The 126,053-nt window shown below is 40.2% G+C and overlaps 7 protein-coding genes, 1 long non-coding RNA gene and 2 other non-coding genes across 12 annotated transcripts; 3 read left to right on the top strand and 7 right to left on the bottom strand.

The window, feature by feature from the left end:
- Positions 1-29,515: 29,515 nt before the first annotated feature.
- Positions 29,516-40,012, bottom strand: rbm26 (RNA binding motif protein 26). The gene is made up of 22 exons (XM_014981907.2): positions 39,534-40,012; positions 39,205-39,323; positions 38,994-39,106; positions 38,283-38,380; positions 37,924-38,195; positions 36,720-36,992; positions 36,381-36,623; positions 35,949-36,089; positions 35,691-35,831; positions 35,417-35,522; positions 35,161-35,317; positions 34,362-34,556; positions 33,482-33,580; positions 33,302-33,370; positions 33,114-33,212; positions 32,948-33,022; positions 32,510-32,677; positions 31,976-32,080; positions 31,577-31,780; positions 30,820-30,906; positions 30,607-30,720; positions 29,516-30,213 (listed from the first exon to the last, which is right to left on the bottom strand). The coding sequence occupies exons 1-22, from the start codon at positions 39,590-39,592 to the stop codon at positions 30,124-30,126; spliced, it is 3,027 nt and encodes a 1,008-aa protein (XP_014837393.2). The 5' UTR covers positions 39,593-40,012; the 3' UTR covers positions 29,516-30,123.
- A 1,032-nt stretch (positions 40,013-41,044) lies between these two features.
- On the bottom strand, positions 41,045-49,963 carry cyp27c1 (cytochrome P450, family 27, subfamily C, polypeptide 1). The gene is made up of 9 exons (XM_014981908.2): positions 49,079-49,963; positions 48,027-48,217; positions 47,654-47,853; positions 47,000-47,209; positions 45,680-45,843; positions 43,579-43,745; positions 43,229-43,307; positions 42,846-43,049; positions 41,045-42,200 (listed from the first exon to the last, which is right to left on the bottom strand). Exons 1-9 carry the CDS (start codon positions 49,361-49,363, stop codon positions 42,081-42,083), a joined length of 1,620 nt encoding a protein of 539 aa, XP_014837394.2. The 5' UTR covers positions 49,364-49,963; the 3' UTR covers positions 41,045-42,080.
- An 844-nt stretch (positions 49,964-50,807) lies between these two features.
- ercc3 (excision repair cross-complementation group 3) lies at positions 50,808-61,845 on the bottom strand. The gene is made up of 15 exons (XM_014981910.2): positions 61,683-61,845; positions 60,135-60,334; positions 59,815-60,051; positions 59,679-59,728; positions 59,452-59,587; positions 59,205-59,375; positions 58,920-59,124; positions 58,502-58,816; positions 58,234-58,418; positions 57,428-57,630; positions 57,233-57,329; positions 54,843-54,960; positions 54,614-54,732; positions 51,864-52,013; positions 50,808-51,431 (listed from the first exon to the last, which is right to left on the bottom strand). The coding sequence occupies exons 1-15, from the start codon at positions 61,699-61,701 to the stop codon at positions 51,294-51,296; spliced, it is 2,343 nt and encodes a 780-aa protein (XP_014837396.1). The 5' UTR covers positions 61,702-61,845; the 3' UTR covers positions 50,808-51,293.
- A 370-nt stretch (positions 61,846-62,215) lies between these two features.
- gpalpp1 (GPALPP motifs containing 1) lies at positions 62,216-64,427 on the top strand. The gene is made up of 7 exons (XM_014981921.2): positions 62,216-62,393; positions 62,519-62,630; positions 62,705-62,794; positions 62,933-63,182; positions 63,285-63,449; positions 63,537-63,638; positions 63,759-64,427. The coding sequence occupies exons 1-7, from the start codon at positions 62,309-62,311 to the stop codon at positions 63,975-63,977; spliced, it is 1,023 nt and encodes a 340-aa protein (XP_014837407.2). The 5' UTR covers positions 62,216-62,308; the 3' UTR covers positions 63,978-64,427.
- Positions 64,428-65,050: 623 nt separating this feature from the next.
- Positions 65,051-70,691, top strand: gtf2f2a (general transcription factor IIF, polypeptide 2a). 2 transcript variants are annotated; one of them, XM_014981922.2, is made up of 9 exons: positions 65,051-65,208; positions 66,013-66,086; positions 66,454-66,478; positions 66,848-66,986; positions 68,056-68,109; positions 69,430-69,511; positions 69,630-69,729; positions 69,888-70,031; positions 70,186-70,691. In XM_014981922.2, exons 1-9 carry the CDS (start codon positions 65,143-65,145, stop codon positions 70,306-70,308), a joined length of 807 nt encoding a protein of 268 aa, XP_014837408.1. In that variant the 5' UTR covers positions 65,051-65,142; the 3' UTR covers positions 70,309-70,691. The 2 variants fall into 2 exon arrangements, with proteins under 2 accessions (XP_014837408.1, XP_014837409.1); XM_014981923.2 differs by lacking the exon at positions 68,056-68,109.
- A 1,054-nt stretch (positions 70,692-71,745) lies between these two features.
- LOC106914837 (uncharacterized) lies at positions 71,746-73,463 on the bottom strand. The gene is made up of 4 exons (XR_001417688.2): positions 73,316-73,463; positions 72,575-72,748; positions 72,231-72,287; positions 71,746-71,869 (listed from the first exon to the last, which is right to left on the bottom strand). It is a non-coding gene; the product is annotated as an uncharacterized LOC106914837 (long non-coding RNA).
- On the bottom strand, positions 72,063-72,194 carry LOC148160189 (small nucleolar RNA SNORA31). The gene has a single exon (XR_015762606.1). It is a non-coding gene; the product is annotated as a small nucleolar RNA SNORA31 (small nucleolar RNA).
- LOC148160188 (small nucleolar RNA SNORA31) lies at positions 72,385-72,520 on the bottom strand. Its single transcript, XR_015762607.1, has one exon. It is a non-coding gene; the product is annotated as a small nucleolar RNA SNORA31 (small nucleolar RNA).
- A 333-nt stretch (positions 73,464-73,796) lies between the features above and the next one.
- Positions 73,797-114,922, top strand: LOC106914833 (protein TANC1-like). Its single transcript, XM_014981912.2, has 29 exons — positions 73,797-73,946; positions 74,126-74,230; positions 75,285-75,476; positions 77,321-77,413; positions 78,924-79,054; positions 81,196-81,496; positions 82,098-82,379; positions 89,807-89,923; positions 90,075-90,365; positions 91,100-91,203; positions 95,257-95,488; positions 96,246-96,412; positions 98,295-98,603; positions 102,096-102,296; positions 102,556-102,659; positions 102,747-102,855; positions 103,608-103,730; positions 103,829-104,065; positions 105,165-105,374; positions 105,591-105,672; positions 107,855-107,988; positions 108,755-108,878; positions 108,980-109,155; positions 109,534-109,666; positions 110,170-110,199; positions 110,274-110,365; positions 110,453-110,599; positions 112,503-112,603; positions 112,736-114,922. The coding sequence occupies exons 2-29, from the start codon at positions 74,155-74,157 to the stop codon at positions 114,096-114,098; spliced, it is 5,661 nt and encodes a 1,886-aa protein (XP_014837398.2). The 5' UTR covers positions 73,797-73,946; positions 74,126-74,154; the 3' UTR covers positions 114,099-114,922.
- Positions 114,923-115,070: 148 nt separating this feature from the next.
- On the bottom strand, positions 115,071-124,252 carry wdsub1 (WD repeat, sterile alpha motif and U-box domain containing 1). 2 transcript variants are annotated; one of them, XM_088004219.1, is made up of 12 exons: positions 123,637-124,252; positions 122,255-122,666; positions 121,602-121,744; positions 121,334-121,420; positions 121,140-121,233; positions 120,624-120,657; positions 120,500-120,540; positions 119,106-119,206; positions 118,954-118,971; positions 118,358-118,537; positions 116,950-117,084; positions 115,071-116,287 (listed from the first exon to the last, which is right to left on the bottom strand). In XM_088004219.1, the coding sequence occupies exons 2-12, from the start codon at positions 122,650-122,652 to the stop codon at positions 116,136-116,138; spliced, it is 1,383 nt and encodes a 460-aa protein (XP_087860345.1). In that variant the 5' UTR covers positions 122,653-122,666; positions 123,637-124,252; the 3' UTR covers positions 115,071-116,135. The 2 variants fall into 2 exon arrangements, with proteins under 2 accessions (XP_087860345.1, XP_014837403.2); XM_014981917.2 differs by having other exon boundaries at positions 121,602-121,789; positions 123,637-124,251.
- Positions 124,253-126,053: the final 1,801 nt, after the last annotated feature.

The following is a 126,053-nucleotide window of genomic DNA, read 5'->3' as shown; positions in this document are numbered from 1 at the left end:
GTCTTAGTTGCTCCTGAACTGACTCTAAAATCTGGATGTTATGTGATACAAGACAAAAAATGGACACAATTGTATATAAAGGGTAAACTTGACAGCTGTGCACTGTTAACAAAATCCATTTTCAAATATCAGAAGCTATTGGAGGGAAAATATGCTAGGCAGCAAGATGAAGCGCTGGTCTTTAAAGGTACAGCTCAGTCAATTACTATATAATCGGAGAGTTAATTTATTCCAGTAATTCACATCAATTCCTTACACAGAGTGGTATATTTACAGCAGTTATTTCTACAAATTTTGATTATCTTAGCTTACAGCTAATAAATACTGTATCCAAAATTCAGTTTCTCAGAAAAAGTAATTAGACACATAAGAATAAGTTTTTATTAAAACACCAATAGTATGGTTTGGCGACTTTATTGTTCATGCAGTCATGGAGAAAATTTCTTACTTGACCGATATACTGACAGACGGTCATCAGACAGACAGACATTAAGCCACAAAGGCCATTACTACACAAGTGCTATACCAAGAATGTCCATGGAAAGTTAAGTGGAAGAAAAAACTATGGCATCTATGTGACATACCACATAACTGCAGTGCAAAAAGAGGCTTGACTCAATATCAGATGCATACACTGCACAGTACATAGAGATACAATTTCACCATTTTATTACAGTGAGAATACTGGATTAAAATTCCTCTTTTTTTGTTGGTTTGAAATAATATAGAAATAATATAATGTTGTGTTTCATTAGCTGTAAGCCATAATTGTTGAAATTAGTAGAAATAAATACAACAGCAATTACATTTATTGAATTAGATGAGGGACAAAAATTTACTTTTTGATAATACTACTGTATATGCATTTGTTAGTAAATTTAATTTACAAATACAATTTATTTTAGCAGTTTTTGTGAAACAACAGCTTGACTGAAGATATGTGTAACTCTCCTCTAAACACAATATGCTAAAAGATTGAGATTTCCTGGGAATCTGTTCTTAAGGCAAAGCTGCTCTGTAAAATTACAGCCACTCTCTTACCTGTGACAGAGTTTAGAGGAACAAAAGAAGTTCCTTCTAAAGAGTAAAACTATCAGATGTTTGAAGCAGGACCAAGACCAAAGCAGATTCTGTGACATTTTGAAAACTGTTTCAGTATATAAGGATTACAGCAGGTATTTACTCAATCACTTGTCATTTTTCATGTAGATGAAAATAATGTAGGACAATAATTAATAAAATCCTGTTCAGGCAAACTGATACAACTTATAATTGTTTCTTTATTCTGACCACTGTCTGCAAATATGTCCTTCTCATAGCTTCGCAGATCCCCACTTCAGAAAATCTGAACTGTCCCTTTAACTGATTAGATTTTAAAGATCATAGAGATTTCTACTATTGATCTCTGCACAGAAGTCCACCTCATAGAAATATGCTAATTGAATACCTTCAACTGAGGCAAGCATCTCACACAAAACACCCAAGGCAGGCATAATTACTTCCCAGCAACCATACAGAATTAGTTCATATTGTAATTTGACACATCTGGGAGCTGGAAAAAAAAAATCAATTTCACACATTGATGCTAATAACTCAACAGCCCTGCAGACATCATCGTTATTGCTGCTCGGCATTAACAAACAAAGTTGTGCGAGGCCTCATCGCCTTCTGCCTTGAAAGAGTTAACGTGTACCTCCACCTCAGCATCCATCATGTTTCTCAGTAACCAGATCATAGCTTCAATCACAGGGAAGATGAGATAGTAGTCTATTAATCTCCCATATTAAGCAGATCCATTTGTGAAAGCAAACGGCCCGGAGAGGCCATCCTTTTCACTTGTTGTCTCTAAATCTGATTAGCAAGTATAACGACATGTTGCTGAGGGTCACAGGAGATATAGATTGGCTCTGCCTGCATCTCCACTCTTGCGCTGTGGCGCTTGTGGAATGAACAAATTCATTTTCAAGAACTCCTGGGGATTCCTGTTGTAGACACCTTGTATATTAGACGAGCACAATGACGGGGGATGGGCGTCATCTGGAGTGTTTTCATTTGTGAAATTCAGTTTTGTTTAGATGAAAATTATTTCATCTAAATACCCCAACTCCTAACACATTATAAATCTGAAACCAGATATTTTCATATTGCATAACAAGTCATCACTTTCTGAAAAATAAAGAATAAACTAGTTTACAAACACATTTGTACAACATTACTAGGCATTTTTTTTAATTAAAAGCCCAGATGATAATGTCCTTACTTTTGAAACGTGTAATTGATTGATTCACAAATTCCGAGTTACACAGAGGCAACAGGCAAAACATAAAGCACACTGCTTCATTGTGTGACATTATGGGGAAAAATTGGTCTTGAAAAGCAATTAGCCAAAACATCTGGAAGAGAATTTTCACACTTTTCATGACTGTTTCACGCTGAGCCAAAACTTACAGTTCACTGAAAGCATCATGTTTCTCATCAAACAATTATATGCAGGTATAAATGGCATTGAAATGTCCAACATCATGTAGTTCAAGAAGGAGACTGGTTCTTTACCCCTGAGATGAGGAGTCACCAGTTGTGTTTCCATCTACCATTTAAATTGTGCAAACTGGAATTATGAAAATAAATTTGACAGAAGGGGAAAAAAGATTTATACAGTGTATGTAGATACCTGGTTTCAACTGTGTACAGTAAAAATTAAAAACAACAAAATGCTGTGCAGATGGGCCTTTGCTTAAGCCTCACACTTGTTAATCTTACAAAAGAAGACGGACATTTTTTTATGAATATATAAATGGAATATATGTACAATTTTTTCTGGACAGACTGACTGTCCAGCTGCTGGTCTAAATAAAAGAGCAGACATTCTATTAGTTAATCTGAATGGCCTTGACCGCAATCAAGTATTTAGATTTTTTCAGGTAATGTCAATGAAATGGATAAAGCCTAAAAACTCTTTTTTTTCCTTCAAAAAGTTACCCAAGATATCTCAAATTTGCACAGTTCTCTGCTAAGTAAACAAAATGCTGAAGTATTCAATAAATTGGCATTTGTACTTGGTAACTACTACATTTAGTAGTAAGCCTATTTATGAAAGCACAAATAATAAAACACTTTAAATAGCATTATTGTAACTGTAATAATCAGTATTTTAGAAGCATAAGAATAATTGTTACTTTTTTATTTTTAAATCAACTGCTTGAAACAGTTGAAACATAAAAAACTGTAGATCAATTAAAATTAATTTTCTGAACACCTCTAATGTTGACATTACCTTATTTGGAGCAGCATGACAGAAATAACGACCTATTTAAAAAAAATAAGGTAAAGGTGACAAACATTAATGATTTTATTAAAGTTCTTCTGTTTTTGTGGAGCTTTAATACTGATTTCCTCATAAAGGCTGCCCATCTGTGGCTTTCTCAGAGGTCAGAGTAAAGTAAACATAATACTGAAGAATACAAAGATGATGTCACTGGGCTTTTTTTAGCCTTTGCACTTCAATACATTCTGGAGGAGAGTTTGCAGCAGCGTTCTGTCAGATATCTGGTTTCGCTCTGTGACTTGGCTGGGGCGATGAAGAGAAGAGAAGGAATATCAGGTTCCAGCTGGGAGCAGTGAGCATTGGGACAGATCTATTTACTTGGGGAAGGTAATTGATTGGGAGGAAAGGTGGTGAGGAGAGAAAGGAAGAAGAGCGGCGGAGGGGGCAAGGAGAGGAGGGTCGGGACATTATTGATCATGTGACTGCTCCTGCCATAACCTCCAATACGCTTTTGTGCTTTTATTGCACCTCCGTGCCAAATAAGACTGTTTCTTGTAAAAACAGGACAGAAAAACAACACAGGCTCGATGAATCGTTAACAGTCGCTTCGCCCATTATGATCAATTTTTTCCCCCCGTTTTCATTAACATTTCGGCCTCAACAAAAGGTTATATCGCGTAGCGTGTCTGTACGAACAGGACCTGTCGATAATATCTATGCTTAAGATCATTTTAACGCAGAGCCGTCAAACACAGCTGTCTCCTTGGGATGATTACCGACAGTCGACATGTAACAGCTTCTTGTTCAGTATTTAAGGGAAATTAAAAAACCTTTACCCTTTACACTGGCCTGTAAATATACTTCAGTTCTTTGCTGCCTTCGCTTGAAACAATAGGAGCATACAGTGCTAGGCCACATAAAAGCAGAGCAACACGAGCGCCGCCATCATGTGCATTGCACCTGTCAATGGGAAATAGCCAGTGAGATGGCGAGCTATGTAGTGCTTTCTGCATGGCATCCACTTTGTGTTGGATAGAGCGCATTAATTATTAACCGGCAGGAGTTGAAGCCATTATAAGAGAAAAACAGTGCCCTGCATCTGGACGCCTTCCTGATGCCCGTGTGTCAAACTCACGCCTTGGCCTGCTGCGCTCGCCCGGCCGCAGCCAGGCCTGCGTGTTACTACAAAGAGGTTTCTAACAGGTCAACTCAAGGTGGAGCAAAAAAAAAAAAAAGTCTCTGCCGCAGGTTAATCACGTAAGATAGTCCATCTGAAAACATTCAACTTAGCGGTAAGGAATCAATCTTTGCTCTTTATGTTTTACTCTTCTTTGTGTCTGTCTGGGATGTGTTTTATAATCGAGGAGGGAAGTCTGGAGGTGAGCTGGGGCGGGGGGAAGTGGTTTGTCATTTTCAGTTCTCCCGTCCTCACCTCCACCTCGTCCCACCCAGATGGAGATTTTTCTGTTATTCACTCGGAGGTTATGGTTTTAGATTGAGGGCAAAGCCTGGGGACGGCTGTTTGTTTTGAAGGAATCCAATGTCAGTACAGCTGTAGCAGGACTAGGATTGTTTGCAGAGTTAATGGTAGTTTGATGATGTCATTCTCAGTGACCTGAAGAGAAATTGACCCCTGTTGTGTGAGTGTTTCTAAAATGCCACCCTGCGCAATTATGGTTGGAGTGTCCCTGGGCTGTTGTATGTACGGTTTGTTTTATCTGAGACAGACCGCACACGTAAACACACACACACACACACACACACACACCTACACACACGCATGAACACACAGGATATATACTTGCAGGTTGGTTTGCCGAAGCATACCTCCACATCTTGTGAAAGCGTATTTGTTGAATGTCAGCAGAAATTTAGTTTGTCGTGTTGAGTGTGAAATAATTTATTCATCAGGAGTGACTTGGAGCAGTTCGCCCTGAACATCTCAGATTATTTCAGGTATTGACTCTTCTAGATGAATTATTTTAAAATAAACCAGGAAAAGAAGAGTGCATTTACACATGCAGTCACACAAATAGAAAACCCTGATTTAGCGCACAAAGAGCGAGTAACAGAAGAATAAAATTGCTTTCTACAGTCAGCATGCTTAGTCATTCTGACGAGTCTTTTGAAGTAGATCATTTAAAACATCTCCTGCTGACTGATTGTGTTAACTTTCATTAGTTTAATTGTCTGCCGTTGCGCTGCTACGAGAGAAGCATCGTCGCTGAAATATTATGAAGAGTTTAAGACAAAGGGAACAAAAGGGGGAAAAGCACAGAGAGCAAATCTCCAGAGAGATGTATAATTCATGCTCACAACCGAGATTGTTTGGATCTCAGCGAATAGCATTTCATGCTACAAGAGGATCACTGTATCTTTGCTGAGTCCCAGTCTCAGTGGTTTTCGGGTTTGGATAGTCAAGTAGTTGGATTTTGCTCTTTAGGCTTGAGGCACTCAGACTTATTCTCTGAATCTTCACTTGAGGCAAAAAATATATATATACACACACACAGCGGATTGCTAGGGGTCTTGGCCTTAAGTGCCTTGCCCAGGTGTGATAGAGGAAGAACTTTTTGTTACTCTTTCGATTGAGCCAGTCCCCCTCTGTGCTGCATTATCATGCCTGTTCTGTCACTTCACCCAGCTTTCCTATGTCTTCAGTCTTTCTGTAGATTATCTCTTCGTCATTTGATCAGTTTTCTGCTTAAAATTTTTCATTATCTTTTAAAGTGGTAATCAAATTCAGTGCTTTCTATTACCAGGCAGTTTATGATTAGTAAAATAAACTAGTAAAACTTACAGTAAAATGGAGATTGACTCTTTCATTTTTTGTTTGTTTTTTGTTTGTTTGTTTAATATTTAAACTTCGATCCAGAAGTTTCTAGAGATAGAAACAATGCTTCTGTGGATAGTTTAAAGTTTTAAACCTTCTGTCATGAAGGGAGGTTATTTGAAGTAGTTCTGGTTCTAAATACAGCTAAACTATATTCTGGGACTGGTAAATTGTCCAGTGGGGAACCAAACACTGACCTATATGTTGGGGGGAAAAAAACCAAAAACATCTGAACTTGCATCAGTGAGGTTCAGGTTACGCTTATATTGCATCTTTTCAGCAAGAAAACCTGCTATAGACGCAAAAAAGAAAAAAAAAAGTTATAAATGAAGTCATCTTTTTTTTTAACTCATCCAATCAATTCTTTGTTCACAGAGTGAGTGTCACAAAAAAAAAAGCCAGCCAAACAACAAAGCCATCTTTCACTCTGAAGAAGACAGCCACCTCAGTGAGATGAAGCAGGTAATTTTTGTTTAAATGTTTTCAGTCATTAGTGTATTTTTTTTTCTTTGCTATATTTGCTGAGGTAAATGTTTTTAAAGTAGGTATTTACTGGATGTTTTATGTTGAGAACAAACTGTGAGGCATCGCTGTACTCGTCGCCGCATCATAAATTATACAAAAAGAGGGTTCCCGTGCGTGTGAAATGGCTTTGTTCACAGTTTGTGTCACATCAGTGCATGTTTAACTAGGCAAAACAAAAGCTACTCAATATTTTAGTGCGCAGAGACTCAGAATGAAGAGACGTTGCTGCACGGCTGTTCTGTCTCCTCCTGTCTTGTCCCTCCCGTCTGGTGTCCTGCCGTCTCGGGTTTGCAGAAAAACATTTTCTCAGTAACTAGTACTCCAACCCAGTGTCTTCGTGTGGGAATAGTTTCTACCCAGCAAAAACCAACAAGAACAAGGACTCTGATCTATTTTTGTTATATGGAATATAAGTAAAAATAAAAAAAATATATGTTCAAGAAAAGAAACGTGTTAAAAGAATGGGAAAAAAAGCACCACATTAAAAGAAAGACACTGATGGAATTAAAAATGTAAATCTAAAAAAAAGAGACATGACAAAAATGGTCTTATAGTTGTTTAGCTTCATGGGAAGTCTGTAACAAAAACTATGTTTTCAGTCCTGAATTGAAAGAGTTCCTGCACAGAGAATATAATAGAAACATTATAGAAATTCAGATGCTTCGAGACATGAAGATGAAAAGAAGCATCATAAATTTATAAAAGAAACAAAATTAAGAATAATATCCCACACAGTAAGGACAATATTATAGCACAGAAATACTGTGCATTTATCAGAAATAGTAAATGCTCATAAAGTGCATGTTTATTTATGCATTAGGACGACAGACTATTTACAATAATAAATAAATAAATGAAAGCAGTGTAAACAGAGATTTGCAATCCCACCAGAAATGTTATTAAAATTAGTGAAACTGCAGATAACAGATTGGATGTAAACCTATTTATGCTTGTAACATATATTGAGTTTGTTGAAAGTTGGAGATGATTGTAAAGTCTAACAGCTGCTAGGAGGAAGGACCTTCTACTACGCTGCTTTGTGTACTTAGGATGCAGCAGGAAATCCAGAAGTAGTTCCAGAGCCTAAGACCACAGAAACTAAATGAATGAACGGGGCTCTGTAATGACCTCAGAAGACTACATGGCTCATACCTCACAAGCAACTGAGATGTATTATAGGTCCTCACAATTCATTACCTTATAGACAAGTAATGAGTTTTTTTTTTAATCCTTCTCAAGAAACAGGAAGTCAAAATGAGCAGTGATTTAAGGATGCATGTGATATGATTCATTTTCCCGATGATGGGCAAGAATGTGGTTATTTTCTTAGAAATTACAATAATCTAACCTTTTAACCTGCTAAATACAAAAGATTCCCTGACTAGAGAGCCTTCATTCTGACTAATGTTTCTCAGATAACTGTATGCTGACGGGCATAATTACGTTTGTGTCTGTAACAACCGGTTTCTAGCATGCTGTGCAGTTTTTAGCTCTTTTTTGTCTAGTTGAATCCTCATCTCTAATCTTACCTTTTCTGGGACCAAAACAAAACATTTTCAGCATTGAGCTAAACGAAATTCTTGCTGATCCACTAATAGATATCATGGACACACTGACTCAGTGACTGTAGAGGACTAAGGTCATGTTGTGACCCATTTATAAAGCTTTGAGTTAGTGGCATCAGTATAGTATGTAGTTTCTGTGGTGGATAGTGTGAGTTAGATGTAGTAATTGACATTAAAATAAAAGTGACTCATGAACGAAGCCTTGAGGAACCCCATATGTGGTATTTGTTTACGTTGATTTACACATGAGACAAAGTTTCCTAGTTTGCGAAGTAACACAGTTGTGTTACATCTAACCTTTACCTTCTATGTTAATTGTTCCTTTGGCTCCCACCAGTGAGTTTTAATAAACTTAAACTTAAATTTATTAAAATGTATAACCTATGGCTGTGTGCCTTTCCTCTGAAAGAAACCATTGTTATTATAAGGAAAATACAGAGTAATGGAAATGTTCTAATACCTTATCTTACAGGTGTAGGTCTTGTTAGCAGCAAGTCATTTTGCATTTTTTGCAGAGGTTGTTTGTTTATTTATTTATATTTGCTGCTTGCTGTGATCCCATCATATTCAGTTTTCGCATCTGTTCAAAGGTCTTAGTATCTTTTTTTTCTCTCTCGGGTCAACAGCAGAGAAGATCTTAACTGCTCCCTACAATCCACTTAGTGTCCTTGCGCTCGGGTTTGTCTGATTAGGCGTTGGCTAATTAGGTCTGACTTGCCGGGCTTTTAAGTCACTCGCCATCTTCCACGAGGTCTGGTTAAAAGTTGATGGATGGATGAGACATTAAGCGTCAAGATGGAGAAACGGGACTGATTGGAGTTCATGGCATAAGAGGACACCATCGAGGTTGCTCAGCATTTTTGCCATTATCCTTTCTGTGGCTGTCAATTATTCAGCAGCTCATGTAAATGACTCTTGTGGTGGAACTTTGGAACATAACAAAGTTTCAAATAACTTTGTCGACAGCAAAGTAGAATCGGAATGAAGATTTACACGTACATTTATAACACTCTGCATCACAGCAAACGCGAGAAACTCTCAAGATCTTGAGATCTCATCACTGGCCGAGTCTTTTCACCGTCCTAACACGGGAACGCCGTAGCGATGGACGAATCCAGCAGAAATCACCAGATGGATAAGCACGCAAAGCAGACATGTGAACCGGTGTGGAGGAGGGGAAGAAAAGTCGAGTTGTCAGATATTAATCGAGACATTTTAACTTTGTCATGAGAACATTTGCGAGCTTTAAGGCACACTACTGATGTTTAGCCTGAGGGTGTGACAGACAGGAATGAATGTTGTGCTAAGCAAAGCGTTTGATCTCCAGCATCACGGGAACGCAGGTATCAGAGAGAAGCTCATACCTCTAACAGCTGTTCAGACTCCCTCACAGGATTTGTTTTTTTTTTTTTTCTTTTCCTTTCTTTTTTTTAGATTTTGGAGCAAATGGGCAAAGATTTCACTTTGAAGAACTCTCTCTTCTTCAGATCTCCCTAAAAAGTCACGCATTGTTCAGTCAGCGCTGCTCTTTGAAACAAGATAAACACATTTAAGTCAACAGGCTAAACATCACTCTGCAAAGACGGGCGTAAGTGTGTGTTAATAGGCCTCACAACACAATTACATGGCTTCCACATAATGGCACTCAAATCAATGAATGGATTCTGCCCCCTACTGTCAATGAGGAACACTACATCTATAATCAATTAGCATGTATTCAATGAGGAAAGATTGCACAGTGAACAATATTAATAAAAACATTACCATGATTATATTATTATTACCGTATTCCGATTCTTTACTAGGAGTACAGTTTCTGTGCAGGACCCAAAAAGCCAGCAATGATAAATTTAACATAAGGCATTGAAATATTATGTGATTGTCCAATTCATATTTATTTGGAGATTTGATGTGCTTGCAATGAAAAGATATAAACTGAGCTTCCGTTTCAAACTTACTTCATTTATTTAATAAATATAAGCTGGAATAAGAATCAGGCCTCAACCTTCACTCCCTGTAAATTGCAGTGAACACAGCAGCCTCTTCTGGACAAACGGTAAAACAAGCAGAAAATGAAATAAATCTTGCAAATCAAAATGAAGCTGCAGTAAAAACGATCCAGAGAAAATGTCAAGAAATAAAGAATTTGATTGAAGTCATGACGGTGGGACCGATGTTTTAAAAAAGTTTAAAAGTGAGTCCAGAGATTGCAGTCGTGGATTCTTTGAGACATCTAGGAAACAAATCCCCAAATGTCTGGCATTGCATCCCAGAAGATAACTGGCCTGCAAGTTGGATGTGAAAAAAAAAAAAAAATCATAATATTGCCTGTTGAAGCGTTAAAAAGTAATCCATGATCAATGCATCTGATTAGTTCGCCTTGACAGCACATTGGTGAGCTAATCAGGCCAAAGGGATCAATGGAGCAGTGGACATGCTGCCTCTCATTGCTTCTGTCTTTGAATAACTACAATGTAAATGGCTGGGCACTAAAAGAAGCCGTACTGAGACGCGCGCCAAAACTCTGCTGCATTGTTCACATGGGAATCTGCGCTTACGCCACGCCAGTTTTTAATCAATGAAATGTGGAAAAACAAGTCCCTATTACACATCCCTCTCTTACTCTAGTATCATCATATCCATCAGAGCTGCTTTTTCTTTTTTTCTTTTTTATCCATTTCCAGATCATTTTCTATAGGCTATAAACTTCCCAGGCCTTATGGCAAGTTGTTGTGGTACAATCCATACTGCTGCCTCTATTTGCCTCCCTCTTTCACTGAGCTCTACAAGACCAGCAGATGTTGTGCATTGTTCCTTTCAAAGAGAAACTAATTGCTAAACAAAAGGTGCTGGCGTGTCCTGTCGAGTATCTTTGTAAATGTTTTACAGCCGCAGCTCTATTGCTAGTTAAGTGGCTAATTATAAAAGGAGAACAAAAGTGTCTAATTAGGAGTGAAGACGGGGAGGAGGAGAAGGAGGAGACTTTTTCCCCCCACACACTTTTCTTTTACTCAGGGCAGCTGATACAATCAACTGAACGTAAATTAAAGTTCCCTGGTTCTTCTAAAGAGCAGTCTGTTTGTCGTTGAACTGAAAAATGCTCTATAGGTTTCTTTCCTCCATCTAAAGCTGAGATTTCCATTAAGTATTTGATATTAACCTTAACTTTGTCTTATAGAAATTCCTAAAAACCTTAATTTATGTAAAATAAAAGTGCTCACGGTCTTGTAATATTGTCTCCAGATCATAATGGCTAGTATAAAATATAGTTAAACATTAATTATTCTGTCTTCTGCATGCATGTTTATACAGCATTTTACAATTGTACTGAGAAGATGGAACATCATGACATTATGCTCTGATATATTTTTGGATTGTCCCCCCATTAGGTTAGATAAATATAATATTTATATATAAACCACAGTAAAAATAAAGTTAAAAAAATACACAAAAACAGAAAAAAACACAATAGAACTCTCAGAAAATAAAATAAAATACTAATAATATGACTTTCCTATTGTTCATTAAGCAGAGTTACGTATTTCAGTTCTTCATCAGGTAATTTGAACTCTTTTGTTGAAGACTGCATTATTTTATCATGTCTTGAAAAGCATGAAAAACCCTGCTCTGATGTGTGCCTGTGCGGATTCCTTGTTTTGGCCCCTGCACTTATAAAAATGAGTCCCCTGGCCTGATGACGTGGCCAAGCTTCAGTATGCATCAGAGTGCCTGTGTGAGCCTGTCTGTGAGAAAACAGAGAGCCCTTGACACTCTGTCTTGACAAAGTTGGGTAATTAACGACAGCGCCTATTAAAGGGAGAATATTCAGCCAGTGATAAATGGCTTTAATAACAGGTCTCTGTTCTTGCTAACAGAGACAGATCCCGCCGCCACCGTCAGCCTGCCCACTAGATAAAACTACCCAGACTCCCATCTCAGCACCCTCTTCATCTTGCCTTTTCCCATCGGCAGTCTTGCTTCTGGTCCGTTTCCTCTATTTCTCTCTCTCTCTCTCTCTCTCTCTCTCTCTCTCTCTCTCTCTAACTTTCAAATTTTTTCCTCTCAGAACCTCCATCTTTCCTTCAGACTGCTTCTGTGTCTACTGCAACTTTTGTTTACCTTTTCGGGGACGAGTCCCGCCAAACGTCTTTAATAGATTCAAACTGTGAAATATCCTCGTAGAACAAACAGATTCCAGCCCATCAGCCTACCTGCACGCATGACGCCGCGTGTTCGTGTTTGTTCATGTTTGTCTTGTAAAACATCGTTAGCCTCTTTGTGTAAGGGCCATGCAAATTGGACAGTTAAGAAGCGCTCGGACCGATTTATGTTCCAGCGCAGCGTTTTAACAGGCCTCCGCTACTGCTTTATGTGCCCTGGTGGGGTTTAGGGCAGGGCCTGACCACGGGGGTCATATTCATCACAGCCTCGTATTGTGAGATGGGTCCAGATGTCTGTGCTCATTAGAACAGCACTGAGAGATTTAGAAGACAGAAATGGGATTGAGTTAAACAGCCTCTTTTCCATCCACAGGCATGATGATTTCATGGTGTCTCAGAAGGAGTGATCAGTATGTGCAAAATAAAAAAAAAATAAAAAAAAACATGTACGTAAAATTTTAGATCACGTATCCTGGTGAACTAATTTTCAAACGGACAAGTCAAGTCAATTGTCACTGATGATGCTTCCTGTTACCCTCTTTAGTTTTGTTGACCTGCAAGTCTTGCACTGAATTCTGTTTGCAAACAGCTTTTCCTGGAAACCCATCTCCGGATGTGGAAAAAAAAAAAAGACTGAGCCCGTTTTGTTGTAATTTTATCAGATTTTTCACTGCAAAACACATGCAGCTGGAGAAATAATAATCTTTATGTACTGTGAAAAATATCTCTTCGCAATAGGTCTGTGTAACAAGAGCAATGTGTGTTTTTAAAGACGGTTATCACATGGAAGCCAAAAATATTTTTGAGGTGGCATGTCAAACCCAAAACCCACAACAGATTATTTGTGTTTTATTAAGGAAGTAAGTTGCTAGTTCACAACTTGAATTTTTAGGTTTTATTAAAAATCATATTTAAAAAAAAAAAAAAAACAATGAAGCAACTTAATGATCTATTGATTTCAAGTACATGCAATCCCACCCTGTAAAAAATCATCTTATAGATAGACAGACAGACCCACTTTGCATGAGGAGGGCCTTCCCCCTCCAGATTTTTGCTCTCTCTTGCAGGACCAAAAGCAGTGAGTCCATTAAATTCACATGAGAATCTAATTAGGGACCCCCACTAAGCAGCCGACTTGGAGGTAGCATTCATTGGGGAGCAGCACTGCCAAGACCCTGACACCCAGAGAGCACCCTCTGCAAGCGAATGGAGAATGACCAAGGAGTCGCTCTGTGACTGACTTAGACCCCTGCTTCCTTGAAGGCACGGATATTCAGAGCTGATTGCTCTCATTAAACTTGTTATAGTGCTATAATTATAATAGTTTGCCTGCAAAAAAATTGATGACTGAGTGTGTGGTTACTCTGCGCACGGCAACTTTGGGTGACCTTCTAATGGGTGTTTCAGCTTTGTGGACGTACACTCTGGCAAACAGAAAACTACACACCACACCAATTGTAGGCGTGTACACATTTGAAGCATGACTATAACAAGAGGTCAATTTGTTCATTTATTCTGAATCCAAGAAGGAAAGGCGACATGGCTGGATCTTGTGTTATAATTAGGTGGATAATAGCAGTGAGTGAATTATTGCGCTCTTGTTATTTGAGTCTGTCCTCTGCTGCTCGTCAGATGAGACATCCATGTGACCATAATTCTTATTCTGGCAGCAGCACAGTGACTGATATTGTTTAAATTACACCTCCTTGGGCAAAGCATTTGGAAATGCTTTGCAGATGGGAATTCATCACAAAATGTCAAGGAGAAAATGAGGGGCATCAGAGCTTGATTGCTCTAGCAAAAAAAAAAAAAAAAAAAAAAAGTGTTATTTTCTAAAAGGAAGTGAATGATGTTATTGGAAACAGTCATCACACAAGAAAGACAGTAAAAAAAAGGGATACGTTATGCGTAAAAGATGATAGCTTATGGTGGATGTTATCCGACTGGCAAACGGAAAATGAAAACTGACTTCTATCAAGTAAGGAAAGTAAATGTAATCTAATGTAAAATGTTTTCAGATCCTTTAAGTTCTTTCTCCTTTCTCACGTTTCAACTGTCGTGACAATTTCGACCCAAAGCAAGTTCTGACTGCTCTGTCTTAACCAATAATGTGAACACGTATTTAAGAGCATTTTCTTTTCAGTTGTGTTCAGGATTTGTTAAAATTCTATCTAATTAAATGTATAAAAGTGAGAAACATGTTAAGGTGCAAAACCAAAAAAGTGAGCAAAAGGCAATCAATAACACAGGCCCTGAAGCACAACACAGTGTTTAGGGCCAGAGGACAGTTGTTATAACAAATTCTTCATTACAGATTTAAACTATTAAATTTAAACTTACGTGGGAATTTGTCTTGTGAGGAGGAGGAGAAAGTCTTGAGAAAATATTGCCTGACAGCACTGGCTTGGACCCCACATAGAGATTTGATGTGCTGTAGTTCACTGTGGTGGAGAAAAAGCACAAAAACTGTGACAAAAGCTGCCATTCAAAACACGGAAGGTTTACCTCCACTGAGTTTCCTCCCCTTATCTTGCATAGATTATTTTTTTCATAGATGCTATTTCACCATAATCCAGTTAAGAACAGCTATAGAAAGTGGCAGAAAAGCACAGTGTTGGACATAAAGCAAATAATTGCTCCTGGAAAAAAAATATTTATTGAGTTTGAGATTGAGCTCAACCAATATTTTTTTTTCTCTTTTTTTCAGTGTTCTTTGTTAACCTCGTCTGTTTATGTTGTGCACTGCTGTGTTTTGTTACTTAAAGATTCAACTGTTATCACTTATTCATGTCTATTTTTTTTATTATTATTTTCAATCAGACTGTGTCCGTAAACAATAGAGCGGTCCCCGACGTGGAATGGGATACTCCTTTGGGAAGTCATTTGTCACCAGTTCCCAGTAAGTTAAAGGTATCAGTGTCAATTTACCCACATGCTGTATGTTCTATAAACAGCTGCAAAAATAAATGTCAAAATAAACTGGGTTTTTTATGTTTCTTAAGGAAGGAATAAGAGCAGTGACAAACACAATACACTAGAATACACTGACATTACTAATACACCATAGTGATTGATAACATACTATATAGCAAGTTCTTATTTGTGCCTTTAATGCTGAGAAAAATACATAGTTTTGAGTGTAGATTCTCACAGCAGCTTTGTTCTGTTGGGTGTCCATGGATCATTTCTGTTTAAAGGGACAGCCTAATCACAGTTTCTCCATCACAAAAACAAATTGTGAAACAGCAGTTCCCGTACACATTAAGAATTCATCCAATGTCCAGTCTTTTATCCCAATCACTTCCAAAAACGAAAGAGATTGATGTAATTTAGCTTCAATTCGAGCTGCTTGACAAACACTGCTCTAAAGCCCTACTGCTCTCATCCTTGCGTCTCTCCTTTGCCGTGACGGCTGTGGCCTTTAAGCTTAGCACTGTTATCACAGGAGCTTCACATTTTAACAGGCACTTCATTGCCATCATCTTGCCGAGTGCTCTCCGTCACAATGACCGACAGCTGTTTTGACACATCTTGCCGCAGACACGAGGTTGCAGGCCTCACTTCCAATAACGCAACACGAAAGAATGTCAGAGACTCCATTTAACTTTATTAGTTTTAAAGCCAGTGGCTACAGCTTTTCTTTATGGCCTACTTTCTTGAGCACCTTACAGTGAGATACTGCTGTCTAAACTGTATTATATGTTATAAACTTCCACAAGTACACCGCACCGGCTATATGGGAATATAAAGCACACATTCACTTTTTATGGCACGCGATTCAATGGGAAATCTTGTGTTGATAGTGTTCTATGGGCTATTGTGGGCTTCCACAAATGGGTCTTGGTGAAATATCCGTCCGTCTCTTACACAATCAGCGTCTCGTGCTCAACTTTGAAATGACAGTATTTTGTACACATGCCTCTGTTGCAGAGCAACACCTCATAATAACTGAACTGTAACCCCACATTTCCGGTTAATAAGATGTGATTCTGTGCCTTTAAGTTTCTAATGCTGTTTACAACCATAATGTACCTGAATTCAATGTGAAATGATAGAATTCAGATTTTTTTTTTATTAACAAAAATCCTTCACTGGTGGAACGGTAGGGCCATATGACTGGATGGTGTATGTTTTTGACAATAATCTTATTCCTCTGGTCCTTTACGCATTTTATAATTCTGTGTCAACCTGACGAGAGTATCTCAGTATCGCCCACTGACCCCTAAAGACCTCTGCAATTGTCAGAAACCAAGGCAAAACTGGACTATGAAATATAATCCCTTTAAAACAATCTCAACAAAATACTACAAAGCGGACTTTATCCAATTTCAGCCACGCATTAAACATTTTTGCAGCGACTGGAACTCGGTTTCCGAAAGTGCCCAAAATGAATTACATTATGGATTATCATGTAATTATGGATCTTTCCAAAGACTGATAGGGCCGGAAAATTGAGTTCTGAATATTTCATAATGCACGGCACCATCTTTGTAGAGGAAATTATTTAGGGATAGCACGCTCATTTGCAGAATGGATAAAGGTTCATTGCGAGTCACCAGAGTGCTGTAATTGGAAAGCTGCCGTGATTCAAAGGAATTATTCAAAGATGAGCATGTCTACTCAATAACTGCAAAATCAGTGTGCCGTTAATACTCAGTCACACGCCCCCAAAAAAATGCTGAAATGATGGCAAAACCTACTGTGCTGCTGCCGTGTACTTGTTCTTTTAATTGTACCACAGATTGTGCAAATATGACACGTAAACAAATGTGATTAATGTGCATTTTGTGTCTTTTTCTACAGATGAGACCAGCGCCTTTCCATCATCGCCACTTCAAGCTTCTACCCCACGCCTTAAAGTCATGTGATTTAAACCTAAACACTGAATGAAATAATTCCCTCGGAGGAAACAGGTTACATTTTTACTGTGATAATATCAACGGTAAAAACTGCGGACTAATTTAGTACATCATTTGACCCACTGTCGTCTGTTTAACAAATCTTAAAGATGAATAAATTGCACACTTCCTTGAACTGTTTGAAGTTCAGAAGAAGGATTTCCGTTGTGTCTGGAAAACATGAACAGTTTTGAGAAATGTCTTCTTTAAAAGGCGAATCCAAATGTCAGAGAGACAGATACACAGAGAGCGCTGCCTTCTGGGCGTCGAGCAGAAAAAACTTCAGAATAATGTTTTTTTCCCAGTTGGAGCGAACTGCAATTACCCATCATCAAACATACAAAGCAGAGTGTTTGCACTCTCATAGCCTGGAGAGGAACATGGTCACTGTTTGCAAAATCACACAAAGGAGACTCAGGAAAAGCAATGTAGGAGTGTTATTGAGATCGGATTTACTGAATTTATGTCGCTGTGATTAGTCGGATAATAAAATTCACTGACAACTTATTTATAAACTACTGTGTATAAAGGAGTAGTTCCAAATTCTGAGGTTAAATTTGGTAAACATTATGTTGGAAGTGACACAAAGTGAGATATGAACGTTTTTGTTTTTATCTTTATGCATTTTTTTAGACAAAGAATGGCTCAAAAGTAACATGAATAAAATGAAACATTTCATGCTGTTATATTTATGTTTTGTCTGATTCATGACACAACAGAGGAATATGTGCTACGCTGTAATTAAACGGGAGGGAAAATATTGAGATTATTTTTTTAGGTTCATGAAAATACTGACATAAACTTTTTATTCCCAGCTTCTCTAAGAAGTCGACATAAAGGCTGAACTTTAGCCGGTGCCGTAGCACAGAGCTGCACCCTGCTTGACTGTTTTGACAGATTTTTTTTAATTTTTTTTTTATGAAAAACGGGTTCACAAATCCAATATTTTATAAGCCCATGTAACTTTGAAGTGCTTTAATTCATTGGACTTTTGTGTATGCAACCAAAAAGCAATTTGAAAACATTCATATCATAGCACCACCTTTAATTTAACCCTTGATTGTAAGCATGTTCAACTCAACAGCAGTGAGCCTCAAGTGCACGCTGCATACCTACTCATTTGTTTTTGACATTTTTCTTTTAATGTCTTACGTCGCCACATACAGGAGGCCTGTTAATTATTTTAGAAAAACTCTCCAGAAAGGAGTTTGTGTGCCTAGACATTGATGCTTCAGTCTTGAGCTGTGAAACAAGTCTGAATGTTTGTACCTGTTTTTAAAATGTAAATGTAAAATGTCATGTCTGAGTATTGGTAAATGACACATCAGAATATCTATCACTGCTGGTGTGACAATGTTTCAGTTGGTTTATTTATTGGTTTTTAATCTTTCTGCATTACCTGTATTTGAGAGCCACATATTTTTCTGGATTTTTTTTTTAAAGTACTGGTCAGCAAGGAAGACTGCAAGCTAAATAGTCAAATTTAAAAAGTTCTAATGTTCACAGCTCTTTCCATATAAGTCTGTGCACTAATCTGGAATAACAGATTAGTTCAATATTGCACCAGTGATAATGTTTGTTTTTGTTGTTTTTTTTCCTAACTTGTGAAACAGTGATCTCATGTGGATTTACATCACAGCTGTCTGTCTGTAGTTTCATAAAGTGATTGTCATGACTCTTTATGTTTGTCCTTCATAAAAGTAATGCAGTTTAGGAAATATGATGCATCTTTGAATAATTCGCCATTTAAGGGACTTTGCACTGTACACACTTATTTGTTTTGTTAGCTGGAAGTAAACAAGTTAATCTGCTTAAAATTTGTTAGATCACTTTATGAATAAATGATGAAAATCCTGTATATTTATCCTGAATCAGTTGGAAAGGGTTCAATCTGAATTCAGAGGCCATTTCTCTGGAAAGGGGCAGATCTCTGGGCTTGACGTATCAAAGAAATTGCACAGCATCGTAAATCGCATGCGAGTGTTGATATCGGTTCACTTGTGTTTGGGTGAGTTTTTCGACTCCGCTACTAGCAGGGGCTCGCAGCTCTCACCCTGAAGACCACAGAGATGAAGCAGGTTTAACAGCAAGCCCTGTCTGGCTTTGCGTTTTACGCGCCCGGTGAACGTCAGTCTCATGAATAATCAAAACGAGATCAAAGTTTTCGTTGGACCACAGTTTGTTTTGAAGTTTGACTGTAGGAAACGACTTCCCGGTACTTCTCAGCGGGATTCAGGCAAAGTGGGTGATTCAATCAGTCCGTCAGTGCAGGTAAGTTGTTTATAGGAAAGCAGAAAATGTGAAATGTAAAAAAAAAAAAAAAACTGAAAGAAACTAAAGCACGGTAAGTGGAATTACAGTTGAAGTAAAGACAGGAGTGAAGGTGATGAAATTAAGACTCGACTTTGCACTTTGTGTTCCTGCTGTCCCAGCTCATCTTCATCACCGTGTAGGCCCCGGCGTGACCTCAACAGGACGGACTAATCTTAGCTCCTCACCTCGAGGCCACTTTCAACCTACAGGGTTTTCAGGTGTCTCGTCGGTCCAGCAGAGAACCATCCGGGATGTTCTCTTAACATGCAAATGAGACGAGAACAAATGTCCCTGTCACTTGTGGGGCTCCTTGTCCCAAAGTGTTTAACACTCTTCCTCTTAACCCTCCCTGCCCTAGCAGCTTCAAAAAAACCCTTCTGTACCTCATTCACTCTTTTTTTTTCTCCCTTCCCTCTTATGTTCTCTAAATGAGCTCTCCAACTCCACTTCTTTCTCACAATTCAATTTTACAAGGCCATTATCCCGGGTGTAATGTGGAGGTTAAATATATCGGGGCAGACATTATGTGAAAATAATTAGTGCTAATGAATAATGCACTCACTCAGCTGATGAAGGATGGTTGTCAGGGTAATAGACTGGGAGGGAGGGGCCTCTATGACAAATGAAATTAAAATATTTAAGTACTGTTTTATGGTCTTGCGAGGCCCTCACACTCTTTTTTTTTTTTTTTTTTTTTGTCTGTTGCTCTCCACATGGAGCAACCCTGCCTCTGAAATGTGAGCCAGTAGTTGTGCCATAACCCATCTGCAACTTCTGCTTCACCAAAGATATTTTACAGTACTTTACTCTGCACCATCCCTGCTCCCATAATCACTTTGGGTGCAGCATGTGCACAGATCTTATTGACAGCCATTGTCTGGCTCCTCGATTATATTTCGCTTCTTTTATGTAGAACCGCTGCACTCATTCGGCCTTTAACTGTTTCATTCTGCAGCCATAATGTGACAATGAAGGATGCAGGTTCTAAATTGCCCAGTTTACAGCACCCTTCCAGCCAATTGGCCTCCCTAAGATCAATAATGGCAAACCAAGCACTCTGTGACTGATAAATGGTAATGCATCGACACCGTTTCATTAGGAATGATGGTTGGAGGAGGAGGGCAAGAGGAAGTACCTTTGAAAGGAGCAGAAATCCCCACAACCAAAAGTACAGTGTTTTCTTTTTTGCTATAAAGAAAACTATTTGACTTAATGAGATTTAAAACTGGTAAAATGCCAAAATGCAACTGTGAAGCCACTGGAGACGATGGTGCAAAGCCCCTGATGCTGTGGTTTAATCAACATAATGTGAGTAAAGAAATAAAAGCAAAAGGTCCTTTTATGGATTCTGTCCATCTTCTTGCTCTGATAATGTCACTTATATCTTCTGGTTGCAGTTTTGTAGAGTTTTATTCCATCAACTCTTTCTAGTGAGTGATAAAAACATAATTTAACAAGCTCCTGTTGCTATTTTGCTCTCTCTTTGTGCTGCATATGTTTTGTACTTTGGCTTACACCAGTGTTTCTCAATTCCGGTCCTCACGCCCCCCTGCCCTGCATGTTTTAGGTGTTTCCCTTCTGCCACACACCTGGATTCAGTATTTTGGTGATTAACAGGCCTCTGCAGCACTTGATGGTCATGCAATCATTTGAATCAGCTGTTCTGGAGTAGAGGCACATCTAAAACATGCAGAGCAGGGGGGCGGTGAGGAATGGAATTGAGAAGCACTGGCTTACACCAACATAAAGCAGTCATATGAACAGTGGAGAGAAATGTTGCATGGGCACCTATAAACGATACGGGAGCAGAGTGTGAAATTAGATCCATGAAAAGTAAAATATGAAGTTTTAATTTGGCTTGAACATCACATACAGATAATAACACAGCACCTGTATGAGTAACCCTTACCAGGGGAACGCCACACAACAAGACTCAGTCAGAGCTACACTGGGATGGTTTAGGTCGGTGGTCTCAAACTGCAGTCACATGCATGCACAGGAAGAACAAGCAAACCTCATCCAGAAAAACCCTGGCGTTTATTCAAACCAAGGACTTTGTTGTAAGGTTGTAAAATTTGTCCTTATCCTTCTGGGTCACGGTGGGGTTGCATGTCTCCAGTAGTCATTGGGTGACAGGCGGAGTACACTCTTGACAGATCGCCACTGTATTGCAGCTTTCAGACTAGGACTTGAATCCATTACCTTCTTGCTGCAAGTCAACAGAGTCACCAACTGTACAGACTCGCAACTTTTACACGACATCTGCAGGGAGACATTCAAATTGGATTGGAGATTATTGCAAATGTCTTTAAACTTGAACTAAGTTCAGTTTTCACAGGACAATGGCAAACTGCTCACACACACACACACACACAAAAAAAAACGCCATAAAGCGCTAAAGAGTGCTTTTCTTTCCCTCAGGCTCAGCAGAAACCATCGCACTCACGCAAGCCTTACTACCTTCTTTTATTAATCTCATATTTTCTAGATTGGTGCCTCGTACATTTGACTTGCAAAACAGACCTAATTATCGTGGGCCAGCAGTGTACAAGCCACACATCAAACAGTAAGTTACAGTAAAAGCTTGTATGATCCCAATCACATCCCCTCTCCCTTTTCCTGTCCTCCCCTTGCTGGCACGCGCCAGAAACACTGATTATAACAGGAACATTATGTGGGAATTACAGCGAAACAATTTACACTTAATGTAGCAAGTCGCATGAACAGGGAGGAGAGATGGACAAAGATATAGCTGTATCAATAATGCATGCTTTAATTAAGCAGCTGGGAATGCACGGAGCAGGATCAAGGCATGGGGAAAGACAGACAATGAAAGAATAGTCGGAGAAGGAGTTGGGAGAAAGACGGCGGAGGAAAAGGAACTAAGAATAAAAGCGAGTGACAGAGAAAATGTAAAACGGAGCAGCGGGTGAGGAAACGAGAAGGAGGATGAGGAGGAGGGAGAAAGATCAGAATATGTTTCTGTGGGCTTGTCGCGCGCACCGTGATTCATGGGCAGTAAATATGCAAAGCCTGATGGCCATAAGGCAATCAGAGGAGCGCCACTCATCTACATGTTGCATAGTGGGCCATAATCCATCTGAGGGGCAAGGAATAATGATACCAGGAAGCAGGAATAAGAGCAGGGTCTGTTTATTACCTCAGACGGATCCATAATGCATACAGATGTGCAGAAGGCACAGCAGCCTGCAGCCAGAGGACTCTATTGAGAAGAAAAGACAGTAATATTGTTTTTAGTGTAATGAAAGGCAATCTGATTTAAGCACCTATTAAAGCAAATAAGTCTGCTGTCATATAAAGTTTTAAAATAAGCACTGGAGCTATGGCCATGAAAGATTGGACAATAGTTGCATTAAAAGAGAGGGAAGAGCTCACCGATAAATAATACGGGCGCTGCATGTGAAATCAGGCTCATGAAAAGTAAAATGCGAAGTTTTAATTTGGTCCAGACCGCATCACCTGTATGAATAAAACCCACGTGGCGAAATAAAGGCCTCACTTCTCGCCGCCATTGTGTTTACTCTTGCTTATTTGCAAAGCAACACAGGCTTACCACCCACGCCCCCCTGACCCCCACCAACCCCCTCGCAAGGCGACATCAACACAGGGATTTTTCTAGTGCCTGAGTAAGTAATAAATTGTGTTGAACATTGATAAACTAATGCAATTACCTGCAGGGCAAGAGAGTCAGCTAATTTAAAGATACCAGGTTTGTTCATGTGGTGGGAGGCTCCTGAATAGGACCCCAGGGTGAGAGATGGCGCCTTTATTACATTTGAGAGGTCAGCGTGGTAGCACTGTATTAGGATTGATCTTTTGATCCCTGCTTGGAACGCCCCCTATACACATTCACACGCGCATAAACACGCACACACTCACTGTAGCACCCCATCTGGTCTGTGAAAACAATAACAAAAAAAACCCAAAAAAAACAGCTTATCTGGCGTAAAGGGTTAACTCTGCCAGGCAGGCAGCCTAATTGAGCACCACACATCTCAGCTACACAGCAGAAACAGCAACCTGGAGGGTTGTAACAAGCCAGGCGTGACTTATTCACATAATAAACCAAGCAGATATCTAAATGAGCCATTGAGCTAGCCAAAGGGAGAGAGGCCATTAGGCGGCCCGGACCATGGGTACATATTTGTATATCTACAATTGCCCTATCATTTGCATAAGGGGCTGCCTACAGAAATGTTAGATGGTTCTCATACTCCGGGGTCCTGTGACACGACAGAATACCTCTACACTTATTCTAGGAATAATAAACAACTCTGTCATGTTTATTTTTCTTCAAAAGCAACAACTAAAATGATGCTGGCTGATTTTCAGTATTTTACACAGGTAAAATATTGTCATTTTTGTGGATTTTGTATTGTTCAGAACAAGCAGAGCCTGTTTTTTTACACTTGTCTCGTATGACCTCACCTGTACTGATCTAAGCTGTTGTACAATAAAAAAAATAAATAAAAAATGAAACAATTGTAAAGCTCAATAAATGAAAGTCAACTTTTAGAGATACTATCTGACCTGCTGAGAGGAGATGAGACACAGTGGTGGGAAAAAGGTCCGTCTAGGGACGGATGTTGCGAATTCGCTCTGGCTATTCACACTGTGATGCTGGCAGTAGATTGTCTTGATCTATGTTTCTTGAAAATAAACGAAATGGCCGTGGATGACTGCAGATAAACAGTTTTCCTGTAATGGTAGTTTGTTTCTCCACCATTTCCACATTCGCCAACATGTACACGAGGTTGATTGACAGCGCTAAGACACTCCTTCTGGCTCTGATTGGTTGCTTTTGATCAGGAGCTGTGTGTTCCTGCAGAAACAGCTCAGGGAGGAGGTGGAGGAGCTTGATCTTTTCCCAGATTGTCTGCCTCATACTAGATATTATAGAAAATTACATACTGTAGCTTTAAATGTTTCAGGTCATGACAGAAATCTTAACGTCAGATACAGAAAATGTGACACAAGACAATAAATGGTTTTCAACAGCAACAGGTCTTTTACATCACAGTGGAGGAATTCTGGTCTACTCTTCTTCGCAGAATTGTTTTGCTGCAGAGACACTGGAGGGTTTTTAAGAATGAACTGCTTGTTTAGCATCACGCCACCGCATCTTGACGAAGCCGTTCGAAAATCTTCATTTTGTTTCAGCCACTGAGCCATTGTAGGACCGTGTTGTGCTGCAAACAGGTTTGAGCTGAGAGTGACGAAATGACGGCCGTATCGCCATCAGAACGTCCTGGTAGAGAGCAGAAGTCATGCCCTCATCTACAGCAAACGGTTCACGTCCTGAACGTCGCAAAGCGACATCGAGAAACAAGTCAGGGTGTTGAGGTTCTGCCTTTAGGCACCTTTTTTGAACACTTTCTCAATTTTAAATAGCAAGTTGTCCAGGTTGCAAAAGATAAAACCTTGATTTGACTGAAATAACATTATTATTTACTGGTAATAATTACAGTGTGATTGCTTTAAAATATGGCAGTTATGTCAAAAATACTTCAAACTTAACAAAGATACTACTTAAGAACTTCCAAGAAGTGCTAATAAAATCACACCATCTGATTCAGAATGAGTTGGACAAATAGCTGGAAGGTGCATGTTCTTTACTTTTGTTTGTCTTTTACAAGGGTCTAATAAAGCCTCTATGGCTTTATCAGCATTTTAGAGCTCTTATTGAGTCGATTTAATTGCATGTAATTGAAAGTATAAGTCATTCCACTGAAACAATTATTTCATTTAAGTATACAATAACAATCATAAAAAGAAATGACGCTTCTTTTTAGTATTCCCATCAGAAGAACATTTTCACAGTAAGATTATATAATCACATCTGCACAATCTCAGGACATCCCGGCAGCATGCTGTAGCTTCAGAGTTCCTCTGATTCTCCTCCAGTTCCCCACTAATCCAACACACTTGCATCTCTCAGTTACGTTGATTGGTTCAAACAATAACATAGGGTGACCACGAATCAGCAAAGCCTTGTGGAAATCGGTCAGGGGTCAGCCTGTAATGTGACCTATGACACATAATTAAATTGCCATCTTTAACCTCGGCTACAACCTGTCACAGAGCATCGGATTGCATGCTGCAAATCACTGTTCAAATCGATGGCAGAGAACACGGCAGGGGGAGGGGTCCGCTGGGTCCAGTGGTGTCTGCAAAGAGATTATGTTTAATGAAGCTGAACTGAGCAGTGATCATGTTAGTGTACCGTCTAATTAGATTCGGATGGATGCTACGCACGGTTGTCCTTGCAGTGACAGGAGTGCTGCAGATGAACCGTCAGGGAGCTGCTGGCGCTGTTTATGTGGCTCCACCACAGCGAACGTCCAGGACGTTTATGGATGTCTGAGCAACTTTTTCTGCAGCTGAGAAACCTTTAAAAACACAACATATTCTCAAGAGGAATCGTTTGAGTCATATTTAGATTAGTCAGAGAAACAAAGTTAAACAAAGTTATCACTCTGGTGTTAATAAAGGTCGAAACCCACAATCTTAAAATCCTTGTTGCATTGTGGGATATCAAAATGTTTCACAACCTTACAATGTTCGCTTTGATGCCGTTTTTCTGATGACGTTTACTGTATTTCCACAATTTTTCTATGATATTGGAGGAAAATGAAATAAACATCACTCCTTACCAACATCCTTACACATCTGAATATCTTATGAGGTAAGTTTAAATCCAATTACTTGTTTTAAGTCTTTCAATAGTGCAAAAAAAATCCTTCTGCATACAATTAGCGTTATTGAAATTGGTATATATTGGGGGGAAATAAACACTTCCTTTTGTTGCCACGATGTAAACTGTCAACAGAAGGTGTAGAAGCGACCTGTCTTTATTTATTGATGTTAATTGGCAGTTCATGGAGTCACCTATTGTATGAGGTCAGCAGAAGTGGTTAAAGAGTTTCATGAAGCTGAACAACACCCAGTTTTTCTAGACAAGCCAAGAATGATGTAAAGGGATTTTTAGGGGTGGGGGAAAAAAAAAAAAAAGAGTGTTTTGTCTTGCAGCTGAATAATTACATTGAGTTTAGTGGATGTGTTTTACAGCTGAAACTGTCAGTATCAACTCTGCAGCAATTCCACACCTGCCACTGGGCTTACAGAGAGGAAAATATGTCCCCGAACTGAAATAATCCTCAATAACGATGCGCTGATTATGATTTAAAGGCTGCTAGCTTTGTTTCAAACTGTGCCTTGCTTTGTGGCCAGGGCCCTGTGTTGTTTAAAGGGTTGTCGGGGTATAAATACTAAATTAATCATGCTTTGGCTCAACTTGCTGGGGACTGAAATTTGCTTATGGAGGCCCATGATCACATAAAATATTAATAGCTTCACAGAGAGCTGGCATTGTAGAGAGGGGGTTTTGGGGGGGGGGGGGGCATGGCATACGAAAGCACCAAGATGTTGGTGAGGGGGGGTCACTGCTAGTTTCCGATCAGAAACACCTTCTTCACATCTTCACCTGTAAATGACCAACATAAACTGGTGTTATGTATCCATTGGGGTGGATTTTGTACATGTAAGAACTAGTTACAGAGTAATTGGGATTAACTGGCACAAAGCTGTGTTTTTGTTATGAAAACGCAGCAATAATATTTAAATAAATCTGAATAAATTACAAAGCGTGCCACGTTATGCATTTTCCTTGTTGTTACACATCTGTGTGACCGACTTCTTGAGCCCCTGAGGGCTTCAAAAAGAAAGTGAAAACAACAAACTCCAAGCAAATACAAGTGAGATTTTGGAAAATATTGCTCCCTTCCTTTTCTTTGAATTTAGAAAAAGGAACCAATAGATAATTTTCCAATGCACGAGCGAGAGAGCTTCCATATTTGATAAATGTCCTTTTTGTTTCATCTTCACATCGACATAGAATCGGTCCAGCCCGACTTTTTTGTTTTTTTGAGTTTCAAATCAATATTTAAGAACAGCATAGTAACTCCTTTCAACTTTTCGAGTCATTCGTCTCCTTGACACAAATCTGAAAACAAAGACTTATATAATTGATGACACAGACATTGTAAACTTGTTATCCCGTATTTTTAGAGCTCCTGCAGAGCCAATGAACACTCCTGCTTGCTGAGCCACAAAGGGTGGCCGAGCTCTTAAGACTCCTGCATGCTGGCTGAAGGTCCACCGAAGCTTTTGCATTTATTTATGCTACTCATAAAACAACTCGCGCATGTTTGTCCAAAAAAATAAAAATAAAAAAAAGGGTCCATTTAATTTGTCACATCTCAGACTAAAGGTACCACATCTTCCCAAGAAAACACAAGCGTGCGGGTAAAAACGCCACGGTTCAGGTAACCAAAAATCATGCTTGTTTGAGTTTGGTGGCACCACAGTAGGTAAATGAGACAGCAGGAGGGGGCATTTCACACCCACATACTAACAGATGAAGAGATGAGGGGAGGTATTTTTGGTGCTTTGCAGGAGGAAATGGTTTAGGTGATGAACAGCAGATATTTCACAAGAGCAAATCTGATTCCTCACAATTATCCCTGCATGGCTGACAGACGCCAAGGGGAGTCTACAAACAGTGAACTAGGGGACACTGATTGGGTTATTTTTCCTTCCATGTTCAAGACTGAAGAATAGAAAAAAGATGCAACAGAGTTACACCTTACCTCTTTAAGCCAAATACTAAGACTCAAGTTCACAAAAAAACAAAAAAGCATAGGTTCAATAGTTGGAATGACCCATGTGAGGTGAGAATACATGCTGGGGGTAATTTAGCTGCCTTTTACTTAAGGATTACTGTGAATGAATACTTGCCACAGAACAACTGTTAAAATTAACATATAAGAATGTTTTTCCAAAAACACAGCCATACTGTCCACAGGAAAGCTTTACGTCGGCTGCGTTTTCTTCAATTAAACGTAGTGAAAGAGTGAGAAGTTTCACTCAAAGTCCTGTGGTAGGTCCTTAGTAGATCATGGATGGAAACTTGGACACTAGAGCCAGAACAGGAAAGATGAAGGTGCCAATCGCCAGTGGTCATTGGGCAAAAACCCTCTGAACAGTTTACAAAGGACAGAGAGACAGCCTCCCAGTCATGCGTACACACACTCAAGCCTATGAGTAATTCAGGGTAACCAATTACTGTTTGGGTATAATGACCATCAATACATTTGGAGGGAAAACGGGGACGCTCGTACCATTCTGACTGTGAGGTATGGGGGGTGGCAGCATGATGCTGTGGGCCTTTATCCCTGCAGGAGAAACTGGTACACTTCATAAACTAGATGGCAGCCCTGATACCAACCAAATGTATTTAAACTGCTGAATTAGAAAAAAGTTACAAAAGACATTTTAGAATGTTTCCATAATTAATCTTGATACATAATTACATAATCAGCTAAATAGTTGTTAGAAATGCACCAGTTGCAGTTTTTCCAAGTCCTTTGGTACCAAATTGGAGGTTTTAACTCATCTACAGCAAAAAAATATTGTTTCGTACCAAACAACCCAGTTCAGCATTATTTTTGTTTGCATCCAGTAGTATATCATTTTGTACATTTAAGTTGAATATAACTTCCTTGTATGCAACAATGCTTCCATCAACCCATGTAGGCAACTTTCTACATATGGTAAACAGAATAGACATTTACCAAAAATATTAATGCCATTACAGCAACACTTGATTCCATAATAAAACAGACAAATCCAAGATGAAATCTGATAAACGTTGAAGCTTTTTGGAAACAAAGTGCTGTGAGCGGAAACCCCGATGACTCTGAAAGAAAAAAAAAAAAAACTTTAATTAGTGGAATATGAAAGATGTAGACTTACCAAAATTGTAATTATGTTCTTACCTTTGCATGAAAGTGCAATCTTGTTTACCTTACCGGTCCAAATGTTAGTTTTACCACAGAATGAATCTTTTCAGGAAGTTTGCTCTTAAGGTGAAGAGGAAGTTTTTTTTGTTTTCTTGAAATGGTCTTTGGTATTTTTTTCAGCTCTTTTTGTAGAGCATACTTTTTTTCACACTGCCAGTTTGTTTGTTTTTTTTTGTATTTTTGTTCTTGTTTTTTCTTTTGGTTTTCTGGCAGGTTGATTTCAGACCATTTCAATTTCTTTATTTTTTTGTACAATCCAAAGTAAAGCCAAGAAATAAGAAGCCAAACTTTCATACAAATTACAAACGAGTACATAAAATATTTACACAAAAGCAACGTAACACTATTCTGCAGAAAAGCTACCATCTGTTGAATTTAATCACAACACAAGTCCTTTTTTTTTTTTTAATTGAGCGCTCAACTAATGTGTCTTTGAGTGACCAAATTTAACAATGCACTTTGAGAACCAAAACAAATCTACTGTAAGAGCACTAAAAAGAACTGCACCGGTCATCTGGTTTACATGTTAAAATCAAACTGCACATGTTTCTTCTGCTAGTCAGCTATGTGTTAGAGGAAAAAGGTCTATCCAAAGTAAAATGTGCCTTTCTAATTTCTGAACAAGCACTGAAATATGCTGCATCGTTGCTCTTCGTCCACACCAGTGAGCATCGGAGGGAGCTTCATCTGCGCCAGGAACGAGGCTCGTTGTCGTCTTCCTCCTCGTCGTCGTCTTGCAGGAATGCATCGTCACTCAGCGACTCCTCCGGGTACTGATAAAAGAAGATAATATTACTATGGGTGATTAAAAAGTGGAAAATTATGTAGATATATATATATATATATTTTTTTTTTTTTTTTTTTTTTTTTTTTACTGCATCACTTTAAAAGGCCTCAAAGAGGGAATAATTCACAATCTTTTAGTATCATTTTCCAACTGCTTAATGAAAGTGCAAAAACTTTCATGCAAAACCCAAATAAAACCAGAGAGTAATTTCTCTCTGTAACATGTGATGGCTCCCTCTAGTGTTCTCTAATGCAATATAAACAGCTATTAAACAACCTTTCCTGAGATACGTCTTAAGGCGGAACATCTAAAGAACTTTATTAAAGTAAATATTTAATCGCGAAAAGCACCAAATTGCAGGTGAAGGAATTTCACCAACCTCATCTTCCGGTGGCTCTTTCTCTTCTGCGTCTCCTGTACTGAGAGTGGTGGCAGGCTTATGCCAGGCCAGGCGTAAAGTCTGGCTGTTAAATTTCACTCCGTGACGAGCCGCCTGCAGGTGGATCAAACAAAGTTTTCCTGGTTAACTGCAACTCGGATCTAAAGTCAAACTGCGGTGTTTAAATGAAGGACAAACCGCGTGGTTCCTCACCTGCTCGGCCTCCGCTCTCGTCTTGTATGTGACGACTGCAGAAAGTTTGTTCTCATCAATCTGGCAATCCTCAATCTCTCCAAATTGCTGCACATAATAATAATAATAAAAAATTTAAAAAAAGCCGTCTTGGTCAACAAACTTAACTTGCTTCTTTCTGAAGGGTTCATAAAACGGGAACCAACAGGAAAGAGTTAAATGGGAAGAGAAATTTATTTATATGGTTCTTCTTCCCCATCAAGCAGCTTTCATATATTTTTATAAAGCAGGACAAATATGAGTTAGAACACAGTAGTAAAACATTCTGTCTCTGTAAATAGTATTCAACTGTCTTGTCAGCATCTGTTTTGTTTTCCCCATGGAAATACTAAAGGTTTTTCTTTGTTTTAGCTTTGATTTTTACCAAATCTAGTTATTCAAGTCAATTAACTCAAAAGTCAGTGTGAGCTAATCATTAAGGCTTATTAACAGAATTTGTATGTTTATGAAAATTTTAGAAACTAATTCAATTATTTCTTTAGACTAGTAAGGATGTATTTCACTGAACAGATACAGTATGACCATCAAAATACAATCATGAATACTTTTAGTTTTCCGTAAAAAGAAAAAGAAAAAAAAACAGTACTGAAATAAATTGTAATCTAGATCAAGCAGAAGTCTGTGTGACTGAGTGCAACAAGAAGGACTTTTAGGCTCTGTCAATCTTCTGACCTTTGACTCAGAAAAGTCAAGGCTCTCCAGGTTTAGACCAACTCACAGCAAAATGGGGAAGTAAGTCCACACAGTCGGCATCGGTGAAACCAGAAATTTCCAGCGCTCGAGGTCGATGGTCCACAACTGCGTGCAGCGGAACGCCCCGTCCACGACCTCTGGATCCCCTCCCCCGGCTTCTGACAGTGCCACGTCCCCGGGAATGGACGCCGCGGCCTCGTCCTGGTGACAGAATCCCCCTTTTAGCTGCCTGGAAGACAAACAAAGCACAAAAAAAAAAAAAAAAAAAAAAACATGACGATGATGCAGAGAAGAGAGTTCCACAGGAAACTCCTGTGGAACGTTTCAAATTATGAGAACAGCAGCGCCCCCATGTGGCTGTTGTAAAGAATTGTTTTCTGTTTTTTTTTTTAAATCTAATCTGATATCATATTTATGTTAGTACCTCAATTTGAAGAAGGGTGTACTTCCGCTTTAAGGTAGCTGTGTCCTCTCCAGCCTGAGTCTTCTGATACAGATCAAGCTCTGCATCAAGCAGCTCCTTCTGTGCCTGAAAGAGTTAAAAATATAAGAATTAACGGGCACAATTCTGGAAACCTAAATCCAACTATAACAATAATATAAGGCAAAGAGGGGCGAGAACGCAAACGCATGTTCACACCTACAACTTTTACACATTCTGTCTCACTACAGACAAAAGCTTGAATTTATCCAACAGGGATTTTATTCGATATACCAATACAAATACACGACTACAAAGTGGAATGAGACTTTTTACTTTTCTATAGAAAAAGAAGAAACAAAGAAAGAAAGAAAGAAAGAAAGAAAGAAAGAAAAAATGTGGCATGCATTCACCCCATTTTACGTTTAGTTAATACAATACAGTGCAACCAGAATGTGGTAGAACAACTAAACACAATGTATCCATTTTGTTGTTGGAATCATGGATTTTTGACACCAGCAGGGAGGAAATCGATACCTGAGCTTTGCTCTTGGCGGTTCGTAGAAGGCTGCTGCTGCTGGAGATTCCCTTTATCTCTTCTTGCAGTTTCGTTATGCTTTTGGTTAACGTGCCCAAAGTTTCCATGATCTTGGCTTTATCTTCCGCCTTCATCGTTTTGTTCTTCTCAAGTTTGGAAATCAGGAGCTGCAGCAGGGAGAGACAGAAAGTTACAAAACACTCACCTCTGTGCAACCAAAACCTTCTCAGATACTTCACAGGTGAGTTAGACTTCACTTCACAGGAACATTGTAATTAAAGGATGCATGAGTAAATGCAGGGAGGCGAAAGAGAAAGGATGTCACTTTCTAAGACGAAACTTCTGTAAAATAAGGTGTTTAAATTTTCCAGAATAGTTTTTTTTTTTTTTTTACTTATTAACAAAATAATAATAATAATAATAATGAATGAATTTACCTTCTGTGTCTCAATGTGCTTCTCCAATATCTCCTGTTTCTTCTTCCTCACATCCTGCTGTAGTCTCAGGGCCTCCTGTGTGAGAAAACACTGGGTCGGTTTCCAGATGACCTTTTACATCCAATTCAACCACTCCCACTTTTCCATCGTCTCCTTCGGCTCTCACCTGCTTCTTCTTCAGAGCTTCCTCTGAGGTCCTCTGGGCAGCCTTCCGAGCAGCAGGGTTATATACAGTCTTTGTGATCCCCATCGATGTCGAAGACACCTGAAGGGGGGAGAAAAAAAAAACGGCATATTGAAGATGTTTGATCTGAAAAGTGAGAAATTATAGTTCTGAACAAAGTGAAGATTCACTTTTTCCACAGGAGCAGCAGGTTTGGGAGAGAAACCTAGACGATCTTTAACTGACACTTTAGAGGCATTCTGGAAAAAGAAGGAAAAAAAAAAAGAAAGAGACTTCTTAAACATCCAGTGTAGATTTTGACATGTAAATGCAATAAACCACATCTACAAAAGAAGATCGTCCACACGGACCTGAGAGGCTACGCTGGAATCCTGAGTGGGCTCCGAGTTTGGAGGCATTAGGGGTCCGAGTCGATCCTTCACAGACTGCTTGAGAGTCGTGGCTGATGACTGCGACAGAAACACCACAGAGATTTTAAAAGAAGGACTACAGAATGGCACTTTTCTCTTCGATTTTAGTGTTTAAAACATCAGAGCATTTGCATCACGTTTCTTTGAGTCAGTCATAACTCTCAGTCAGCAAAGTGGCTTTACTTTAACTGAATAAAAGCCACTTTTTCTTTTCTTAAATGAACTTTACTTAAAAAAGAAGCACATTCATGTCTAGATATCACAAAAGCCTGGAAGATGATTTAACATAAAAAAAATCCACAAGAAGTTTTACTCTTACAAGTCCCCAGTGATAAGGATAATTTGATTTTGAATCTCACTTAAGTTTGATCTAAAAACATGTTCACTATCTTGGACTATGAACCTGTTTGTAATGTCCAAAGCAGTGGACACATTCTCATTTAATCTGGTTTCTAAGATGGCAGGCACAAGGATGAATCCACATCACTAGAAAAATGTACAAAATGTTGGGTTATTGTTTCAGTTCTGGCTTATTGTGTTAATCTAAGATGATTGTAGTGAGATAAACAAAGACTTCAAACTTTAAAAGCAAAACTGCTATAAACTTTCACTGCTCAAGAAGCTTAAAAACTTCCAAAACTAATATCACTTTTGTCATAACTGCACATTATGTTGCTGAACAGACATTACAATGTTCATTGCAGCACATCATGTTTGTGCAAAATACAATACCGTCAAAATGATTAGATTAGTGAAGTGTTATTGCTTGTGAAAGAACAGTCAACAATAATCCAATGACAGATTGGAACTGAGCTCTTACCATGGCCGACTGCGGCTGTGGGTGAAGCTGCTGCGGCCGGGACTGACCCGGTCCGTCAGCCATGTCATCACGAAACCAGTGGACCTTGATGAAGCGGTTGTTGAGAACAGCTTCGGTGCTTTGCATAGCTCGCTTGGCCTCTTCGGGAGAGGTGAACTGGATCAGAGCTCCCTCCGGGTCGTTCTGATAGGCCACCTGGCAGATTTTATCAGCACAACGCAATTCAGAAATCCAGAAGTCAGAATCTTCAAATCCATTTTTAAGAAACTCACTCTGTCCAATAAAAATAATTATACAATGAACAAATATTCAGTCCTACAAACATTTTGTAAAGCACAAACATTAATTACCGATCCCCACAATAACAAATTTTGTTGGACATTAAATTGTCCCAGAAGTTAGTGTGATAAACGATAGTATTGTTGTTTCAATTACCTTCAGCTAATATAATGATAAAAGCATAATAATGCAAGTACACCCTGTCAAAGATCAATAAACTTTAATTTCTAACTAACATTTAGAGCTGGAAAACATTTTAAATATTCAAAATAAATAAACAAAACACCTGAAACAACAAATAAATGGGCTATGAAGTCTCTCTAAACAAAACTGCCCTTCAAACTATGAGTTGAGACAAAGACTTTTGTCATCCAGTCTTTGGTAGAAAGAAAGAAAAGAAGGAAGGCAAGATAAACAATCAATCATGCAGATGCCAATTACTGAGTTTGTTTTAATTCATCATATGATTAACTGACTTTTTGCTCATTGCGACAGGCTTAAGAATCACACAGGCACTAACCTGCAAGTTGACAATGGTGCCAAACTTGCTGAAATGCTCATTGAGTTTGCTGATGTTGTTGAGCTCAGGTGGAATTTGCCGAACAAGCAGCTTGGCGTTGGGAGAGAACTGAGCTCTTTTATGGTAGCCTTGGTGGTTCAGTTTGTTGAAGTTGGGTCTGAATAGAGAAGAGACATTCAACACATTAAAAAAAACCCAAAAAAACACATGTTTGAATAGAAGCAGGAATTGCAGACCTTGATTTTTGACAACTTACTTGTCAAACCAAGGTTTCTTGCATGGGCCTCCGTCATGAGAGGGAGCGGATCTCTTCCTCGAGTCAGATTCCATAACGATCCTCATGCTGTTGTTGGGAATCTTGTCTGGTAAAACACAAGCAGTGACTTGTCCGCTCAATTCCCATTTACTTAAATGGAAATTGAAGTTTTGGAACAAAATGGTGTGTTATATAGTGCGTACTACTAAACTTTCACTCAGACAAAAATATGGACTGAACGTGATCGTCTCATAGATGAATTGTGCCCAATTACCTCTCAATGGCTGGTCCACCTCCCCCATTGTGAGGCCAATGAGGTTGGGTCTTTGAGCGTTGACCCGGTGACGGTACATCGGTCTGGAGGTGCTGGTGATGCTGGGAGCCTCAGGATTGTATACGTCAGTGTCATAGTGATCTGCTTGGCAAAGATTAGACACAGCAGAGACGCGCAGCTCAGAATGACGCGACTCAAACGCCTGATGTGTTAAAATAAACAAATCGGAACATGAGCTCTTGTTTTAGGAGTCATTACCGGGGGCGAAAAGTGGCCCTGAGGCTTGAGGAAGGGACGGGCGCATCCCAGACGTGACAATGGTGGGAACAGAACTGGTGATGGAAATGGGAGGAGCATCCATGCCTGCAGGCTGCAGTGGAGGAAGCGGTGGAGGGGGACCTGTCCAATAGAAAACACAACGCAATTTAAAATCTTACAGAATACTTCAATAAGAGACATAAGTCAAACACAACTGTGGTTATGGTGAATGCTGGTGTGTGCATTTCAGCATAAACTTTTAGATCTGTTATTCATAGAAATACAAACAAAAGAAAAGTGAATAAAAAACATTCTACTGATTGAATGCATGTGTACTTCAAGCTATTGTTTAAAAAAGAAAAGAAGTTATTACACAATCTTATTTTTGCTGCATGTCGAGGAAGTAATTCAGCCTTTGGATTCAATTCCTACCTGCAACCGGAGGAAGACTCGGTGGAAGGGCCCCTGGCGGGGGCACCGGGGGTCGAAGGTTTACAGGTGGGGGGTTCAATAATGGTGGTGGGGGTGGAAGGCCTGGTGGGGGTGGTTGGTCCAAGCCAGGGATTGGTGGAGGCTGGAAGGGCAAAATACTGGGCAGATTGACGTCCTCCACGACGACTGGATCGCTCCCATGATCAAACGGACACATGTCACCTCGCATGCATAAGCCCTTTTCTGCAAAACACAGTAATCATCAAACTACAAGAAAAAAAAAAAACAATTGTCACAGATTAAATTATAGAAAGAAAATAAGTAAAGTGGCTTTCCTACCATCATAGTCCCTACACCGTTTCCTTTGAAGAGGTGGACCACGATTGAAAGGTCCACGATCCACAGGGGGCTCGGGACGAAAGTCTGACCAGCTCTCATTGGTGGTGTTGTGATGATGAGTCGGGGCGATGACGGTAATGGTGCTGCTCACTGTCGGGTTGGGGAAGTGGGAAGGTGTTGCAGTAGAAACGAGCACCGCTGGGGTGTAGACGTCAGCGCTCTCTGGCCTGTCAGCGCGCTCATGGTCATACTTCAGCTTCCCTGATTCTCTGTCTGTGGAAACACAACCGTACCCATTTAGAAAATCACTTCTAGGATGCAAATGTTTACCGACTGAAATTACCAGTGCAGGGCTGGGCAATATGGCTTAGAAATAAAATCTTTTTTTTTTTCATACCAGACCTAAGTTCTGATTTTGATCTACTTTTTCTAATTTCCTTTTCTAAAATATGAAATTACAAATGACAGAAAATATTTTCCAAGAGTGTCTCAATCATAGCTTCTTTGAGTTGTACAACGGAGTATTAGGGCCTGGTTATAAGAATGTTTATTTAATTATGAGAATATAGTCACAATAATAGCAAAATAAAAGTGCAGCTTTAACAGAAAAAACATCTTAAAATTATAAGATAAAAGCTTGAATAGTTACAAGGATCTGACTTAAACAACTCGTGAAGCTTTTCCTTTGAAATAGACACGGTGGTTTGCATGATTGTTTCAAAGTCCTATTGATAATTTGATGCTGATGTGTTAAAAAATGTGGTATATTTATAAAGTATTATTTCTAAAACTTATACCAGAGTATAACTTTACAAGATACTCAACATTCTTCATTTTATTTTTTGTGTTCGACTTTTCATAAAATACGACTTTATTCTTGAAATGTTATGACTTTATTCTCGTTACTAAAAAAAAACTAAATGAATCTTAACCTGGCCCTAATATTCCATTGTTGATCTGAATTCAAAGCCCGGGTATATAGGAGCTGTAAATCAAAATTTTTCAAACAAGATGGTTGGCCTTTGGTGCACTGACATCACTATGGAAACCCAAGAAGTGATTTGGAGAAGAAAAAAAAAAAAAATCAAAATTTTCCAAGAATTAAATCTTCAAAAACCAAAACATTTGATTAACCAGTAAAATCAACATGACATTACAATGAAAAACACATTCTTAGAGGTGTTTTTAAAGTCTATATTCCTACCTCGGCTCCTGCTTCTGGACCGGGTTCTGCTTAAAGACCGGCTCCTACTGCGGTCACGATCTCTGTCTCTGTCCCTTTCTCTGTCTCTTTCCCTCTCTCTGTCACGGTCTCGGATGCGCTCTTTGCTCCAACTTCGGCTGCGACTTCGGCTGTGACTGTAGCTGCGGCCTCTTCTGCGGTTGTAACGGTCACGGTAAGAGTCCCTCCTTGGTGGCATACGATCGTAGTCTCTCTTCCTGGAGCGATCGTCTCTCTTGCGGTCATCACCTCGCCTAACGACATTAATAACGGCAAACCTTAAGTCGCAAGAGAACTCTATGCGAAGAAGACAGAGTTGTACAACCTTACAGCGTACGCACCTGCCATCTCTGCCGTAGCGTGAGCTTGACTGAAGAGGACTGTGATTTACCCGGCGAGGAAATTTCTTGTCTTTTTCTTCTTCACGATTCGTTTGTATCTGAACAGGAGAAATAAAGGTCAAGTAATGTAGAAATGTCTCATTCTGTCAGCTATAAAGAACAAAATCTGTAAAACATTCACGACCAAAACAATCTGGCAAAACAGAAGAATTTGCTATGCAAACATAGGTCGTTCGTTTTTGCACTACAGACAGGAAAAAGACAAAAAGATGTTGCATTAGTAAAAATACTTAAATAGATTACAAAAAATATTTGTCAATTGCTACCAGTTTCCACAAACCTTAAGGATCAGTGTTTCAAAGGCAAACATATCTTATTAGTTCCATAGCAGGACGTCAGCTGAATGTTATCTAAATGTTGCACATTTTGAGAATCATCTTTCTACAAGCTGAGAACACTATTCAAGTTCACAAGCCAAAAAAGGTTTGTTGAGATCACTACATGACTAACTGTCATTGTTTGAAAGTACTGGATTAGATCTCTGGTGTTTGCATGTAAACTTATCAAAACTGAAATCAGCAGATCAGGCTTTTTAAAAATCGATGATCAGCCAGACACCTGCAACCAGTGCACCCCCGTGCATTCCTAAAGTATTTAAAAAGTGTCAATGTGAATACTGATTATATTGGATTGGAGAAGAAAAAAAATAACCTCATCCTTCTTCTGCTCTTCCTTCTCAACTTTGACTTGTGGTTGTTCTGGCAGTGGGAGGTAGCTTTTGTTGCTGATGGCTTCGAAGAGCTTATCCACAAATGGCTGGGTCTCTGAAAGAAAGTTGAAAATTAATGTATTTGTTTCTGTCTATTGTCAAATGGCTCCCAGTATGTAAAGTATTATGAAATCTACTATACAAAGCTCTAACCTTTTTGCAGAAAAACATCCAATTGGTCAATACACAGGGCTTTCAGTTCCTTTTCACTTTTGTCCTTCTTCACCAAAGCAACAACATATTTTGCGAGAGCAGAGGGGTCAGCATCACAACTGGATGTCAGAATGGGAAAGAGTGGGTACACGTGAATATGGGAACAGCTGTATTAATACACTGAAAACGGTTTGGATACTTCACGTCCATCATAAATAAAAATAAAATAAGTGCAATCAATAAGTACAATTACGAACTGATGTGATCTGTAATTCGCATCTGCGTGGTCAGAGTTAATGTGCGTGGCTAACAATGCTAGCAGTACTTACATGGGCTCCAGGGTTTCAGACAGCCATGTTTTTAAAGCATCGAGGTTATCAATTAACATCTTTAATCCACCTGAACTTTCCCTCCACCACGGCCCGACGTGAGGCTTGCTAAATCGAGGCTACTTATCCGTTTAAAAGAAGGAACCGCATAAACCAGTCAAACTTTCCAGTTCACCTGCTGGCATTCAGAAACCTTGATGCTAACAGCGCCCTAAGCTAACTTACCGCGATAACGTTCGATAGCTTAGTTGTCTTAGCATATGTGTCTCTCCAGGCCCTAAATGCGCACAAAAACTATTTCGGGACCAACGAAATTACTATTAAAATGCAAAGAGAGCAAAATGACTAACTGTACCGATTAACTAATCAAAGCCGTAATTTATAGCTGCTTTTTAATCTGCTAAAATAAAGTGGCATCCACGTTTAGATGCTACTTCGCCTTCGAGTATTTACTTCCGCTCGTATTCGCGTTCACAAAATTCTGGAGAAATCGCGAGATGGAGATTTGTCCGTGCCATTGATTTGTGAGTCTTTTTTTTCTGCAAAGTGTAGTTGTCTTCAATTGCGTTAGCAATGCAGAACATAACCATGTTAAAAGAAATGCTTTTATCATACAACTGCCAGAAAAAGTTAAATCTACGTTCATATTCTGTTAGAATATGTGTTCCTATGAGGCTGGCTTGTCAAATAAACGTACCTTTTGAAAATAACCTTTTAAGTTGGCGTTCACATACTTTTCATTAAAGTGCGTACTTTTTAGATATATTTTTAATTAGTCAGAATTTATAAGTTTAAATATTGTGTTTTCATAAACGAAGCAAGAAATCCTCATAGTTGCCAGAAATAACGGCATAAGTGTTTCACTTTGTGAATTCAGTTACTGAAATAAAATAACTTTTCAGTAATACTAATATTGGAACATAATATTCGAATGTTCAATGTTTTCAAACTTAACTCAGTGGGGCTTATATTTAATTACTAGAAGGTATGACTTATTTTGTGTAAAAAAAAATGTTTTAGCACAGTTGACAGAAAATACAGTAGATTTTAAATGGCATGTGACATTTTTTTTATTGGTGTGTAGTCCATTACTTTCAAGAGTAAATATGGTAGTTATTGATGCAATTTGGGAATAGTCCATTCTTTTGGTGCCTATTCATTTTTTTTGTTTAGTTTATGTGTTCACTTTGTCTATCATTTCACTTCCTATTTGACTTTCTCTATAACAAGTAGGCAGTATTTATATGCAGAAAGTACACCTACATGCATCAATATCTCTTGACTGTGGCTGCCAAATGTGCCATCATATATTATTTTACTACAGTTTTTGTCTTTATTCTGCTCTTGTTTTGTTTTTATGTTTTATGCTCAAGTCTGTTAATACTGTACAGCACTTTGGTTAAACATTATGTGCTTTTAAAAATGGATTTGGATTGTTTATATAATGCAGACCAACTCACAACAACCCATCACTGAAGTAATACAAAGGTAAAAAGTTCCAAAAAAGACAGTTTGTTGTGCTTTAGCATAAAATTCAGTTTTTATTGTTTCCAACTCAAACTACAGACAAAAGTTAATTACATACAAGTCAATTTAAAAAAGGGCTTCAATGTGCCACCCAGCCAAATAGCATTTCCTTTTTTTAACATGTCATTTTTCTTAGCATCAAACCATCCCCGACATACATTTACCCTCTTAAAAAGAAAACATTGATGGAATCCTTTCACACCAGCAGCACTTAAACCAAATATGCTAAAGACATTCTGTAACCCACTTACATTCTGCAAAACAAATATGTATTAAATTAGCAAAAGAAATATTTTAAATACTTACCTTTGTGATTCATTATATCATTTCTTAAACATTTAACTAGCACTATTTTAAAAAAAAAACTATACTTAATATAAGTTTACATTGAAATGATTTTTTGTGTGTGTATTTGATGTTTTGATATACAGTACAGGTAATAACTTTTACTCAGTATGAAAAAAACAACTCAAACAAAGACAAACTGTGCCACCCCAGAAAAAGCAACCAGTTCCAATATTTTGGTTCGAAACAAACACAACATAATTATTAGGTAAAGCTTGCCTCACCTTAGCTAAACAGCTCATTTTCAAAACATTTAACAGCTGCCCTTCATAATCTCTGTAAATTGCTTTCTCGAACAAGGAGGGGGGAAAAAAAAAAAAAAGAGTGAAAATGGCACACAATATAATGTGTGCACATATACAGCAAGAAACATTAATATGAGAAGTTACAGTACTGACAAAAATCCTTTTCCTCACACATCAATTTTAACAAGATGGATAAAAAAAAAAGTAACAGTCAAATAAAAAAGGGCTGCAGTGGTTCCTTCTGTTGACATACATTCAACAAACTATCTTTATAGCTTACAATATGCACAGTGTTTCTGTGTCATGACAAACATGTAAGACACATTCCTGGCCTGAGTAGAAACTCTAAAAGCAGTGTATTTAAGTGCTCCAAGAATGACAAGCACCCAGTCGAACATCTGGAAAAGACCTTATAGAAGACAGGCTGGACCTAGTTTTCCCTTTCAATGAACTGCAGGTTGATGGGAGCACCAGGGCAGAGCAGACCGTGGGTTTTAGCCTTGACATCAGTAGTGAGAGGAGACATCCCAATGTAGAACTTCTGAATGAGCTGCAAACAAGGCAAAAAAAAAAAAAAAAAAACGAGACTTATTTCAAATGGCTAAAATTATAGGACATTTAGGTTGAAGGTTAAACATGAGATTGCAACAGCTTTTTGACAACAGAAAAGTAGAGGGCCTTTTTGTGAAAATCCAATTTGAAGTAGCAAATGCTACAACTCAATGATGCCATAAAATTAAAAAAAAAAACTGTTTTGTTTTATCTGCCAGGTAGTTTGTCATACTTTACTATGATCAGGCAAGTTAGAGGACTCCTGTCTCCTAAACCCTTGCTGCATGGATCTTTCCACAAAACAGCTGGACAGCAAAAAGGCACCTTTGCAGGCTAAATACGGAAAAACATCCGGGAAGACCCTTCTGCCTTCATTTCTTTAGTCCAATTCCCTTTTTTAGAGAGATAGTATATCCACTAAGTAGATTGTACAGGAATAATCTTTTCTTTAAAATAAATTCTAGCAAAATCTAAATTGTCAACCCATTAAAATTATTTGGAATAATTTTCAGGTAACAACAAACTTCTATGCATGTGATTAACTGCAATTAAAATGTAACATTTTAATCACACACACACTTCTCTTACAACTATTCACACTCACAGACAAATTTTATCCTCAAAGAGTTAATAAATACCCTACCCTGGTGAGAGCTAGATGCATCTCCAACTCTGCAATTCTCCTGCCAATGCAGCTCCTGATGCCGTAACCAAAGGGAATGGAGCCAAAGTTGTCAACGCGATCAGATGTGTCTTTCCGTACCCAGCGGTCTGGTTGGAATTCCAAGGGACTGGGAAAGTTCTCCTCATCCAGAGATGTGGAGTAGTGACAGAGGGCCAGCTGAGTCTGAAGGAGAAAAAGTGGAAGTTGTGTAATGAAAACAGATGGGCTATTGTACATGAATTTATGCACAAGAGATGTGGGAGTAATGCTATATCATGTTACATCTGGTTCTAGTTTAATGTTTTTGGCTGACATGCTCAAACGTTTTCCTTCAGCACATGCACACACTAGAAGCATCTTACCCCTTTGGGGATGAAGTATCCACCAACCACCAAGTCATCCTGGGTAATCCGGCCGTTGCCTGGGAGAACTGGAAAAAGCCTGCTCCCAGGAGGGACATACAAAGGCTGTTATTCAGCAGCACTACACACTGCACCAGGCTGTTCATAAAGACTTTCTCTAAGAAAACTGGACTAGGAAAAGCTGAGAAAGAAAGTTACCAAACTAAAACATGTCCATGTAAAGATTCCTCAAGAATGTAAGCAATGTTTTAAAGTCTAATAAAATACTGCTGAACTGTTTATGTCTTCTTGTTTGCAGTCTAATGAGATCAAAACAATGTGTGTGCTACGAAAAGCTAAACAGAACGTACCTGAGAGTCTCCTTCACAAGCCCTCTGATGAGAGGCAGGCGAGGGACGTCTTCGGCTGTGGGGACAGCTCCAGGTCCCAGAGTTTGTGTGACTTCTGTGTAGATTTGCTCCTGGATGTGAGGGTGTTGTGCCAACATATAGCAGGCCCAAGAGAGGGTGAAGGATGTCTGAAATGCCAACAATGAGACAGCTGAAGATAGTTGTTGTATAGATCACTTTTTAAAAGCCATTTGCTAATTTACCGAGAGCTTCAAGGAAATGTTGCTTTTTTTTACGTTTTGCAACATAGGTGATATAAGAGCAACTGTATGTTACACAACAGACAAAGGGGGGTTTGAGGAGAGCTAATTCCACATGCTGAACAGACACTCATGTTTTCCACTCAAGCTGGATTTTCTTTATCCTTATCGCTTCTCATCCATCTCCAGCTTGATTAAATGTCCTCGTATTGCACCATCACAGTAATGAGTCCTAACTTCGTCTTCTAATTCGATGCAACATTACCAAATTGCACAAGTGGAAACAGCATAACGACGCATTTTTACTTCATATAACCGTTCTGCTGAATTTCCACAGACGTCAAGATCTCACAGAGATGAAACTTGACCCTCCTACCCCTTCTCCATAAAGCAGATGACTTCCTCTGTGTGACTCACATTTCACTGACATTTTCATTTGAATGAGGTGGGTAGATGACCAAATGATATGAAAATGGGTTTTAACACTCCCTCTCCTTTTGACTGCAGAGGGCAACATCTGCTTTGCCCTCCCCCGAACCCACATTATTCCTTCTTTTCCCTGACACTCCTGCCTGACTTTTCCATCCAACCCCCTCACTAATTACATACACAGATATCAAAATGGCACCCTTGTTTTTGCATACCTAATAGACATTAATGGAGTGGCTAAAGATAAAAAAAAAATGCATGCATCCTTACATAGCTCATATCAGAATCCTCTGATCACTGCACACTATTTTTCTGCAGCCTACCCATCATGGAAATTACTTCTAATCTTTTTCAGATGGCACAGATTAATGCACTGCCTTTGCCAAAAAATAAATCATATGACAAAAGTGAACCCATGTCCAGTTCTCAGGAGCTTAGGGCTTTTTCCTTCCAGTCCGTGCATCTTCTCTTCTCCTAACACCCACTCCTTTCTTCCCTTACTTCTTAATGCCAGTTCCCAGCTTTTCCCTCACATCCCAGAGCCTTACAACCGCCCCTCCCATCATCTCACCTCTGCCCAGATTGTGCCATAATTCTAGCTGTAGCTAATGCGTCTTGACAGCTCTTGTGTTTGCAGAGTAAAGGCAACTTGCACTTCGGGGTCAGGTAATGGCGTAACTAAGCCTGCCACCCCACAGGGCTGTGGCCAATTCACCAAATTTAACAAAAACACAGACACCCTTTTATCCTGTAGCCCCAAGCAGAGCACAAAACACTCCATCCCCCCTTAGTTCTCATTAATGTGACAGTACCCCAAACAAATTAGGCTGTAACCATGAACAAGTGGAAACACACTTGTAACAGACAACCACAGGAAACAAAATCTTGGCTTAGTCGACTTCTGAAGTATTTCCTGTAAACACCTTTAATCCACCACTCGGATCGACGGACCAAATATGTGAAAATGAAGCACACAAAACCTTCTTCCAACTTCCGATCAAGAAAAAAAAACAAAGCCTCACCACAGATGTTCAAACTTAATTAAACTAACAGCCTTAATTACCGTCAAGAAGAACAGTGCGTCTAATTAAGTTCTAATGAGGAAACATAAAAACGTACAACACAGATGTCTGGCAAAGGAAAAAAAAAAAAAAAAAAAAGGACAAAGGGACCCCTGTGTTGAGCTAACAGAGACAAATGACAAGAAACTAAACCAGAGTGAGAACATGTTTGTCAGTGGGATACTGTGTAACCTCCTGATTCATTCCCTTGACCCGACGCTGGCACAGCTACACAGGCACAGATGTGGCGCCAGTAACCTTACCATGCAAGCTAAACAATAACTCAGACACACCCAGAGTCCCAGCCCTTCCAACTTCTTCAAGAGGAGTAATTATAACAACACCACACACATACATCACAACCACACATACCGTATCGACCCCGGCCAGGAGCATCTCCGTCACGTTCGCGTAGATCTCCTCCAGGCTCAGCTCCATGGTGGTGAGCATGTGTGTGAGCAGGCCCCCTTTCACCTTCTCCCCCCTCTCCGCCTGGGCCTTGATCTCCTTGAATCTTTTATCAACATGAATCATGCCTGAGATTAGACAGATACAAAAAAAACAAAAGAACGTGGGATGAGTGCAGTGGAGAGTAGGGAAGGGGGAAAAAAAAAGAAACACCATTCCCAATCCAAAATTAAGCAAGATTTATACACAAATCCACATTCTTTTCAGTTGATGCAAGACCATCTAAAAGAAAAATAATGCTTTTAGCATAAAACTGTTCCTTGTTTCAAACTCAGAAGATTTAAGTAAAAACTTTCAGACCATAAAACTTTATATGAACTCAATAAATTATGGACAACTCTATCAGAAACATGGAGAGCAGCACTTAGTTAATATTGCCAAATTGTATAAAGTAAGATTTTGGCTCCAAACCTTTTTTTTTTTTAATTACATTTCTTCATCCTGTCACTTCCATGAACTTAGAACAAAATGAAAATCTAAAGCCTTTCACACACAAAAAAAACACATGGATGCCTTTTGCCCTCCGTGTGTTTTCTGAAATGACAAAGGGGGTTAAAGTTATTTATGCCTCTGAGCCACCAAGTGTACACGTTAGCTGGCTTCTCAGCTTGAAGATCTGAAGCAGTGATTACAGACCATTTGTGTGGCCAGGTGTTCACGAGACTTCAGGGAAAACACAGCTAGCCATCTGTGGTGTGCTTTCATGTACTGCAAGCACGCCATTTGCACACACTGGACAATTCTTATTAATTGGAGTAAGACAGAACATGTCACTGGATTTCAGCCAACTATAGTTCTTTCAGTAACTGTGACACTTCTACCACCAATTTGACTGGGAGTATTTGCCCTCACACCACAAACAGCGAGTGTGGTCATAAAAATCTGCCTGCACGCTGGCGTGAGAGATCCCCAGCAAGCCATGTTGCTGATGGTTAAGCAATGCCAGCTTGATATTTGAACACTGGAGGGACAGTCCCAGCTTCATGGTGATTTATGAATTTCAACCAGTACTAGAGAGATGCTCATCTTTGTGACAGAACTGTTTTGTGAGAAAAAGCTGAGGACCACACAAGTACACTCTGTGCTCCGTGTGGTACGGAGAAGCAGAAGTCTGGTTGCCATATTTTGCTTTCCAATCTCTACCACATCTGTTGGCATTCTCGTTTTTATATGACTTTTGTGAAGTCACACAAACATGCAGTTCACTGGTGATGAAGCACTCACTGAATCTGAACAGACCGTCCCAGGAGACACAAAACTCTTCCCATGGTTTGGGAATGATGGGACGAAGCCACTTAGGAATCGCTCCGGCATACATGGTCGTCTTGAAGGAGCTGAACATGAGGTGCAAGGCGGAGATGTAGTCCTGGGTTTCTTTGGGGACGTTGTTTTCCAAACACCCCAGTCTACACTCGTACAAGATAGCAGCCACACCTGTAAAGGACAAAAGTTATTCTTTAGTGTGTGGTTTTCTAGAATCTGCAATTCCTTTAGCAATTCATGGAGACCGTTTGCTTTGTGATGAACAAGAAGAAATTCAACAAGCTCCCTTTTCTCTCCAGTACCTCTTCTTCTGTCTGTTTTCTAACTTTTAAAATCCCATAAAAGTTCATGTTACCATGAATCTCAAGGCCTGAACTTGATAAGAGCAGAGCTTCTTGTGAGGTTCTTACTTCACAGAAATCCCACTGTGCAGCTTTTGTCAGCATACTATGCCCACTTCAAATATCCAACTACTTACACAATATTTCTGTAGACCACAAAAGAAAAAAAAGAAAAAAAATCTGCTCTGAACATGTGTCAAGAACAAGTGACAAGAACTCCCAGACTATAGGGTGAGTCAAACTCTGTTTGGATTGGCTTTTACTCTTTACCAACCTTCCATGGCGTAGTTGAAGAAAAGGTCATTCACATTGAGCACAGTAAGTTCATCAGGCTGCTGGGCTCGAAGGCTGTAAACTCTCTTGATCAGGTCATCCACCACCTTGTTCACATCGTCAGAGAATACTGCTACGTCACGGGGACGCATGATGAGCTGTCTGAGCACGCTGCGCATGTTAAGCCAATCTTCTCCCTCACTGAAAAACAAGTTAGAGTGCGTCATTCTAAGCTTTCCAGTGTATTTTCAAAAATCCAAAGAACTTTCATCTGAAGTCTAAACATGGGACCACAATATTGTTTACGCAATCTGTTTCTAATCACGGTACTGGTTCAGGATTCGATGACGAGAGGTTGAGGCGTCACTACTCACGCTGAGATGAGGCCGGTGGAACGGCCCCTCATGTCTCTATACTCATGCCAGGATTCCATGTTGGCCCTTTGAGGGGCCGCACCCTCAGCCCGCAGGACCTCTGCCACCAGTTCACGATCGGCAATGGAGACCACCAGCTGGGGTCCAAAGTGAGACTTGAAGATTTTTCCATACTTCTTGGTGTGCTCGATCTATAAAGCAGGGATGACAGTATTTATAAAGAGGCTCTTCTTCTACTCTACTCTTACAATTCAGCAATGATTTCAAACAGTTACTAACTACTTTGTCTGAAAAGAAAATGTAATGAAATCAATCAACTGACAGGTATTTATTACATGTATTTTCTAATAAATGACTTCAAACATTAAACAAAATAATGTTACTTGCAAGAGGGTCACTTGCAAGTAAACTTACTTTCAACTTATTTTATAAGTTGAAAGCAAGCCAAAAGAGCTGGAATATAGACATACAACACATTTAAGTGTCGGTAAATGTCACTTTAAATCAAGATGAAATGTTATTTTTAACATTGGTATACTATTTTTTTTTTTTTTAAATCAACGTGTAAGACAAAGCTTGATGTTTAGATAGACAAATAGGCAATTTTTTCAACATAATTTATTGAGAATGTCTATAAATGCGTTTTCTTATCTGCAGGAAAAAAAACTTTTAGAAGTAGGAACCAAACTTGTGATTACGTCAGCAAGTGAAGGCTCAGCAGCAGACTTGATTTGTTAAAGTTTAATTTTTAGGTTTGTACCTTAATGTAATGAATGGAATAGAAGAGGGCGAGGGGAGGGAGACTTTTAGTATTTCCCGTTTCTCAGACTGTTACAAAACTCAAGCCATGCAGCGGAAAACTGACCAGGGGTCGAGCTCCGGATGCGCTTTTACGCAACAGTCAGTGCCATTCTGCGTATAGGTGGCAGAACTGGCTGAGGCTGAGTGTAAACTGGCTCTTTGCCATCTATGAAAATCCAAATAAATAACTTCTGGTAAAGCCCAGATAGGAAAGACAAAGAAAAAAACAGTCATTATTCAGACGTCTTTACCTGAATCTCGTGGATTCTGCCGAAGCCGTCTTTCCAAAAAAACTCAATCAAGTTCGAAAGAGTGCTCGGTCCGGGCATCTCCTTCAGGCTCTTGATTTTACTGGCCTCTCGGACCACCGCCGGTTCGATCAGCCTGCCAGGCATGGCCTCCTCCCCGGTTGCGGAGATCTCCAGAGCCTCACTGGCTGCTGACTTGTGTAAGGCGCGGAGAAGCAGCTGCTCGTTCAGCAGCCCGGCTGAGACACTCTTCCAGCATGCTACGGAGAAGCGATTCAACATTGCCATTGTTGAAAGAGTTTCAATAAAGAGCAAAGAGCGATAAAAATGCAACTGGACAATCTTCCTGGCACTTGCAAAATGCAGCGTGAATTGTATTGTGGAAGCCTTTTAAATAGTGGCTTGGGCAGCCTCGGTGCGCGACTATTGGATGGCCGCTGCGAACTATGGGAGGGATAACTTCTGTATTCGGCTGTGGGCGTTTACCCAAAAAGTTTTAAGTCCATCCTTTCGTTACAAAAGGGGTGCAGTACAACGTGCCATTTAAGTTACATCACACCAATCAATTAAGCAGTGTACGTGCGCGTGCACCGGCATGCAAAGCGCGTGCGAACACACGCTGACGTTTGTTTCTATATCCCCTTGGGGACACTTTATTAAGGCAATGCATTCCTCAAGCCTCTTTCTGTCACGTCGGCCATCTCATCTGAATAGTTAACGTCAGACTTTTAACACTAACACAGCCCTTACTAATGAGAAAAAAAAAAAAATTCACCAAGTGGCAGAGCAACTTCATCCCTATTGATACAGGAAGGCACCATAACGTGGTGTGACAGGGTAAATTATATGATATGAAACCCGTCCACAGCTAATGTGAGCACAAAAAAAGATGTTGGCCAGTTGTATCAGCTTTGTGTACACTCATACAGATGTGAGCACTCATCCGTTAAAATACTATAAACAACCTAAAGTTACATGAGGACAAGATTCATATGTTGTTTTTTCTGACACTTTAAAGTTAAACATTTGCAAAATCTTAGCATTTTTTAGCTTATGTTGAACATAAGGTGTTAATCTTTTACTACACTTTAAGTGCACGTTTTCCTCCCTCTACCTGTATCTTTTAACATTTAAAGCTGAGTATTTGATTCCCACTCAAACATTTGTGCTAAAACATTAATCTTAAAGGGATAGCTCCAGGTCAAAAGCTCCCCTCATTTAAGAGCATCAATCATCACGTTTTTGATCTTGATGTTCTTTGAGTTTCAAGATAAAGTACTAGTATTACAATTGGATTAATCATCAATTCCCTTTACTCTACGGACACGTTGATTCAAATCTGCCTTAAGGCTCTTCACTCTTTCAGATCCCGTAAGCCAGGGGTTCCTTGAGGACACGGCATACGGACTGCGAGTTGAAAGAGAGCTGTTGAGGCAACTGTGCCATGTCATCGAGTAAAACGGTGGCCAGTCTCACATGGGTTCCCACACTTGATCTCTTTTGAAGTTTACACAACACACCAGGTTCTTGATTTTCTATTCAGAGAAGCTTCAAGTGTCTAAGAACCAAAGGAGGCAGACCCCGACTCCCCCTTGCTTCCTTTTTCGATTGCTGCATTGCATTCAAGTTTTTTCCCTGTCCCTCACTGGCCAGAGAAAAGAACCCAGTAAATAAAGCCACATGTCCATTAAATTACTTTAGTCATCTGAGCAGGAATTATTCACACAATTAATTGTTAGTCATTTATTTTTTATTTTTATTGACAACTCAAAAGGGGGACCTTCATATTGTTGCAGAAGTTAAAAGAAGAAATGCCAAAACAGTTTATTTCTTCAACATTTTATGAACAATTTAAAAAGGAAACAACTGTATAACATAACATACATTTAAAATCGAAACTAATGTACTCTTTGTTATAATTTAGAAACAAAGTAAGTAGCACTTGAAGCAAAGCTTACAAAACAATATTGTAAAAGGTTTCTCAGTCAAGTTACCAAAAACAGCAGATGCAACACATTCAAACAACCATCCTGCGTCTCATCTTACATACAGATATCTCTGGCTTTCAAAAGTCTCCAAACTCAGTCCCTCCTGTTCGCCCGACCGGATGATGGATCCTCTGAACCTGCAAATCCATTGTTTCTTTTTTTTTTTTCTCCCCCTTTTCTCTATCCTGTGACAACAGAGCAGGTCTTCCAAGAGTCGGGTTTCACTGGATCTACTTTCTGAAGCGCTTGAACAGTGGGTGAACGCTCTTGCTCCCCGCAGAGGCTTTGTTGCTCCGGCTTTGATATTCCATGTAGACTGTGTCGTCTGCACCCGACATGGAGCTCATGGTGCCCACTCGCCGGGAGAACTGATGAGAAACGAAGGGATGTTCGAGTCGTTAACAGCTGAAATCAAGACTTGTTCCTGGAACATTGTACGAGTATTTTCACAGCATCATTGTATGCTGGGTGTATTGCTTTCACGGCACTCTTAAAAGACGCCACACTAGCCTGCAACCCTATCTGAATTTTAGTCATGAAACCGAATTTCCAAATGCACCCAAACATCCTAATCATTGACTTAACGTGTAATTTAAAACCTAGACTTTATCAGTACTAGAAAAACATAAGAACAGCAGTATCATTTCAGACTAAATCCAGTCTTTTTCTAATTTTTTTCTTCATCAAACAGACATTTTAGGCAATAGGGACCACATGTACAAAATATGCATTTCTAAAAGCAACAAAGAAAACGTTTGCTTAAGTACTTTGTCTCCTCTGAGTTTAGTGAAAGACCTCACCTGGGGTCGTGCTCCCACTTCGCCTGCCACCACTTCCTCCTCAGCATCCAGGTCTGACGCAGCGAGCACCTTCTGCAGCAGCTGCTGCTGCTCCTCTCTGCTGGAGAACATCAGGTCCTCTTCTTCCATACCTGCTAACTTTGTAATTACCTGTCAAACAAAAATAAAACGAGAACATTTTGGCATTTACACATGGACCAATGTTGCATGCACTGACTAAAGCCTTAACTTATATTGCTGCAAATCTTACATTTTAAACTCTCCAACTTGTTAACAAACCGTTGTTAGCTTTTAGAAGTGATAGTAGAAAATCTTTTCCCATAGATATGCACATCAACATCTTAATGCTTAATATATTTTAGGCCTGATTTGGATTGAAGAAGCCTGTCATGGAAACCATGTTTAAAAAAAAAAAAAAAAAAAAAAAAAAAGCTTCAGATTTATTTTTAAGTCATAAATATTTTCTTTTAAACCTAATTTTAAAACTATAACCATAAGAAATAAAATATCGTAAAATATCATCTACACAAAAAAACAGAACGTCTGTGTGAGATGTGATTAGTGCACTTAATTGTATTAGAATGATCATACAAAGCAGAGGGCTTGTGAGGTTGAATCCTACGAACATTAAGCCTCTAGACTGAATGGATACTTTAGGGGATGTGTAAATCACCTTAATCCAATTGATGTTAGCCAATCTGGATAACAGGAGTCAACTCATGAGGGGAAACCCTCCCAACCTCATTTTCAGGCAACGTAAACACGGCAACCATTATGTCCTCATTTTACTTTTTTTGGCCAGGTACCTGGGATTGGCTAGCGTCTAAATCAATTAAGTTCTGACTCTCCTTGAGGACCTGCTCTAACTTTTATTGTCTCTTCCAGGCCATTTGAGTTCTGCAGACTCATGCTGTTATATTTGTTAGGAGATCCTCTTTGCTGTCAACATGAACATCCATGTTTGGATTGACTGAGTCAACGCTAAGTAGAGAAGTCAATGCAATCATAATACACCAGACCAGCTGCCTGTTTTAATCTCAAACGAGCAGGAGAGCCGTAGTTTGAACGTGTTGGCTATTTAAGCGGCTCTTAAGATTCTTGACAGCATTGCAGTGAGCTCTGTAATAAATCGACAATAATCTTTTATGTTGCTGAATTTTGCTCATAATGTATCTTTTGCAAAACTGAGATTTTTCAAAGCAACCCTACGACAAATCTGAAGATGAACAAACTCTAAAGTTTTAACAGGTCCCGTCTGCTTGATTTAGTGGGTGTTTCTCTAACTGCAGACTAACGTCCATGCCTCTCCTGATTTCCCTTAGCTGCACAGTTTTATTGCTGTGTTTACGTGAATATAGAGCGAGCAGCTGAGATCAGATCACAAGCCAGGACTTGTTTGTGCCACCGTTATTGCTGTTCTGTGTTTGACATGAACAAAATGTAAGTGAAAGTTTAAGTGCACTAAAAATCAGGTAAAGCTGCAGGTTATGACAGGCAACACGCATGTTCACAAGTTGACATAATACTGGCAAACTATGAGGGAAATGTTCACAATTTGTTCAGAAAAAAATAACGTCTTATGTCTTAATAGCACCGCTTTTCCACTTAAATTCTCTTGTTTGCTCCATAACTGAAGCCTGTTTAAAATCAGACCCACGCTAGCAATATTAAAATACAGACAATGAAAAGCACTCTAAAGCAGAGGTTCCCAAACTGTGGGGCGCGCCCCCTAAGGAGGGTGCCTTGTCATTGCAGGGGGGGGGGCGCGGAAAGCCGTCTGGATGAAAAAAAAACAAAACATGAACACTGTATGCGCTGGGTTTTTACCTTAGAATGGCCAACTCTCTGTTATTCCTATGTCAATTTGATACAGTAGAGGCTTCCACACCTCCCATATTTGTGTCCTCTGTCACTTTTATCAGCAGTTAAAACTGTTTAATCCGTTGTTAACATTTTGTAACCTGTTTTTCCGAGCCGCCTTTAAACGCAACATGAGCGCTACGACGCTCGCGCTGGGTTTCCACCTGTGAAGGAGACCTGCTGCTGCTGGGCGGAGCTACAGGTGTGTTAGAATCACGGCAGCAAACCAGCAAAACGCCAAGAACTTTTCACAGTTTTTCCCTCCAAACTAACCGACTGAGGGGGGGCGCAGAAAATGTTTGGAAACCACTGGGGGGGCGCAGAAGAAAAAATTTGGGAACCACTGCTCTAAAGGCTGGGGGCTTACCTGAAAAGCACAATTTATTTTTAACATAAAATTCTCATTATGAAGCTAGGATTGTAGAAGTTTACACATTGTTGTTTGCTTCAATGAAAAGGCAAAGAGCAAAGAAGCCACCGAATACTTTGGTTGCTGCTGAGTACCTGCTCGTTAAATGGAAAACTGTAAACACTTCTCCTTGCCCAGCTTGACTCTGAACTACACAAAAGAATGGTATGTCAGCTCAATACGCACTCCTTCTGTAAGCTCACTTAACAGGACGACAGAGGATTTCTGATTGGGTAAGTATTTTAGATATTATCTAACTTTCTACATCATTACATTTTCAAAAAGTTATTTTGACCCTCTGTGTTTGTCAAGTGCTCTTATGTAAATGTATTTGTTTACTTGCTAGCAAAAGGTGCAAGTATTTGAAGTATTTGACATTATAATGATATAAAAAAAAAATCCATCAAAATCATCATTTGTCCTGGTGCTTACATGAGTGAGACAGTGTCAAATTGCTAAAAGGCTGCAGCTCTGAACACACCTTGAAGCTGTATCCCTGGTCCACCAGGAATCTCTGCCTCTTTGTGGAATAAGCCATCTCCTGGGTGTCCTGGGACACCAGGGAATAGAAGTATGCATTGTACTCCTCAGCCACCATTCCTGGACGGGGAGAGAATGATGATGAATGACTGTTTCTCTTTCCGTGTGGCAGCGGATTTAACAGTTGTGACACTTCAAGCAAAAATAATCTAAGTGGCAGACAGGCTAACCTTTCTTGGCTCTTAAGACTCTGCCAAGTCTCTGTGCCTCCTGTCTGCGCGAGCCACCATGGGAGGAGATCTGGATCAGAACATTGGCTTCTGGCAAGTCAAAAGAAGTGTCTCCAACCTGTCCAGATAATCAGACACGTTACTATCAATCACTTAATCAAGTCTATTTGTGTAGCACATTTCTGCAACTAGGCAGCTCAAAGTGCTTTATATTATAAAAACACAGGGATACAAAATCACAGAACACAGTCAACAGTTGGAAAAAAAATTACATTTTGTCAAGTTCCGTCGTTACATCAGTTTGCTGATTAATGTTTCATTTATAATGTTTCAAAAGAAACTCTAGACAGGTGGGTTTTTAGTCTAGATTTAAAGGCATTCAGTGTTTCGGCTGTTTTGTTGTTTTCTGGAAGTTGATTCCAGATTTGTAGTCCGTAAAAGCGGAATGCTGCTTCTCCATGTTTGGTTTTGGTTCTGGTGATGCAGAGCAGAACCAGAACCAGAAGACCTGAGTGGTCTGGAAGGTTGATCCGACAACAGATATCTAATGTATTTTGGTGTCATTCGGTGGCTTATAAGCTAAAAAAAATATCTTAAAGTCTATTCATTGAGCTACAGGGAGGCAGGGTATGTACATTAGAACTGGGATGATCTGCTCTATTTTCCTGGATTTATTAAGAGCGTGAGCAGCAGCGTTCCAGATAAGCTGGAGCTGTCTGATTAACGTTTTAGGGAAACCTGAGAAGATAAATGCACCTGTGGCTAAAGATAAATGCACGAATGAGTTTCTCTAGATCTTGCTGTGACTTTAGTCTTTTAATCCAAGAAATATTCTTCACTTGGTAAAAGGTGATAGAAGGCTGACTTTGTAAATTGTCTTTATGTGTCTCTGAAGGTTCAGGTCCATCACTACGCCCAGATTTCAAGCCTGACCGCTAGTTTCAAGCTGTGATAACTAAAGCTGCGTGCTCGTTCCTCTTAAAGTGCAAAGATAACTTCAGTTTTGACAAAAGTTACATTGTTACTTGATAGTCAGATGTGAAAAAAGTATTTATCCATCCAGAATTTGTCAGTAAGGTAAAGAAAACCAGGAACTTTGGTCAAAGGAATTTGTAGAAATGTGTATTTAATCTGATGTGGTTCAGGCTGTAGTTATATGGACAGCAGAAAGGAGGAGAGACGCCTGGCAATGTCTGAGGGAGCAGAACTTAAACATAGTTGCTGCTGAATTGTTATGCAATGAAAATTTCCACCTCGTGTGGTTTAGAGCCTTGAAATGGTTGTTTTTAATTATACAGTATATGGCTGGGGGTAAGCAACCCCCGATAACATATAACATCTTAGAGCTTCATTAATAAAGCTTTTCCTTCAGAAATGACAGACGGAATGCTAGATTAAAAAGAAGGCCAAGAAAACTTGAGTAATTTAGGTGGACGTATAGAGATTTAAGTACAACAAGCTATAGATTGGATGTTTTTTTAATGACTCTTTAGTTTGGATTATCTTTAATAGTACGGTTTTCTGTATCATGTTGTATTCATTTCAAAATACATCTGCCAAAGCTATTTCAGTACAGATGGTTATTTTGTAAAATGATTTTAAATAACAGATTGGTGGTCTTCCCTTCACAGTGTGTGCTGCTTTAGCAGCTACTGTACTTAGAAGGTATTTGCAGAGTGACTGACCTCATCCAGATGATACTTTAAACCTATTTTGCTTCCTAATAATTGAATCTCATGTAGTGCTCACTTTAATTTAATTTACATACTAAATTTAGCATTTTCATGACAGTGTCTCAGCACACAACACTACCCCAAGTGACCTGCCAGTGGGGAACAACCACAGCAAAAGCATTAGGTGCTAAATATATTCAAATCTATTTAAAAGACCCAATTAGAACAGGTGCAACAGCTCCAACAAGTGTAAATTAAGTTATGGTTAGGCTTGTTAGGGTTTTAACGGACACAGGCGGTAAGATGTTTTTAGAAAATTCTGCAGGGTAGAAAGGGACACCCCTGCTCTGATGCAGTCAGTAGCTCATTGCACCACCAATGTGGAGCCAGAAATAAGAACGGCGTAAACTCAGACTGCATTTTGAGCAGCTATGGCAGCGCCAGATCACGCTCTGGAGAGAAACGCTGACTATCCAGAAGAAAGCCGTTGCTTGCATAATGCTTAGTCGCCGTGCAGATGAGCGTGAGCTGTTCAAAACTTAGATAAGTAATATCTAAATATCATTAGTGTAATTTTATCTATTTATTGATCACATATAAAGAAAAGTTCAGCAGAGCTTTTAAGAGGCAACAAATGTAAAGAAAGTTTGCATCTTTTAGTGTCTGCCAGCTAATTTCAGTTCATAGATGCAGAAAAGGATTTATGGTGAGTTTTACCTTAGAGATGAAAATGGTGTTGATCTTTGGATTGTGTTTAAAGTTCTGTAAAATCTGCATTCGTTCCCCTTGAGAAGTGGGACCGTAGATGAAAGGCCTTGAGAGAAAACATAAAACAAGACATATAAAACTAAACCAGGCAGATTAATGCAACAATTAAAATCAGTTTGGTTTTTTTTTCCGTAAGAAACTAACTTGTTGAGTCGAATGGCGTATTCCTTCAGGGCAAAGACGTTGTCGGCGAAGACGATGATCTTGTCATTGCGCCGCTCGTGGAAGCGGATGAGAAACTGGCAGGCCCGAAACTTGTTGGGGTTCATCGTGTACAGCAGAATGCGCTTCTTTGTCTTAATGGCCACGTACTCTCTGTAAAACTCCGGGGACATCGGGCACCACACCTGAAACACAGACACAGGCACGCCTCTTTATTTTTGAAAGAGATTCCTGCATGAGATACTGAAGCCATCTGCATCTGCTTACTGTATAATTACTAAATATCTGCCACTGCAGTTCTAAGTCACTCACTAACACTCAAATTTAATGCTGCTCAGTCTGAAAAGTAGTAGACTTTGTGTGAGCCTAACGATACAAACAATGCAAAATTAGATGTTCATCATTATGTTTTGTTGAAAATAAAAACATGGAGTTATGATGTGGTAACTAAAGCAGAACTGCCGATATATGACTTTTATGTTATGGCTTAAGTCTGCTAATTAAGGCCAAATGAATAATAAATATATTACAAATGATTTTAACTGCATTAATCGGTGTCATATCATTTGATTTCTTCCTGTCTTATTTTCAGGTTAATTTTCCGGCATCTTTACAGACAAACTTCAAGAAACGTCAAGAATGTACCTGTATTAACCGATCACACTGAGTTAAACCTTATCAGCACAATTTATAGGGTTTAAAAATAAACTTAATGGACAACCAAGACTATATGATAGAAACTCACTCAAGTTTAGAGTTTACCGGACTACATTGTCATGCATGTTTACCTCTGCACACTGAACTTTGGCGATATAACCGTTGTTCTGCAGCTCCATCCAGTTGGCTTCATACAGCTTAGGGCCAATAAGGAAGTTGAGATCCACAATCTTGTCGTCTTCCCTGACCAGTGTGGCGGTGAGGCCCAGTTTGCAATGGGCCTGGACGATGGTCAGGACACGTCGAAACATCTTTGCTACAGTAAAAAAAAACGACATTCGTTTGTGAAAGTGTTCAGCATACGGCACTGCCTGTCCTCGTAAAATGAGGCAGACTCACCAGGGATGGTGTGGACCTCATCCAGGATCATAAGTCCCCATTCCTGCGTCCGCATCCACTCCATGACCTTCTCTGCCTCCCAGGATCGCTTGGTGGTGTGACCCAACATGGAGTAGGTGCTGATGGCCACTGAGCAGCCAATGGGCTTATCCTTGGCATCGGAGGTGAAGCGGCAGATCTGGGAGTCGTCGATGGTGGACCACATCTTGAACTGGGACTTCCACTGCTCCACGGAGACGGAGGAGTTGCCCAGCACCAGGCAGCGCTTACGCACGGTGCACGCGGCGGTCACGCCCACCAGAGACTTACCCGCTCCTGCAAGTAATAAAAAGTGAAACCGGACAAGCAACATGAATCTAAAACGTTATTTATGCTAGATCAAAATGGCCACTCGACGTTTTGTCATCTCGGCTCTCACCGCAGGGCAGCACTATCACTCCCGATCGTGCGCGGCCGTTTCCAAACATCTTGCGCAGGCTCTTCTCCTGGTAGGGCCGCAGCACGGCGGTGGGCTTCAGGTCAATGTTGATGTCGGGGTTGACGGTGTCATTTCGAAAGTCGTACTCAGCTAGGAGAGGGTACTCCAGCTGAATGCAACGCTTCTGCAGCTCCTCTATCATTTCCTGCATTACATCAGGCAACGCTACAGTGACAGAGTTCAGAGTAGGATGCGTTCCCTTTTGTTGCACGATCAAAATGTTACCTGGCGAATTTCAAAAGACACAGTCTGGGTCTCCTCTTCCTCTTCTTCCTCTTTATCCATCTGCTCATAGTAGCTGAAGATGTCCTCAGGGACCTGCTGGCTCGAGGTTTGTCCATCGCTGGGCTGCTGTGAGGTGGAGGCACCTCCTTTGTCCTGGACAGCCTTAGAAATCTGACAGGGAAATAAGATGAGGTACACTCTGGTGTAATTTGACAGGCGATAGCAGAAAACATCCCGATTTGCTTACCGCTGACTTGCTGTGGATGACCTCGGTAATGAGCTCAGGGTCCGAACCGTCGGCACCTCGCAGGCGACATTCACGGATCAGGTTGTCCTGCAGGAGATTCTGGATGACGTCAGGGAAAGCACTTTCTACGAAATACCTGGGAACGTGAGGAGGAAAGAGAGACTATTAGCACTGAAGCAACGAATGACAAAGAGAAAAAAGGTGGAATTATCTTAAACTGATTTCACCTGTTGTGCTTAAGCACAAGCTTGACTTTCCCATAGCTCACAGTGCAAAGCTGAGAGAGAAAGGTTGATTAGAATGTGAATGAACGAGTAAAACAATGAAGCTGAAAAATCTATAAAAACTACTTCGTTGTCCTACTTTTATAAACTGCACAATGCCGTCTGGTACAGACGTCTTGCTGAGCTTCTGCAGGTACTCCACGATGTCTGAAGTCTGCAGCCCCACGCTGACCGCTGCGTACAGCGAGTACGCGGTCAGCTTGTACTCATGAACGTGGTTAGGTCTGCACACAGGCTCTGCGATGGCCACTAGGAAATCCTGAGCATACTTATACACCGGAGAGAACGCTTCCAGAAAGATGTGTCCATCTGGAGCCTGGAGGGATTAGAAAGACAAAATCACATACACAAATAGGGATTACAGATGGAAAAGAGGTCAACAACAACGGTGCTTCTTACCACCCAGAGTGGGCGTGAAGAGTGGTCTTTCTTGAGCTGCATCTGAGAGCGGTAGTCTTTGGCTCCATACTCGTCAAGCTTGGTCCCAGACTCGTCCACCTGCTTTCCTGCAGCCGCTGGCACGGCTTCCTGAGGCTCGCTGCCAGTCACGTCATCTTCATCGTCTTCCTCCTCATAATAACGTTTCTTGGATTTCTTCTCTGCATCGTGACAGGCAGGAAAAAAAAATTACAAACTACTAGGAAATAATATAACTTATCCTAGTTTTAAATATAAACATATAGATAGTTGGTGGTTAAGACAATTTATCCAAAACGCCTCCTGTTCTTTGTCTGCCCACTGTCCTGTGTTTTAATAGAAAAAAGTATTTCAACGCTACATGTTTTCATTGCAACAGCCACAAACCTCGGTTTATTTTATTGGGATTTTCTGCTACATACCAGCATAAATGAATGTGTAATTGTGAACTGGAAGGGAAATTATACATTTATTAATAAATATATTTTTTTGGTGTCTTTATTTCCAAAAAGGTCAATTTTTCAGATTGCATGGCTAAAACTTGTCCTGTCAAATGACTGTCTGACCTGAACTATGATCTCTACAGCTCTTTCAGGATTACCGCAGGCCTCTTGCCTGCTTTTCTAATTAATTCTTTAATTGCCCAAGCTGACAGTTTAGGTGGATGAATCGATAAAAACAGTGCTCTGTAACCTGATCAAAACGTGGGACTGAAGTTTTAAAACCTAACCCTCCTCTGCTGTGTTCCTTGTTCCCTAACATTTTCTAACAAACTTCTGATGCCTTCAGAAGACCAGCTGAATTTCACTAGCAACAAATCACTCACAGTATACTTTGTTAAAAATCTAAAGGCAGTTAGTTTAGTTAGTTTATGGGCATCAGAGTAAGTGGGCTGAATAAAAGGGTAAAAGGGAATACCAGACTTTTGAGAATTTTTTAATAAACCAAAGTGGCAAACTAGAAAATCATGTATTGTGTTTTTCCACTTCAAAAGTCATGTATTATGTTAATCGTATTGGTCTATCACACAAATTCCCCCCAAAAAATATACTCAAACGTGTTAATCACAACATTTCAAGGGGTGTGAATACTTTTTCAAGGTACTGGAATATGCCTCTATGTGCTTGCATAGTGTTGGTTTCATTCAAATGTTCTCATTTTAATCAATAGTTTGTCCTTAGCATCGGCACAAAAATTTAAATGGTAAATGGTCTGTCCTTGTATTGCGCTTTATAAAGAGCAGAGGACACCAAAGCGCTTCACACTACAGTACAATAATTTTTTTTAATGTCTTTTGTGCATCTAAAGCATCATGTTTACAGTTCAACATAATCGTAATAATAATAGATGGGAAACAATATTGGAAACATATAGGTCTCCATATACTGCATCACTACAGCTAACAAATATACAGTGAAATAACAATTTATGCTTAATGACCGAACTAAATTACTGCCAGCCATTAATTGTTATGACAGTTAGCTCCCAACGGCTAGCTAACTAGAGTATCACAACCCATCATCAACCTACCTTTATCCCTTTTGCCCATTTTAAAAATATTAAACGGGCAAAAGAGTAAGAAAAACTTTAAAAAATAATTAGACGTAGCTCATTTTTCTTTTGAAACCTTACTGAGATGGACTTGACTTGTGAAGTCAATGAGCAAAAAGGAGAATTAAAGTACTACTGAAGCATCTTCCGGTCTTCGGTTTCAAAATAAAATCTATGCTTATATTAAGGGCCTTTTACTGCCCTCTACTGTACAGTTTCATATTGCAATCACTGAGACTGATTATAATTCATTCCCAGATTGAAATAAAACGAAGTGAGATCGGATTTGTCCGCTATTACCATTAATAATAATAATAATAATAATAATAATAATAATAATAATAATAATGATAATAATAATAATAATAATAATATTAAGTCATGACCACAATATATTCATTATTTTAATTCATTTATTTTAATTTTGTGTGCTTTTACTTTGCACTTACTTCCGGTTTTACCACGTTGGTGTTTGTTAACTTAACGAGAAATCCTGCCGTTCCGGTGTTTAACTTCCTGTGTGAAAGGTTACAAATGTTTCCTGAAGCATAGGTCTGTTTTTGTTAGACTGACTTCTTATTTTAACAGAAACAGCTGCATCAAATATGTCTTCTGATAAATTAATTGGGCCTGCTTTACCGCCGATGTTTAGAAAGGATGGATCTGAAAGCGACGAGAGTGAAAATGATTGTAAGAAACTGATATTTAGTTTTAAGCGATCAAAAACATACTTCCATTTATTATTATTATTATTATTATTATTATTATTATTATTTTATTTTCCAGCTGTTGTTTTTTCTCTTTACACTCTGTAGTCGCTGGTCCCGCGCTGCCTCCCGGTTATAAGCGGGGGGAGCCGTCCAGTTCTTCGGATGAGAGTGAGCCGGAGGTGACGTTCAAAAGACCCAGGACTGGAGGAACTGCAGAGTGGGTGGCCACGATAATGTTTGGTCATGAAAAGTGATCCAACAAGCACAACAGTAACATGTGTGTCTATACAGGGTGACCAAAGATGAGGATGATGGTGATGATGATGGTTTCTTTGGACCAGCTTTGCCACCAGGATTTAAAAAACAGAGTTCACCAGAAAGGTGAGCGAAAACATCTTGTATTACTTTAGGCAGACGTGGTAAATAATATTTATATTAAGGTGTGACAAAAAGCTTCAAAAGAAGAAATCTGTAAAGGAGCTGAAAGGCCCAAGTTAGATGAATGTGTTATTTTCTCAGACCCCCTGTGCTGGGACCAGCTTTGCCCCCCGGGTTCCACAGAGCAGCATCTGACAGCGATGATGGGGAAGACGGAGAGGGCCTCCCAGGGCCTGCGCTGCCTCCAGGATACCAGGCCGAGCGTTCCAGCAGTGAAGCAGAGGACGAGGATGTGATCGGGCCCATGCCCGCCAAAGGGCCCATTCAAGACTCAGTGGCTCTCGAATTTGAACGAAGAGCACAAAGGATGAAAGAGAAGCTCACTGGAGAGGTTGTCCTTCTCCCACATAATATGAACTGTAGTCTTTTATCATTTATAGATTGTCATTTATAAATAAATTTCCCCTGCTCTCTCTAATTCTTATGTACTTAGGAGGCCCCTGAGGTGGTGTCTAGAGAAACGTGGATGACGGAGCTCCCACCAGAATTGCAGCACATTGGTTTAGGGGCTCGAACCTTCAAGAAGAGGTCAGGTCCAGAGAACAACGATCGATCGATTTGGACGGACACACCGGCAGACAGGGAGCGCAAGGCCCGGGTAGTTATTTTTTATAATAATTTACCGTTTGTAGTGGTGTTCAACTTAACTGTTGGTTGGATCTCAAAAAGTTATGTTTACCAACAGGAACGGCTTGAAGGAAAGAAAACTGGCGAGGCAAAGAAGGATAAAGTCCCACAAGTTTCTCGAAGGGACGTAGAAATGGCAGAAAAAGTATCAAAATACAATGTAAGTAGCTGTTCTCTTTTACTACAAAATACCCCCCTTTACAGTACCTATTAGAGGCATTCATACCTCTTGAAGTTTTTCGTATTTTCTCACACTAGCGATACCTTTCTTATTTTCAAGGAGTCCAAACGGGGTGAGTCTCTCATGAGTTTACACTCAAAGAAGCTGAAGGAAAAAGCCAAAGAGACGGCGGACAAGCCAGTAGAGAGGAGGCCGTTTGATAGAGACGAAGACCTGCAGGTCAATCGCTTTGATGAAGCCCAGAAGCAGCGGCTGTTGAAGAAATCTCAGGAACTGAACACTCGCTTCTCACACAGCAAAGATCGAATGTTTCTGTAGGATTTTGTTAGAATTAATGAAAATTTGTGTAGCTTTCTGGCTGTTGTATGAGGTTGTGGCCATACTTTTGTAAAGGACAACTGATTTTTTTTTTTTTTTGTAAAAACAAACAAACAAAAAGTGTGGTGAAGTTTGCATATTTTTAAGAAGGTTCTTAGGACTGGTAATATGTAAATATGTTCAGATGTATTCTTCCGTCTTATAACTTGTTTGTGGATACCAGATACCCATAAAGCATTTAGTTTATCTATGTCCATTCTGTCACACTATTGGTGACAATATTTTTGTTTAATGTTTTTATTTTGGACTTATAAGAATCCATTTACTGTTGTAAATGCAACAGAGTGGCAAACAGTGTTGTTAAATGAAAGCTGGATCTCTGATCTCTGCATAAATAAATGTTTTATTTCAATAGTATGTAATAAACCCTGCCAAATTAGCGCCATCACATTTATGGATTTTTTTCCCCTTAGGTACACGTAAATAGGATTGCATGGAGTTTGTATGTTCTTTAATGCACGTGTGGGTTGTCTCTGGGTCTTCCAGCTTTTTCTCCAGTCCACACATATTACTCTTGGGTTATTTGATCACTCTAAATTGCCCTGTGGTATGAGTGTGTTTATACTGTGTGTACCTGTATTTTCCCTGTGATGGAGTGGTAATCTGTCTCTTCCACCAACTCACTACAACTTTGAAAGGATCAGCAGGTAAACAGATTGATGGATGTAAATAGCATATGCAAAGAAATTCTGAAAGAAACAAAAACATTTTTAACGTCAGTTTATTTTGAATAGGAAATGAAAACTACAAAAATGGCATTAAGAAAACAACAAATCAGCAGAACCAGACTGTACTAGATTGTAACCAGATTATACTCCTGATAAAAGTGACCTGTGTACATTTGTACGTTTCATTTGTAAAACAGCTTGCACATTTGTCATGTTTGGTTAAGCTTTTACAAAACTATTTTTATAGCTTGAATAAACTTCTATCCCAAAACAATGACTAAATAATCTTTTCCTAGTTTGTATTCATGTTTTCTTACATAAAAACGAGGAAGCGAAAACTGGAAAGACCCATCAGAGCTTCCGTACTCACTACTTACCGTATTTCTGTTGATCTCGCGTGTGGTAGTTTTTATAGTAAGTTAGCATTGTTTTACAGCATGTCAGAAAAAGGAGAAGTGGATTTAACAGGTGCAAAGCAGAATACTGGTGTTTGGCTGGTAAAGGTGAGTATATGCCAGCCACAACCAAGTTCATAAATGAGCTAAAGACTAATTATTTAAAGATAGCCGAGGCTAAATGTTAGCTTAGCATATTAGCGCTATATGTTATTACCATATCGGAGACTAAGGAGTTTGGCTTGGCATGGCAAAGAAATATTCAATTTGGCCGAGCATTGCAAAAATAAAGCTCTGCCGTAATAAAAATTTAGCTTCGATAATAAAAGACTAATTACGTGAAAGCTTTATATTGTATTGTGTGTTCGTTGTTTCTTGGACTTTACAAGTTTCCATGGCAATTAAGAATTTTTTTTTAAATTAATTGATTAATCTGAATGAGCTGTGTTGTTTACTATTGCAATTTGCTTCATGTAATGTTTTTGTTGAAAGCTCAATTTAACAAGATTACATTCAAAATGATGAAGCCACGTTCATTATTTTAATGTTGTGATTGATTCAGTAAAATATAATAAGGCCTCGAAATATGAAGTATTGATGTTTAAAGAGTTTATTACTCTATCTAAGCCTAATAGAGTGAAATGCTTGTTTTACTTACTTTTATAAGAAGCATCAATTGCTGATGAAGACACTAATTTGGGTTTTACAACTGAATTATAAAGTCAAACCAGAATTTGAAAAATAAAGTGCACCTCAAACCAATAGTCATAATTTCTGTCCTCAGATTTTCCATTTGAACAAAAGGGGGGATATATACACATTTAATTGTACCATATCAGTTGTTTTCAGAGGCAAAAAAACCCCAAAACATCCTGGTTGATAAACACTCGTTTTTGATTTATGATTTTGCAGGTGCCGAAGTACCTCTCTCAGCAATGGGCAAAAGCTACAGGAAGAGGCGAGGTCGGGAAAATCAGAATTTGCAAGTATGTGAAATTAGGCTTCTGTCTGCAAGGCATGCAAATATGTGTGCTAGTGGTGAATTTTCTGCAAGCTTCTTATGCTAGATGGAAGTTTTTTCACTATAACCCACGCAGAAAATGCTTCATAGGAAACAACGCTGTTTATTATTATTATTATTATTATTATTATTATTCTCCTCAGATACAATAACTTCTGAAAGCACAGTGGCATAGGCACGTGCAGGAAGAAAGAAGATTGGCACTAACAAAGTAGATAAAGAGAGGAAATTAAAACTAAAATATGTAGATGGGTTTTTATTATGCCATAAGTGATGCATATCTTCTTGCCAGCCAGTTCAGTGAAATATTGTCTTTTGCTTTTATTTTAAAGAAAAGGAAACCAAGGAAAACCAGAGGTAAGTGACGTTTTATAGAACTATGCAGCATCCCCCAAATATATACGTAACACATAATGTGCAAGACATGCTTTTATCACTTCCTTCTTGACAAACAAAAGTAAGAATGATCATAGTCGATTTAAAAGGTGACACAATGCTTTTGCCAAGAATAAGTTCACAAATTGTAATTTTTATACCTGGGTGTACCCATCATTAACCTGTATTTCTACAACTCTTCAGTCATGTTTCTGTGTACAACTTTGAAATCTGGAGTTTAACACCTATAAATAAGAGACTAGCTAAAAATGAAATAAACTAAGAACTGAATAAAAACTATTTGTTCAGTTCTTAGTGGTCTCAAAACTCCCACATGGCTGCTCTCTACAGGTGTCTTTCACTTTAAATGAAGAGCTGACTACCATCGAAGGCATCGAAGACAAAACGGTGTCTGCACCTCGCGAGCATCCGTTCACCATGCAGTCCGTGGGGGGTCAGATGCTGGCGGTCTTCACGGAGACTTCATCCGGTGAGTTTCCGATACGGAATGATTAGTTGCGCTTCAATATGAGACACTCGGTTAACGCTCAGTCATTCTTAGATTTCTGTGATGTGAAACATCTTCGCTGGTGAAGGCATCCATTCTGCTACCTGTGCATTCTTGCTCTATACGTCTTTCCCCTGCTTGTACTCCTTGCCTCCGTGTGTTGAGAACAGACCTTTTCTTGAGTGAGACGTTGTCCACATTAACGAAACTGTACATACCAGTAACGTACCGCATCCACTGGATAAGCGAACACTCAAAAGAAAACAGTCGTCATAGTCTGTATCTTGTCTGCTTTGTGTTTTGTTTTGGTGAGAGTACCGCCGTGTATTTGTTTGATCGTGTGTCATTTATTGGTTTTTGATTCACTTTTTAAGTGTACTGAGAGTAAGAGGAGTGGCTTTATTGTCAGAACTGTTGCAGTGTCACTGAATCAGCACAAATCATCACTCGGTGTGGAGTTGATTTAATTTCTGCATGGGCTTCCGTGGTTTCAGTCTGGGCTTCAAATGCCTTTTTTTTCCCCCCACTGCGAATGTTCTCAGGTTTGGTTTTATGTGCTCTTGGTGCTAATGGACTTGTGCTGCAGTTCTTTCTTTGACTGCAAACATCCGTGTCCATCTGTGTGTAATGGGCTGCACTGAAACACTGTAGAGGCTAAACACAGTTTGAACAACATATATTTTAATACCATGTGGATCTTCTTTTTTTTTTTTTTTTTAACTTTACTATATATTTTTAGAGCCTATAAAACAGACATAAACTTACATCGTTTTCTAGCTCTGCATAAAGCCTTTTTTGAAATTCAGTTCATAAAATAAGCCTCTGTGCAGCCCTCTGGGTGTGTATCGGCGCTGATACACAGTGTCTGTTGCTTGCTTGCGTTAAGGTCTCTCTGGCTTCTGCTTGGTGGAAAAATATGCAATGAAGCTGTGTGATTTAACATTTTCGTGTGGGACTAAACCCTGGCTATGGCTCTTATTGTTTAATCCCCTCCTCCCCTCGTTCTGCATTCCCCTGTGTTTTCATGTGTACCATCCCTCCCTTCCTGTAGGCCAGTCAGAAGAAAGATCTGATGGCAGCAGCTCAGGTTCGGGGGCAGGTCCAGGTGAGTCCTCCATTTTTGCAGAAAGCGAGAGCTCTGATCAAAGGAGTGGCGATCTTTAGAAACATCTGGAAGTTGTGGCGTTGCATCATGAAGCCATATAGAGACAACATTGGAGCTTGGAATATTTTTATGGCAGTAACATTTAGGCTCTTCTGAAGCAGAACAAAGTCTTTATCCTTGGGAATTGTTGGACATACACTTGTGTTAATTGGTCCGCACATTTTGATTTTGGTTGTGCTCAAAAATCAGTCCAGATGTCAAATGTGACTCATCATGAGCAGGTTACAGTTCTGTGTGATGATTGGTGAAGTTGTGGAAATCTTATAGAAAACTGTTTGGCTTGGACTTTAGTAAAAATGTTGTCATTGACTTGATGTGTGCTCTTCCTTCCAAACAGATTTTACTGAATGAAACAAGTTATAGAAAATTATGAAAACCTGTTGAATATTTAGCTCTATGCTAAGAAATATTCATATCTCTTTTTTTAATTGTACAAAAATCCACATTAGTCATCTTTTGTTTACTTATTAAATGAATGGCAAATCTGGATTTTGCAGCTGAAGAAAAATGTAGGGCATCCTACCCTCTTATTGTTAGTCTCGCCCCCTTTGGTTGAAATATCTTCAGTGAAAAACGTATATAGCCAACTAACAGCTTTTGCCCTCTATATGAGGAAAGTTTACCTCACAAATATGCTTGAGGGGTGTCTTGCAGCATCTCAATGGAACCGAGATGTGGACTTTTACCGGGCTCAGGCGCTTTCAGTTTCAAAATTGTTAACCAGTTATTGGTTGACTAATTTGTATGTTTGGATAATTTTCATCCTGCAGTTCTGGTTATGTTTTTTTTTATTTTTGTTTGTTTGTTTTTTTTGTTTTGTTTTTAAATTGATTTTGTATTCTGTGAACTGGCCAGGTCCTACTGCAGCCAGACTCTTCCACCTCCACATTTCACATGACTGAACAACCAAATAATACTTTAATATCACAGCTTTCATTCATGTTACATTCACATCAGTGGAACTTAAAAATGGCTCCAGTATTGTAGTGAACAGATGACAAGGCTTACAGGCCACAGTTGCTACACAAGCTGGTGTGAGGCCATCTAGTACTTATTGCAGCTTTAGTCAGATTTTTTCCTTCAGACTGATTTTTTTATTTATTTTTTCGTGCAAGTTGCAAAAGAACCTTCTGTTCTTAGCATCTCATCTGGTGTAATGTATATCCATTTCGATCTCCTGAACTTTGACTAAAACATTTTTAAACTGATTCATTCTGTTTGTTTCTATTCAGCATTTGACATAACTTTGCCATTTTTCAGATAAGATAGCCTTGGAGGGAGTGGTGGTGCAGAGAGCAGAATGCAGACCTGCTGTTAGTGAAAGCTACATGAAATTAAAGAGGTGAGTGTATTTTCTTCAGACTACACAAGGGTTAAAAAGCTAATCCGTTCAACAAACCATTGCAGTTTTCTGTGAACTTCAGGTGTGTTTGTATTGTGCATGTCATCATATCTTACAGGCTACAAATTGAAGAGTCTTCCAAACCAGCGAGGTTGTCACAGCAGTTGTTGAAACCCGTCACCACCAACTACAAACCTGTGGCCAACCACGACTACAATGTAAAAAAAAAAAAAAAAAAAAAATCAAACTTTTTTTTTTTTCTCATTCATTTCATTTGCCTGCACGAATTTTCAGGCCTCATGTAGAAATATGTCCACTTTTTGCAAAACATGCGAGTTTATTTCTGGTAACTGAGCTCTGCTTACTTTTGCTGCAGCGTGAATACGAGCGGAAAAAGAAAGAGGAGGGCAAGAGAGCGAGATCTGACAAACAGCAGGTGCTGGACATGTTGTTTTCTGCGTTTGAGAAGCACCAGTATTACAACATCAAAGACTTGGTGGACATCACCAAACAGCCTGTGGTGAGAACACGACAGGAAAAATTGTACTATTAATCCACTAATGCTGAGGGATTCTAAAGAATCTTGTTTGTCCAGAAGATTGCTTTTATGGAAACAAACAAATGTTGCTCCAGATTTATTTTTGACTGTTTTCCATTTTTGGTTGTCTTCACAGACATATCTGAAGGAAATCTTGCGTGATATTGGCATCTACAATGTTAAAGGGACACACAAGAACACCTGGGAACTCAAGCCGGAGTACAGACATTACCAAGGAGAGGAAAAAACTGATGAATAGTTTTTTTTTTTTTTTTTTAATTTGTAAACCCTTGTATTGTCACAGATGTTGTGGTTCCTATTTCTTTATGCTAGGATTCAACATGGGTGAAGCAGTGAGAAGAGGTTTTTTGTTTTGTTACAGTTTCTGCACACGACCCCTCAGCTTGGCTTCCATAAGAGAACTCTAACATTTGGAAATTTATTTCTAGGCTGCTTTTGATGCCTTTTTTGTATGGAAAGTCATAGTATTTTGACTGCAAGCAATTAACTATGTAGGATGTGGCAGGTAAATATTTTTTATCCAAATGTGATTTGGATGGAACAAATCTTCTGCACTGGAGGTTTTACTGGGTTTTAAGTGTTTTACATTTGATTTATGTAATAAAGTTGTCAGTAGAACCATTTTGACTTATGTGAGAGATAAACAGCACAACATTACACCTCTGGAAACAAGTGTTGTCAAATACAGACATCTCAAAAATAATGTGAAGAAATTTTAAAATTTCTGTCACTTATTTCCAAAAGTAAAACTTAAGTGCAAGCCCTCCCAAGCATCGGGTATAAACTGTGCACAATTATTTGGCAAGTGAGTATTTTACTCATGTCATATTTTTTAACTCCAAACTTGGATGCACAATGGATTTAAGCATACAGGTTATGTATACCTGTATTGAGTGAGAGTGTGCATACTTATGCAGCTTCTCTTCTTTAGGGCCAAAAAACAAGGGAAACAATTGAGAACGTGTGGGCAGTTCTTAAATTAGACTTTGCTGCTGCAGCCATCAGCAAATTAAGACAATGACAAACTTAATGAAGTTAAGTTTGAAGACAAACTGAAGTTTGTCAGTTATGGAACATGGGGGGTATACTGGTCACTGATTTTTGTCAAACGTTCACTGGAAAGTTTGGACCCAGTTCTCACTTGGATACAAGCGAGTTAATGTTTATGTAGTTTAACAATTCTGCACAATAATTGTGCAGATATAGAAAAGCCAAAACCTAACTTTATTTTAAGCAATTTGGATTAAGAAAGCAGTTGGTGATTAATGAAAATCAAAGGCTTGCATAATTGTGCACAATGTAGGAATGTACACATTTCAGAGGCCTGACTTTATTATGCACACTTCTATGAAACTAGAAGACAATTTTAGGCTGTCATTTTAAGCCATCAAATTACAAGGAAGAGGCTTGAAAATGGGTCACTAAAATTAATCTTTACCCATTTCACAACTTGACATCTCAGGTACATCTCAATATTCTTGAGATGTACCTGTATACACACCAGGTTCATTCAAGACGTCCCTTTGAATCTTGCACTATACAGGCATCTCCAGATATTTAAATTGCTTTGCGACATTTAAAAAGCAAATGTAAAGCTTTGTTACAAAAAAAACTGTTGAATTATAAAATTTGAGCCATTTCTCTGAAATGAACTAAAGATCAGAATGAAAACACATTTAGGGATTTGTAATTTTTTTTTATTACAAAAAGCATGAAAACACAAAAATCAGTCTTCAGAATGATGGAGACGATAAAATCCAAGCGACGCAGGATGACTGTAGAAACGTCTCACCCGTTTCCTGCAAGAGAAAATCATTTTCAGTGGATGCATGAAGCAAATAGTTATCGAGCTCAGGATCATTCAACTCAATCATTTCTGTGACTGGCCACATTTACACAGTGGAAGTTGAATTTCTCTAAAATGCATAGTTATTCACTGCAGTTGGATGAAATGTCTAAATGCTTAGGACTTGCGTCATACCTAGTAGGTTTAAATGTACTCCTCAATCTAATCTGGCTACTGTAGCATTTAGCAGTCAGAAAACATGAGGAAGGTTCAGTTTAGCATCGCTATGCAAACCAAGAAGCCAAAGAAGCCTGCTTCAGGTCTATCAGTGGATGCAAATCAAAGTCTCATCAAATTAATTAATTTGTGCTCACCTGCTGTCACACATTGCTCACTGTTCACTGCTGCTGTTAAACGTCATGTCAAGTAACCTTAACACAAGGGAAAGAGGAAAAAGCGTGAAGACCTGAAACTAGTGACATCATGAAGTATACCCATTGAGTTTATAATACAGAAACGGTAAAGTATGTTTGTTTTCCCCTCTTCAATCTGAGGCACCATTGAAAACAGGCGCGCAGAAAGCGCAGGGACGTTTACTGTTGCATCTGAAATAATAAAACACAGGTTCTCTCACAACAGAGAGCCCGGGCTGTCAAAGATGCACATCGTAACCAGCCGATCAAAATAAAGAGTCTCAGTAATCAACAAGTATACTTACAAAAACGACTGCTGCTCTTCTGAGTTCACCCACGGCGTATTTTGCTGAATCTATGCATGATGCTTGAATAGCCTGCTTCAACATCACTTATCAGATCAATGCACTAATGCCAGACACACAGACATCATCCAAAATCAGGGACGAAGAGGTGACCGTCCAATGAAATGCGATTAGCTAGGGGTAAAAGAAAAAAAAAAGAGCCTTTACATTATACACAAAAACAACTAGGGGTTGGTTACTGTAGTTTATGGGTGATTTAAATGGACGAGAAGTTGCTACAGCAATTGTCCAATCTCCCCACCCCCACAAAAAAACTTACAAATCGCTCACTACATACTTTATAGTGAGACTTGCATAGGTTTGGAGCAGATTAAATACTGTACAAGTTTATGTACTGCTGAAAAATTATTTGCCTTGAGCAGATTGGGAGGGTCAAAAAGAAAATCTTTACAGTAATAACAGGAAGCTACCTCAAATCGGCACACTATTGGTTTAAAAACCCACCACTCCAAGCTAACAAACTTTCGACAGAATGGAATTAGCCAATAGATGAAATTCAGGCACAATTTCCCAGCATTTATTAAATTACCAGGACCGAACATATCTTGTTAGCTTCCTACAATGTGGAACTAGGTGGAGCTAGCTACTTTCCACGTGGTTGCTGGTTTGTGAAATAAAAGCTCTCTATTATTGTCAAAGGACTTTCCTATTTGGCCAAAATAAATGTTCGGAAATACTTACCGAGCAACTCGACATGTGAAGTAACTAGACTGATAATCTTGTAAAACATTGTGAACTTCTGCTAGCTTCTCACAGCGACCAGCTACAGAAAAGGACGCTACGGCTCTTAGCTTCCAGCTTTTATAGGTTGCTGGTTGATGCTCGTTTCGCCCCCTTGTGGACGAAAAGAAAACGTTTATCAACACCACCGCCCCCTAGTGTTCACAGAAGGGGTTGCCTTAAATAATGTATTCTCAATCAATTCAGTTCACGAACGCTTTTTATCGACTTATTTACTTGATTATCTGATTGTTTTGATGATTTTGTGGTAGGTTAATCATATATTAGCATTTGTAATAGTCATAATATGCAACGATAAATAGCAGTCGTTAATGATAAAATAATATGTTTCAAGTGAAAACATGAAAGTCTGGTAATATAAATAATATATATATATTTTTCAAATGCTTACGACATATTTAGATCACGAGGCACACATGCTCGCGCAGGAGACGCGCTCCCGTCTCCCTTGATCATTTTGTGAGAGCACGTCACACTCTTTAATTGGACTCCGCCAGCCAGCGAAAGTAGTCTCTCTGCTGCTTCCCATGGATATAAGTGAAGGCACGCTGGCATCCAGGAAGACTTAAAGGTAACCATAGCTCTCATTGTGTTTAATATCTCTGTTATGTTTTCCATCAGTGAGCGAAAATAACCTTTTTAAAAAAGACGGTAATGGTCTCAAAATACTCCACAAGAAACACAACGAGTAGAGTTCCCTGAAATTATATGCTCAAATCTAATGTGTGCCTTTTTTTATTTCTTTTAAAGGCGGTACAGACCAGAGAAGGACTCCAGCTATGTTCAGAGCAGTGTTCGGAAATAAGAAGGAAGGAGGAGGGAAAAAAGGAGACAAAAAGAGCCAGAAAAATGCAGGTAACAGTAAAACTACTGATACACTAAAAGTCGAAGAGAAACTTGTACAAATGCACTGCTATTTCCAAGTCTTTTTTTTTTTTTCTGTTGGACCCTCATGCTGAATCTAGTATTCAGATAAGAAAACATATTTGTACATTGTTAAAGGTCTTGTTTTATTTGCTGACAATATTCAGGCTCTCTCCTCCTGGGTGAGGCAAATGGAGCCATTTCAATTAGCCTAATTAATCAGTGTCTGTCCTTCACACGGTGTCCCGCTGATTTTATTTTAAGTGTGTCAGTCAAAGTTGGATTGGGCTAGGCAAACATCATGACCTACTAAACAAAAGCCAAAAGAATTTGTGAGTGGTTCGTACAAAGCAGATAAGGTTAACCTGCAGAGATGCTGCGCACACTGAATGCTTTGTGGCGCTGTCAGTGAATTAGCAGCTCTCGCATCTTTGGCATGCTCTGGAAGCCCTATGTATTTTTCAGAGGCTGAACTTGTCAACTCGCAGCAGTACAGAGAAGAATTCAGCGTGCACGGTGAAGATATATGAACATAAGTAGAGCTCAGTATTAGAGCAACCATGTTGCTCATTAATATTTAATATTGCGCTGCTCTGGGAAGCAAAGAACAGAGAGGAGGACAGAGAACTGTGTCAGTCTCATTAAATTCATATGGTGTGTTTACAGTACGCGCTGGCATGACTCCAATCTTTTGAATAAAATAAACGACCACTTCATCTCGTCTTGTTTCTGGTGATCTTGTGGATTTACACTAACTTATTTATAGCATATCTTCCTAGTTTACACATCATACTCATAAAGACTAATTTATTACGAAACTACTCACACCATTTTGACATTTTATTTATACATTTTAATAAGAATTTAGAGTGTTGCTTGATGATATTTCAAAGTTTCAAGCCTAGGCTTAGATGCTTCAGTTGCAATCAACATTATAATGTTACTATTATGAACTGATGTATGAGCATTCCCTAAGGAGGGACATGGCCATCTTCCTGGTCAAAGGTCTGGCTAATCAACACCTTTTCCCATCTGTCCCATGCAGGTGTCGAGGTTCACATGCCCTGCATTCAGCAAAGGGGCAGCGGCCAGCGTGCCACTCATCACCACGGACATAATGGGAGCCATTTAAATCGGAAGAGATTGACTAAAGGCGTGTCCATTTCTTTACCGTCCTCTCCGCTTCTCCCTCGCCAGGGCGACATAGTTTCCTCTCAGTCCTGCGTCAAGTTCCAAGGTGGGTCGCTATTAAAGTAATCAACACAAAGCAACGTCTCGGTGACAAAGAGCTGTGCGTAAGGGACTCGCTGTAAAGGGAGCGAGATGCTTTTGCATGGCTCCGCTTTGTTAAGCAGGGAGCTTCAGTGCGTTCACTTGTTCCATACATGACAGAAAGTACAAGTGCAGGTCCTCAGGGCCCAACAAACACGAGACAGATTGTCAGAGTTAATAATTCAGAGAAACAACTGAAGGCGATGCCCCCCAATTAGGTTGCTCAATGTCAGGGCATTTTATTGCTTTGGATCTGCACACTAAATAATCTGGGAATTGATGAGAGTACTCAAAGCAAATACAGTTTTGGCTATAGTTTGCTTAAGATCACATAGGTTTTGTGTATTGGTGGATGTAGTTTTTAATAGTTTATATATTTTTTAAAACTCTTTTTTTTCCCCCACATGAGATAAAAAGTTAATGAAAAAAGCTCTTTAAAACATATTTTCCTGGTTGTTGTGAAGTGCAGTTTAAATAAATAATCCTAATCTCTGTTTAAATGAGTTAGAATCCTGAATATAAAAGAAAGGGTGGAGCACATCTTGTGTTAAAAATAGGTCAAAGAGAGAGCCTCTCCTTGATGTAACCATCTTCTTATTTCTTAGTTTCTGCGAGCCCGTCTCCTCTCCTCTCCTTCCCTCCCAAACTGCAAAGCAAAATCAGGAGCCGAGGGAGTGACACAGAGTGAAGAAGATGAGACAGCGAGCACTTAAGAAAAGAGTCCTACTTGCACAGTTTGATCGTGCCTGTCATCAGAGCAGTATTTCTAAATCCGTGCAGCTGTCTTCTGTCAGACAAATTATCAGTGTTAATTTTGCTCGAAATTGCAAATGCTGCAAAGATTTCCAGGAAGTGCACCCTTGCTTAAAGCCTCTCCGACGGTTTCCTTGCTTGCAGCTGGTTTTTAAGGAACGCGTTAATGTTTTGAAAGTGAATTTTTTTGTGTCGATCTCTTTGTCACAAACTGGAAGGATGAAAAGACCGTACAGTTTGCAAGCGAAGGAACTTTAAAATGAGCACATTTCTTGAGTACATTCAAAAACTGTTGTATCAGGGATGCCTTACATTAGGAGAAACAGTAGGTGGCAGTATCTTTTAGCAAGTCCAGCTAGCCATTCAGAAAAAAAAAGTCCTATTACATTTCATTGCATGAATCCTTGCCGCAGCCTAGGAAGGGAAAATTACAGCAAGTTAATGTCCGTAGCGCCCGAGCCCCCCCAAATTCTTTGGCGGTCGTGTACAATCAGATGTAACTACAGTGTGTTTACTCTGCTGAGTTTTCCCTCAGTCTGTCGACACGCACGATTCAAACGGTCACTTCCCCCCCTGAGAATACCAAATTAGCACACTCCCGTGTTTGCAAACGCCTCATCCCTGAGCGTCTCATCTCCTCTCCAGGAGAACCTGCTTCCAACAACCCTGAGATGCTGATGCATAATTTGAGACACACCCACACACATGAGAGAGCACCGATTCCCCTACCACACGCAGACACACACTCACACACACACGCAGCCACACAGCAGAGGCATTAATATGTCATAGATAAACACCCACAATGGTGTGAATAACGTTTGCATGCGTGGCCCTCACTGTGTACGTTCTGCTGTATGCTCCTGGGACACAATTCAAAATTTTGCACCGCAGATCTCATCTGGGTAGGCTTAATCTCCCTGCCTCTCTCTCTCCCTCCTTCTCTCACTCTCACTCACTTTCTTTCATCCCTCCCTTTCTCCACCCTCCAATCCCTGCCTCCCATCCTGGTTGCTCTTCCTCCCTCTCCCTCCTGCCTCTCCGCTGTGGCCAAAGGACGGGCGAGGAAGCCGGAGTATGTGGACGGCTCTTCCAGTACGAGAGAAGCTCTCATCTTTGCTTCCTGCCGTGGCAAGCCAGACCACAGAGGTGAGAACAGGAGCCCATGGGCGTGTTTTTAGCATCGTGTCTGTTTTTTTTTTTTCCCCAGGTACTGATCAATGAAGCTGAATAAGAGTCCGAGTGGGGGGTGAGGCAGGGGAACGAATGAGGTGAAATAGAAAATAGAAAGTGTGTTTTGTCTGCGTGCTAGTTACACCCCTGAAGGCTTTAAAAATAAGTTTTTCTCAAAGATGTGTGTCTGTGCAGGGCAAAAATTGTCTTTGTGGTTTCAAGCAACGAGCTGTTTTGTCTTCTAAGTCCTCACTAAATTTTGTTTGCGCAGATTTTGCTACATCAAAGCCGTCGTGGTGTAAATACACCTCCTCGAGCTTTTCTTTTTTTTTTTTTTTTTACCCTGTGTTTTTGACCAGAGGGCTACCCTTAGGCTAAACAGATTTCGTGAGGCATCTTCCCTTCCCAGTTGCCAGGCACCTCTCAGCTTCCCGTTTCCATTGGCAACTGCCAGGTGGTTTGATGAATGGTACTGGACATGCAGAAATGTCCTCATGTTACTCCAGATTGGACTACGCTAACTGAAAGGAAACTTTTCCTCCCTCTGCACCTCTTTTAAGTTTTCTGCTGCCTGTTGAGGTGTGAAATCTGCAAAAACAAAAATGGAGAAGCTTGCCTCTTGAAATCAACCTTAATTTTCTTCCAATTACAGTCTTGTGATTGGCACATTGTGTGGTATAAAAAAATATATATATATAAAAACAAAAAGTAATGTGGTGTGAGATCTTCAAATGGAAAGCAGAATGAGAAAGTAGCAGTGGAGGGAGTGAGAAATGAATGTGATGTCTTAACGAAAAGATGTTTGTGAGGAGGAGTGAACTGTTCCTGTAATCTGTGATGCTCCGTCATCCTGTTATTTTTTTATTTTTTTATTTTTTTTTTGTGGGGCGTGGGGAGTATGCCTACTCAGTATTCATGTGACTCAGCTGAGATCAGTACATACATGTGGTAAGATGACGTAGTAACGTAACGGTGGGCACAGAGATGTGCAAATGCAACAACTCTGCTACAGCCTTTCGTTGCTGAGGTGTTGAGCACACGCCTCGGATGGGCTGGGGTCACGGCGTGAGGGGAGGCTTAAGCAGTGATGAATGAATGCAGCACATGGCTCGTGTCGGCCCAGTTTTCTCCCGGAGAAACGGTGGCAGGCGAGAGCCGGAGCTCTCCGCTGAGTTCATTGAAATTCGCCGCCCGTCTCTCGACAGAGAGCACCTGGCAGGCGTAAAATGCGGGGAACCTCACACAACCTCCCGCCGCTGCCCCAACCGGGGGACTGGAGAGGCACTGTTTGTGGACTTATAACTGGTGCAGCTGGGGGTTGACAAGGGAGGTCCGTACTGACCTGTAGATGCATACATATCTTGCAGGTGTGGGAACCTCACACAAGCAAAACGGAGCTAAAATGGGCGGCGTCTGTCTTCTTTTGGCTGTCGTTCTCCTGTTTCGCCGTTATTAACCAAGTATTGATTTTGTGTATCCCTATCAGACCTCCACGTGGAGCCCCACCTCGGCTCCTCCCTTTCTACCCAGGAACTGATGACCAGACTATGCTTCTTATTGGGCGAAGCAACGGGCAGCACAGCTAGCTCTCCTATGGAGGACAGGAGGGAAAAGAAGGTGGGATATGCATTGATTTACAGCCCTCTCTGAGGTCATTAAGCATGAAAAATATAGATTTTTTTGCCTTTCTCTTCTTCTTTTTTTAATAGAACCATTTTATGAAGATAATCTACACAAAAGTAGATTAAAAAAAAAAAAATTTTATCATCGTCCACAGAGCTCCATTTGTACTCAGCATCCGACAGGTTTTAACCCCTCTGTGAGTCTCTGTGCCTTTGCCTTGCTCAGCCTTGGCCCATTTTCTCAGCCTCATTCCACCACCTGAGCTCCAGATTCAGTCAGCTTTGCAGAGATAGCACGGTTCATGTGAGGAATGTGGGTTGTCCTGGCTAAGATAGATGAGGCTCTGGTATAAAGGGAATAACAAGGAGCTGTTTAAGCTCCGCCGCTTTGCCTCCCAACAGTTTCTGTGTTGCAGAAACGTTGCATCAGTAATGAGGAGACTGTAAATCCACTCAATTAAATGAAAGGGTAAGGGATCTTCAGCCGGGGTTAGTTTTGCTTCTTCTTCTAAAACTCTGCAGTTTAGGACCAAAATCTCCCAGGATGTGTGATAAAAGCAAGTGAGGAATTATTGATTTTTGCAACGAGAGTTTTTATCCCTGTGGCTTTGACTTTGCATACATTTGCGGATTTGTATGCTATAATAAACTTTTTATGCTCAAAATGTATTTATTTAACAGATTTATTTTCCGTTTTGATAGTGTCCTGTACTTAAATTATGTCGGCTTAGCATCGTAAATTATAATATTGCCTTGTTGCAGCTATAAAAACTATTCACTATCAGATTTGTCTACTTTCCTTTAGGTCTGAGTGAAGCAGCAGCATGTTAGAACTTTGATTTGGGAGTAAATTGTGCATTTCTTTAGTAACTAAATTAGTTTTCATCATGAAAACAGTGAAAAATGATATATTTTGATTCCTATCTGACTGTTTCTTTAAATGTCCTCCTTCCCATGCACTAGCATGAAGGCAAGTGCTGTCACATGGACGAGATTCTTGTTAAAAAAGGATGATGGGTTATGGAATTAATTCACCATCATTTTGAAATAGAAGAAATCCATTTAACCTGTGAATGTTTGCTTCCTTAACTGTTCCAGGGGAGTTTCCTGCAGACATGAACACATGTCTGCAAGAAGTCCAGAGTCTGATCATTACAACAGAAGTTAACGTCTACAGATTCTCACTGCTTCTTCTCCGTCTTATTTGGTCTCTGGAGGGATTATGGAACACATTTTACTTTTGCCTCAAAAATTATGATGCAAACAACATTCTTGTAGCTTTAAACATGACCAAATCAGACGTGTTTACGTCACATTTTTACATTTTAAACGAAAAAGTATTTACCACGTTCTGCAAATATTTTGTCTTGAAAACATGTAACAAGTTCTCATTTAAAAAAAATACACCTTTACAAACAAAGTGTAAAACTAAGTGCACCCATATAAAATTGGGTATCTGGTTACATTTACTCAGTTACATTTACATGAGCAACTTTTTTTGATAAAAAAAACAAAAAGAAAAAAAAAACTTTTAGGAATAATTTTACTATGCTGTACTTTTTACTTTTACTTCAGTAATTTTACTATGAAGTATTGCTACTCTTAGTTGAGTAAAGTTTGTGGATTCTCTACCCACTGAATGAAAAACAAACAGGTTTAACCAAAAACTCACCAGAAACACACCTGCAGTTCATCAGTTTTATATTGAAAGAAACTGATTTAAAAAAAAAAAAAATCTTTTGCCTGATTTTGTTATTTCTTGTTATCTCTATAAATTATTGTCATCTTGGTCCTTAATATACCAAAATTTCCATTCAGTTTTATATTTCAGTCCATCTAATGATGTAATTTCTAAATATATTTTAAATTTGATGACTTACTCAGTACTTGAGTAGACTTTTTACCAAATACTTTTTTACTCTTACTTGAGTAATTGTTTGGATGGCTACTTTTCACTTTTACTTGAGTAAAAATATGTTCAAGTATCAGAACCAGTAGCCAGTAGAAGAAGCCCCTTTAGTTTCTTTTACTTGAAGTAGTCATTTCCTTCACCTTTCTCTATGTTATCAATTTTCAACTGTCTCATATACAAAATGTTGCTGAAATTGCTTCTCTTCTTTCTTCTGTTTGTTTTAGGGTGACACCTCTGCCCAAGGGGGGAGTCCCAGCTCCACTCTTACCTGCAGCACCACTTCGCCTTGTACAGAGAGCCCCACATCCACCCTGAGCACCAGTGCTGGAGGCCAGTCCCTTCCCCAGCCTTTACCCTTATCCTCTCCTCACCGTGGCTCCAGCAGCAGCCCCTGTGGGACGCTCTGCAGCCCTGCACACAGCCCTACCCCCTGTCCTACTTCTGGACTCATCTCTGTGAGCAGTCCTGGGCCTCCAACTCAGAGCCCCACCTCAACCTTGGAGAGCAAGGATAGTGGAATTATAGGTGAATATAATACAATGGCTTTAAATTGTATTTTTTCCACATTCAGATGTTTTTAATTTTCTTCAGCAGCTGCAGGAGTGTCAGTAAACGAGAAAACACAGTCAGCTGTAAAAAAACCCCAAAAAAACAAACATACATGATCTATTTTTATTGATCTATTTAATGCATGGTGGAGCTATTTACATTTAAAGAAAAAAAAATCTTTAAAGTTGTTTGAACATAAATATGTTTTAAATCTTCAAACATACACCCTAACCTCACATGTGGTGTTTTTGAGCCGCTTGTGCCACCTCGGCCTTAAGGCTTCAGCTCCCTGCTGTCAAAACTGGGACACTGCTGTCTTTGTTGCGTATGGGTCTGATTCTCTCAAAATAGGACACTTTTTTTCTCCTTAAATAGAGTTTGTATTTATAGTTGATTACAAAAGACACATCAAGTGCAACGAAGCCCCGCTGATCAAAGAGGTCATGTCTCCTGTTTTTCTCTGTTGATTAGGTAAAATGCGTGTTGTATTTTACATGTTTGAAAAAAAAAAGAAGTTTACAACCGTACTCAAGCTGTTCTCAGAATGTCTCAACCAGATTTTCCTTCCCCATTTCAGCAACCATCACAAGCTCCTCTGAGAATGAGGAGCGCAGCACTTCCAGCGACGTTCTGACAAAGGAGGAGGCCCCGGGGGGCAGCGGCGGTGTCATGGGCCGCGTGGGCGACGACCGCCATCCCGGTCAAACCAGAGACAATCTGACAGCTCCACAACCTGACGCCTTACCCAGGAGTGAGATCATGGAGCCCAGGACTCCGCCAGCACCTAAAAGACCCCTCCCGCAGCACCACATTCAGGGCCTCTCCTCGCTCGCGATGCCCCGTCCAAATTCAGTGGCAGGTACAGCTTGACAGAGACGTGCTGTGTGCTTGAGGAGTTTTGAAAATGGCACATGTAGCTAGAACTCTGCAGTCAGATCCACCTTTATGCACAATCCAAAGCGCATAAACTTCCATGAATTTCTCTGAATCACTTTGGAAGTTTCTAATCAAGCAGCCGAGACTCCAGGAAATCTGAGAATAGTCCTGATCTTAACGCTTCTTTATGCCACGTTGCGCCCGTTTTCGCACCTTCATAAACTTTAAACAAATGAGACACAATTAATGAGAAAGAGTTGCCTAAGCTCCCATTATGCTGCACATGAAGTCGGCTAATGAGCGCATAAACGTAACAGCTGTGACCTGGGTGATTAATTAATGGAGGAATTAATCTGGTGTGAATGGCAAATTGATTGAATTGATTGTTGATTCGCCACTTTCTAAATACAGTAGAGGCGTAATCTGCGAGATCTCTGCGATGCAGAGCACCTCGAACTGGTGCTCTACTTACCACCGAGGCCGGGTACGCTCAGTGAGCAGCACCAGTTAAAAGTCCTGGGAGGCCTCCAGTTGTCATAAAAGTAACGCCGCCCCTCCCCTTCTCTCCTCAGTCACAATCTTTTGCTGGTGCGCTCGGCTCTTTTTCTTCCCTTAGATGTCAGTTCATTTGTGGTGGAAGCAAAAAGGAGAGATTCCCTACGGAGCGGATTCACAGTAATGCCTGCCAGTTTTTTGTTGTTTTTTTTGTTTTTCTGTCAGCTGGTGCTTTCATTTAGACACTCTTGATGAATTTCGGAATAAAGATTTACCAAGCCGCACGTCGAGTGGCTGCAACGATCCCCTTTCGAATTCATTAGGAATTCAAATGCACGAAGCGAAATGCGCATTATGATTAACGATGCAAGATCACATGCGATTCTAACTTCTTACTGGATGAAAAATGTTGCTGTAGCAGAACTGTAATTGTGTGAAGCAGTTTAAATACACAAAATGCTGCCTCAAACACACATTAAAACTAGTGCATGTTTCAGAGACCATGCTGAGGTCTAATTTTACTGTAGGTTGAAAGGCTAGAAAGCCATGTGTTGTGGTCATTGTGTTCATAATTTGAAATTATAGTTCCAGCCTGGTGGGCCTGACATTAGATAGAGCTCATCACCCCAAAGACTTTTTTTTAATGAATGTGTATTTTACATTGTTTAAAATGCAAAACATTACATAAACATTAAACGTATAGGCCCAAGTCAAATGAATTGTAATAATATTTTGGGATTTTTTTTAGTTAAAACAATACATAAGTATTTGAAAACAAATAATTTATAGCCATTTTGGGGGGAACAACATGTAGCTATTGCTCAGGGGAAGCATTGAACCTGTCATGTATCAACTGATGCATTGAAATTTGCATTAGCAGGACAATTTCTTCTGTTGTGGATAAGGCACCAAAACTGGCTCAAGCTCAGGTGCCACATTCTTGTAAATCTCGTCTTGGTTGCAGTAACATTTCCACAGATATGTTCTTGATTTAAATCAACATGCATGTTTTATCACACTTTATAGATAGCGGTGAACTTTATGGGAGATGTTGGCAGAGAGAGAGCATGAGGCAAAGTCAGGGCCTGGAGGTGTGCGAGAGGTTCTTGCATATTTTGAATGTATCTGAATTCGATTCAGAATCTGGAATTTGATTTGGATTCTCTAAAACTGGCACATCAATTTGGCCCATTTGTCTTGCAAATTTCCATAAAGTGACAGTTGCTGTTGTGTAAATGAGATAAACTGAATGGGTTACTGTGTTATTTTTCTGCAAAACAAGTGTGTAATATTATTCCTCAGCCTCCCTCAGTTTTTGTTTGGTTTGTTCTGAATGAGAGGCCCCTGGTAATGTATTTGCTCCTTTGCAGCTAGCACTGCGGTGGGAGCAGGCATTTTTACAAGGTACACATTGTTACTGTTGAAGTGAAACAACTTATTTGGCTGACACATTTCATTTCAGTTAAGTTTATTCGCCAGCTTTACAAACTGAGCAGTTTATGGGGGTTTGACTTAATGAACGCTTATATTTCAAAACTGCTGCTTCTATTGAATGGATGGAGATGGAAGATTAACAAAAACAGCCCACTGGTATCCCAGAGCCTGTAGTAAATCTTGTTTTAATGTCGCCTTGCCTAAATCCTGTCCGAAAGCTGGTGTCGTAATCTTCTTGTAGTAAGGTCGTGTAATGAAATAATGTAATGAAAATCATTGCTTCTGTTGTCTTTCAACAAATGTAACAGCTATGACAGAAATGAAAAGTGGGAATGACATTTTAATTCGTTAGCCCTAACTGCACTTTTTAATTTTAATTTTTTTTTTTTTTTTTTAGATTTTATTATTTTGTTTGCTTCCAGTCTCTTTGCTGACCTTATTAAGTTGTAGCTGTTCCTAATACTGCCTTGGAAATCAGAACTCAGATCTGTGAATGGCATCTTACCAAACGTCAGTGAGAGAAAGTCAATGGGCTTTTGCTGCTGTTGATCACAGTGATGCTGCTGAATGTTTTCAGCTACCTGGTGCTTTCCGGCACTGTAGGCATTGTAACCATGCAGGAACATGTGTTTTAAACAGATGTTGCTCCGTACTACGGCTGTGACTAATTTGCTGTAGTTAGATACAACCGAGACAAGTGCAGATAAGCTGCAGGTATTGCCACATGTTTTGTGTACAGGCTTTGTGTTGGGGTTTGAAGTTGAGGTTAGTAAGAAACCTCTGACTGTCTAAGCAGGAAATCCGACTTTATAGGGTGGTTTCTGTTGGGTTTTCTTGAACTGACTTAATTGTGGTTTTTGAGCATCTGCTTTTTCGTCTCAAACCCCAGTTGGTGATTGAACATAGCCGGTCGCACTGGGCAGGTTCAGTCGTACGTTTTCGCTGGTAAACGGGAGTTTTCCTTGTCACTGTCACCACATACATGCATGTCCGGTATGAGAGTTAACGACTCGATCCTTTGTACTGTCCACTATCCCCTAATGCTTGTTGAGGAGGAAATTTTGCTGTAAAGTCAGAGATTTAATGAGATTGAAATGCTTTTGATTGTATTGCTTTGATAATATGTTTATTGCAGTTCTAATAATGTTAACTATTCAGTATATTTGTTGTTTTTTAACAGAATTGAATATGTAAACATCAGTGACATTTAGCACTAGATATTCAAGTAACTATTCTTATTTTGCACAATATTTTAAAATTTTGGAGTTCTGCTCCTTGAATGACAGCTGTGTACCAAGCAATATTTAGGAATTTAATTAGTCAGGCTATCTGCTCCAACATGCTGTCTGCACTGAGCTGGCTAGGGGTGCACCGGTTGCGGTTTTTTGGTTGATCACCAATTACCAATCCTTAAAAAACCTGATTTTGTCTGATACCATGATTTTTTTGTCTGAAACGTCACTAAATATAGCAAGGAAGTTGCTGAGTTGGCAACAGTGGGGTGACTATTGTTAACTGCAAACATGAAGACATGACCTGGTGGACTGGTCTACTTTTTATTTTTTATTTTTTTCAGTTTATTCACTCAATTTAATAAATTCCATGATGAGCTTACAACATACTGTTTTACCAGATAATACAGATCTGGATCGGCTTTACATGCAACTATCGGTCGATCATTGATCTCTCAAAATTAAGGAAACCGGCACTAATAAACCGGCTAGCTGATAAATTAGTGACAGCACTTTCAAAATGGCATTACCTTAATAACAGTACTGGATCTTCTTTATTTTTCACACCATGTCTGTCTTTTGCATCTTATTAGAAGGACTGCAAATGTGGGCATGCTAATGACAGAAAAACATGTGCGATTTTGAAACCATAACTTGTCAGAAATTTCTGAATTTCTGAATATAATCTTTGTGACAAAAAACAGTTTTAAAGTAAACCCCATTTCCTGAATTCCTCTGAAGTAGAAACACTTAGCCCGAGTGATTGTTCCACCTGCGACATGTCTCTAGACGATGTTAACCTCTCAGAGACGCCGGGGGCTTGTCCGGGGCTGAACAGTTAACCTTTAAAGTGTTGAAGGATCAACAAGTGTTCTGGGGCAATCAGCTAAACAGTCATCGGCAGCAAGGATGAAGGTGGGCAGTGAGTGTGGGATAGGTTGGACAGCGAACGGGTGGAAGGATGAGTTGTTCTGGTGTCTCTGTGTCAAACTGGCTGAAAACATGTTTTTACTCATTCACTGTATCGTTGGTTCTCTCAGACATTTGGCCTGGCTGTCTTTAGCCAGTAATCTCTCTCTCTCTCTCTCTCTCTCTCTCTCTCTCTCTCTCTCTCTCTCTCTCTCTCTCTCTCTCTCTCTCTCTCTCTCTTTCATCCCACTCCACACCTCCTTCAGACTGTGCTCCGTCCTCTCACTGTGGATGTTCTTTCAAGCTGCAATTCTCCACTCTTGTTTGTAATTTCATGCATGTGCCATGTCCTAAAAGACTTCTCCAGCCTGGTGGAAGAAATGTGCGTGTGTGTTTTTATATTATTTTACTTTTCTGCTGCATATTCCTTGCACCACACCGATTGAGTTGTATTATTACAGTTTCATGATAGTGATTCAAACCGATTTGTTTCGCATAAGGGAGGCCCACGTTGTCCACAGAACAGGTTTTATGCTCTCTTAACAGCCCAGTAAATTATAATATTCACAGGCCTTCAATCACAGTCTCTCACAGTAACACTCTGCTGCTTCTGGAGGATGATGGACACATAGGGCTAGCAGATGTATCAGAAGAACACAGTCTTAGAAGTGTGGGTTGAAGGATGTACAGTAATTTAATACATTTCTGTGTCTCTATCTCGCTGTTTGAAATAAATGAGAAATGAAAAAACTACTTGTATCGCTAAAGAGCAGCCACATAAAGTTTTAAAAATTTTTTTAGGACTATCACTGCACTGTAAGATTATTGAACTATAGGACATAAGTTTGGCACATTTTGTATCGCCTGTTTTTTGATCTTTTATAGTCCAAAAGGATTCTCCTTTTTTATCCATCTCACTCTGAACAGTTTAGAGACAACAGTGTTATCAGATTTATAGATTTTACACCATTTCTCTTCTGCATATATGTATCAGTGCAACCAGCTGCCTTTAGAAGCAATCTAATTACTCTAAGTAGAATCCTCCTGAGTGTAAATCCATGTGTTTGTGAAGGCATCAGATGTTTGTTTATGGAGGACAAACAGCAAAATGAACACAACAGATAAAGCAGAGGTGAAGTTGTAATTTAGGTTTAGGTTATAAAAAATATTCCTGGCCTAGCATTTTGTCAGCAGTTTCTGTGGCAGAAAATTCACACCACACGTCTCCTTTAACATCCTAACCACACTGTGAGGCATGGAGGTGGCTGCATCATACTGTGGGACATGCTTTTTCTCTTTTCTTTTTACAGCAGGGAAAGGGAAGCTGGTTGCTTAAATGAGTTTATTGGGACAGAGTGGTGCAATCCTAGAAGAAAACTATGTGAGCTAAAAAATAAATTGTGAACTTGTTCACTGAGCTTGAGCTATTTTAAAAATAAAAGTTTGGATGTGCTAAGCTGGTAGAGACACACAAACCAAAGCACAATCTGACTGCCATGTACCATTTCCCTTCCCTGTGACATTGTACTTCCTAAAATCTTAATAAACACATTGTGAAACACAAAGTTAATACACCAATTCACACAAAAAAACTTAAATAATTAGAAACTTTAGAAGCTAAAAACTTAAAGATGAGCAAAATAATAAACTAAAACAACTTCATCCCAGTAAGCAGAAACAGTTCTACTTGCAGTGGATGTAATCCATTTAGCTGGTTCTCTGCCATGCTTGGATTCATAAACCGCTTGGATTAAACTCAGAGAGGAACTACAAAAAGATTAAACTAGAATAGAGGTTCTTCACTGTTTTTTCCCCCTCCAAGCTTAACAGTCAGAAAAGCAGCTAAACCATAAAATGAACTGATTTTTACAGCATGTAAATGTTTTTCATATGGTGATAATCACACAGTAACAAAAAAGTATTATAGCTTATTATAAAAAGCTATTTCTGTGTCTCTCCAGAGAGAGCATCACTTTCTAGTTCCCTCTCCTCTGTATTCTTGAGAAACTGAATCTAATGAACTTTGAAAATGTCAAAAATGTTCTTACCTTGGATGTATTCGTACCTGCTTGTAGGGTAAGGGTCCTCAGTTGCTCAGCAACCTCAGAGCTATTTTTTATTTTTTTGGTAACTTGTGAACCGTACAGTGGGAATTATCAGGTGGCTTTAGGTTAAACCTCCCGGGACCAGCAGCCTTCTCTGCAGGAGAGGTCAACATGTGAAACTCCTCACCTGCAGAGCAAACAATGAACCATGATTAGTTCCTTCAGTTTAAAACTGAAGCAGCATCATGCTTTGGTTAATTTGAACTTTTTTAGTTTTGCTAATAGCTTTTTTGTATCGTATGGTCTTAATGATTTGCATTTGCATTTTAAACATTGTAAGATATTTGCTATGTTTTTTTTTTTCCAACCAAGCTAGGCATTACGAAATAGATTAGACTGTAAATGCTAGAGCCTACTTTATTTGTTCATCCTTGACAACCCTACCTTGATAAATGAATTAATAAAGTAAACTAAAAACTGGACTGAAATCATCCGTAATAAGAGTGGTAAATCCACACTCAGCCCCTTAATGGAAATATTGCTGGAAGATTCACAGTTAGGAGTGATTAGACAGTTAGTGGTTGTACATTACACTTTGGCACACAGAAAGTAATAACAGACACTTTCCAATGTGCATCATCAAGTCTTGTGTCATCAGAGCTTTAATATACAGTCGACTTGTTCTTTCTTCCTTTTTGGTTCAGTTTTGCTGTTGGATGTTTTGAAAAATTCGTAAATTATTATTTATTTTTTGCAAAAGACTAAAAGGTGCACGACACATTTAATTCTTACTTTTTCCTGCAACATGGAGTGAAGACTCAGCTAAAAATCATTATAACTGCAGAAAGTGAGCTATGATAAACTCTGTGGTGTGATCGGGTTTATAGTTGGAATGTGGGTGTTTAGACATCTGCTTTTATTTGTTTTTGAGAACTTCAATGGGATGTTTCTCATTTCCCAAGTTGGTTTCTGGTTGGCCAACACATTCTTACATTACAATCAGATGTATTCCTCCTGACGCCTTTGTCAAAATCCCTTTTGACAAAGGTACAAAAGGCATTTTATACCTTTGTCAGATTCAGGCTACTGAGTGTGAGATATGTTCATTCCTGCTTTCTCCGTCTTGTCTCCTCAAGGTCACTGAGCTTGTATCTTTATCTGTTTATGCCTCACATCTCCATGGATACAGTAATTGACTTGCATATCTGCAGTATGCAGGTGGTTTCTTTTTTAATGCACATTTCCTGCATGTTTCTCACACACTGAATTATTTCCAACCCATTCTCTCTGCACAGCAACAAGCTCCACTCGACTGGAGGATCTGAGTTATCTGGACAACCAAAGGGCTTCGGGGCACCGGGGCTCCGTCCGAAAGCACAACACAACTGGGCGCACAAGTGATGACTCCAAAGGTACTTTCTGGTTTCACTTTGGGGTATTTTTTTCATTCAGTGGGTTGCAGAAGCACCGACAGATCTGTAAATCCCTCTCCCCAATCTCTTAAGAATGCATAAAGTTATCCACTCTCAAACTGTGCAAACTCTGTCCTCTCATTGTGTGCAGGGAGACTGGTGCCATTCAAGCAAACAGACATAATGCTAAAACCGCTGCTGTTCGAAGTCCCAGGGGTCACTGCAGAAACGCCTTTCGTTGGCCGGGACTGGCTATTTGCACGGCTGGAGGAGGTCTTGAGGAAAACGAGCACCTGCGAGGGCCGCGGTGCAGTCATAGTGGGGAACGTCGGATCGGGCAAGACCGCCATCATCTGGCGGCTTGTGACGCTCAGCTGCCACGGAATGCGAACGCCGCAGGGAGCCGCCAGTGACCCCCACAGCCCCAAAGCCTCCCCTAAATGTAAGATTGGTTTAAGATTAGTTTAACCTGAATGCGTTATCCTCCAGTGAAGTCAAATTCTTTTGAGTTATTGGGGGAAAAAAAGTTTTTGACAAGTAGTTAGCAACTGGGTCACACAATCTTTGTTCAAGTTCTCCCCTGAGGTTTGTCTACTGATTGCAGTTTTGTAAGAAGAGGGAGATTGTTGTTTTTTTTTCTCTTCTTCCTCCCTTGAGTGGCACAGAAACTGTTCTTTTGTCTGAACAATGCGAAGACAGCCCTCTCATGCGAGTGGATTGTGCACATAAGTGCACAGTGCACGCTGCGACATGCCAAAAATTTATCTCGAAGAAATGATGACGAAAATGCAGGAAGGGATAAAATTTGAATTTTATTTTCTTGATGTTTTCTTTTTTTCTTATTTACAGACCTGAGTATTGTCATATTTATAGGATAAAAGCGAACTAGCATGGAAAATGCCGGGTTGCATTTATGTTTTAGCACTGTTGCATTATTTAGTGATATCTCTACTGTATAATGTCATTTCATTTTAACTTGACTAAGGATACATCAAGGCAGGAGAGCAGCTCTGTGAGTCGATGATTAAAGCTTCTTTTTTTTCTTGGTTTTGCTGTTTCCAATCTAGCTTCCAGGAGAAGTAAATACTTTTCAGCATAGAGATGTTCTAATTATGCATTTATTTTACTGATTTTCTTCATGGTAGCTGTGCATGTCTTGTTTGTGCTCTGCTGCAGCTGGAGACAAGCAGGGAAAAGCAGCCTCCAACCAGAGCTCTGCTGCAGGAACAAGTGATAATGCAGGACAGAGGAAGGAGGCTGTGAGATGCCTGGCTGCCAAGGTAATGGGAAAATTCATATGCATTTACATTTTCTTTTTGGCTACCAACTGGTTGGTTTAAAAAGAAAAGATGGAAAAAAAAAAAAAATATATATATATATATATTTTATATATATAAAATATATATATTTTATATATATTTTGTATATGTAAATCTGTAATTCTGTACAGATTTACAGATCAGGAGATATATGAACATCTCCTGTTCATATATAATATGAACAGGAGATGATTAAGACCATACAAACGACAAAAGAAACAAATACAAAAGGAATGAGAGAAACAAGGAAAAGGAATCAGAGGTGACAGCTAGAAATTGCAATTGTGTTGTTGATGAAGGAAGAGATAAAAAAAATAAGAGTCACAGATTCTAAAATTGCAATAATAGTGGGAAGACTGATTGGTAATAAATATAAGTAATAAAATAAGATCCATATTCAATTTAAACAGCTGATATAATTATTACCATAATAAAATAAATATAGTAATATATATATATATATATATATATATATATATATATATATATATATATATATATATATATATATATATATATATATATATATATATATATATATATATATATATATATATATATATATATATATATATATATATTTCAAAGCAATGAAGAAATAGAAATAAGGAAGTAAAGTCTCCCTGTGGGTTTTTGTTCTTTAGGTATTAACAAAGGTGCAATATGAAGGATATGGGTGGCTTCTAAACTAAAAGCAGATCTGAAACATTTGAGGGTTTCAACCATTAATCACTTTAAAACTCATTAGAGTACCTTAACATCAATTTTAAAACATTCAGGTAGCCAAAGGAGAGAATTAGAAAAAATTGGATAATGTGAGCTTCCTTTCGGGTCCTTGTCGGCATTAATGGATATAAATGTTGTGGTTGTAGAGGGATGGTGTTGTGTGTTTTTTGTTGTTGTTGTTTTCTTCTGGAAGCCCAGTAAACAGAAGTGCAGTAATTTATTCTGTAAACCTATAAAAGTGTGCATTAAAGTCTCTACCTTGAACTCACAGAGAAATATTCACCTCTTTGTTCTCCGAGGGATAAAAATGCAACGCTGGAAGCATTTTTAATCTGAAGTAAGAAACTTTAATTATAACCTTAATGCCAGGGTTTTTATTTGAAGAGGTTATTTGAGTCCAACAAGCAAATTATATTTCATATTTTTGTTGACATTAAATTTCTTGTATGTTTAAGCAAACTGATTTACCTTTTTCACAGCTTCTTCTAAAGATAGCACTGCTTTGAAATGAGAGATATTTTGCAATCGAACGATCGTGAAACTGTTCCTCCAATGCCTGGAGCTACACGCTTTCAAACTCGATTTCAATGCTGGACCCAAACCAAGTTTCTGTTTCCAAGCTGACCCCTTTTCTCACAGTAGTTCCTCTCTCAGAAATTGAACTGGATAAACACACACACATTCAGGAGAAAGCACAACTGCACACTCACATTATCTCAGAGAACATGTCTATATGGTTACTCATGCTGTTGCTGAGCAGACTGCTGACTCACCTGCAGTTACACCAGATGAAAGGAAGAAATCACATTCACATTATAGGAATGCCCTCAGTGTCTTTTCATTTGTTTGTTCTCAGTAGTCTTGCCAGTTTTTTTTAATATAACAATAAAATAAGCCATTCTAAACAGCACTCCAGGGATCTATGAGTGTATGCAGCATTTCAAAGGGAACTTTCAAGGGATCAGTCATACAAGACATTTAGGTAGTTGGAGGTAGTTTTGTGTTTTGTTATTGTTTTTTTTTTAAGTCATATGTTCAAAGAGTTGCACGGCTGCACATTTGTGACACCAATGTCAGAGTGTTGGTCTCTGTTTCTGGGCACATGTAGAACACGCTGCTGAGTGCATCGCATAGATGACATAGAAGCTTCTAAATTTACTAACTTGGCCTCAATAAGAGTTTCCATGGGAACTAGTCAGACTGCTTGTGATGGTGAGGATGTTTGCTCAAAAGCGAAATCTTTGATGATGATGTGTGTGTATGAACTACCCATATCTCACACTCAGACCTGTAATCAATCAGACCTGGAGTATTTGCTCTTGCTGCAAAAAGAAACACCACAGAGAAACAGCGAACCTTCAAGCAAATAATTGTTTTTTTTTTTTTTTTTTCCGGTCTCATCAGTAGTACTCGTTTTATTCTTTTGGTTTTATTCTTCTTGTTACTTTTCTTTTTCTGTCTGAATGAAACAGCTTGCATATGACTGTTTGTTGGGAGAGGAATTGTGTTAATCTGCTGGATGTACAGTTGCTCTGGTTGAGATTCACACACACACACACACACACACACACACACACACGTGCACACGCACACACGCCCACACACACACACACACACACACACACACACAAAAACTACTTTATGGCTCATTTAGCCACTACTTTCTGCAGACATTTACTTGTGTTATATCTTTGTATTATTACATTAACAATCAATACTTTAAAGTCATGAATTGTAGACTGAGTTGCTTCTCTGCTGTGTATTTTTAAAGGAATGCAAACAGATGCTCTAAATTATCCAGCTGTGTTGTCTCCACTCCTTCAGTTTAAAAGCATTGCAGCTACTGTAAATTATTGCAATGTGGGCAGAAAACTTGAATTCATGCATTAGCTGAATTTAGTTTTGGTATTGGACGATTAATGCCGTAAAAAATACCTTTATAGGAGTAAAATGTACAAAATGAAACACTACAGTACATAATAAGAAATAAATGTAGATATATTTATTTCTGTAGTACATTAATATGTGCTACCATATCGGGAAATCTGACACTTTTTTCTGTTACTTCATTAAATTTACTTTAAATTACAGGAAACCACATCCATTACAAAACATTGATTATTACCATTGGTACTGGCAAAAAGGCCCAATATGAGGGATTCAAAATTCTGTAATAAATAAGCTAATGAGCAAACTGAACTGGAGATGTTGCTGGCTAACAATCTAAATAACTTCCTGTTAAAACTTTTACTTTTCTTTCATTATCAGTGTACTGCTTGTGCTGGTTGGATCTAGCAAAACAAAAGCCTTTTGGGAGTGATCCTCAAGATAGACTATTAGATCATATCATCACCATAGTTAAAAAATTAGGACATTTATTCTCAGTCCCACCAAAATTCCTAATTAAAACCTCCTTGAGGAACTCTTGGGCCTGCCGAAGCTATATTACTATTTTTTATTTGCAAACAGAAGCAGAAAAAACCCCATTTTTGTTATTTATCTCAATACTTTAGCTCAGGGGTCCCCAAACTACGGCCCGCGGGCCGGATCCGGCCCGCCACGTCATTTGGTCCGGTCCCCTGAACAATGCCGGATCTGGCCCACCTCCTCATACCAGAGAGCATTCAGTGTTCTTTTTCATATATTGTATTTTCTGGTTTATATGTGGATTTTTCTTCAACCACCAGGGGGGCTCTTGAGCAGATGTGAAACTAATTTTCCCTCAATGCTCGTATACTCGTCAGTCCCAGTCACCGTTTCACTCACGGTCTTCTTCATTTGCATTCTGGGTAAAAATCTATCTAAAAGCGCGAATGTGTCGTCGCCCCCATTCCCCCACCCCCCCTCGACAGTTTCGAAGACAGAGCAGCCGCCACCCCCCCCCCGACAAGAATTTTCTAAGGTTTCTTTCTCCAAAAACTAAGACCGTCCCCCGACCAGAGAAAGGAACAGCTATGTGGCCCTCGCAGGAAAAAGTTTGGGGACCCCTGCTTTAGCTGAAACTAGGTGGATGAATGAAATATTCAGACATGCAGCGCAGTCTGTATGGTCTTACTTTTACATAATGTTTCTCTCAGTAGCGTCTCCAGCTTCATGTTGCTTATTTTATGGGCAAATCACACATTCCTTCCCCCTCCTCGTCCAACTATTTTTTTCTTTTTTCCACATTTACAGCTTTTTCTGTTTCCACCAGATATTGCCAGCAACATTAGTTAATTATTGCGAAAAAGGTGGTTTCAGATTGCACTTCAGTTTTACACTGTTTCACTCTCTGCTTTCCCCTGCCAGGTGGTAGCCTATCACTTCTGCCAGGCAGACAACACCTACACCTGCCTGGTCCCAGAGTTCGTCCACAGCGTCGCCGCCCTGCTGGCCAGAGCGCCTCAGCTTGCCCCGTACCGGGAACTCTTGGCACAGGAGCCGCACCTGCAAAATCAGCTCAGCTTGCGTTCCTGCGTTCAAGATCCCATTGCTGCCTTCAGGAAGGGCGTCCTCGAGCCTCTGGCCAGCTTGCGCAAAGGTACCGAGGGAAACGATGCGCTGTTGAAATCTAAATAACTCTTTTTGGTTTTTAATAGGCTCGGCTTTCAGGCGTGCTAAGGGTTCATCTCCTGCGCGAAATTGCCTGTTAATGATACTATGATGGCTCATAGATTATTTTCCCTAGTTAAGGTCAGCGGCTGGAAACATTAAAGCGTTCAAACGGATGTTTTGTCATTTTAGATGGAGGAGCGATGAGTGTTATATTTGCCCTGGTGAATCATCGGCCTCCCCCGGGATTTCAAGGTCACCAAATACTTTAAAGGGGGGGGGCTTGGATGTTGTGGGCTCATTAGCCACCGGCTCACTTTCTCATGATGCAGTCAGCTAGATGGATGTGTTATTACAGTCGGGGCCCTCCGCAGTCTGAGCAGAGGAGTGTTTTGTCTATTTCATCTCTATTAAAGAGGTCAGAGAAAAAGAGAAAAAAAACCCAGAGAGGCCCTCGTGTGAGTGAATGTGGGTTGTCTGGTCCTCGCAGCCTTGTGGAAATGGCTTGACAGCTTCGATAATGTGAAACATGATGGATACGTCGTGTATCAAGTCAGTTTGCAACAATGGCCTCCAGCCTCTTTCAGCTGAAGACACATCAACCATTTTCTCATTACGTCCTGTGCCGTTAGAGACAGACGCACCGGTCTCATCAGTGTCACACTCATTTACAAGGGTAACAACATCGACGTCAGGTTATTATTGTGCATCAGTCTCTCCATCTCTTCTCTGCCTCCTGTTTTCAGAGCGAAGGCTACCCGAGGAGGACTACATCATACTGGTCGACAGTCTCAACGAAGCCGAGTTTCACAAGCCGGACTACGGGGACACAGTCGCCACCTTTATCACCAAAATCATTTCCAAGTTTCCCCACTGGCTGAAGCTGGTGGTCACGGTCAGGACGGGGCTGGTGGTGAGTTGGCGTGTGGTGGATGGAGGTAGCGGCACACAACGGCTCTGTTCTATTTTATTCCTCTGCGTAACCCTAAAATATCCCCCCCACAACCACTGGAGGCACATGGCTGTGCGCGAACCCTGCCTCTCTAGCTGTATTTTAAGCTCTGTCATAACATACAGTCATGTCCCATAAAAACTTAATAATGCACTCCAAGGTGGCGCCCGTTCTATACGGTTAATATTGCTCACTGTGCACATAAGCTAAAAAGATTTTTTTGCCTCCTCCTCTGCTTCCCTCATACCCCACCCACTCAGTCCCACTCTGTGGTCAGAATAAACTCGGAACAAGTGAAAATAGCTTTCTTGTTTTTACCGAGGCCTCCTGTCAAAAGTTTTATATTTAGCATATTTGATAGTATTTCCTGTACAGGTGATTCTCCAGCTGGCTGTTTCTGCGATAAAATAAGACGCTTGATAATGTTCGACAGAAAGAGTCACGCTCACATGAGCATTCAACGCTACTGTGTCTACGTTGCCTCTTCGTGCTTAAGCAAATCCATTCTGTACCTGTCAGCTAAATAAATACCAAAAGGTAATTGAAAAAAACATTTCTCCACATTACTCACACTGTCTGCGGTGCAGTTGTTTCTGCGCTTCCCTCAAGCGATAGTCTGTGCTGATTATCTCGAAATGACAAATAATCGTCTTACTGTGCACTGCATTTCTCACCTCCCTGGAAAAAAAAAACAAAAAAAAATGTTTTATTCCACCTCTGTCTTGTATAGAAAAGGCAGGCTTAGACGAAAATCAACTGATTGAATGTTTTTTTTTTTCTTTTGTATTTCCCGCACAGAATGTACAAGTTACTGTGCATAATTTGCAGATTTCACTGTGAATGCTAACTTAGGGGGTAAAAAAATATTTCAAATCTGTTGAGTGAAATCTTGTTAAATGATGTAGTAGGCCCTTGCATGTGTGAAATCTTTCTGAGTTAAATGAGCATTGTACAGATTGTCTCAAAATTGTGTCAAATCTATTGCAATTTCATCTTTTTGTAAAGTCTTACTGCTGCGCTGCTTGAACTGCTGGATAGTAGCATGTTGTGCTCTTCCCACCACGCTGCTCAGCGGTGGCGTTCAGAGTTTGGCACCGCTGCTCTCTCTGTAGTCTGATGTATTTTCTCAATCTGGTTGCTAATCTCACCAAACAGTAGGCACATCTGTCCTATACCGAAGCCAAGCCTCCAAAAGCTTGCATGGATTACACACTGAATTGTTGGTAATGCTAGCGGGAGTCTGCTGGGAGCACGGAGCTTGACAACTCGCCAGACGATTACATAATTAAATTAGAGTTTGGAGGAATACAAAACATGTTAGAGTCCTTTTCCTTGAGGTGTGTCCGAAGACGGAGAGAAAAAAAAAAGATGGCAAAATTGAAAAGCAGGACTGTTATTCTACTCTTGCGTTTTCATCCTCAATATACGAGAAGTTTCATTAAAAACACAGAGGGTAGCGACAGAGTTAAGTAAAGCACAGTTTGCAACCAGGGATGCACTGTGTGTTCCTGAAACTAAATGTCAGTTTTCTTTAATTGAAGCACTTATTGACTGAGAAACAATTTTTTTTTGTTCATCATAGCCTGTTTTAGCCAACACTGAGCAGCTGGAGATGGCAAGAGAGAAGCTGAAATGTGAATCTGAGAGATGCCTGTGAGCAATGGCGGAGCTTGAGTCATTGTCACACTATTTACTGTACTCCTTCCCATGAGTCAGAGACAACAGCATTTGAATAATGGCTCCAGATTTTTGGTGCCTTTATGTTTAGCTTATGTGCCAAAGAGATGCTTCTCTAATCGTACATGTACTGAACCCGTAGTTAAACGGTCTTCCTCCTGTGCAGGAAATCACCACGCTCCTTCCCTTTGCTGGCATTTCGCTGGACATCCTGCCAGACAGCAGCGATCTGGGAGCTGACCTGAGCGACTACATCCATCACCGGGTCAGCGGCAGCAGCCAGATTGCCACTAATGTTACCACGCCGACAGGCTCAGCTCCTGATCCTCTGCTCCTCAGCAAGTTCAGCAGCAACCTCTCGACCCGGAGCCACGGCTCCATCCTCTATCTCCAGCTGACTCTGGATCTCTTCCACAAAGGTCAACTGGCTCTGAAAGGAGGAAACTACCTGGTTGTGCCCGTCTCCCTGTCAGAGGTCAGACATTTGTGTTTGTCTTCGGATGCTGCATTACAAAAGATTCAAAGGTGCCTCTCAACTTCTTGCTGTTTTGTCACATTAAAATCAGAAACCTTGATTTATTCCACTATTTTATAAATAAGCTATGCAGCTTGTGGCTACAACGTAGCTCACCACCATCAGCGTGTGAATGTTTGTATGAAAGACTGAATGTAGCGTAAAGCGATTTTTAGTCCTCTGACTTGATAAAGTGCTATAGAAATGTAAGGCGTTTACAATTTACCCAATAAATAAAGTTTACCTTCATGCATCAATCACTAATTGAAATGAGTGGTACAGCACAGCTGCGAACCTACAAAGACAATCCTGTTTATGTAAATTGACAGGCCAGAAAATGACACACAGAAACCAAGGAGAGCATTATAACTTAGGAGCTGCAGAGATCCACGGCTCAGGTGGAAAATCTGTTGGCATTTCAATTATTATACTATAGGATTTCAATCTGGTTCACCTGCCTGGCCTACGGTGGACTGGTTTAGATCAGGGCACATTCATGTGTTGGCCAAGTCAAAGCCCAGACCTAAATACAGTTGTGAATCTGTGTTTGAGCTATTCTGAATGAGCGAAAACTCTCTAGACGCTCAAAGCTGCTGTAGGTTTACCCCAAAAAACTAATTGTAGCAAAGTGTGTCTTTGCGAGGAGGATGAAAACAAACACACACCACACTTTCCAGATTTTTATTTGTGCTGTTCTATTGTGTTGGTGCATCCCACAAAAATCCCAATAATACATCTTGTGTTATGTGTTACTGTTGCAGGACACGCTGTGTTAGATCACAACTCAGAGGTGGACGGACATTTATTTTATTAAGTTCTTGTTTTATTTCGTGCGTAATCTTTAACATTCGCTCCCACCAAAGAAAGAGAGGCGCTCTCTTCTGTAGGTGTATTTTTGGAAGCTGCCCTTCTGTCTTTTATCGGCTAAAGTTGAATGTCTTAACACTCATCTGTCACCCTGGTGAGCCGCCTGTCAGAAAATGCCCTGAAGCTGAAGTAATTAGTGTCCACGCACCAATCACGCAGGCAGGCGGCTATTGTTCTGGTCTTTTCTTTTATGAAAACAGAGAAGAAGCTTACCCCCACGCTGTTCAGATTATTAAAGATAACATGACAGGATCAAAAACTTTACGTAGAATGCCAGAATTAGGAAACTGCAACAAAGGTAGAAGCATTGCGACGTGACATAATCAAAAGTGTTAAGAAATTAGGATGTCAGAGGAGCATGGCTTGTTGTCTTCACACAAATTGGAATGCATAATGATTTAGCGATTTTGTCATGAATGTGGAGAATAATAGTGGGTTAAATATGTGTTGGTTTCTCTCTTGAACTCCTAGAATAGAAAAGGTTGGAGATTTTGGTCTAAAACGGCTATAATTGGACCAAATTAGGGCTAAATTAAAAGCTTTCTGGACATCTACATTGTATAGATGTTTGCATTCTTCTCAGGTTCAAAAGAATAATTACATGCTGTCAGTGGCTCCTGAATTTATAACCCTTCAAGCACTTTTAGCATCCTGCTGAATGAATACGCCGCACAGAGATATTGGCAGCACAATGCTACTGTAATCTCTCTATTGCTAGTTAATGTTTGCCTTTAAAAGAAAAGAAAACTAAATCTTCTTTCATCTGCAAGTAAAATACACAAGAGGGAGGGGCAGTCAGTATGGTCACCTTTTCTACACTTACTATAGAAAAATAGATTTAGCACCAAATTTTGGATGATTTTGTAAATTATGATAATTTAATGCAAAGTTTGCATTTTTAATGGACTTTTAATGCAACTTTTAGAGCAACTTTGCATTAAAAGTGTCATTATTTACCGAATGACACTTCATGACAACAGTTATAGACATTCATAAAGACTTCTTTATGTTCATGACAGGTGTTATGTCATATTTTTGACAGTGTCATGTCAATCTTATGCACACCCCTTCAAATAAAGTGTTACCATTTTTTCCACGCTGTTTTAAAACTTGCAATGCATCCAAAATTAAATCAAGTAAAAACAGATTTTAAGGTTGTCTCTTTACCTGTTAATGTGTGGAATTTTGTAAGAATCTGGTTAAGTGTGGCTCTGGGATCTGTTGGGGACCCTGGACCACATTTCAAAAACAGAATAAATTTTATTCATCCGCCGAGGTGGTTAATGCAGTTTAAAAAAACAAAATACTTTTTTTTTTCTTTTTTTATAGTTTGGTTCAACACAGATTTTAGTAAAGGAAATCAGAACACTTGGTTTGGTTTCAAGAAAATATAACTTATTTAGTTGAAAACAGACAATTTTACAGTAAAACGGTCTTTGTTGTTTTCAAAAGTAAAACAAACTAAAAAAGGTTTTGTGACTTGCAACTTGACAGTTTTGACCCCGGAGGCAAAAAAAGAGCTAATTCAGCCATCTGAATCAGCTATTGTTGCAAAATTGAAGCGGGCCTCGTCACTGGGAGATAGAGGCCTGATTAGTTATTGGTGGTTGGACTTCTGGTTGTTTCTGCTAAGAAACGCTGGAGCTCAGTCTTACCTCTTTGACCTAGAACCCTCTTCCTGGATTATTCACTCTCCTCAGGCTGTATAACGAGGAATTCTTCAGTTTCAGAATAGTAGAGACCACAGTAGATTTCAGAACATTCAATGTTACCAATATTTTATTAGTAGCCTTTCCCAGATTTATGGCTTCACGCAGTTCAGCGATGAATATCTACAGACATTTCATTTGACTTCAGAGCCCTTCAGAACTGCAAAACCTCATATTGACCAGACTAGATTGTTCCATTAAGTATTTTGTCCAATCAACTGAATCCAGTTGCAACTCGAGAGTCAGCTTCAAAGCAAAAGCTGAATCTTTAAGGTTAAATTTTGGTTTAAATTTGGCATTTGTCTCATAAAACATGAAGAAACTATTAGCAAATGGATTTTAGAATCAGCTTGTAACAAAGTGTGGGAAAAAAATAATCATTGTTAATCTTTATTGAATCCATTATTATACGTTTTTGACTAGCCGTGTGATACAAAAACAAAGCATTTCTTTCTGTGCTACTTTACGCCACATATATATTTACATATTGTACATAAACTTTTGACTTTGACATCAGAAGTCTAACGATCCAACAGTCCGGATAGCTGAAATACGAACCAGCTGAGATCATGGGGGGGAAAATGGATTCCAACATGCTGACGAGCTTCTGTTGTTTCCCTTCCGCAGCAGATGCTTTCCTCGGTCCAGATGATCTAATTAGTGTTTACAATGAACCCATATGAGACAAACATCTGACATGTAAGAGTTTTCTAACCAAATGCAGCACTGTGCACAAAAAAAAAGCGTATACGTTTCCACAAGCAGACCTTTTTTCATGCATCAACGTGACATCAATCAGAGTTAATGTACGGCAATATTTGTAAAAACGTCACGTTTCAAATGTAAAGCCTCAACGACGACTGGCTCTGTCTGCTAGGTGTACCTGCTGATGTGTCGTGTGAGCTTTCCGGATAAAGACGTCTTTGAGCGGGTCCTTCCGGTGCTAAATGTGGCGCTGGCGTCTCTGCACCCACTGACTGATGAACAAATGTTCAGGGCACTGAACGCAGGCAGTGTGAAGGGGGAGCTGGAGTGGAACGACTTCCAGCAGAGATTAGACAGTCTGGCTGGATTCATGGTAAGACCCCTGATGTTACTTCATGGAAGAATCTATAATGATTCAGCCTTTGTTTGTATTGAATCTGGCATTTACTGACTTAACTCGATGGTTCTAATAATATGGCGGGGTTTTATTTACTGTGAGGGTTTGATCATAGAAACCTTTGCTAGACTGACGTAGATCAATCTAATTTTGAGTCAGGGTCCATTTAGTTACAAACGTGCCTCTCAAACAACCCAAAGTGTAATTTGACTCAATTATCGACATGTGATTGTAGGTCAGACGCAGGGATGGCACTCGGATGCTGTGCCATCCCTCCTTCAGAGAGTGGCTGGTCTGGAGAGCGGATGGAGAAAGCACAGATTTTCTTTGTGACCCGAGGTGAGCCTAACTTTCTATTCATGATACATCAGTTTCAGTATCTGAACGCTCAAAGGATCAAACTCTTGCACGTGCGTGTCTCTCCAGGAGTGGCCACGCTCTGCTGGCTTTCATGTTCTCCAGACAGGAGGGAAAGCTGAACCGTCAGCAGACCATGGAACTGGGACACCACATCCTCAAAGCCCACATTTTCAAAGTAACAACACCTCCGAGTGGTCGGTGTTTAACTGTAGGCCTGTTACTGAACACATGAGCATCTTCCTCTGGTCCGTAAAAGTCAGCTTTTTTTTGGTGGGGTGGGGAGGGGTAAGGTTGTATGAACTTATAAGTAGTCAGTGTTTATTTATAGTAGAGGCCAGAGTTATGCCATCACAGACGGAGCTCATGTAATGGCCCTCAAACAACCCAAACTTAAACATTACTACCAGTTTGAGTGCATTTTTAATTTGTTTAAATTATTATTACATTCTACTATCTGGCATTAACTAGGTGGGAACATTTTAATAATTGCCTCATGCAAAAATTGAGATGTGTAATATTTAGTGTAGTCCATTTTCAATAAATATTATTAAAAGGTTAATTCATTTCTGACTCAAGTCATTCAGTGAAACATAGTATTTAATTACAAACAGACTGATGTTTTTAAGGCTTTATTTTTGTTGACTGTGATGATTCCCCTTTATTCTTCATATTCACCTCTACTGTTTAGAAGACACTGACTACTCATAATACCTCCATATAACCTCACTTTTAAAAAAAAAATCCCTTCACATCAACCACACGCATCAACACTAGTCATAAACGTAAACACCCACAGCTGATATTGTTTCTTCAGTGTGAGTGCTTCACGCTGTTCATATTGATTTTCTCCTGAGACACGACTCAGATTGTGCCGTGCAGAACGGAGCAGGTGTTATGTGACTCTGTGTGTTTGTGTTCCTCACACAGGGTCTGAGTAAGAAGACTGGCGTGTCCTCCAGCGTTCTTCAGGCCATGTGGGTAAACTGCAGCACAGACAGTCTGTCAGCTGCACTGGGCTCCCTGAGGAACCTGTACACCCCTAACATCAAGGTGACACACAGCAGCGAGCTTTAACAGAACATCTTTCTGCACGGAGATAATTCAGACAAAGATATATATTTTGTTGCTTTGTGAAAATGATGTCGCAGGTAAGCCGTCTGCTGATGCACGGTGGGGCGAGTGTGACCTGGTGTACGGAGGTGATAGGACACGCCCCCATCCTGGCTGTTCATGCCCACCTGGGTCACGTGGAGATGGTGGCTTTGCTGCTCGAAATGGGCGCGCCTGTAGACGGGACCACTGGCAGCGGCATGACGCCGCTTTGTCTGGCGGCTGCGGCGGGACACGCCGACATCGTCAGCCTGCTCTGCAAGAAAGGAGCAAAGGTCAGTGTCGTTTCTGTAGAGTGTACCACAGATCAGTCTAAATATTCTTGTCCTATAGCAGATTATTTAATATTTCAGCAAAATCTCTCACATGTGGATGCAAGAACCTAACTTGGCAGAGATGCTTCAGTGGCTTGCTTTTTTGAAAAAGAAAAGATGAAAAACAAAAGTTATCTACTGAAAAATTAAAGTTGCCAGCCATTTTTCAAGATGGCTGTCAAGGAAGATTTTTTTTTTTCCACTAAATTTGCCCATTTTTATCACAGATGAATACTTTTGGTGTCAAATGATACATGATGGGACCAAGAGAAATAATGTTTACTGAAAATGTTTATATTTTTCAAGATGGCCAACCTGGTTGTCATAGCAAAATCACCAATTAGATGAATGTATAGCGACATACTTTGAGCCATAGAAATCAAACACATGTTCTTGATCTTGTGAGTTCCTTTCCTTGTGGACATTTTTCAAAATGGCCGCCATGGTGCGATGGAGAATATATGTTCATAGTTATTTCCTGCGGTGAGCACAGCTAAACAAAAACAGTACCATTAAGCCGCTACACAAGAATCTCAGCTCTGCTAATGCTAAACGGCTAAAGCTAACCATAAAGACAACTGTCTCTCAGCCCGTCGCACATCTTCATCTCCTTCCAGTTGACGACTGAAGTGAGACGTACAAAGAGCAAAGTCCTCAGTTTCAGGTTTGATAAAGTTCGTCCATAATAATGGGTAACGTTTTATGGCAATAATTGGTGTAAAAGGTGTCAAAAACGTCGTCCGAATTAAAAAATGGCTATCATTCTGAAATGCGTGTGGCTAATGGGAAATAAGAAGAAACATACAATGTAATGGGAGGGCATACAGATTTTTTTATGCTTGTATCCACATTTGAAAAGGTTTCTACAGTAATATCCTGCACTACAGTGACAGAACCCTGCCTCTTAAGATATCTGGACTGCTCTGGTTTTACAGTCACCACAGTTTGAAGCTCTATTCTGGGAGAGAGATTAAATAAACGAGGCTGATCTAGGCCAGTGTATTACAGCCTCAGCCAGGATGAGGGTTGAGGGTCCCTCTGTGTTCCCCTCTGTTGCCAGGTGGGGCACGCCGATAAGAGCGGCCAGTGTGCGCTGGTCCATGCCGGGCTGAAAGGCCATGCGGAAATCACCAGCATCTTGCTGGGCCAGGATTGGGGCGCAGATGTCCCTGCCGATCCACAGCAGCAACACGGCAACGAGACGACGATTGGGAAAACGCAGGCAGCCCAGCAAGCGGTGACGGCCGCGGCCAGTGTGGGACACATGCAGGTACGACTCAGATGAAAACAAAACTAAAAAATTTAACGCCGATGAAATACATCTGCATGTAGATCACGGTGCGAGTCCTCGGCAGACGCTGGAGATTACCTTTGAAGCCGATTGTTATTTTCTCTAGTTCAAGCTCCGCTGGTGCTTTGGTCTGTGTTCTGCACGCAGCAAGGCGGCAATAGAAGACTGTCAAATTGTGTTATTTCTTTTCTGCAGGTGGTGAAAAGCTTTCTGGACTTGAAAGATGAACAGCTGGCAGTGCAGATGGACGCTCACGACTCACTCTGGGGAGAAACGGGTGCGTTTCTCCCATCAGTCACACAGATTTATCTTTCTCACCTATTTTCGTCCGTCAGCGTGGTGCTGGAGTCACGCTCAAGGGCTCAAGTGTTAACATGTCAGGCCGGTTCTATCTCTTTCCCGTGAATTTAAAGTAAAAATGTTATAACTCGGCGCCGCTCTGGCTGATGCCAAACGGCTTTGTTTTACCGAAATGAAGCTAAATCGAGCGAAGGTGATTTTTACGGCATCCAAAGAGTGGCTGTTATTCAGCTGCGATATTTCACCTTCGTCACAGATGCAGATTTCCGTTTGGTCCATTTCATGAGGCCACGTCGGACGAAGTCTGCATCTGTGCTCGCTGCACCATTACGGTGTAATTGTGTTAAAAAGTCCCCTGCAGTCCTCGGATCGAAAACGCGGGAGCATGAAAAAGCCTTGTAAATCACATATATAATATGAAATCTCTGCATCATTGGGTTAGAGTCCATTAGTGCAGGTAAAACAGTCATGTTAAGGTCTTATTACTGAACCAGGCGTTCCAGCTTCTCTTTAGATTACCCCAGGCAGCGGCGTACAGAGTGCATCACGCTTATTGAATGTTGTCTTTAATGAGAGCATTTTTCACTCGTGTGTATTTAAATCCAAGCTTTTCAAAGCAAAGACTGAGCCTCTGTTTGTTCTTTGTCCCTCATGACAATGTCTCCTCATTAAAGGCAGCATTGTGTAATTGACTGGCCTCTCAGGCATGTGGACGCGAGAAATATAAAGTCATTTCGCTGTGGGGTTAAAACGCATCGATACCTCGCTTTTATCCCAAGCTGCTCAATTAGCAGCAAGACCGTAGCGAAAATAAGGACCACCATTTGTCAAAATAATATCAGCCGGTTGAGGAGGGCGCAGGTTATTCAGAGATTTGCTTCTGTAAGCTGCCTCTGGTTCTTATTTAGCTGTTAAGGAACACTGATAACATTTTGATCTCGGGGACTTTTTTTTTTTTTTTTAGAAAGCTCCGGTTTTGGTCAGAAGTAGCTTGCTTTATCCTTTTCAAAGAGTTTTGATGTGTGTTTGGGATCATTATCCTGCTGGAACAACCAACTGCATTTCCTTTCTAGTTTCAGATAAAATATAAATAGGATATAAAATGCGATGGATATGGTTTTACCTTTAAAATATTTAATCCACCACTGTCACAGATGGCAAAACATTTCCACAGCACGATTCTGCTATTACCATACTTTGGAGTTGGTCCCATGTTAGGTTATTTTTAAGATTTAATTGGCTCCTGTTGGCTTTATTGAACAGTAATTTGAAAAGGGGACGAGAAAGGGGGAAAAAAATGGAATTGGGAGTCTCTACCCATGGTGCACCTGCTCTACCAATGAAGTCACACACCGAATTTAATGTCTCATCATGACTCCTCCAAAAGTTTTTCTACTTTTTTTTTCATCTGACTAATAAAGTTGTTCTCATGCGTTTGGTTTCTCTATGTATACAGTTGCAAATTTTAGTCCATTTTCAAGGTCGGTTTAGGAAAAGCGGCTTCTTTCTTGGTCTGCAGCCCGTCACTCCACGGTTGTGTAAAATCGTGCTTCACTGCTCCATCAACTTCCAGCTCATGATAGATGTTTGGAGCCTTGGAGGTTTCTGCATTTATTAAACAATCCAGAAGGGTCAGAGGGAGGGACGGTTTGGTCCAGCTGGTTGAAAAGCTGGACACGATGATGATCCCAGAACATTAAAACTAATTTCTGAAGGGACAAATCAGGAATTACTAAGCGTCTGGAATTGCTTTAGTGAAGCTCTGACCTCGACTCTGTTGGAAAATTATAGCTATGCTTAAAATCTGGATCTGTGTCAGGGAACCTGGACAACTTTTGGCCAGAATCAAGTGTTATTGGTGATGTATGTATACATATGAGTAAAATTTTAACCATTTGTGGATTAGAGAAAACCCACGCTAAATTCAAACCTATACTAGTGTTGTACAATTTATTCTACCCAAGGAACAGAAATAAATCTTTCAAAGCACAAAAGCCTCTCACCAGAATAGCACACTCGAATGATTGCAACATGAAAAGTCTTTTTTCTTTCCCCTTTTCTGTGTCTAAGTGATGCCTCTTCTTCTTCTCTCCCAAATGTGCCGATTCCATCCTCTACCTCTCCTCGCCGTTTGATCTCCCTGCCAACCCTTCCATCAGTGCTGAGCGCGGCAGCGGGGAGAGGGCGGTTGGAGATGTGTGTGTTTCTCCTGGAGCACGGAGCAGAGCTGGAGGTACCAAACCGCAGAGGGATGGTCCCACTGCTCAGCGCCGCCAAGCACGGCCACACACAGGTGAGGGGAGGGGCCTCGGTCGCAGACACAGGATGTCCTCGTCTGAAGAACATACAGTTTGCTTTTACTGCTTATGATGTCTGGAGAAGTGTGGAAATATGCAATGGAGCATGGGAAAGGATTGCTTTTTGTGTCCAAGCTAAAATAAGTGCCTGTTTTCAGTTAATCTACTGCTTTAAATCTTCAGCTTAGCCTTTAGGACTCAGAAATCATAATGAATATGTGTTTATACAGATTTATGTGCATGTGTTATGGGTGAGTGTCTCTCAGGTGTGTAGTAGTGCCAGGTTTTAAAGCTAAATTCATGGCCTGTCCAGCTGCTGAAATGTCTTTGGACCAGACTGGAAGAAACTCCCAAAGTTGCTCCAAATGGCAGCAACTTGCGTGGCAGCTGTTTCTGAATTAGAAATGAAATGCAAGCATAAAAACTCACTTTAAAAATCTAGAAAGCATGTGCAATATGTTACATAAACACATAGCTTCTCTACTCCACACTAGCCAAGCTAAATTATTTGAATGAAAAGAAAATACTTTTGCAATAAGTACACATTTGAAAATTAAGATTTTTTTGTTTGTTTCCACTGTTGTCAGGTTTCGTTAACAGTCTTTAATGTTTCATATAGTAGGCTACTCCACTGTAAATCTGTAGCAAATAGTTATTTTTTAGGAATAAAAATAAGCCAAAGAAAAATTGTTGAAAAATATGGAAATTTGAAAAATATGACAACAGTTTTTTTTTTTTTTTTTTCCCTTTTGTTTTTCCCAGGTCGCTGAGCTGCTTTTAAAGAAAGGTGCAGATATCAATATCGGCGACAAACAGGGTCGCACCGCGTTGATCTTGGCCGCCTCCGAAGGACACGCCGCCACGGTTGAGCTCCTGCTGGCGAAGGGTGAGAAACACCCCCCCCGACTTTCAGCGCTTTACAATTACAGTGACATTTGTTGACCACTGATCTAAAATCAAACATTCGCATCATGTGTCGGTGGCCAGGTGCCTCTCTGTCCTCTACCGATCAGGAGGGGCTGACGGCGCTTAGCTGGGCCTGCATGAAGGGCCAGAAGGGCGTGGTGCAGCTCCTGGTGGAGGCGGGAGCAGATCTGAACCAACCGGACCGGCAGGGACGAACTCCGCTCGACCTGGCCGCCCTCAACGGGGACGCAGATACAGTGGGTTTCCTCCTTTTGTGTTGAAAATTGTTTGTTTTACAAAAAAGGAAGTGTGAATTTAGGTCCTCGTGGCCTTGCAGAGCCTGATGACAATCAGTTGCAAGACATAATTATTGTTTGACTGGAATCGCAATTAAATCGTTTGCACTGCGGCAATCACGCGTCACACGGAGTCGCAAAGCTTCACACCGAGCCTCTTGATCACCGGGAAGACAATCAAAACTTTTTGATGATTAACATTTTTCCAGAATCAGCGGGATTAACTAGCCGAGCAGATTGTTGTCGGGGTTTGCGACTGCAGCGGAGAGGGCAGGAGGCAATCAACCAGATGACTTGAGGTATCGAAGACGCTCTGTTGGAGTGTGAATCTGTTTTCAGGTGCACAGCCTGGTGGAGCACGGAGCGGTGCTGGAAGGGTCAGACAACGGCGGTACCAGAGGTTCGGATCGACCGGCAGGCTGCCAGAACCCGGCTCTGGTTGCTTCACTGCTTAAGAAAGGATCCAGAACAAGTAAAAAACACAACGAGTAGCAGAACACACGAGCAGTGAATCCTGCATGCAGGAATTTTAGTATTAGAACAGAATAGAGACTGTACTGTCATTGGCAAGTGGACAACAAGATTTAAAGTGCCATCAGCCAGTGCAACATGCACTCAGAAAAAGCTCAAATCTGCTAAAAAGACATACAGTACATGTACAGGGATATGCTATGATCCATAATTAAGGAGCTTAAGACAAGCTCCTATATTGTGCTAAAAAGTGATTTGTAAGTTAGTTTTGTCTTATTTCAAGTGTATTCAAGACATTCGCACTGGAAACTAGACCAAAATACTTGGTGTGATTGTGTGTCGTAGTTTCTGTCATACCTTGATCAATAGATGATTTAGATTTGTTTTCTTGTAGCATCGCTGTGCAGCTCATTACTACGTTTTCATCTCATCTACTCGAAATTCCTTCTCACCTCTTCTTTTTTTTTTCCGATCCTCCTTCGCTCTCCATCGCAAACGACGAAGGCTACAAAACTGCTCCCCACGATCGATCAGGTACGTGATTTATCAAAAGCGACGCGGCGAGCCGGATCGCGTGAAGATAAACGTTTGTACGCCTCCACCGTCAGGTCACGCTACGTGGGCCATGGCTTCCTCCAAACCCGACATTCTCCTCATCCTGCTGCAGAAGCTGATGGAGGAAGGAAACATACTATACAAGGTAACTTTCATCCAGGGGTTTGTTGTGAAGAATCTCTGGAATAAAAGAGCTCCAAGCCTGATCCTGGCGTCCCTTTGTGTTCCTCAGAAGGGGCGCATGAAGGAAGCCGGCCAGCGCTACCAGTACGCTCTGAGGAAGCTCCCTCGCGAGGGCCAGGGAGACGAGCTGAAAGGACTCAAAGACCTGCGAGTCTCCCTCTATTTGAACCTCTCGCGCTGCCGCAGAAAAACCAACGTGAGGCCCTAAAAAAGCCGTATCACTCATGCACTATTTAACACCAGCAGGTTTATTAGATGCTGAGGGAAGGGAAAAGAAGGACGGGCTGACCAGTACAGGGGGACGCGTTCCCTCGGATGTATAATTTATCTCTCTAAACATTAAAAAGCTACTAGTGCGGGCACCCTGCAGAAATATTGCTCCTTTTCAGACCTAACTCGCCGTCTCCCTGGTACGATAAACAGAGAGAAAGACCCGGAAGCAGGTGGAAGCATAATGTGCGGGCTGTTAGCACGGAGACGGATGTGCGTGGCCTGCGGCCAGGTTTAGAAACCACCCTGGTGATGACAGACGTCCTAACAGACTGTGTAAAAATGCCATCCTTAGGGTCACTGCGGCCGATGAATAATGGAGCAAATAATGTGATGTGATAAGGTCACTCTCTCCGACCGGCGGGAGGAAGCGCTCTCCCTTTCTGTGCGTTTCGACAGGGCGCCGGCTGGATCCTCGCCGTTGTAACTCAAATGTTTTTGAGAGCCAACGAGAGAGAGTGTACATGATACCGTCATTAAACATTCATCAGCGATTATCAGAATTCAGCGCCGCCGTTTCGACCTCTTTTCCAAGGACAAATTCACATTGTGTCGGCGTCATTAAATATTCACCTGGGAGTGATGAGAGGAGCGGAGAAAACCTGCAGGAAAACAAGCAGCAGCTCTCAGCCTGTTTCGCTCGCTTCTACTTCTCGTCAATAAAAATGATTGAGGCTTGAGCGTGGCGTCAGACTGTGTTGTGAAAACGTATTCGCGGCATTACAGGTCTATTTTCTCTTTTTCTTCAGCTAATAACCCGAGTTAATACAAAATGTGGGTGCGCCCCTTGTTAAAACATAAATTAATGGCAATTAACCACATTTTAATCAGGACTGATTACTGCCATTAAATCTAACCAGATAAAAGATGTCAAAAAGCAACACATCTAAAGAAACCTTTACTCACTTTCAGTCTGTAGAAGGTACTAAGCTGCTCCAGAGATCTATATCAAAAGGCCTCACTTGACTTGATCCAGGTCAGAGTTCACGATTAAGCAATAAGAAAGAGACTGGACAAAGATGGCATCCATGAGGGAGAAAGGAAAACAAAAGACCTGTCAATAAACAGACATTTAGCAAAATATTCTGAACAAACGTAGGACTTCTTGGAAGGCGTACAAGAGCTGGCATAAAACTAACATTTCAGAAAAAAGGACATCGCATCCACAACCAAACACAATGGTGGCAGTGTGATGCTTCAAGATGTGAACAACATACCATAATTAAAGCTGCAGTATGCAACGCTTACAAAAATAATTCCTCCCAGTGCTTTTATTGCCGTCTGAAAAACACTACTCTCTCGGTCAAAACCAACCAATCAGAGCCAGGAGGAAGGAAGTGCTGTCAGTCATGCTTGTGTACATGCAAGCATGACACAAGCATGACTGTGCTAAATGTGCTAATGGTGGAAAAATAATTTACCGTTACAGGAAAAACTATTTATTCACCGTCATGTGTGGCCATGGTAACTCCTCCTGGCCCTGATTGGTTTCTTCTGACCAAGCGGTTTATTTCTGCAGAGAGCAATAGGATCACAAGAAAGAGGCAGAGGAACTTGATTGTTTTTTTCATGGATTATCTGTCTCATAGTAACTGTCACCTGGAGATAGTTTAAACAAATATGTAAAGAAAAAAAAATCAAAGATTTTAGAGTGGCCTAGTCAAAGTGGACACTTAAATCTAAATGATATGCCACTGCAAGGCAGTTTGTACTTGAAAACTGTTGCTTAGATTTTTCCCAGGCTTACTTTTGTCTGATACGACAACTTGTTTTTACGATGCATTTTCACAGCAGTGTAGCTAAAACGATGGTTCTTTGTGACAACGCAGGATTTTGGCATCGCAGAGGAGTTTGCGACTAAAGCTCTGGAACTGAAACCCCGGTCTTATGAGGCTTATTACGCCCGAGCACGGGCCAAGAGGAGCAGCAGGTAAATCATACTGTGTTTATGTTTATTGTTATGTGAAATTAGAGCAATTCATGTGAAAATCCTCTGTGGCTCTGTAAAGTATTTTTTTTTGCTTCAAAAAGCCCCTCTTGGCTTCCCCCCTGTCCTCTCCAGGCAGTTTGCTGCAGCGCTGGCAGACCTCCACGAAGCAGCACGACTCTGCCCGTCCAACCGGGAGATCCGCCGCCTGCTGGTGCGAGTAGAGGAGGAATGCAAACATCATCAGAAGCTAGTCGGCAACAACGCGGCGCCGGGTTACAACAGGGACCCCCACGCCCACCATCACCAACCCACAGAGGAGGAAGCAGACGTCTATTCACAGGGAAGCCTGGAGAGGCCGATCCCGGCGGAGCAGCTCGATCCGGAGAGGGAGGAGGACCGGGAGGAAGGGGACGAGGTGGGTCTCCACTGTGGGAAGAGTCCGGAGTTCTGGCCTCTGAATCCGTACGGTCCTAACCGGACGCTCCCCGGATGCGTGACGTTTGGTTTGCCCGATCAGTCCCCGTGCTTCCCTCCCGACGACTTCGTTCAGAACCAGCTGTTTGCAGACGCGTCTGAGCCCGGCCACAGCATGAGCAGACTGACGCAGAGTCAGAGCGCCAGGACTCATCACAATTGCCACTCTCTGCAGTCGGGCAGCAGAGGCGCGGTCAGGCCCATGTCTCTCTGCGGCCCGTCTAGCCCCCTACCAGGCAGGCACATCTCCACCTCCCTGAGGCCAGCGCCTCCAGGCGGGATAGACATCTGCTCCGGGTCAGCCAGCGAACACTCGCGACACAGTCCCACCGAGCATTACCACCCGCTGTCCCCCAACAGCTCTTCCCCTCCCGGGCCGCTCCAGATGTTCCAGCCGCGTTCCTCCAGCTTCTCCAGAGGCTCCGACAGACTGTCCGCCCACTCCGGCCCGCTGGACAGCCTCGCTCTGGCTTTGGGGTCCGGATTGGACTGCAGGAGGGATGGCGGTGGAGGAGGCGGGGGGACGGCGGGCTCGAGGGGCTCCAGCTCCAGCCAGGCCTCCAGCGGGAACCTGTCAGACGGCGGAGGCAGGCAGCCGGGGTCGGACCTGGCCCCATGTCCTATCAAGAGCAGTGGCAGCTTCAAGGCCAAGCCCGAGCTAAAGCCCCGGCCCTTCATGGGGGTCATGGACAAGGCGGTGCGCGTCCAGAGCCAGCAGAGCTCCAGCATGAGCCGACAGGGCCTGGGAGGAGCGGAGAGCTTCGGCATGTCCGTCATGGAGTTCCAGGGCCTGAGCAGCGAGTTCAAACGTGCCTCCTTCCAGGAGCAGCTCTCCAGCAGCCAGCTGCAGGTCCGGGAGTTCGGAGAGAGAACCAACCAGCGAGACAGCAGAGGCGCCGCGTCCTCCCAGCTACTCTTCCCCGAGGGCCGGCACAGACAGGCGAGCCTCACGAGGGACAACCCGGCGCTGCACATGGCTCCCATCAAACCCAAACGCTCGTTTATAGAGTCCAACGTCTGAGGGGAGTTCGTCAGAGCGCAGACGTGCTCGTGTCGCCGCACAAGGTAGCAAGGAGACTGATCTGAGAGCAGCTCCCGTCCCTGAGCCTGTTTTTGTAGATTTCTGCTGCTGCACTGCATATACAATCTAGAACCAGAACCAGAACTCAGGCTACGATGCTTTTGCTTAGACGCATACAACCACACTAGTGTATTCATGGAAACCAGACATACCTTAAGTAGAGATTTAAAACAGAGAATGGAGTACGTTGTGTCAACTTTTAGCAAATTATACGAAATAAATAAGCCAGAGGAAGCTTTGTGCACGAATAGACGAAAACCTCACGCTGTCAGCTACAGGTTATGACCATTTCTATTGTCAGGTGTCTTTTAAAAAACATCTATATTTGTACGGTGTACACGACCTTTGCAGATAATATATTTCCTTGTTAGGTGATTTATCTGTCAGCGTTGCAGGCTTCAGCAGAGATTACTTTGTGGACTTTTAAGATTCTCTTCCTTGGTACATTTGATAAGAAATGGCACTGTAAATGACATTGTTGGAAACCTCTTGTCATAACTGGACATTACTGCATCGATATTCACAGTATACAGTATGTTATTTATTTTTGCATAGCAGAGAACATATTTAGATCGAGTGTTCATGAGTTTAAAAGGACGCAGAGAGAGAAATCACAGAATGTAGGACAGATAAACCTTAAGAGACTTATTACATTGCATTATGTCCATAGTTGTCATATACCCTTTGCAGAGTTATACTATGATATACACAGTGTTGCCACATTATAACTGTGGTATAATAAAAAACATATATATATTAACGAAGGACTGTATTTCTATATCTGCTTCTTTCACAGTAAAATTGAAAAACATGCATGAGTGGAAAAACTGTTGTCCATCTTCACATTAAAGTGAAACGACACCGACTGCTTTAATTAAACTTTATACATTGCCGCATATAAATGTCACACGGTTTTAATGAATGTAAGTGATTTATTACCAGTTGGATGTTGACAGATGTTCCTGAGAACTAAAAGCTTGAGCTGTTTTGGCCCGGTGTTGTCGCTGCTCGCATGTGGTGCCAAGAAACGACAACGCAACAACAGATTCTGTACCGAAATGAACAAATATTGTAAACTAAAAGCACAACATTTTCTGTAAAAAAAAATAATAATTTCTTACCAGATTTAAAAAAAAAAATACTATAAATCTATTAGGCAAAAAAATATTTTTTATGCATCTTTATTAAGGGTACCAATAAATTTGGCACTGTAACTTTAATCATCCTCTTTACAGATTTTAAGTGCAAGTCAATATAAGAGGCCAGAGATGTTTCAAAATATACACCAAGTGGTGATCAGCGGTATTTCAGGTAAAGGTCTCATTTCTGGAAATTAACATATTTGTCTTTAAGGCAGAGTTTCTAGAAATAAACAGAGAGTTTAGGCGAAGAATAACATCACCGTGTTCACAGATTCTCACAGCTCAGGTTGATTCATATTAAGACTTCAGGAAGTATTCATAATGCCGACACGTCCCATTATAAGGTGGGCAGGTGGCAACAGATGTTGCTCAGTTTGACCAACTTTGACTTTCTGACTCTCCAGAACACATTCTAGTACTTCATGACCTAACATCATGTCACCCTCCTCTAATTTGTTCTGACATAATTGTGAACCCACTTATAAAGTAAATATAAACATAACTGTGGAACTTGAATAAAAATCAACTAATGAAAAGTTTTCTTTTTTTTTTTTGTGACTTTTTAAACTGATTCTTCTACATTTATTATATTTTTTTTAGCAACACACTGTCTGTCAGCAGTGGTGACAAACACATCTCAGTCTCTGCTGCAGTGCAGCTGCCGGCCTCCGATATGCAGGATGTTCGAGTCGGACAGATCTACACTCAATCTTCGTCCTTACCCAATCCAGCTTTGCTCCTCCGCAAAGAACCTCAGCGTGAGAATAAATCAGAAGCAGACGCATCTTGTTTGTATCGACTTCAGAAGGAAACACGCCGACCAGGTCGGAGGACGCTACTGGCTGGTCTTCCAGCGGCTGATGGCCATCTTCAGGGTGTGGTTGGGCGTGAGGAGTGTCGTCAGCAGGGGAAGGTTGGTCATTGGGCTGGAACGGTTCTTGGTGTGGATCCAGTTCTCGATTGCCTCCCTTTCGTACGAGTAGCCGTCTGTTGGAGCAGGAAGGGTCGGTGACAACAGGATTTAAGTGTCTTGTAATATGCGGCTTTTTGTAGTATACCAACACAAAGTGGTGCATTATTGTGAAGTCTTTTCATTTTTTCTTTTCGTTTTTTTTCTTTTTACGAATAAAAACCTGCAAAATTTTGCCCTTTTTCTCAAAATAGCTCAAAATAAATCAGATTCCACTGCATCTGATCTGGCAGCTGGAAAGTGAACCTCCTTCCCAGTCTCTAGTCTTTTGCAGCCTCTCACCAGTTTTCCTTCAGGATGGAACTATGTAATAGCTAAAGCTTTAAATATTGATTTATTACCTATTTTGCGATGATGTTTGTTTGCTAATGTTCTCTAACAAACATCTCATACCGATACGTTACTCAGATTAATATTAAGGTGACCTCCGAAAGGCCATTGGAGGCAGTGCATTGTTTTTGTTTTTTTTCAAAATAAAAAGGAAAAAGCTTCTGAATAAAGATACAAACCTCACTTTTACAGTTTTTATTTATATACATGTAAAATAAATCATAAATGTACACTATTATTGCATCGATTTGTATTGGTCTCCTACATAAAATCCCAATAAAATGAATGTAGTTTTGTAGTAACAGTGAGACTAAATGTAAAAAATGTTGAAGCAGTGATGTTGACCTACCAGCTGCTATGACTGGCTCCCTCATGAGCTCTCTGGTGATCGGACACAGAAACTCATCAGGAACCCCCAAGGACATGGAACCACTTTTCAGCTCCTCCACTTTCCTCAGGAGTTTACCTCGCAGGCCGACGGACTCTAAACAAAACACACACACACAAACAAAAAAGATGAAGAAATGTCACAGCAGAAAATGTGCTCTTGACCCAACACTTCCATGCACAGTAATGTGAGCGTCTTGAGCATTTGTCATTCCTGCGTTTATCAATTTTCACTCTCTGAATGGCAAATGCGAGCGTGGGTGAGAGTGAACGCCGTGGGAGCAAACCACGTCTGTCCAGTTTAAACAGCAAACAGGCAGAAAAGCCTCGAGAAGAAAAAGTACAGAAGAGATCGGACACGATTAACAGATGAACACAAAACATTTTTTGTTTTGTTTTGTTTTGTTTACCTCCCTGACAAACTTACCGCTGCATTCTACCTTTTAGGAAGCAAAGCATGAATCGATTGATTCCCACCGTTGGGGATGAAAAAAAGAAAACATGCCTGCTCCCTCTGTCTGTCTGTCTGTCTGTCTGTCTGTCTGCTATAGCAGCAGATAAAACACGATGCCACTCGGCACTGTTCTCCAAGTTAGCTCTGCTAAGAAGGTGGGATTCATGCTGTGTTGCTAAAAACAGATCAATGTGAACACAAGCTGTCACAGCGCTGATGCTGTGTAAACTGAGCAGTGATTGACAGCGACTGTGGGATGGATATGACGACATTTCGTGGCGTTACAGCAAACGTTCGCTGAGAACGACGTGACGAATGATGCCTGAGCTGGTAGACTGAAATCAACAACATAACACTCAGACTTCAGCCTTTGCGGCATCGCTTCACGAACACACGGAAACAGTAAGAGAGCTAAACTGTGCTACAGTAAATAAATAAAAAATAAACAGAATCCTAAACAAACACGGAAATGACCAGAAGGGGCTTAGCGATATTAGGTGTAAAATCCACTTTATTACTTATGGGAAATTCTGCTTTGAGGATTGGGTTATGTAACCTACAAAGTGCACCAGATTAAAGCCAGAACTGACCAAGTCTTTAAAGCTGAGCGCTTTGGCGCTTCAGCCTAACATTATGTAATCTCGCCGAGTTAAAACCCCGCGAAAACACTCATTCCTTCACCCGCACTCTAATCCACTGCGCTGCCCCTTTATCCATGTGAATAATAGGTAAAAAGAAATCCTAATCCCTGCACATTTCCTTGTCGATTCTTACAAGAGATCAGTGCTGTAAAACATTTATTTTTCTTCTATCTGAGACAAAAAAACAAAAAAAACGATGAGAACTACAAGAGAGGGAGGAAGTGAACAAGTGGTGGTGCTCTCACTGAGCAGAGTGTGACATTTGTCTTCCTCACCTATGCCCAGCTCTGACGCCAGCGTCTCCTTGGTGAGACTCAGCAACTCTGTCCCATCTATGTTATTGGCCTTGAATTTGTCCACCAATCCCTGGAGTCCTTCCTCCACCAGCCACTCCGACACGTCCCCCTCCGACCAATCGGCGACCAGCAGCTTCAATCGGCCCGCCGCGGCTTTTCCTGAGAGGGCGAGTCAAGGCGAGAGGGGGGTCAGCTGCTGACGGCTGCAGCACAGATTTTTTGTTAATCCCCCACCTTCACCGGGTGTCTCCACAGACTGTTCTTTAAGACAGAGAAAAACGAAACCAAAACTGAAAGCAAGGGACCTGCAGAGCACTTTTAAAGCAACCTGAGACACTTGAGGCTGAGGTGTAATGAAGAGAGAGCACTCAAGCACACAACACCTGTGTCCCTCGCTGCTGGATTAAAATGAAAAAAAAGAAAAAAAGGCACTACTAGCACGACAGGCCAGTTTAATAAACCCAGATTTAACTAACAGGTTTTGATTTCACCAATTATCTTCTATTCTGAATAATCGCTAGGAGAGTAGACGCAGCACAACCACGCTAATGTTGAAGATAAAATGCAAAACTAACCAGGCGACGACTTCCCGCCTTTCCGCCGAACAGCATGTGAAGTAAAGGAGGGAAACGTAACATGAGATTACAGGACAATTTTTATTCCATGAATAAATCATATGTATGTTACTCTTAATGGTGTGACTTTTGAGCCTTTGCTCTGTCCTTACCTCTGCATCCGTCCTCCAGGCGACAGATGTTTACGGTTTTATCCATGGACCCGGTGGCGATCAGTGGTGAGGTTGGATGGAAGGCGCATGCTGTCACATACCTGCAGAGGGAGTCAGGTACATGAATGATACCCAAACTATGCTCTACAGAAAGCTGGATATGGAAAGCTTGTCGAAAAGCAGCAATTACCCCTTCTGTGGCCACTTCCTTTTCTAGCACACTTTTTCCTTCCACTCAATTTTCCACCCGTGACTTGTCACCTTCTTTAGAAATTACCTTTTGTGGCTCACCCTCCTTTTGGACAACAGCCTTAGGGTTATTATATAATATTCTAATTCAAAGCAGATTTTTCTTTTACTTAATTCATTATTAGAAAATGTTCTATTAATTTACACTAATAATACTATATATTAAATCACCATGTGAAAGCTTTATTTTGTACTTACTTAGATTATTTGTTTTCTGATGATGTGAAACATCAAAATGCGACACAAACGAAAGATCAGAAGAAATCTGCAAAGGTGAAAATACTCTTACCCAACACACACCGATTTCCCTTCCAAGACCTGAAAAGAAACGCTTAAATCAAATGTCACAGTGCCTTTCCAGACAGTCCAGGATCCACTGATCTAAAAATCTAAACTTCAGCTGATTTAAAGAGGCAAAGGCAGAGTTAATGAGGGAGAGCGCCCTAAAACCTAAGCTGGATTGCTGAGAAATGCTGATCCACAAAAGCTCCTTGGCTTCACACAGAAGCCGAGAGGAGAGCTCCGCTAAACCTCCAATCAAGACTCTGTCTGAATTTAAATCTAAAGTCAAATGAGTTTCCGGGAAGCCTTTTTTTTTTTGTCTAAAGTTTTGATTTACTTCTTTTCCCCTTCAGTTATCTTCCTGCTTCTATTTTAGATACTGATTTATTTATTTTTTCTCTCCCCCAAAAGCACTTTCATTTGCCCCCACTGAAAGGAGCTCGATGCCTTTCAGACACAGGTGGCTGAATCGTTGTAAATGGCTTGTGTGATCATTCATCTGTGACTTATCTGTTAGTGTAGGGGGGGAAGAGAGCGTGGTCCTACGCATTTAAAAATGGAAGGCAATGTTCGGAATCAGTGATGCATCATAATATATGTATGTATTTTTCAGTCTATTAAAATTTTAAGTTTCTTAAAGTATTGCTAATTTAAAAAAAAGAAGAGAAAAATAATCCAAATGAACCTGAAAACTTCTGTCAATCTGTTCTTTTCTGTTAATGCAGTATTACTAAAAAGGTAGAAATAATTAGTTTGCCGTCTCATCACAGGGTTTTTTTTTTTTCTGTAACTAAACCCTAAAGATTAAAAGTGCTTATAATGACCAAAATTTTACAAGATTAAAATAAATAATAAATATTTACCTGTCGTGGTGGGTCAGTGTGTGAAGCGGAACGGCATTATTCTAAGAAAAAAAGTGCGGAACATGGAATCAGGGACAGAAAGCGAACGTCTGTCAGAGCGACGATGTAAGCAAGAGAAACTCACCGCATCGTAGACCTTGACGCTTTTGTCCACTGAGCTGCAAGACGTAAAAATGAAAAATCAGTTCAGTTCCAAGACATGAATTCAAACCCAGGTTCTCCATGTTGAGGGGGGGGGACTGATCATTTGTCTCCCTCTAGTGGTTTTAATGAAACACTGCAATTATAAATATGTAGAAGGTGGCCTACTTACTGTGCATGTTCAAGTAAACAGTCTACAGAAATCTATAGCTCGATCATAAATAGATCAAGCCTGACCTATTAAACATCAGATAGTGATTTAAAATTACATTAAGCATATGGCAACAGAGTTTCTCGTGAGAATGAGGATGGTTAGAGCTTCACTAGCAAAAGGAACCGAGTGGCGGTCTCTGTGTAGAGCACTTGCACATAGTTTTACAATCTACAGCTACACATCATTTTAGAAGCATAAAGGATACTTAGTGAAGATTTAAAAAAAAAAAGAGAGAATGAAAGAATGAGACCCTCTTCTTATTTCTTCTTCAAGCTAAGATCTTACCCAGACACAAGCAGCTGCCCATCAGAGGAGTACGCACAGCAGAAGACCGGAGCCGTCTGGCCGGTCAGCGTGTGTAGGAGCACCATGTCAAAGCCTGCAAGGTAAAGCAGCAGGTCTGGTTCTGCACAGGTTTAAATATCACCAATAAAGTGACGAAAATGAATTCCAGTGGGTGGACCTAAATACATTTGTACCTCCAGAGGTGAACTTGTTAATAACCCAGATCTTCAGGTGACAGTCTTGTCCGCAAGATGCCAAACGAAACTGTACAACTTGGTTGCCTAAAAAAAAACAAAACAACAACAAATAAAATCAACTGAAAGACCGTTCTTAGAGAACCTCTAAAAACATTGCCTTTATATTTCCACTAATCTCTTAATTTCTGTGAGGTGATTTTAAAAAAAGCCCTATTTACAGAAGTGGAATGTGCGCTTTATATAAATCCACAACTGGATTTCTCACAGCTGAGGATGCTGGGAGCGAAGCTGCAGCAGGACACCCCCAGGTCGTGGGCATCCTTCTTTGCGAGGAGTTGGTTCAAGTGCAGATCCCACAGACGCAGATCTCCATAGGTGGAGCCCGTCATGAACATCTGACTGCAAGGGCTGAAGGAACAAGCTACCATTGTTGTGTCTCTCACTCCTCCAGTCCTTTATAAAATATATATATATATATAAAAAAAAAAGAAAACAAACAACAACAACAGCTGAACGAACAGTTTGCTTTTCATCACTGTTCAGAGTCAGACGGATCTGGTGCCGCCAACAAGAGCAAATATTGTCACAGCACTGCTCCATGTGGTGCAGGGAGAGCTGTTTGCGCTGACATTGTGGTTGATTTTATGATGATATTTTATTATTATGTTGTATATATGAATATAAACAGAATAGCTGTGGATTTAACTAAAGTATGCAAAAGCAGCTCTTAGTCTAAACAAATTCTGTCTTCTGACTATAAAATTTGCTGAAAACATTCATTTTTCACTGGAAAACAGATAAAATAGTATCTGTATTTTTGCATCACTGACAATAAAAAACAAATTTGCTTTCATGTTACCGAGTAATTGAACAACGATTTTTTTTTTAGCTCCCAGGAAACTCAAAGCTTCACTTTACCTGGACAGCCTCTTGGAGTGGAAATCCCAGAGAGCCAAAGTGCCGTCAGACGCACCCGACACCAGGTGGGCGGCGTTGGGGGACAGCGCACAGATCCGAACGGGGCTGCGGCCGGGATGCTCCAGGACGGCCTCGATGTCCCCCGTGACCGTGGACCACACCACCACGGTCGCATCTGTGGAGCAGGAGACGAGGAGCTGGCCGCAGGGGCTGAAGCAACAGCAGTGGACGCTGTAGCCGTGTCCCTTCAGGGGTGAGAAAGGCAGCTCGGAGAAGTCTTCAGCATTGTATATCCTGAGGGTTTTGTCCCCGGAGCAGGTGGCCAACAGTTTGGCGGAGAAGGCGCACCAGTTGATGTCGTCTTGGTGGTCTCGCAGGGTGCAGACTACAGACGCCATCCGCAGAGCCGACGCTAAAGAGTGGAGGACATCGGTTCAAGAACCAGATCCAGAAATGAGACCTTGAATAAGTTAAGTAGAGAATTTAACAAAGAAATCTCCACAAAATCATATATATATATATATATATATATATATATATATATATATATATATATATATATATATATATATATATATATATATATATATATATATATATATAAAACTGGTATCACAAGCATGAAATGACTGACAGCTAAGCATATAACCTTGACCAAGGTAGCTTCCATTATCTGCATGGATACTATTTTTTGTTAAATCAGGCCTGGGTTATCAATAACAGTAACTACTTTAAGTCAATTCATTAGCTTTTATAACTTTTATTTTGTTTACAAAGTTCCAAAGACAGGAATTTGTTTGCAGTTTAAAACTCTGACCTTAGAAGGTCTACACGCCTAATAATCACTCAAATGATTATCTTCCATGAGTTTAGATTAATCTAATCTAATCATTTAGCAGGACAAATAGTTTATTTTTGATGTGGTAATACAAGGACAATTAAAGTAATCTAAATAGATCAAGTATAAATCAGCATAAATCAATTTATTTATAAGCAAGTCACATTTAATTTCAATAATAGAATAAAGATTAAGAAAAGTTTTGAAAAAACTTTCCAGACTCGGCTTTCTTTTTTCCATATAGCCAGAATTGGAAAATTGTCAAATTAATATTCAAACGTTTTAAGATTATGTAGGAATCCCGGTTCCTACAGGAAGTTTAATAGATCTCGTCGTTTGCTCCTGATCGGACTCTTGACAACTGGATAGGGTAGTCTGATCCCAACAAGTGAGAAAGATAATAGATAATTATTTAGCCTGGGGGTATATTACCGCTAATATACCTCCAGGCTAAAAATTTATTCTGACAGCTTATATCGGTATTATTTCCCTTTTACGAAATGAAACAGAAATAAATGAAATAATAACCCAAAAGCTGTATCACCTTTTTTTTCTGCCAGGAGGTCTTAATTAAATTAACTAACAAACCAGAACAACTAATTGTTGCTACTTTAGACGCTAACGGTTCTTCAGGATTATGAAGTTACTTTCTGCCATTATATGAGACATAAAAAAATAAATAAAAGCCAGCTAAAAAACAGACCGCAGAAGACAAAAGATTAGTCAGTAGACCGCGTCCTGCAGCATCTGTTATTGTTTAACAAGAGCGAACGTAAATCTCACTCGTCTCTGTCCGTCTCTGTTCTTCACTGTTTACTTCCTATCCGTTCAGCTGACCGTGACGTCATTGCGTCTTCCCGATGCTGCATTCGCTGTAGCTCGGAAATAGGAAGTCATAATCGAATATTAAAATTATTATTTTTTTTAAATGTTACCTTCAGTAATAGTGCTGATTATGGTAATACCAAAACCGATTTTTATTAAACTTTTAAATTAATTTCAGTTATATTAAATACAATAATACTTTATTAATGCTCTAGTTTTTAAATTACATTTAGGCTGTGGTTGAAGAGGTGCTGCAGAATCCCATGTAGCTGGTCTGCACCGACTTTCAAGAACCTGTGGAAGACTGAGTTTGGACCTGCAGCCTTATTGTAGTTCTCTGCCTCTGCCTCGTCACCCGAGGACCACAGAGAGGCTGGAAGGTGAGGAAGAAAAAGGGACATTTATATCTCCTTTTGGCTGCTGACAAAAGCAGCATCACTTCCTCTTTTGAAGAGCAGGTGAGCTCTGATATACAGAATAGTGATTTGAATGATTGTTTCCATCTTTTCCATGTATTGTTTTTTTTTTTACCAATCCATTATCATCAATAGATGCACTTTTTAACAGAATAAAAAAAATGATCAGGCCCCCCTTACTCTTTGAATTTATTTTAGAGAGATATAGAATTGCATATTTATTTTATCATCTTCTTCACCCCAAATAGAAATGCATCATAATAGTAAATTGTCTTGGTTTCTGCATTAAGATTAAGAAAACTTCCCCTGCTTGTAAAACTGCTAACATAATTCTATCACTTTGCAAAAGTGATTCTATCGCTCCTACAAAAGAAGCTAGGTCATTAAAGTACCTACAATATGAATGAATATAATACGTAAAAGTATTTTCCTATTTTGATGTAAAATCATTTAACTAAAGAATACATTTTTATTAGTAATCATTGACATACTAAAGGTAAACATTTGTAAAACTTCTCTTGCATATGACGTTTACGACGAAAACGTTTTGTGTGCATAATAATGTATTATATTGTGAAGTTCATGATTTATTTTGCCACTCATGTTTATTCTTATTTTCTTAATTTGAAGGTTTAGAGTGTAGAAAACATGCTGCGCCTCTGTTTTTGGCACCACTTTTGTCAATTTATTCCATCATGGCTTGCATCATACCCCTAGTTCAAGCGGCACACGCATACCGAGCTTTAATTTCTTCTTGGAAAGAGAATAAAGATTATTAATCCGGTAATCCAAAACAGAAGCAGCAACTATGTGAAGTGGAAACTGAAATGAATCAAGTGTAAGACGCTTACGTTGAAAAACATCCTTTTAATAGGTCCGTGCCACACACTAGTGAAAAATAAAGCTCCTACAAAAGAATGATACTTTTATTCCACAATATCTTAAATAAAGTAACTTCAAGTACTTTCGACTTGGGTACAAAAAAATCTAGCTGCCTCCATCAGGCCACGACACACAGCAAGGTTCAACACAGTGGTTACAAATGGCCTTTAGGTCCTCTGTATTGTGGCAGATTCTGAGGAAATGCATCGTGGAAGCGAAACCGAATGCTTGTTGCTCCTTTGTTTCTCTGCTGAGGTGAGGAATGATTTCTGTGTTACTGTCCAACTTTGGAGGCCCTGTCAGATTTAAATCATATTAAAAAAATAATTGTCGTAAGAATGAAAACTAAAAAACAAAAACAAAAAAAAACAAAAAAAAAACAAAAACAAAAAAACAACAACATCCCCTACATGCCCCTGTTGGAAGGGTAGGCACTACCAAGATTAAGGATACCACAGTGTTTGCAGAGGATATGTATATACTGTACAAACAATATTTATGATAATGTTTTCATCACGTTCACTAAAATAGAATGCTACAATCATTCTAAGGCATAAACAATATCTTAATATTCTTAAACAATTTTTACACATCGTTGCAAACAAGACATAATATTGACATTAATAAACAGTATATACACACGGATCGCCGTTGTCGAACTGTTCCTCTGCTGCTCCTGTAAATAAACGCAGTTTTACAGTTTGAACAAATGAATACAGTTCTCTGATGCCCCAAAGCACTGAACAGTGTAAACAGTTTTTTTTTTATTTCTTTCTTTTCTTGGCTTTGTTTTGATATTTGGGGAAAATAAAAATTAGAACACAAAGACACATTCCTT

The sequence above is a fragment of the Poecilia mexicana genome, unplaced genomic scaffold (genome assembly GCF_051168715.1).
Source record: "Poecilia mexicana isolate PSO_F unplaced genomic scaffold, ASM5116871v1 scaffold_3, whole genome shotgun sequence".
NCBI lineage: Eukaryota > Metazoa > Chordata > Actinopteri > Cyprinodontiformes > Poeciliidae > Poecilia > Poecilia mexicana.
The sequence above is the reverse complement of the archived record's forward strand: the minus strand, read 5'-3'. Positions and strand labels throughout refer to the sequence as shown.

Excerpts from the sequence above, each read along its gene's own strand:
- rbm26 (XM_014981907.2), bottom strand. The coding sequence starts at position 39,592 with ATGTTAATTGATAACCTCGATGCTTTAAAAACATGGCTGTCTGAAACC. Across the intron at positions 35,523-35,690 it reads GGTGGACCAGCCATTGAGAG|ACAAGATTCCCAACAACAGC; the intron begins GTAATTGGGCAC and ends GTGTTTTACCAG. Across the intron at positions 35,318-35,416 it reads AAGAAACCTTGGTTTGACAA|ACCCAACTTCAACAAACTGA; the intron begins GTAAGTTGTCAA and ends TTCTCTATTCAG.
- cyp27c1 (XM_014981908.2), bottom strand. The coding sequence starts at position 49,363 with ATGGCAATGTTGAATCGCTTCTCCGTAGCATGCTGGAAGAGTGTCTCA. Across the intron at positions 47,854-48,026 it reads TCCACCGGCCTCATCTCAGC|TGAGGGAGAAGATTGGCTTA; the intron begins GTGAGTAGTGAC and ends CTTGTTTTTCAG. Across the intron at positions 43,746-45,679 it reads TCCTGGCCGGGGTCGATACG|ACATCCTTCACCCTCTCTTG; the intron begins GTATGTGTGGTT and ends TTGGCATTTCAG.
- ercc3 (XM_014981910.2), bottom strand. Across the intron at positions 59,588-59,678 it reads CTTGTGCTTAAGCACAACAG|GTATTTCGTAGAAAGTGCTT; the intron begins GTGAAATCAGTT and ends TCACGTTCCCAG. Across the intron at positions 59,125-59,204 it reads TGTCTTTTGAAATTCGCCAG|GAAATGATAGAGGAGCTGCA; the intron begins GTAACATTTTGA and ends GATGTAATGCAG.
- gpalpp1 (XM_014981921.2), top strand. The coding sequence starts at position 62,309 with ATGTCTTCTGATAAATTAATTGGGCCTGCTTTACCGCCGATGTTTAGA. Across the intron at positions 62,631-62,704 it reads AGGACTGGAGGAACTGCAGA|GGTGACCAAAGATGAGGATG; the intron begins GTGGGTGGCCAC and ends GTGTCTATACAG. Across the intron at positions 63,450-63,536 it reads ACAGGGAGCGCAAGGCCCGG|GAACGGCTTGAAGGAAAGAA; the intron begins GTAGTTATTTTT and ends GTTTACCAACAG.
- gtf2f2a (XM_014981922.2), top strand. The coding sequence starts at position 65,143 with ATGTCAGAAAAAGGAGAAGTGGATTTAACAGGTGCAAAGCAGAATACT. Across the intron at positions 66,087-66,453 it reads GGGAAAATCAGAATTTGCAA|AAAAGGAAACCAAGGAAAAC; the intron begins GTATGTGAAATT and ends TTTATTTTAAAG. Across the intron at positions 70,032-70,185 it reads ACATCACCAAACAGCCTGTG|ACATATCTGAAGGAAATCTT; the intron begins GTGAGAACACGA and ends TTGTCTTCACAG.
- LOC106914833 (XM_014981912.2), top strand. The coding sequence starts at position 74,155 with ATGTTCAGAGCAGTGTTCGGAAATAAGAAGGAAGGAGGAGGGAAAAAA. Across the intron at positions 89,924-90,074 it reads CACAAGTGATGACTCCAAAG|GGAGACTGGTGCCATTCAAG; the intron begins GTACTTTCTGGT and ends CATTGTGTGCAG. Across the intron at positions 110,200-110,273 it reads TGCTCCCCACGATCGATCAG|GTCACGCTACGTGGGCCATG; the intron begins GTACGTGATTTA and ends CTCCACCGTCAG.
- wdsub1 (XM_014981917.2), bottom strand. The coding sequence starts at position 122,652 with ATGGCGTCTGTAGTCTGCACCCTGCGAGACCACCAAGACGACATCAAC. Across the intron at positions 120,658-121,139 it reads GGGCAGCTGCTTGTGTCTGG|CTCAGTGGACAAAAGCGTCA; the intron begins GTAAGATCTTAG and ends TACGTCTTGCAG. Across the intron at positions 119,207-120,499 it reads ACACTGACCCACCACGACAG|GTATGTGACAGCATGCGCCT; the intron begins GTAAATATTTAT and ends CTCCCTCTGCAG.